Consider the following 140,534-nt stretch of genomic DNA (forward strand, 5'->3'; position numbering starts at 1 on the left):
CATTCATCCATTGGACAGCTGGGTTTGTTTCCAGTTCTAGGTTGTTAGGGATACAGCTGCTATACAATTTTTGTAAGCGTCTTTTGGTGGACACAAGCACTTTGTTTCCCTCCTGGGTATACACTGAGAAATGGAGTTGGAGTTACCTATGCTCAGCCGATTTTCCTGCCACACGATTTTCCTGCCACACGATTTTCCAAAGTGATTACATAAATTCACCCTCCCACCCCAAATGCATGATAGGTCTGCCTCATTCATGACAGATCTTGGCATTATTCTTTTTTTAATTTTTCTGATGGGACCATTCCTGTATAACTTTGAAAAATATTTATTTAAAACTAGTAATAATTTTTTTATTTACCTAAAATGGGTGGTCCAGGGATGCTGAATGTTTGAGAAAATTTTTGGACTCAATTGTTAAGTATTCAGAAATTCCCCAAGGATGTGTGGGCGTGTTTCTGCCTATGTATGTGCCACAGTCACAGACGATTTGCTCCAGACCCCACCCTCCTTGCCTTGGAACAGACCCGGCACTTCCCCGTGAACAGGAAGAGCTTAGTTGGGATCCCAGAGGGAGATGTTTCCCATCACCAACAACATCTGGGGAACATCTGGAGAGCCCATCCCAGGACAGGGAGACACTTTGCTGGAGAAAACACATCACTTATTGGATTATTTTTGTTTTCCTATATTTTCTCTTATTCTCTTCCTTTCCTGCCCCCCCCCCCCCCCCACCAAGCCCCATTACCCACTGGGTCCCCTGCTCTAAGTCCCCACTCCAGCCCTTGCCAACTCCCTGCCCTGGCCTCTGTCTCATCTGGTTTCCCCAATACACAGCCCAGCAGGATGCCAACCTGGGCAGCCTGAGAGACCCCCTATTAACTCCAGTGTTCAATCCTGCCCAGTTGATCAGCAGGCAGCGTCTTCTAGAAAATTAACTCAAGGAATGTTGAAGCTGGTGCAGTTCTCTGGTCCAATGCCTCCATTTTACAAGTTGGAAGACTGAAGTTAAGAGAGAGAGGGAGAGAGAGAGAGAGAGCGAGAGAACTAGAACTCCACTCCACTGTAGGTCATCATAGAAACCCCCTTTTCTCCTGGGGACCTGACCAAGGGAAGGGATTAGAGGCAGGAAGGAGGCGGCAATGGAAAAAAGGATTCTTTGGAACCAAAAAGGTCTGCAAGCAGCAGCCACAGGGAGGACAGGGCTGACTGTCTGAGGGGGTGGTGGTGGGTGGGTGGCCACCTGCCATCATACCCTAAGGGCTGAGTCACCTCTAACAACTGACACCCAGCTCTGTAGCCTTTAAACTCCCTCCTGAGCTGTCTCAGCCACACCCATGGCTTCCTTACACCGCTGTATGCTGATGACCCTTCTGTCTCCACTTCCAGCCCAGCACTCCCCTAGAGCGCCAAGTGCACGTTTACTAGGTAAACTTATTCAGCTGGTTCTTACCGAGCACCGAGGAGAGTGAGACACAGCCCCCGCCCTCCCACGACTCCTAGAAAACACAAGGAAACCCACAAGTAAAACACAACTGAGTGCAAGGTAAGGGCAGGCTGGAGAGGAGCATCCTTGGAAGTCTGAATCAGGATGAGGAGGACACAGACCAAAAACTGATCACTGACAACCTGGGCTGGAGTGATCATCGAGAGTGTGGGCGGGAGCGCAGGGATAAGGCTGGGAGAAACTTAACGAGACTTAGAACAGAATACCTCCTGTGTGAATTAAAACTACACGCATCCGTACCAATATTAGGTGTAGAAGGTGTAAAAGGCCACGTACACAGATTAGAGATGCCGAAATGGAGGAGCAGGGAAGGGAGTGGGGGGTGGGACCATGAAGAGACAGAGGCCAGGCTGCGAAGGTGGGCACAGGCCAGGTTATCTGGCCTTTGTAGGCCCCACAGAGTCGCGACTTCATCTTGAGGACACTGGGAAGCCACCGGAAGCTTGGTACCAGCGGTCCAGATACCTAGCGCACACAGGCGCACACTCAATGCATGCAGGAAGGACGAGGGCTGTAGGAAGCTTCCTTCAACCTGCTTTCCTCCCATTTTTCTTCCCCGGAAAGGTACAGGGCAGGTAGACCCCTTCTCGCCGGCTCTACATAAGCACCTGTGGCTCAAGAAGGACCTCCGCCATCATCTCCACCCCAGAGCCGTCCAGGCAGGAGAGGTCACCCCCACCCCCCACCTGGAGGAAGGTAGAAAGGAATCCCGAGGGTTGGGCTAGTCAGAGACAGCATTCATCTAGGACAGTCGGAGAAAAACCCAGAATGCAGCGGGAGCGGGACTGGAAAGGGGGAGGGTCAAGCTCCCACGAAGGCTCCCTGGAGGAGGCAGTGCAAGCCGAGACCTTAAAGGCGATGAGATTCTGGTAAGCGGCGGCGAGAAGGCAGAAAGGCGTTCCAGGCGGGAGGAACGCCCTGTAGCAAAGGTGTGAAGGTAGAAACGCTCAAGGGACACGGGTGGTGGGTAAGGTTTGATCTGAGGTTGGGACGAAGGGTAGAGGATGGTCTCCCGGCCAGGACTCGCTGCGGGGGCATGCACACACTTTTCCCTGTGCAGTGATACAGGGAGAGTTGGCCCCTAGTCAGGGAAGGCCTTGGCGGGAGCAGAGAAGGCAGTGGGCCATGTTAAGTGGCTAGGGTCTGGCTCAGAAGAAATCCTTCTTCTTCTTCTTCTTTTTTTTTTTTTTTTTTCCTTAGGGAGGGATGGGATTGCGGGGCGCGGGGTGGGGGGCGAGGGAAGTTGTATCCAGGACCCCCGCCCCGGGTCAGTACATCTGCAGGGTCTCTGGCCCCGGGGCCGAGGTGAAGGTCACGCCCACCGATCACCTCCTCCCCTCCCCCTCCCGGCCCAGGTTGGTCTCCAGTCACAGTTTACTTTTCCGGCGCATCTTGGCGGGGGGGGGGGGGGGGGGGTAAGGAGGGGGCAGAGGAAGGACGTTTAGATTGGACGATAGCAACTGGCTCAGGCAGGGTTGGGGTCAAGGCCTGGAAGGAGGCCTCGGCTCCGCCGCCGTCGCCGGGCGGCCTCCCGGACGCTCCGCGCCGCTCCGGGCCTCAGTCTACCCATCCGCGAACGGGGGCCGCGTGGCGAGGTGGGGATCCTCGCGACCCGGCTCCGCCGACCGGGCGCGTCGGCGGCCTCGGGAAACCGCGGGAGGGGGACGGGCGAGGGCGGCGGAGGGCCGAGGGCGCGGGGCGGTCGCGGCGGCCGCGCGGGGTCAGAGTCCGCAGGGAGGCCCCGCGGCCGCCGCGCCGGGCTCCGGGCGGGGGGGAGGCGGCGCCTCCGGGGCGGGGCTGCCGGGCGGCCTGGCGGGAGGCCGGGCGTGCGTCAGCGCTGCGAGCCCCGGAGTTTTCCACTGACGAGGAGGGCGGAGCGGCGGGCGGGGCCGGGCGCAGCCAGTCTCCCGCCGCCGCCGCCGCCGCCGGACGCTCAGAGAGAGGGGCGGCCGGGCCGACTGCGGCTCGGCGGAGCGCGCACGGGGTCGCGGCACCGGGGGCGTCCCCGGCCGGGACGCGGGTCGCATCGGTGCCCTTGGCGAGCGTCCGGATCGCAGGTGAGCACCGAGCAGCTGCGGGCCCGGCTGTCCGGGACGTCGGGGAGGGGGCGTCCCGCGCGGGGCGGGTGGGGGGGGGGTGCTGCGCCCCTCCGGTCCCTGCCACTTGTCCCCCCCCTCCCCGAGGGGGCACCGGGGCGGGGGGACGGCCCGGCCCGGCCCCTGACTGCGCGCCCGGCCGGCGTCCGGGGCGAGGAGGCGGGGAGGCGAGAGTGGCAGGTTTTCCGCTCCCCTCCCCCGCGCCACCGAGGGTACCCCGAGAAGTCGCGGCGCCCCGAGCTCAGTGCGGGTGACGGCCGAGCCCAGGTTGGCGCGGGCGGCTGGGTGACGGGGTGCGCGCGTCCACGGGAGAGTTTCCTTTTGACCCAGTTGCCTGAGAACTTTTCAGAAGTTCCTCGCGTGGCCGGAGCAGGTGACATTTGTCGCCTTCCTCCTCGGGCTCCCCCCGGGGGCGGGCGCCAGGGCTGCGGCGCGTGCCGTGCCCGGCGCCCCCGGCCAGCAGGGGTCAGGGAGGGAGTGGAGGGAAGAGCCAGAAGGAGTGAGGCTCTGTGAGTCACGGACCCCGGAGGGTGGGAGGGCGGAGGGAGGGAGGGAGGAGGGATTGTGTCGTGCGCTCACCTGTTTGTCAGTCACCGTCACACGCGGAGGCCACCGCTGTGAGTCACGGGCGCAGCCCCGCCGGACACCCGCGGGCACACGTAGGCTCTCTCCCACGCACTTCTCGGCTCCCCTGCACGTACTTCCCCCAGGTCCTCAGTTTCCCCGCCCCGGGGGCCCCTCCGCAGGCACGCACCTTTGGATGCCCTCGCCACAGCAGCCGGCACACGCTTAGGCACTCCTGCTCCCTGGCACAATCACACTCGTAGCCCCCACTCCTGACACCGGAGGGACCCTCCCCAGCTCCGCGGCCCACGGCCCACCCCACACCTCCAGGCCGATGGCTCACAGCCCTCTGGATGGGGCCTCCGCCGCTGGCCCCCCATCCTTGACATCACTGCCCTCTTCCACCTCCACATCCAGAGGTTACCGAGTCTATTCCCCTTTCTCCTGTGCCCTCCCTGTCCTGTCATCTCTCACCTAGCCCTGGCACCGGCCCAGCAGGTCACACCCCCTCCAGTCGGCGACTGAGCCATCTTTTTAAAATGCAAATCTGGTATATTGTCAACTCCCTCCTTAAACCCTGCTGAGGCTTCCAGTGCCCTGGGGCTAAAGCCTGTCCCGGCAGCCGCGGCTCCAGAAACCTGTCGCAGGATGCCCCTCCCCCCCCCCCCTCGGCTGTGCCCCCCTCTGGAGCTCTTTCTACTTCCTTTCCTCCCAGAGACTGTTTTTACCCTCAGCTTTGCCCCTCCTGCCCCACATCGCCTCAGACCTGCGTTCCCAGCGCTCACCACCGTTTTGTAACTACACAGTCCTTGCCACTGAATTCAAAAGCTGGGAGAGTGCAGCCAGTGTAGGTCTTGCTGTCCCTGTGTGCCCGAGTGCCTGACACTGCGCCTGGCATCTTATAGGAGCTCAATAAATGTTTGTTGAATGAATGAATGAACGAATGAATGAGAACGAAGGAGACCCTGCTCAGGTGTCAGGTACAATTTCCCTTCTGCAGGAGCAGTTGCCTTCTGTAGCCAGCAAACATTTGGCACCTACCCAGTGCCAGGCTCTGGAGGCCAAGGCTGAGGAACCGTGCCCCCCCCCCCCCCCGCCCGGATCACTTTCAGAGGGATGGGGGGGGAGGGGTGTGCTAAGGCTTCCCTTCTGCCCTCTTTGTGCTGCCCAGGTTGTTTTCCTAGCCAATCCCAGTGAGGGCCAGAGGGACTCAGGGGTGCCCTCCCCTTGTCCCAGGAAGTAGCTCCTGAGAGTCTGGGGTCGTGTGCCCCCAGGTGTTGGGGGTACTGGCCTGACCAAGGCCTGGGGCTCTGAGGTTAAAGGACATAATTCTTCAGATTCCCAGAGGAGGATAGGGCCAGCCCAAGGTGCCCTCTCCCCAATACCAGCTGTGGTCGGGGGTTGGGGCACTGGGACTAACGAGTGGCACAGAGAAGTTGATGAGACTTCCCAGAGGCCCTGAGATATCCCCCTCACCCCCAACGAGCCTTTGTTTGCCTGGTGCCCAGGCTGAGGCGGCCTTCCCTGGGTTCACATAGTGTGGCCTGAATGTGTAGATAGTTGTGGGTAGTAGAGTGGGGAAGTGTCACCCCTTCGTCCTGAGCTGTCAACTCCTGTGTGTGGTGACAGGAGGGTGGCCTGATTCTCAGGGCCCAGGCAGATCCTGGAAGAAGCCTGGCTGTCTTTGATTCAGAGCCTGCCTCTGGGGCTCCTGGGGGTGTGGTGTTTCTGTCTGAGCCAGCTCCTGGGAATCGCTTCTCCTTCCCCCGGGACCCTAGGATGGGGGCTGTGTTCACCCTGGGAACAGTGCCATGGTTGGGATCTTGATTCCTGGGTAGCTGCTGAGGGCCCCTCCCCCCTCCTCTGACTCACTGTCTGACACTTTTCTTGGACTCTTTCACTATCTTTCATTCCTTTCTCTGACTTGGCCTGTCCTTGTCTCTGGCTGTCTTCTTGTCTCATCTCCTGCCTCTGGATTCCCAGGTGGGACAGGGAGGCACTGAGATCCAAGGGCTGTCCCCTCTCCCTCCACCCCAGGGGAGCGTCAGGGACTTTGCGGGTGTGCAGATCCTGGGGGGGGAGGGTCACCCCTAGAATGGACAGTGTGGCGGGAGCTTATCTGTGTCCCTGTTTCCCCGTCTGCAGCCTTGGAGCCTCTAACCCCCTCACCTTGAGTTCCCATTCTGTAGACAAGCCTGAGGCAGAACCAGGGTGTCAGGCTTAAACCTGCTTCCTTGATATCTATTTGTTTACTTCTGGGGAACAGGGAGCCTCCTGAGATGCCTGTTTGGCACCTGTCTGCAGCCAATGCTTTTTAACTCCCAGAACCACTCCCTTCTGTGGCTCAAACCCTCTGGTGCAGGCTGGGGAGTGGGCATGGCACCCCCCGCCCCCCTCCCCGCCCCGACTGACTGTGACAGGACCAGGAGATCACTCTGAGCAGTCACCCCTCAGAGGTCCACCTCTGCTAGAGGTGCCTTCTCTATGCCAGGCTGTTCTAGGCATGGGCACAGTAATGGCCAGGCAGAGAGGCCGTCAGCCTGGTGTGAGGGAGGGGCGGTGAGACCGTGGCGAGACCGTGAGAGAAGGGCCCGAATAGGGGAATCCCAGGACCCGTGGGAGCCCAGAGAGGCATATAGTCAGGAGTGAGGGGTGGAGGTTTCAGGGAGGCCCTCTTGGAAATGACTATTAAAGGAGAGCGAGGCTGGGTTCCAGCTTGTGCAAAGGCCAGGAGGCGGGCAGGTCATGGCAATTAGGGAAACTGCAAGTTCAGCTGGAATATAGTGAGGGGAGGGTGGGGAAGCAGGAGCCAAGCCTGCCTCAGCCTCTCGTGGAATTCTAGGCTTGATCCTAAGGGCCAGCTTTCCTCAGCATGGGGGTGGCAGGGAGCCATGTGATTTAGGAAGACCACTCTGGCTGCAGGGGGTGACAGGAGCAGAGGCAGGGGACATTGGGCAGTAGCAGTGGGGACAGAGGCATAAGGAAGGGTAATAAACTTTTAAAGGTGAAGGAGACATACATAACATGCATAAAGCCTATGAATCCCACGTGTACAGTTAGGTGAATTTTTAGTTTTAGACATTCATGGGACCCCCAGCTAGGTCAGCACAGAATGTTTCGAGAGGATGCCACCCCCCTCCCCCCGGTGAGATTTCTGCTATCCCTCGCCGCCCCCCCCCCCCCCCCCCCCCCCATTCTGACTTGTACCATCACTGATTGGGTTTGCCTTTCCTTGAACTTCATTCCCGTGTATTCTTGTGTCTGGCTCCTTTCATTCCACATGACATCATTGAGATTCACATGTGTGTATCGAGGAGCTCGTTTTTCTCACAGTTCGGAATGACATATTCACTAAGCACTACTGCCGGTCTAAGAACTTGGCATGCATGGATTCACGTAAACCTCCCAACCCTAGGAGGTTTGAAGGCCAAGAACCGGAGAAACGGAGAGCCTGAGGACCTTGACTGGGGTCACGCGATCAAGTAATAGCCAAGCCAGGGTTCAGATGCAGGCAGTGTGGTTCTGGGGCCAAGGTTCTTAACACTGTGCCGATGGCCCCCCCAGCGCCGTGTCTGTGCCTAGCCTTGCGTGCGCGAAGTGAGCTAGTGTGCGCTTGGAGGGCTGGGCGCCTGGATGTGGCCGGAGGGAGCGGGAGGAAGGAGTGGAGGGAGGACGGCTGCAGGTTTCTGGCTTGAGTAACTGGGTGGGTGGCAGTGCCGTTACTAAGATAGGGAACACAGGAAGAGGAACAGATGGCATGGGGGGTGGGGAACAGAGACAAGGGGTTCGATTTGGGGCCTATGGAATTCTATGTTTCTAAGGGACGGCCAGGCACAGATAAAAAGCGGGCATTTGGTTTTGGCGGGGGGTGGGCCTGGGGCTTGGGCATGTGATTAGGCATTCGGCACCCTGTGGACAGCATCTGGGGTTTGGGAAAGGATGGGGTCTCCCAGCGGGGCCGGTAGGGGCAGGCTGTGTGGGTATGCTCTGTCTGTGTGTGTTTCTGTGTGTGTCTGGGGGCACACGTGTATGTATGTGTGTGCCTGGCTCCGGGTCATGAGTTTCCCCATCTCCTGGGAGAGCCTGCAGGTCAGCTGGGAGCTGCGTTGTTTTTGTTTGTGGTTTTGCAGGGGGTGGGGGGGGGGGCGCCCAGCCTGAGAAACTCCCCGCTGAGAAGCCCCCGGAAGCACCTGTGCGTTCTCTTCCCCTGGCCCAGTGTGAACGAAAGGTTAGCAAGGAGGGGGGTTTCTCTTGCTTGTCTCATGCCTGCGGGGAGAGGCTGCCCCGGGGACGAATTTTAACCGGCAAGTCCGACCGCGGACCCCCTAGGTCTGGGATCCAGACGCTTTGTGGTAGGCTCGGCAAAAGGGGACAGGGGCCTTTCGAAAGGACACCTGAGTAGGGGAGATCGGCAGCCTTCTGGTTGGTTTTTCCTGTTCTCATTTCCTGTGATGGCAGTGGGGGAGGGGCTCCCCAGCACTGGGGCCTCTGCATCGTTTCCCCTTCCTCCTGGTGACCTCCTGGGGCCCAGGCCTGAGCACTGTAGGACACAGACAAGGTACAAGGTAGCCCAGCCCTCAGGACTGAGTCCTTTGGGGACTGCCAAGGGTGGCCGAGGCATTTAGGGGAAGGAGCCCCAAGTCCAGTCCCCTTACCCGAGGCCAGCCAGGCTGTGGGAGGCTCTGTGGTTGAGACCCTCCAAAGGGGAAGACACAGTAAGCTCTGTGTCCTGACGTGGCCCATGTCACCAAGCTACAAACAGGAGAGAGTGGAACATCTTGACCGGTCAGTTTCACTAAGAGTTGTGTGTGTGGTTGGTTGGTGGGTTGGTTTGTTTGTTTGTTTCAAGGGGAAACAAACAATCTCCATAGGAAGTTAAGCCAAACAAACGGGGTTAGATATTGGAGGAGAGACACCATGTAGATGGGTTTTTAAAAGCAAAACAGGAGTTGTTAGAGAAACACGAAGCACGGCCAGGCCTGGAGACAGGGGACTTCGGTGGGGCGGGGGTTTCTGAGGGAAAGTCTGAGCGGCTCTGTCACAGGAGAGGAGGGGCTCTGGAAAGTCCTGTGTCTGGGAATCGGGGCCAGTGTCAAAGCCAGCCTGTTTCCCGGAGTGCCCTGGTCAACCTGGCCCCGGAGAGGGAGAGGGAGAGGGAGTCTGTGTGTGTGTGTGCAGGGTGGTGTGTCGGTGGGTGTGCAGGGGCAGCCGGTGGTGGAGGAGGAGGAGGAGGAGGAGGAGGAAGCAAAGCCACCATACAGGGCTGTGCGGGCTGTGGCAGACGGCCTCACACACACAAAGGCACACAGATGCGAGCCGTGTGAATCAGCCAGCCAGTGAGTCAGCCCCCAGGATTCCTGTCGGGGAATGAGCGAGGCCGGGCTGAGGTCTGCCGGTCCATCTGTCGGTCTGGTGTATGCATGTGTGTAGGTGGGTCGTGGGAGGTAGCGGGGAAGGTGCCTGGTGGTGTCCTGGGAAGGCGTTTGGGCAGCGGTGGTGGGAGTCTGCAAGCGCCAGGAGGAGGCCTTGGCCCTCAGCGCCTGCGCTGGTGGAAGGAAGCCTCCTGGAGCCGGGCCCCCGGGCCCCCTGCACACAGAGTCGAGGGGGCGGCCCGGGACACCTCGGAGGGCAAGGGGAGCGGGGATCGTGGCCGGGCGCCCCACCGCCTGCCCTCAGGCCTGCCGCTGAGAGCGCTCTCCTTTCCGTTCCAGGCCATCCGTGCCCAAAGCCCAGAGTACCCCCAGTGCCACCATGACTGGGCCGCTAAAGAGGAAGTTTGACCAGCTGGATGAGGACTCCTCCTCGCTCTGCTCCTCTTCCTCCTCCTTGTCCTCGGGCCGCCGTTCTGGCTCCTGCTCCCCGAGCTCTTCCGTCTCCCTGGCCTGGGACTCAGATGAGGAGAGCCCCTGGGATCGGATACCCCTGCCTGACCGTGACTTCTGTGGCCCCCGGAGTTTCACCCGTGAGTCTCCCCCCGCCCCCCCTCCCGGGAACCACCACACCCCTTCATCCTTCCTGAAGATGAAATTGGGAGGCCCGCCTTGTCCCCCGACAGAGCCATTCTGGCCCCTGGAGGTCATGTCCCCGTGGCTTTGGCTCCCCACCTTGTCCACTTCCCGTAATACGGTGGTTACTCAGGAATGCCCTCTGTCCAGAGGCACCGGGCCCGGCTAGATTCACCTTTGACCTTGGGACTCCCTGCTTAGAAGGCAGGACGGAGCTCCTCACTGTGGCCCTCGGGCCCTCCGGCTGCAGCTCCTCCCTTCTGTTCCAGTTTCGTTTCTCCAGCTTGCACACCCTGTCCTACCTACGGAGCCACCGGAGTCCCACGCCCCACACTTCTGCACTGCGGGGCCTGTCAGGCCGGTCCCTCTCCTGTCAGAATGCTGTTTGGCTTTGCCTGAACATAGTGGAAAGGTGTCTTTCCCCCAGTTATTTTTCAAGCTGGCATAATTTTGATTTCGAACTGACAAAGCCCTAAAGCAGTATTCCTCAACCTTGTTTTCCATTATTATTGCCCCCAACCCTAAGGAGCCTTTTTAGACATATTTTTCTTTCTTTTTTAATTTCTTTTTGTTTTGTATATATTTTTTTCATTTTAGTTATTTATTTATTTATTTTATTATTATTTTTTTTAACATTTTTACATGTTTTTATTTATTTTTGAGACAGAGAGAGGCAGAGCATGAGCAGGGGAGGGGCAGGGAGAGAGGGAGACACAGAATCTGAAACAGGCTCCAGGCTCTGTCAGCACAGAGCCCGACTCGGGGCTTGAACTCACAGGGTGTGAGATCATGACCTGAGCTGAAGTCGGACGCTTAACCGACTGAGCCACCCAGGTGCCCCTCATTTTATTTATTTTTTTAGAGAGAGAGAGAGCAGGGGAGAGGGACAGAGGGGGAAAGAGAGAACCTGAAGCAGGCTCCGCGTTCCGCGAGGAGCCCGACGCGGAGCTCGATCTCATGACCATGAGATCATGATCTGAGCTGAAATCAAGAGTCAGACACTCAACCCACTGAGCCACCCAGGCAGCCCTAGACATAGTTTTCCTAATTATGACATTCCTACCATGACATTTTAATACCTCAGATATGGTGTCTTTGTTTATGTACTTGTTGTACGTCTTTATATTATACTAGAAAAAGAGTATGATTTGTAGCACATAGAATCTAACAGTATGTTGACTAAACTCCTGTAGGTTTATTGGAAATACAAGAATGGCTTAATATTATAAATATCATAAAATATAAAATACTATAAAATCCGGTTTTATACTTTTATAGTTTACTATAAAATATAGGAGCCACTGTAGATGTTGAAGGACATTTGATAAAAATGTCATGTTCCTTCTGGATAAGACCCTTGATAAAGTAGCAATAAATGGATGCTACCTTACATGATTAAAAAATATGTGTCTCAACCCAAAAAGCTGGCATTCTGATTAATGAGGAAATATTAGAAGCAGTCCAACTAAAGAAAGAGATGGGGACGCTGTCACCACTGGTAGTTAGCATTGTTCAGTAAGTCCTCGCCAGTTAGCAGAGAGGATGAGAATTCTATATATTGGATTGAGACAGACAAAATAATATATTGCGTGGAAATACATGAAATTGCCAGTATTCAACTGCTTTATGGTTCTGCCTATGGTTCAGCCTAATAAAAAGGAACGGTATACCAATATGTGTACAGAAGATACCAAATACGTAGCTTACTACCCAGTATACAATCCATAATTTAGAAAGGTAATCCCAAATAATAGCCTTTCTAAGTGTGCTCCAAAATGCAGAAGCTATAAAGGAAAAGATCAATATATTTTTAATTATGTAGCCTTAGAAGTTATTTTATAAAATGCCTTGGACAAAAATAAAAGACTAAAGGGGCGCGAGGGTGGCTCAGTCGGTCAAGCATCCCACTTCAGTTCAGGTCGTGATTCCCGGAGTCCGGCTCTGTGCTGATAGCTCAGAGCCTGGAGCTTGCTTCGGATTGTGTCGCCCTCTCTCTCTCTCTCTCTCTCTGTGCCCCTCCCCCTCTCATGCTCTGTTTCCCTCCGACTCTCAAAATGAATAAACATTTTCTTTTAAATAAATAAATAAATATTAAAAGGCTAAAATATTTGCACAGATAGGCTAGATGATTACTGTCTCTAATGTCATATATAAAGAGCTCCTGCAAATCAATACAAAACTACAGAAAACTGCATAAGGAACCTATAAATGGCTAATAAAGATGGGAAAGATGCTTAATGTCACCAAATGCTCTCATTTGGACTGGTAAATAACAGTAAGCCCATGGTGACCTAGGAGTGGCGTTCAAATGTACCAGCTCTCATCCCAGCCGGGCTGGCTCCATTTCTCCAGATCCGTTCGGATCCATTGCTTTCTTTGGGCTAGGAGATCGGAGGGGGAGTGTGAGGAGAGGCAGCTCGCCATCTTCCTGGAGGTTAAGCCGTCCCTCACGGAGAACTAATGCCCTGCCCCTTCCCTCCCTGCCTTTCCAGCCCTGTCCATCCTGAAGAGGGCGCCCCGGAAGCGCCCAGGCCGCGTTGCCTTCGATGGCATCACCGTCTTCTACTTTCCTCGGTGTCAGGGCTTCACCAGCGTGCCCAGCCGCGGTGGCTGCACTCTGGGTATGGCCCCCCGCCACAGCGCCTGCCGCCGCTTCTCCTTGGCCGAGTTTGCACAGGAGCAAGCCCGGGCTCGGCGGGAGAAACTGCGCCTGCGCTTGAAGGAGGAGAAGCTGGAAGCCCTGCGATGGAAGGTAGGGAGACCCGCGCCTGGGCCAGCTTCTCAAGTCCTGGCCGTGAGGGGGCGGGGCCTCCGGGGTGGGAGCCCGGGTGCTCATTATATATTTGGGGAAGGAGGCCCCTGGGGCCAGTGTTGCTCGGCCAGGGCCTGTCGCCTGCATTATCTGCAGAGTGGGGTGTGGGAGGGCCTGTTTGCTGCAGGGGTTGGGGGCACGGCGCCGGGAGCTGTCTGGGGGCGGGGGGCGCCAGGAGCATTGCAGGGAGGGCGGGAATCTGGAGTTGATGTGACCCTGGGGGTCATTGTGTCTGGCCGGTTGATGGTTGGGTGGGTTTGTCCATGGACTGGGGAATGACAGGAACGGGAAATCTCTGCAAATGCCCCGAAGGCAGTGTTCTTGGCCTCCCAGCTCACTGTGGTATCTATGGTGCCCGACCCAGAGCGCTTGTCGGGTGACCGATGGCCGTGGGTGGGGGCAGAGACCCCCGTCTGTCCCTCACATCCCTCCTCTCTCCCACTGGATACAGCTCACGGAGGCTGGCGTACCCGAGACGGAGGCCGGCCTGCCACTCACAGTGGACGCGATCGATGATGCCTCCGTGGAGGAGGACTTGGCTGTGGCCGTGGCCGGTGGCCGGTTGGAGGAAATGACCTTCCTACAGCCCTACCCGGCCCGGCGCCGGCGGGCTCTGCTGCGGGCTGCCGGAGTGCGGAGGATCGATCGCGAGGAGAAGCGGGAGCTGCAGGCCGTGCGCCAGTCCCGCGAGGACTGTGGCTGTCGCTGTGACCGGGTCTGTGACCCCGAGACCTGCAGCTGCAGCCTGGCGGGCATCAAGTGCCAGGTGTGGGCCGGGGAGGGAGGCCCGAGCGCAGGGGCTTGTCTGGGCTCGGCGGGACCCTGTCTCACGCTCTGCTCTCTCTGCAGATGGACCACACCGCGTTCCCCTGCGGCTGCTGCCGGGAGGGCTGTGCGAACCCCAAGGGCCGCGTGGAATTTAATCAGGCACGGGTGCAGACCCATTTCATCCACACGCTCACCCGCCTGCAGCTGGAGCAGGGGGCTGAGAGCCTGGGGGAGCTGGAGGCTCCTGCTCAGGGCGGCCCAGCCAGCCCCGGTGAGCAGGCGCTGGCTCCCACTTTCCCGCCGGCCAAGCCCCCCGCGAGCAGCGAGCTGGGAGACGACAGCTGTAGCAGTGACATGACCGACTCCTCCACAGCTTCAGGCTCGAGCGAGGCCCCCAGCGGCCCCACCCGCCCAGCCCTGCCCGGCCCCGGCTTCCAGCCTGACATGGATGATGACAGCCTGGCCCGGGTCCTGAGTTTCAGTGACTCGGACCTGGGAGGAGAGGAGGAGGAGGAGGAGGAAGGGGGAGTGGGGACCCTCGACAACCTCAGCTGCTTCCACCCAGCTGACATCTTTGGGACTGGTGACCCCGGTGGCCCAGCCAGCTGGACCCACAGCTATTCCAGCTCCAGCCTCACGTCAGGCATCCTGGATGAAAATGCCAACCTGGATGCCAGCTTCTTCCTAAACGGTGGCCTTGAAGGGTTGGGAGAAGGCAGCCTCCCGGGCACCTCGGTGCCGCCCAGCTCGGACGCTGGCCAGAGCAACTCCGTGGACCTCAGCTTGTCTTCCTGCGACTCCTTCGAGCTGCTGCAGGCCCTGCCAGACTACAGTCTGGGGCCTCACTACACCTCCCGGACGGTGTCCGACGGCCTGGACAACCTCGAGGCACCCTACTTCCCCTTGCCTGCCTTCTCTCCGCCTGGGGACGCCGGCTCTTGCTTCCTGGAGTCCGTCATGGGCTTGCCTGACTCAGCCGCCGAGGCCCTGGCTCCCTTCATAGACAGCCAGTTGCTTGAGGACACCGCCCCGGCGTCTCTGGTGGAGCCTGTGCCCGTGTAAGGCCCCGGGGTACCTTGTCACGGCCCCAAGAGCCCTGTTGCTGCTTTGTTGTAATTTGGGGGCTCCCTGAGGCCTGTAGGTAAGGGTCTCCCGTTGGCTGGCTCGCCCGTGCGGGCACTCCTGATTTTTGTGCAACACTCTGGATTGATTTATTTATTTTTGTAAGTTTCTGTGCCGAAGAGAGGGCGGGGAGGGGGCCTTCCCTTTCCGCCACCCTGCTCCCCCGCCCCCCAAGCCCACACAGTCTCTCCTTCCACTTCCACGGTGTGCGTGCCAGGAACAGGAGGACGTAAGCCTTCCCTGGAGCTTCGCAGACCCCTTTTCGGTCTCGTATGATGTTCCTTAGCCCAAAGACAGCAAGACAGGGCAGCAGTCAGCCACTTCTTACGGCTTCTCCTGCCATCCTGAGCCCCAGAGCCATGGGTGGCTGCGTTCTCTGGACTGTAAAGACTATAATTTATTTCCATAATTTATTTGGAGACTAGGAGGTGTAGGCCTCTCCCCTCTGGCTGGCGGGCAATGCTGGGGTTGGGGTGGGACACAGACCCCCGTGAGTCCCTTTTGCCTTGTAGTCCTATATCCCTGCCCTTCCTGGGCTTTGGTATAAACCAGGTGTGGATTTGGGCCCTGTGGTCTGCTGTGGCAGCTGCCTGGCCCCGGGTGGCAGGGGGCTGGGTGGGGCTGACCAACCGTGACCAAAACCTGCCCCACACGGCCTCTTCTTTTTCCTGTCCTCTGCCATATCTTCCTCCTCCCCAAAGGTCACAGCCTTCATTCTGGGCCCATCAATGTAGAAGGGAAGCAGGAAGCCCCAGCGAGGGCAAGGGGCTAGCCTCGGGGCCCGCAGCACGCCCCTGACCACTATCTCAGGGCTTTCTGGGCACCGCATGCCAGCCTGGGCCGCCTGCCCATGCCCTGAGGCCACCTGGCTGGGGTGAGGGGCGGCCCCTTGTGGCTTTTATGCCGTTCGTTTGCTGATGTTAAGTTTTGCATCCTAATTTCTATATCGTCCCTGAGTGTTAGAGCTATATAATTTATTCATCTTTCTCCATGTCTGTGCCAAGAAGCCCAGGCTGTGGGCCTGCCTTCTTGCCTAGGAGGCCTTACCAGCCCGCGTGCTTGTGGGAACACCTTGTACCTGAGCTTACAGGTACCAATAAAGAGGCTCTATTTTTAACACCCGTGGTTTGCGTTTGTGGGACCTGGAGATGGGGGGCGGGGGGATCTACCCTCAGGAGGTGCTGGGGAGGGAGGGGGAGGCGGGCCCTGCAGGGCAGCGTGGACGCCGAGCCTCTGCTGGGGTAGGGGTGGAGACACCACATAGTGGGCCTCCTTCCGCGCAGGCCAGTCATGGCCAAGTGGGAGGCTGGCCGGGCAGGGCAGGCCGAGCAGTTTTCTCTTTGCGTCAACCCGTCTCTCCCCAGTGGTCACCTGGGGTGGTGGGAGCAGCGGGGCAGTCTTCCGAGACGGGGCTATCTGCCCGGGGTTTTTCCCACTCGGTCACGTGGAGCTGGGGCCTGGCTCCGAGGGTGAAGTAACCACCCCCCCACGCCCTCCCCCTTTAGGGGCAGACAGTGGGATGTAGCTGGTAGAGGCCTCCTGTGGGGCCCAGCGGCTGGGGTCCCCGGGGACTTGAGCCCCAGAAGCTGCGGGACCTCCTGGGACCTCCTCCTCCTGCACCAGCCGGACCCGTCTGACCTGTCCCCGGCCTAGGCCAGAGGAGCAGGCCTCGCCCTGCCCTGGGGAGTCCCAAGTGTGGGGCCTGAGGAGGAGCAAGGTCGACCTCCCCCTTAGGAATAATGGCTTATCCGAGTGCTGGGAGGGAGGAGGACCCAACAAGGACAGCAGATTTGGGTCTCCCTTTTCTCGCTCTAATCGTCTGCCTTTCGGCCTGGGCTGGGCTCCCCTTTATTTCATCTCTGCGGCTTACGGGGTAAGAGCATGGACCCTGAGTGCCAGGTTCACATCCCAGCTCTGCTACTACCTAGCAAGGTGACCTATGCAAATCACTTCCTTTCTACGACTGCAGTGTCTTGCTGTCCCCAGTGCTGTGCAAATAATAACACTACTTGCCTCATAAAAGCTTTTTCAGTTCACGCATACACAGCACTTAGGAGAGTGCCAGGAGCGTGCAAGCCTTGTGTGCATGTTTGTGACTTCCGTTCTGTTTTCGTATTGCTGCCTCTATGTTTTATCCTCTCTCTCTCTCTCTCTTTTTTGTTTTTTTGCCAGTTCTGTCACTCTTTGGGTATCTGTCTCTTGCCTCTGGACATGCATGGATGTGACCGTGTGGCCATATTGTCAGTGGCCGTGAGAGGACCCAGAGCTTGGAGCCTGGCCTGTGGTGCGCAGCCTGTTCCTGTAACCAGCGTAGCCAGGGACAGCCGGGACTTAGGCTCCTCGGGGTGGAGTATCCCATACGGTCAGCGATGCTGCCTCCCCTCTCACTGGTCCCTGGGAGCCCTTTTGCAGAGATTGTGTCAGCATGGATGCTTCAAAATCTGGGTCTCTCCAAGGGCTCTGAGGCCCTGCTCTGACGAGCCTGGGGGTCCAGGTGGCAGGTTCCTGCAGCCCCACCCCGTCCCTGGCTGGAACCCCCACAGGTTCCTGCCCCATGGATACGGCCCATGGCTGGACTGGACCTGCCCACTTCCCCTCCAGGGCAACAGGATCACTTCCTGGCTTTCTTTTCTTTTCTTTCTTTCTTTCTTTCTTTCTTTCTTTCTTTTTTTTTTTTTTTTTGATAAATGAAGACAACTTAGGTTTTACAGCAACAAAAACGTGATTAATGTACAATCCATGACAGCATCATTCTCCAGACGGGCAAACCTGTCTCTCAACAACCCACCCCCAAGAAACCGGATTGTAACGCAGATGCCAGGAAAAGGGACTGGTTTCCCAAAGGAAGGATGCTAAGTAACCTGGGGAAAGCGTTCCAGGTCATTGACTCAGACCAAGAGGCCGTGCACCCGATCAGCAGGATGTTATAGAAACAAGGTCCCGCTGTCACGAAGGATAACTGTCTGTTCTACAAGGGACCCCTACCGGTTCAGTTTCCAAGCTGTAGTCCCTGGACGACAACTCATAAAAACTACTACAGCTGCGTCCTCGCACTCACGCTAAGTGCGTATTTTACTTTACATCAATTGTATCCATGTGCTTAAAAGTTAGAACCATTGTAACAGCACTCATGAGTTCACGAGTTCATCGTGTTTTCCTCTAATAGAGAATATATAATATAGAGGAATGATGTTTTAACACATAGTTATTCAACTTCAGCTATCTGCTGTATATCAGTGGCAGGGATTTGTATCATGGTTTGGGAACACAGATCTAGTCTAATTTCCTGCCACGGAGGGGAACACGGAGGCCCAAAGAGTAGAAAGTCTTGGGAAGGTCACGCTCCGGGCTTCCAGTTCAGAGGTCCTTCCCCTGAGGCCTGACTGGCCCATTCTTGCCGTCATGAAACACAGAAGAGAGGTGTTGGGAGCTCCAGCCAAAAGTGACCGCTGTCACCCTCTTGCCAGGTACAAGTAATACAAGTCATCTAACTAGAGACACTGCTTTTGTCCCCAGAGGTGGCGAACGGGTTTCTGGAGGATTACGTTTGTTGGTCAGTGTCTTTTACAAAATCTTAAGTGAGAACTATTTTTTCCTGGGCTGTATTTCCCCGTAGCAGGCATGGGGAATCACATTTGTCCCAAACCAGAGAGGACCAGCCGAGGCCAGCCAAGGACTTGATGAGGAATCAGAATGTATGGACAGAGTGAGCCAATGAGCCTCAGAACCTGCAGGACAATGGCGTCCCTCGCACAGAACCTCAGCTACGGGGCCTTCTGAGCCGGCTCTCCTATCTGTGCCACTGCCGGGAAGGGTGTGCGGGCGGCAGGACAGGGGCGAGCAGTCACTTCTTGAGCTCGGGGGCTCTGGGGACCAGACGGGAGAGGGGAGGCACTGACAAAACCATATTAAAATCGCTGTGGGGATTTTTAAAAAAATCACCTCTTTGCTGCCTCACAGAGTCTGGAATAAAAACGGAGCCCAACAGAAGGTGCCCAATGAGCCCGGCATAAACTAGCTTGGTTGATGCCCTTTTCTCCTCTGAGCAAAACTGCTTCTTGTGCCTGAAAAACACAAAGCTTTGGGATGCCCCTTAGATCAGACGAGGCACGAGCCAAAGAAACCACACACCATACAGACACGGGAAGAATACGTCATTTTCGAATCTTCTCTCCACTGACCCACTTCCGACCCCTGCTTCTGTAGAAGTGAAATGTCTGTAGGTTGATGGCTTCTCCCCGCCCTGGCTCCCACTGACCACAGCTAGGGCCTCAGAGACCCTTGGGCCTTTTCCAAAATTTCTTCTCTGATTTGGGGGTAGTTAGGATGCTCTCCGAGGACCTGGGAACAGAGGGAGAAAGGGTGTGCGGCATCAGGCCCCTGCCTGTCACCAAGCCCCCTCGCCCCTCCTCCTGGTGCCTCCCAGCCGCTGATGGTAGCTTACCGTGTGACAGACTTCAATGGCCTCCACAAATCTCTTATCCTTCAAGTAGTTGAAAGCGAGTTTGAAGCCTGTCCAGGGGCAGAGGAAACACACGGTGGCACCTTGACCACCCAAGAGCCAGGGTGGTGGTCCTCCCGCCCAGCTTCCTCCTCACCCGCATGGGCCCTGGCTGGTGGCCTTACCCACGGCCGGGCTGGCGTGATGACTGTACTTCCAGGCCAGCTCGTAGTTGGCGGCTGCGTCTTTGTAGGCCTGCTCCTTCTCCATGATGAAGCCCATGTACTCATAGGCCCTGAAGCAGGACTGCAGGGAAAGCCATACCGGATCCCAGCACAGGGTGGAACCAGCGGTGGGGGGAGGGGACACGGGGCGGGGGGCGGGGCAAGGGAGGGTGGGGAGCCGCATTAACGCCCACCTCTCACCGACTCCAGCAGCACCCCCACCTTTGCTGGGGAGGGGTCACCTGTGCGCCCCTTCTAGGATACCCCTATGCTTGCATGGCCCCTTTCTCCACAGTGCTCTGCACTGACCTGCAGGCCCCTGGACCTCATGAACCCTTCCCATCTCTCTTCACCATCCCGCATTCCCCTCTCCCGGCTCCCCGACTCTGCGCGCCTCCTCTCGCCTCGCCCCGGCCCTTGCATCTCCTCTGCCCCCACGCCCCGCGCGCCCCTCCCGGCCGCCTGGACGGGGCGTCCCCGCTTCCCCGACGGCAGCGCGCCCCCCCTGCCTTGTTGTATTGCACGCAGCGCCGCAGCAGCTCCGAGGCCAGGTCGAACTTGCCGCCCTGGCAGTAAACGTCAGCCAGTAGGAGCCAGCTCTTCTCCAGGTCCTCGGCCTCGTCCGGCGTCCACGGGGCCTTGGCCAGACGCTTCAGCTGCGTGCGCGCCTTGGGGACCTGCTTCAGCAGCGCGTGGGCCTGCGCCGTGGCCAGCAGGGCGGGGACGCTGTCCTTCTGCACACGGGTGGGAAGCGGGCGTCGGCGCGCTGGGCCCCCCCAGCCCGGCCCGGCCCCTCGCGGCCCACCCAGCGAGCCGGCCCACCTCGGCCTGTGCCATCGCGATGAAGGTGCCCAGCGCCGCCTCCACGTTGGCCTTGTCCCTGGTGGCCAGCAGGCAGAGGCTCTGCAGCAGCCGCAGCTGGGTCTGGCCCCAGTCCGAGCGCGGGTAGAAATCGCGCAGCAGCTTCTCGGCGGTGCGCACGGCGTGCTGCTCGAGGGCCTTCCTGTTGGTGGAGCTGCGGGCGTCCGACGTGAGAGTGGCAGGCTGGCAGGCCGCCTGCGGGCCCACGGCCCACGGGCCCTCGCGTGGTCTCTACCCTGCCACGTGGCTCTCCCCGCTTTTCCCAGGGGCCCGGCCCCTGCACCCCGCCTCCCCTCCCCCCCCCCCCCCCAAGCCCCGAGGTCAGCCGGGCCCCTACTTGCTCTGGGCCACCAGGTTCTTGAAAACCTCTCCGCCCACGACCTCGTTGTCCGGGTTCAGGCAGATCTGCACCATGTAGTAGGTGGCACTCTGGCCCCAAGTGCTGTCCTTGCGCGCCTTGTTTAGGAACTTCAGTGCTTTGTTGGGCTGCCCTATGCGCCTGTAGTGGAAGTGAGACACAGATACCAAGAACCAGAGAGGGAAACTGAGGTCCGGGGAGTGCAGGGACACACGGGCGCCACTCCCGGAGTCTGCAAGGAGCGGGGCTGGGTGGCTGGTCTCCCAAACGCCTGCCCCACAAGTCAGTCGAATTTCTGCTTCCCTAGTGCTGAGCAGAAGCCCAGCTTGCCTGCCAGGAAGGGCCCCCTGCAGGGAACTGCCCGACGACGCGCCCACTCCCCAGCTCACCAGCAGTAGATGCCTCTGCAGTAGTTGAAACCTGGCTCCAAAGGAGCACGGCTGGACAACCTCTTGACCAATTCAAAGAAGACAGGGGCATCCTCAAGTCTGCCGCTTCTCCATAGCAGGTCAATTAGTTTATTCCATGCCAGAAAGTTGTCTACAATAGGAGAGAAGATGCCAGGCTGTGAAAACCAACGGCCAAGTCCGATTGGGCGCTGTGGCCTGGCATGGAGAAGTGAGGGGCCCAGCAGACACTGCCTATTTGGGCTGAGCGGGGACCTCCCAGCAGCTTCAATGTCTCCCCTGGTCTCCAAAGCTGAGCAAAGAATAATCATCACACTGAAAAGTAGCAGCTAGAGCTTACACGGTACGTTAAGCATTAAGGGCTTTACCTACACACACCGAGGTAGCTATTTTTCCCTTTCCACTGAGACACACAAGTTTTCGGCCAAAAGTCACACAGCTGGTAAGTGGAAGACCGTGAGTTAGACGTAGGCAGTCTGGCTCCAGGACCCCGCGCTCCTAAGGGCCGCAGTCTGCTGGGCCTCGGGGCAGAGTTGGCTGTGGGCCCGCAGGGGCTGTCGTCTGAGCCTCAGGTGTGGCGGGAATTTAGCTACCTAACAGGGAGAGTTTCCAGCCACCTCCAGGTGGCTGTCACCTCAGAAGGGGGCTATGTCCAGTCCAGTGGCCGTGATTTGGAGACAGACAGGCTGTCCTGGGTCCAGGGCCAAGCACTGCCCTGCCTGAGACCAGGAACTGGCCCCTCGGACTCGGGAAGGGCCAGCACGTTCCATCGGTGCTTTATCAGTTTCCTGTCTCTCTGGGAACAATCAGAGAGGAAGGGGCTTCCTCTGCCCAGTCAGGAAGGAGGGGAGGCGGCCCACCCTTGTGGGGGAGAGCAGCCCTTGCTTGGTGGGAACTGACGCAGGCCATCTCAGTGGGCAGTCTTGATGTGGGCAGTTCGTTACCTGGTGCTTTCTCCAGGACTTGGTGGTAGAGATTGACGGCAGCTTCGTGTTTCTGTTTTCGAAACATCAGGTCAGCCATCATCTGTCAGAAAACACACAATGCTCCGGGACTCCTGACAGTTCGCCTGGCTGTGGTGGGGAGGCGGGTGGGCGTGGGGGTAAGCAGAGAAGGTGGACAAGGACGTCCAAGGTCGCCTCTCTGGGCCCTGGGAGGAGCGGCCACAGGAGGAGCCCAGAAGACAGGGCCTGCTTGGGGTGGGAGGAGTGCGGGGGTGAGGTCACAGGTGGGAAGGTAAGCCCAGGGGTAGACACCAGTGGGTCCCTTTGACAGCCAGCAGAGCCGGACCCTCCACCCGTGTCCGAGAACTGCCAGCTGCAGGCAGTGGAGGCAGAATGAGGACTCCCCACTCCTGTGGGGCGGCCCTGGCGGTGGTCTGGGTGTTAGGGAGAGAAGTCAGACTGGAGAGGCCTTTTCCCACATATTTCTTCTTTAAATCCAGGAACCTGTCCACCCTTGCCTTCACCCACTGTGGGTGTGGTTTCCCCTGGAGCCTATCAGCCTCCCCGCCTCCCCTTGGATTGGCCCGGGAGGCTGATGTTGCCCCGGCTGCCGGCCCACCCCTACCACGTGAAGGGCATCAGGCCCAGTGCTCAGTCCCCTCTGCCTGGTGGCCCCTGGGGGTGGGTCAGCCAAGCATCGGAGTTATGGGGCCGGGAAGCAGCCCTCGCGCGGTGGCGGGGACCCTGGGGAGGGCGGGGGGGAGGTCCTGTGGCCCCATACCACTGAGGCCATCTCGTGGCTCCTCTCCGTCTGCAGGAGATCGGCACAGTGCTGCTCACACAAGTCCAGGTGGCCCTGCAGCAGGTAGAGGCGGGCCAGCTCCAGCAACACCTGGGACGAGGCCGGATGTGATCAACCAGGGAGCATCATGGGAAAACTCGGGCTGGTGTCTCACTCTCGCCTAATCCATTTTTATTAGTTCCACCTTCAACATATGTCCCCGGCTCCCCCTTCTCCCCCAATCATACCACGTGTTTTACTAACCAACCTCTGAAACTAGGGGCCTGGGCAACTCGTCCTCCTCCTTTGGCTTGGACCTAGCCCCCTCTGGGCAGCCCTCTGTGGTAGCCTCTGGGCCAGGCAACCGTCTTCTGAGTTCCCGCAGTGTGCAGACCCACATGCAGGCAGTGGAACTAAAAATGTGCTCATCTGTCCCTCTGCCCGAGGCAGTCTGTGGGCAGGGACCCTGTCCTGCCCCCCGTGGCCCCCCGGGCCTAGCACCGTGCCTGGCGCGTATGATACGTCTCTTAAATGAGTGCGTGTTGAGCGAATGAATGGCTGTCACTAAGCTCTTCACCGGTTCTCCTAGTGTGGACTCCAACCACCACTGCCTCATCTGGGCCACGCCCCCCTCACGACTCTAAACCTCCTTGGAAGCTTAGTCTGGCTTCGTGCCCAAAGACCCCTGGCAGCCACGGCTGTCACTGTGCCCCCGCCTCCAAGGGGGACCTGAAAATGCCAGACTAACATGACTTTTGGGAGCCTCTTCCCCGCTCTACCCTGCACAAGGAGCTGTCCGAAGTGAGGCCTCCCAGTCTTGGTCCAAGGGCTGATGGCTGAGGGCCCTGGGGTCAGCCAGAACAGGCTCCCCACACTAGGGGTCCCGGGCCCCTTGACCTGCAGCTCCTCAGGGAGGCACAGGGAAGGACCCGGCCTCTGCCCCTAGTCAGGGGACTCCGCAAGGCAGCAGGGCCCAAGAGAAGGAGCAGCCTCTGGCTTTGAGGACCCCACCTTATTGTCATCAGGCGAGTAGAAGAGGGCATCCTTATAAAACCGTACTGCCTTGGCAAACTCCTTCTCTGCCAGGTGGTGCTCCCCAAACTGGACACAGATGGAGGCTGCCAGTTGTTTCTGGGAGGGGATCATTTCTGGTTGCTCCAGTGCAACATGCTTCAGGATCTGAGACTGGAGGTCCATGGCCTTGGGAAATTCAGTAAACTCGGGATCAGAATCCCGGGGCCTGATGTGCCAGATCTCAGGCCAATTCACAGAAAGAATCCCTACTCTCGTTTCTGGGTCAGCAGATTATCAGAAAGGGCATCTCAAGTGCCCTTGAGCAAATCTGGGTCACTCTGGGCAGGCAAGGCCCCTGGCTGAGTACTCAGGAGGCAAGCTGCCTCTGCCCCTGGGGCAGGAACGGAAGCAAAGGCACTCAAACAAAACACTCTGTTGTGACTGTACTTGTTTACCTGTTTCCATCACGCCTTGATACTTACCGTGTCTAATTTGCTCTGGCCCTCCTACGGGCTAGAAGAAGCACACAGTAGGTACGCAGGGCAGGCTGCGTTTTGATGGATGCATTTGCTCTGAACGTTGCCCTGCTGGGAACTTGGGGCAGCCTCCACAAATATCCACAACATAAAATGATCGAGTAACCAGGGAGCATCGGGACAAGAAGAATTGATGATGCCGGGGTTAAGTCTTGGGAAGTGGGCACAAATCAGCACTCGGCTTTCTAAGGGCCAAACGGGAGTGGGAATCCAGTGGGAAACAAGGGAATAAATCGTCTCAAGCCGTCAGAGTGGGCTTTCCTGGTACAAGGGCAGAAGGCATCTCGGGAACAAGAAGCCAGCCACACCCTTGTGGAGAAAGAGCGAGGGAGGTGGGATAGGAATGGCCAGGAACTGTCCCACTGGGGCAGCCCAGGGGAGAAAAGAGCTTAGGTTGGGACAGGCCAGACCTGGTTCAAATGTCAGCTCCCCCATTTACTGGCAGTCTGACTTTGGGCACATTTCTTAACCTCTTGGAGCCTTATCTGTGAAATAGGAATGTCACAGTGCATATCTCAAAGGGCTACTGTGAGAATTAATAAGAAAGCAAAAAGCCCAGTACAGAACCCACCATAGAGCATTCAGTGCCCGGGAGCTGCTCGCATTGTCCATTATTATCCCACGGGCATCCCTGCCGACTCCCTGCTTTCTCCGACCCAGCCCAGCCGGGCTTGGGGCACTCCGGGGCACCATCAACAAAGAGCACAGGTCGGGGAATAAATGGAAGGCCGAGGTCAGAGGTGTGACCCAGGTCCTCTTTTGAGTGCCAGCCCTGGAGCCTTCCAGACCTGCAGTCCTATCCTTCCTTTTATAGCTCCTACCAGGAAATGGCCAATAAAGAGCTTGAGTCTATTGTCTAATGTCGATTACCTTGTTCAAAGTTCCCATCACGTCTTCTTTTTTATGACTCTTGTAAACCTTTGCCAGCAAAAGCAAGCACTTGACATTGTTCATCATGGATGGGAGGTCTTTGGCTGCAAAGAGTAGAAACTACTCCGATTTGAGTAGAAACTCAAATCAGTGTTCTCTGGTGCCTGGGAAGCCAGGGATGGGGGAGGTAGGGGACTGGGCTCAGGACCCCAGCTAGCGCCCATCCCCATTCCGCAGGAAGAGACTGCAGGGTGGGGGCAGTAGGCTAGGGAAGTGACTTCGAAAGGGGCCTCACCAAAATCGTGTTCCAGTGCCTGTTTCAAAACTTTTTCTGCTTTGTTGAACTTCTTTAACTTCAGGAGCAGTTCAGCGAGATCACAGCACAGAAAGTCCTGTCCATTGATCTTCTGTGCAGCCTCATAATAATTAATTGCCTTTGGGCAAACAGGAAATATTGGCCTCGGGGTCTGGTTCTACCTTGAGTGCCTCAAACCATGTTCTCCTCGGCGGCCACCACACCTGTGTGTCCCTCCAGAACACAGAAGCCTGCGATGAGAAGGCCCTCCCAGCTGGCAGAGGGCTCAGGCTCGGCGTGTGTGTGTGTGTGTGTGTGTGTGTGTGTGTGTGTGTGGATGGCTTCTGAATTCTCCCCTAGCCAGCCCCCCTCCCCCACCCACTTCAACAGGGAGCTACGGTGGGAACGCAGCCACTCCCTTCCCATCCAGAAACTTCCACTCATGCACCCCCCTCCCTCTTCCCTGCTGGGCTGGCCCACACCTCTCCCCACCCCAGCCTGGCCTGACCTTGGTGTACTGGTGGGTCTTCACATAGGCTTGCCCGATCCTGCTGACCAGCGATGCATCATGGGGGTTCTTTCTATAGGCCTCGTCATAAGCCTCCAGGGCCTTCTCAGGCTGGTGGGGAAAGCGTCCAAAGGTCTCGGTCTCTCTTCTCTCCCACTGGAGACATGAGATTGGGGGGCCACTTGGCAAGGCCACGAGGCTTTCACTCACCTCCTGAATGTTCATGAAAGCATCCCCCAGTAGCAGGCTGGTGTGGGGGCCAGGCAGTTGTTCACAGAGCTCCCTGCAAAAGTAACCAAAGACTTAGCTTGAACCTATGCACTCTTTGTGTTTCTGAATTCATCTCCAACTCTTCTTTCCCACTCATTCATTCATTCATTCACCTAATACTTACTGAAAGCCCACTGTGCACGAGGCACTGTGCTAGCTACCTTAGTCCAAGCTCTGCTTATCTGTTATCTGGACCATGCCAGAACGTCTACCCTTTCTTCTGGCCTCCAGTCCTAACCCTCTAGGCCCCATCTGCATAAGCAGGCATCCTGCTCTTTCTAAAACTCCGGTGTGGCCGCGTCACCCCACCCCACTGTTTATTAGTGTCCCACCGCTCTTGGCTTTGCCTCCCCCCCGCCCCCGCCCCCCAGCGCTGCCTCCCACCTGGATTGCCTAGATAGAGTTCTGCTTGAGGGAGGGGCTGGGAAGGTCAAATCATAAAGACAGCTCTCCACCCTCCTGCACCTCACCTTGGCCACATCGAGTCACTGGACATTTCTTCAAGGAGGGGCAGAGTCAGGGGCCAGGGCAAAAGTGCATACCCGTGGTTCCCACCAGAATGTGGGCCATTCGGGGGAGGCCAAGCAGGATGGATTCAATTCTGTATCTTCAGAACTCGGCAGTGAGCCGGCCTGGCTAAGCTATCACGCTCAAATGCGGACCCATGGGAAATTCTGTACTTGCATTGCATCTAACACACTTGGAGGGTGCAGACTGGAGACCCAGGTTGAGGAAACACAACCTGGAGAAGCCACTCCCTAAAACACCACCGGGAAGGAGGCTGTCAGGGCGCTGCCTGGGGCTTACCGGTAGCAGCCGATGTAGAGGCAGATGTCTTTGCGGGTCTGCAGGTAGATGTTGGCCATCTTCTCCTTGGCTTCCACGTAGAAGGGCTGCTTGGGTGTGATGTTCCTCAGCATGCTCAGGGCCACGTCCACGTTCCCACTGCTCAGGGCCAGGTCCACATTGGCAATGGCGATGCGGATCTCCTCCGGTGTGCCCCTGAACTCGTTGATGGCGTCCTGCATGACCTTGGTGGCCTCATGCTAGAGCATGGGAACCCAACAGACCTCCGTTAGCTGTCACCCACCACGGGTGACCTGAAAACACTTGAAATCTCTTGGAGGCGACTTAAAGGGATCCCTCTTCCCACTCCTGCCCCCAGAGAGAAATGAAATATGGAGACAGCCAGGAGCAGCCTTGCTCCACGGAAGGCGAGGGGAGGATGGCTCACATCCACCTGCAGAGAGGCTCCAGTGGCAGAAAGAAGAGAGGTCCCTTCAGTGTCCACCACCACTCTTCCTGGGGGCAGGGGAAAGGTGCCTGGCTAGCTGGGGGTACAGAAACCCTCGACTGTTCCTTAGCACCTCTACATCTGTTGGCAATTCCTTCTTGTGGGAGACCGATGGATGCATCTCCTTGTAATTTCCTGCTTTCGGTCAAAAGTATTTTAATGTTATTGTATTTGGCACGTTAACGGTCTGTTTCAATTATTTCCTCATTATATTCATGCCCTTGGTTATGTTAACAAAGTTGCTTTCTTTCCCCATTTTGGTACTTTCGGACTGGGATTCAGCCTTACCAGACATTTCTTCCTCAATCTCTGCTTTCTTTTTGTTTGCTTGGTATATTTGTATCATCTTTTTCCTCTCATCCTGGGCCCTTTGGTGTTTGAAGTATAGAGAGTAAGGGTTCTCTCTGTTGCTAGTTTAAACCACTCTGATGCCTCTTTTATTTAAGAGGTACATTTATTTCATTTACAATTTTGTTACCACAGATACATTCTTGGGTTTTCTGGCAACAGAAAAGTTTCTGTTTTCATTTTTTTAAAAATATTTATTTTTTGAGAGAGAGAGAGAGAGGCAGCATGAACAGGGGAGGGGCAGAGAGAGAGGGAGACACAGAATCCCAAGCAGGCTCCAGGCTCCGAGCTGTCAGCACAGAGCCCGACGCAAGGCTCAAACTCACAAACTGGAAGATCATGACCTGAGCTGAAGTTGGATGCTTAACCGACTGAGCCCCCCAGGCGCCCGTTTTCATTTTTACATGCTGTTGTGTTCGGCTTTATTTCTGCCTTTATGACCTGGCTTGGTCCTTTCTTTTCTTCTTAACTCTTGATTAATGTGGTGGAGATCGCCTCTTAAATTCTACCAAGAGTCATCTTTCTATTAAGAAATGTCTTGTGTACATTTTTTCCCCACACTCTATAAAGTGGAAACAATTAGTATGCTTATAATAATGCCACCTTCTCCCTGAATTTTTTTATAGGATGTTATTGTTATTTCGATTTTAATAACTTTTATTTTAAGAACTTAGCAATTATACTGGCTTTGGGTCAAAATTACTGTAATTATTTCAATGCAATTAGATTTATTTAGATTAGTTCTATGTGTCCTTTTACACCTCACATTTTTTCCCACTTATAAAAACTTCATTTTCTTTTGTGTTTTAGTTGTCTGGATTATATCAGCACGTAGGTTGTTCAAAAAAAAAAAGTTTAATTCATACCATAATTCTTGAGTTATTTAATTTTTGTGTTATTCAATTTTTTATACTGGGGGACATCCTTTCCCCCTCAACACTTTGTAAATATTGTCTGTGGTCTTCCTGAATTCAGTATTGTTGAGTAAAAGTCTGAGGCTTGGTTGATTTTTTTTTTTTTTCCTCACAGTGGGTAATCTGCTGCCTACCCAGATGCTTGTTGGAACCTTCAATCACCTTGTTTTTGGTTTTGTTTTTAAGTGTTTATTTATTTTTGAGAGAAAGAGAGTGAGTGGGGGAGGTATAGAGAGTGGGAGGACAGGGGATCCGAAGTGAGCTCTGTGCTGACAGCAGAGAACCAGAGGTGGGGCTCGAACTCGCGAACCGTGAGATCACGACCTGAGCTGAAGCTGGACGCTCAACTGACTGAGCCACCCAGGTGCCCCCAGTGACTGTTAATCCTTGGTTCCCATGACTCCATTAGGATATTAGCATTAGGATTTTTTAAATATTTATTTACTTATTTATTTATCTGTTTATTTATTTATTTAAAAGTAATGTCCACACCCAACGTGGGGCTCTCCCCTGCTCCATTTCTTCTCTCTTCTGCAGGAACGTTTATTTTGCCTTGGTTGGATATGTGTGGTCTCTCTCTTTCTTACCCGTCATCCCCTCACATCACTTCAATGATTTTCTCACCCCTTTCCTGCATCAGAGAGCTTCAGCAAGGGTTCAGCCACTTTCTGTTTTGTCTCGTGGGACTATAATTTTCTAACGGCATCACTGTTTTCTATGCTTACTTGCTTTAATTCTGCCAGCTGAACACCTCTGGGGATCTCTGGTGCTCTGCCTTGAGCTGGTTTTACAAGATTCCATGTTTCCATTTTCATCAAATGTAGACAAGTTCTCTTAGAAGTACTTCTTCTTAGGGACGCCTGGGTGGCTCAGCTGGTTGAGTGTCCGACTCTTGATTTCAGCTCAGGTCATGATCTCAGGGTTGGTGAGTTCGAGCCCCGTGTTGGGCTCAGTGCTGGCAGTGTGGAGCCTGCTTGGGGTTCTCTCTCTCTCCCTCTCTCTTCCTCTCTCTCCACCCGTCCCCTGCTCACATGCTCTCTTTCACACTTGATCTTAGCCAAAAGGCCAAGAAGCGATCACATGCTCTCTTTCAAAATAAATAAACTTTTAAAAAAGTATCTCTTCCATTTTTTATAGAACTCTTTCTCCCCAAGTGTAATCTTCACTTGTCTTTTGCTTGTGATTTTGTTTCCTCTCCCCTCTTTCCTCCCTTCCTTCCTTCCCTCCCACCCTTTCTTCTTTCCTTCCCTTCTTCTCCTCCCTCCATCACCTCTGTCCTTCCTTGTAATCACCATATTGGACCCCTTCCTCAAATGGGACTGGTCCCCCCTAACCTGGCCCTTTGCCCAGGATCTAGGCTGGGGACGGACAGGGTCTAGCACAGCTGCCCTAGGCTCACATTTCCCCTGAGCTTTCTGTGGGTCTTCCTTTTGGGGGTGGGCTTAATGAGAAGCTGGGGTCAGGACAGAACCCCTGGCTCACTGTGAAGGCCCCAGTCTGCAGATCTGTCATCTAAGCAAAGCACGCGGCAGAACTCTTTTTCAGGTTATTTCCCTCCTTACTTTCCTCGGGCCACGTCTCCTAGAAAGGAGCCCGGACAGAGACAAGCAAGGAGGCCATCTGACCAGGGAGTTCTTGCTCAGTGGCCCTGCCCTTCCACGGGCTGGACCCGAGTCCCTCTAGGAATGCCCCTGCTTCTCCCCGCTTGAGCACATCTCCAGTTCAGAAGGTTTCAAGCAAAGGCAGGAACCTCGGGCCCCGCCTCACTGCACCCTGCTTTCTCTCTTGCCCACCGATGGTAAGTTCCAAAAGGACCTTGCTAGCTTCTCTCCTCTATCCCCAGCTGCCAGATGGTGCCTGGCAGCTAGCTGGCCCTCAATCAATAGCTGAATCGACTGACTGAATCGACTGTGCTGGGATGTGGCCGTTCCCTAGGTTTGCTCTAGGTGGACATTCCTTCTCCACTTTTAATTCCTGTGCTCCTTTTGGCAGATTTAAAGGAGGAAAGGACAACAAACAGGCTTCCACATCCCCACCTCTACCCAGAAGGCGGTTTTCTTTTTTAATGTTTATTTTTGAGAGACAGAGAGAGAGAGTGAGGGAGACAGAGGGTGCATGGGGGGAGGGGAGAGAGAGAGGGAGACAGAATCTGAGCCGGCAGCACAGAGCCCTATACGGGGCTCGAACTCACGAACTGTGAGATCATGACCTGAGCGGAGGTCAGAGGCCCAACCGACTGAGCCAACCAGGCGCCCCCCAGAAGGCAGTTTTTAACTTTAAGGAGAAAAGGGCCTCGCGAGCTGTTCCTTCTCTATGGCAGCCAGATGCCCCCGTACTGGCAGATTAGAGATGGTCCTGGAACTCTGCCGACCCTCTCCGCTGAGCAGGTGAGTGAGTGAGGACAGCGAGGCCGTGGGAGCCTGTGGAGTCAGCTCTACCCCCACCCCCCACCCCGTGTTCCCCTGCTGCTCCTTCACACCAGCATAGGACGCTCAGGTGCTTCCTGTCTTTGCCAAGCCAGACCTGCCAAGGCCCCAGGGCTGCCTCATACAGTTGAGCAAATTATATACCACAAAACTCCCAAGGGGACACAGTTCGTAAAGACTGTGGTGTGATTATGGCGTCTACCGGGGCTGTGCCTTACCCAATCTGCACAACCACCCGTGGCTGTCCTGATGGGCCTGTGTGCTCTGCCTCTGTGAGATCCTCATGGGGACAGTGAGGCAGGCAGGCAGGGGACAGATCAGGTGGGGCTCAGTAGGCTTTGGACGTTATCTAGAGGGCACTGGGAGCCATCGAGGCCTTTGGGCGGGGGGGTAAGATATGCTCCCAAATGAATAAAGGCTCGAATAATAGAACGAATAAACATCAGCCAGAACCAAAGAGCCTGGTTCCCAGGCTTACTCCGGACCTCCAACATGCCCCAGTCCCCAGGGACGAGAGCGTGGTATTTCTTACCAGCTCCCCATTCATGCGGAGGGCGTCTGCCAGTTCCAGTAAGAGCGACGCCCGCTCACTGGGCTGCATGGAGGGCCCGCGGAGTTTCTTGCCTTCTTCCGTCTTCCGAGTTGGTAATTTTATGATCATTTTCAGCGTCCTTACGGCTTCTGGATAGTCCCCACACTTGTTGAGGGCCCTGGCCTTGACCAAGTGGTAGAGGGGGTGGTCTCGGACCTAGAGGAGCAGAGTGGAGTGTGGGGCCCCGGTTCACGGCTGCTGCTCAAGGCACCCGGACCGGAGAAGGCCGCGGAAGCCCACCGAGCCTGCCCTGGCCTTTGGCCCGCAGAAGGGTCTGAGGGATGCCGGGAGCTCCTGGGGCCTCTCCCAGGGCAAGTGGGGGCTGTTGGCCAGCTGGGCTTGGGGAGGCGGGGGCGGGGCGACTGGGCACAGAGGACCCCCACCTGGAAGTTGTGGCTGACGCCCAGCTCTAAGCAGTGGGAGCACATGGCAAAATTGCCCTGCGCCAGGTAGATGTGGGACATGAGGAGGTGGGCGTCCACGGAGGTGGGGTCCAGCTCCAGGCAACGCTGCAGGGTGCTCTGGGCATTCTCTAACTCTCCTAGAAACGATAAACAGACCTCTACATCCAGGGGTCCCTGGGGGACTCCCAGGACCCAGTATGTAGAGGCAGAATGAATTTTGTGTGTTCCGTTACCCAGAAATACCCGAGTTGGCCATTTCACCCAGTTCTGTTCTGTTTCACTCAGAGGTCTCTTCTTGAAATTACAACTATCCAGACAAAAGCCTGGAAACTCAGACTGTGGGGCAACCCTCGAGGAGATGGCTAAGGCACGTCACTGCTCTGTCCAGAAGCTCCGGGGGACGCTTGAGTCTCGAGTCCCACACCTCAGAGCAGAACGGAACCTAACAATAACAGCAACTGTAATAGCCCCGTCTTACGAAGCACTTGCTTTATGCAAAGCACTTTTGGAAAGTCAGGGTTACTTTCCTGCCGGTTAGTTAGTTAGTTAGTTAGTTAGTTAATACCAGCCCTGCAAGATGGGCGGTATTGTCTGTGTCTTTTTGAGGTAGGACTGGAACCCAGTTACATAAGTAACTCAGCTTACGAGGGACAAAGTCAGCATTTAGACCCAGGGCCATCGGCTCCTGAGGCTGAGCTCTGCCTGCCTTGGCGCTCAGGGGCTGAGGGCTCTCCCCACAGCCAGACTGGCCCACAGCCGGCAGCAGTGCAAGCCCAGGGGTGGGGTGCAGTGAGCTGGTAGGAGAGTCCCCCTCTTTCTCCATCCAGGTCCCTCAACAGCTCCCGCTCAGGGCCCATAACTTGGCGGGGAGGGGAGCAGCTGCTTCTGGGTCCCAAACTCCCTGCTCCTTCCTTGTGCGCTGCTGCAGAAATGCGAAGATGTCACTATGGCAACCTAAGCAGCTGGAGACCTTGCTTTGGCCCTTAACTTGCTTGTTGCCAGCTGCCCGCACCCCTGGGGGAGTGTTCCTGCCCTTGCCTTGTACCCAGGAGCCCCTGAAGCTTGTGGGTAAACCTGGAAACCCAGATGACAACGGGGAGGCCCACGGATGAAGACAGGGTCGGGGGAGGGGGTGTCTCTGCACGGTGTGACCCACGCGAGGCCGTGCCAGAAGCCAGACACATGCCATGGCATTTGGGATCCTTTGGAAGCCCCCAGCGCACCAGAGATCAGCCTGCCTTCCAGGCAGACTGGGGTGCAAGGCCACAGGTGGAGAGTCCTCAGAGGGGACAGCAAGGTTCCCACGGACACGTCTCCCCTTTCCCTCTCTCTCCAGGACCTGGGTCTCGAGACAGGAGAAGCCGGAAGGACATTGCTCTGGCCACCCTGAGGCTCTGAGAGCCGAATGCTACAGGGTCCCACCTCCCCGTGATGCCCTCCTGCCCACCTTTTAATAACTGCGACCCTGCCAGTTCCCATCCCCTCCCCCGCTTTGGTTTCCTCCACGGAATTCCTGTGTCCTAACAAACAAGGCCGCGTGCTTCTCTGTTCTGCGTATCGTCCATTTCCCCTTACTAGAATGCAGACCTCATGAGGGCATTTCTGCCTATCCTGAGGACCGGGTGGATCCCGGTATCGGAGCAGCCCCTGTGCGGAACTGAAGTTCAGCCACTTCGGCCGCGGTACCCCGCTCAGAGCGAGGAAGCCTCCAGTAGCCGGGCGGGTGGGAGAGACCCCTGCTGGTGAGGGAAGTCAGGCCGGTTTCTGGGGAGTGGAGGCCAGGGATGTGGCCGGGCCTGGTGAGGGGGTGTGGGTCTGTGTACACCGCCCGAGGCAGGGGGCTGCGACCCCCGGGGCGGTGGCTGAACGGATGAACAGACGCGGGCTCACCTGAGAGGTACTTGACCTGAGCCATCACATACAGGGGGTCGATGAGAGCTGGCGCCGCTTTGACGACAGGACTCAGGATCACAGCGACTTGTTGGAGAAGCGGAGACACGATCTGGCCCGGCGACCGGGGCTGTAGGAACACGGGGCCTGGCTGGACGGTTTGCCCCGTTCCAGAGAGACTCCTAAAGCTCTCAGGAAACACTCTCTCAGTGGAGGAATTTTACTTTCTTCCTCGTGTTTCTTATCCAGTCGGTGCCTTCTAGTGCTACCACACAAGCTGCAGAGAACGGGGACTTTGTTTCGCTGACGGTTGTGTCCCCAGTCCCGACCACGGCGTCCGGCACACGGTGGTGCACTTAATAGATATTTGTGGAATGACTCATTACGTGGCACTGGGGGGGGGCATTACGATAGCAAGGTAAGATCCTTGCCCACGGAGAATCTTGACTGGCTGGGCAAATAGGCAAACGAGTAAAGCAGGCAAAGAAGTAAAGACTAAAAGACTTCTTAGAAGACTTGTGGGGAAAAAGGGAGCTGGTTATTGTCTAGGATAAAGGCAGAGGCGTGGAGCAGTGCCCTGTTCCCGCGAGTGTGGTCTGTGGGTCAGCAGCAGCGGGATTCCCCTGGGGGCTGTGCTGACAGCTCAGAGCCCGGAGCCTGCTTCAGATTCTGTGTGTGTGTGTGTGTGTGTGTGTGTGTGTGTGTGTGTGTGTGTGTGTGTCTGCTCCTCCCCTCAGGCTCCAGATTCTGTGTGTGTGTGTGTGTGTGTGTGTGTGTGTGTGTGTGTGTGTGTCTGCTCCTCCCCTGCACACGCTCTGTCTCTCTCGGTCTCTTGAAAATCAACATTAAAAAAAAAAAATTGAAAAGCAATGGGTCCCCGAACTTCAGAGGCTCAGAGCCGCCTGCTGACCGGGCCAGACGAGGTCTTTGCCTCCGTCCAGGCCTATGTTCCAGACCCCCGCCGTGCAGATGGGACTTCCTCTAACCTGCTTGGGGCAGAAGAACAAGTACTCCCTGGCGATGCAGACCAGGAAGAGGGGGTCCAGCTTTTCGAAGTACTCGGAGCCCAGGGGGAGGCCCTGCATGCCGGCGAAGTGCAGCCCCGCAGCCTCCTTCAGGAGCCAGGTGGCCTCCTGCTCCCCCTTGTGCTTTCTGGACGCCAGAAGGGCCTGGAGGAAAACCAGCACCTGGGGGAGGCAAGCCCAGGTCTCGGCACCAACGCCAGCCGGGCCGTGGGGAGGCGAGCGCAAAGCAGGAGTCCGGGCCGTGTTGGCTGCGGGGTGCCGGAAACTGGGGCGAGAGGAGGGCCGGGGACACAAGCCTGGAGCGGCCCGCGTCCCCAGGGAGCTCTGACCTCAGACTTCCCGAGAGACTGCTGCACCTCCTTCATAAATTCCAGCTGCTGTTCAGCCTCCTCCAGGTGGCCGTCCAAGATCTGGCACCAGATGATCCCTGGGAACGGGGCAGAACAAGCGTGAGGAGCCAGCTCGGACCCGGAGCCAGCAGGCCCGTGGGCCAAGAGCAGGGATGAGACAGCGGAAGGACGGGCGGCTGTGCAGGGGGCCTTTCCCAACATCTCCACAAACGTAAAGAGGGATGCTCGCTCCTGGTAAAGAATTCGAGGCACGAGGCAGGCAGGGAAGCATATCCCTAGCTCGTGCTCTGCCTTTAACCATGCACCGTGGCTGGGACATTTTATTTAACCACTGCCCCGTTGAAGGACACCTCATTTCGCATCCAGTTTGCTTTCGATGCTTAAATGCTCCCGTGCCACGGTAAACATATTTCCGCGTTCTAATTCCTGCAGTCGAGTTGACTGGTCAAAGGGCGTGTATATCTAAAATGCTGATAGATAAGGCCAACTTGTCCTCCGGAGATGTTTGAATTAGGGTTACTGCCAAGAATTTGAAAGTCGCCTTTCCCCACAACCTCGATGACGTGCTTCACTCTTTGCCAGTGAAAACGTGAAAAACAACTCATTTTAGTTCCTTTTTTTTTACCAAGAGGGGAAAGGAGCATTTTTCCATACATTTAATGCCCCTTTCCTTTCTCCTGTGAATCTCCTGTACCTAGCTTTAGCCTGATTCTTTTTTTTTTTTTAATTTTTATTTATTTCTGAGAGACAGAGACAGAGCATGAGCGGGGGAGGGAAGAAGGAGAGAGAGAGAAGGAGACACAGAATCTGAAACAGGCTCCAGGCTCTGAGCTGTCAGCACAGAGCCCGATGCGGGGCTCGAACCCACGAACCGTGAGATCATGACCCGAGCCAAAGTCAGACGCTTAACCGGCTGAGCCACCCAGGCGCCCCTAGCCTGATTTTATTTTAGGGCGATTTGTTTTCTCTTCATAAATATTGAGATTATTAACCCTTTATAGCAAACATTTTCTACCAGTTTGCCATTCACCTTTTAAGTATTTGTCACTGTCTTTTGCCATCCATTAGTTTTAAAGTTTTACATAGATCAGTAAAATATTTTCTTTTAGGGCTTCTGAGTTTCCTCCAGGGAACCCAAGTCCAACTGAACTTTTATGTTTCAATGTTTAATTCATCTGGAGCTTTTAAATTAAAAAAACATTTTAAAAATAATTTTTACCCCTGATGTGGGGCTTGAACTCACGACCTCAAGATTAATAGTCACGTGCTTTACCAACTGAGCCAGCCAGGCGCCCCTGAAGTTTACTTCTGAATATGGCGTGAGCTGGGAACTTCCCTTTCCGTTTTTCATACTGGATAGCCAGATGTCCAACCATGAATTGTTGAAACCTACCGCCATATTGGTTTGAAATGTCACTTTATTTGTAAGAGCTGTTTCTGTTCTGTTTGTCGCCTTGTTTACTCCAGCATTGACCTGCAGCTGACTTACCTACTGGTGTTCTGTAATGTGTTTTGAGTTTGGGAAGACAAATCCTTCCACTCCTACTACTATAAAAGGGGAATCTCTTTTATAGATATTTCTTGGTCATTTTGGTGTATTTATTCCTGACTGTCTTCCTAATGAACATCTTGGTTTTTCACTTATATGCATCCCACTATTTGGCTCATCTATGGAGTTAATTTACTTTGCAATCGTATTTGTAATTTTCAGTAACTTTTTCGTTCTCTACAGTCTTTGCCATAGTAGCCTCTTCTTTACTTATTGACTGACATTGTAGCCTCTGAAAACCCTGGTGTTTTAGTGGGGGGTGGCGAAGTCTTTTCTGTATCTGGCTTTAAACTTGGCTCCTCAGAGGGCCTTGGCTTTGCACGGTCCACTTGGCCCCTCTTTCAAACTGTTAGCAGATTTACTAACGGACTAGACTGATGAGTATTAGCAGCTGAGGCAGATTTCCCAAATTGTTAAGGTCACTGTTTTTCTGGGCACTGGACTTCCCTTCTGGCTGACTGGCGAGGGGGCTCCCCTGAATGAGGAAGTGGGGAAGGACTGAGCTGGGTGGGGGCTGTCCTAGGGGGTGTGGCCTGTGTGTGGAGCAAGTCTTTTTGTCCTTCATGTCCCTGGTGGTGGTGGGAAACAGGGGCTCTGCTCTGCTCCCTCCTGGCCCACCGCCTTGAAAGGTCTCCTTGATTCTGTTCTCTGGTCCCCCTGGCATCTCGCTGACTGCCCCGTGGCTTGTGTAGCTCCCAGCCTCCAGCGACCATGAGCTTGCTTTTTTTTTTTTTTTGCTTTTTTTTAATGTTTATTTTTTTATTTTGAGAAAGAGAGAGTGAGAAAGAGAGGAGAGAGAGGGAGAGAGAGAATGCCCAGCAGGCGCTGGGAGCGCAGAGCCCGACACGGGGCTCAATCTCACAAAGCGTGAGATCACGACCTGAGCCGAAACCAAGAGTCAGACACTCAACCGACTGAGTCACCCAGGCGCCCCTTGTTATTTGTCAACTTTTGTTTTTCTTGGAGCTCTTTGGGAGAAAACGGGTCTACTCGTTTCTTTAGCTGCCCCGTCTGTGTACCGTGTTGGCATACGGCTTTCCAGAGTGGCTTGCCATTTCCTTACTTTTGATGCTATCTGTTTTATATCCTCTAGAAATGTGACGTTCTCAAAGTTTCTGGTCCACCAAAGGCAGCTTTCTCTGTTTCTAGGGCTGCGTTATCTTTTCAAAACGTCTTCCAGGATTTTATGGGTTTGGAAGTGGAGGAAGATGCATGGGCTCACGAGTCAGCTGACGTGGTGAACAACCTCTCAGATAACCGTGCTGTGCTGCCGAAGAGCCTGGACCATAGAGAGAAGTGGCTGGACCCAAAAGACACGGCTCCTGAGAGCTGGGGCAAGGAGCCAGCCTGCCTTGAGCCTGGGACCACACAGTTTCCTCAACCAAAATTAAATTGCTGGTTCAGAGTTCACCAGACGCCGTAGATTTGAAGGCTTAAAAACAAAATGTGTAAAATGAAAGTTGGGGTCTGGGAAATTTACTGACGTCTCTCTAGAGCGGGGTGGGCAGGCCTCTGGACAGACAGGGAAGTAAAACTCTCAAAACTATTGCTCTGGTGGCCTCTCAGCTCAGGGCCTGCAGAGGGAGAGTCTAGGGGCTTTGGGTTGGGGTGCTCCCGGACTGGGACCCTCTCCAACACTGGCCTTGCCGGGCCTGAGAAGAGGCAGGGCCCCCGAGCGGAAGGGGCAGGCTGCTGGTCCCCCAGGGGGTCACAGTGTGGACATCGGAGGTCTGACGCAGATCTGAGTGGCCGCGGCCACACTCTGACAGTTCCTGTGTCTCTTACATCCATGCTTACTGATTCATGGGTGACTCAGTTGGTTGAGTGCCTAACTCTTGATTTCGGCCCAGGTCATGACCCCAGGGTTGTGGGATCGAGCCCCATATGTGGAGCCTGCTTGAGATTCCCTCACTCCCTCTGCCCCTCCCCCACTCACACACACACACACACACACACACACACACACACACACACACATACACACACACACACACACTCTCTCTCTCTCTCTCTCTCTCTCTCAAACAGACACCAATTCATGGAAAGGCACCCCATCATACAATGTACTCCAAAACTCACACACCCTCTAGGGAAGATGCTTCCCAGCGCCTCTCTTCTGGACCCACGGAGGCTACCTTGCGACCTGCCTTCCCGCACCCCCCACCCCCTCCCTTGCCCGGACCGCATAGACCTGTCAAGGCAGCCACACTGCTCTCGTCCAATTTCATGGCCTCCGAGTACCACAGAGATGCCTCCTTCACTTGGTCCTGTAGGATGAAGAGATAGCCCAGCTCTGTGGCCACGTGGGCGTAGGCGGCTGTGGCCACGAACGTGTGCTCAATGAAGCCACACACCAGCTGCAGAATCGCCTGGTGCCTTCCACACTGCAAGGAACGGACACGTGGGAATAGGGAGACCCGTCAGCCCAGCCTGTCCGAGCAAGGCCGTGTCAGAAATGGGGGCTACTTTGGCAGTCCCGTTTCGGGTGCTTAGGAGAGACTAAGAGGGGCCCATGACCCACATAGCCAGGGCTGTGCACTTGTCCAGCTTCCAAAGCCTCACACTGGCCACATCTGTGGAATTTGCCTCCAGGCAGGGGCCCTCCAAAGGGCCCACCTCCTGTCTGAGTCGCCAAGAAGTTTTTCAAAAACTGAAGGGGGACAGAGCTCTTTGTGCCCTGTCGGTGGGACGAGGCCCTGAGGGCAGCCATGTTCCCGGCCGTGTGTGGAGAACGAGCACAGAGAAGCAGACACAGGTGTGTGTCCCTGAGGGAGGGATGGTGTCCCAGTGGCATTCAACCGCACGGTTCTGGTTCCTGAGGCCCCACAGCCACCCCGGATTTTGCAGCAACTCCTTCTAGTCAATCTGCTTTGGGGCTGAAGGGTCTGACAGAGACAGACTGTTTGGCGACCTGGTCTGTTTGCACCTGCCTGATGGCAGAGGGGGTGCGGGCAGGCCTGACTTTCCAGGTCACTTCCCCAGAGGGACAATATGGCAGTTGGGTGCCCTGGCGCCCCGAGCTAGAGGCAGGCATAGCTCTGCCGTGTAACAGCCACAACACTGCTCTCTTCCCCCAAATAGGGAGCCTCCTACTCTGAAAGCACTGTCAGACCCAATGGCTCTGATCTTTACAGCGTCCCTGAGCGACACCTGGGCCAAGGAAACGGAGTGTATGAGACACAGGTGTTGTTCAGAGGCGGGTAGGGGCCGCTAGGTATGGGCCATCGGCCTGAGAGGCCAAGTTGGAGCCAAAGAGGGGAGGGCAGGGTCCCCGGGGGGCTCCCAGGGGGGCCATAGGGCTCCCCTTAGGAACACCGGCCAGAAGCACGATTTCAGAAACCTTACCAGCCTGCTAACCACAAGGATTTTTTTAAGATGGAGGTTTGGATTCTGGGGCTCTCTTGTCTCCAGTGCCTTAATCAGGTTTCTAACATGATTGGCAGCCTGTGGGGACAAAACAGACAACATCAGAGGCAATATATAAAGTGGAACTTGGGCAGAGGTTCACAACCCCGCTGTCCCTTAGCACCCCCTGGGAGATCTTAAAACACCCATGCCCAGAGGCCAGCCCGAGAGATTTGGGTTCAACTGGACTGGGGTGGGCCCAGGCACCAGTATGATTTCAAAGCCCCGTAGCGGAACTTTCAGGAGCTTATGCACCCAAGAGCTGGCAGTGCCCCTTTGTTCATGGATTTGCGAAGAGAAGTTGCCCTTTCGGACCCACCCGGCCAGAGCCAGAAGCCAGCTGTCATGGTGCCCACACAGCGGCTGACCAGGCCGGCGGCACATCACCTGGGCTGGCCCAAGAGCAGATGGTCATGGCGAGTCCCTGGCCTCGAGCCTCTGCTCCGTGGTGACATGAGTCACCACACTGGTGCCCCCTTGTCATTCCAGTGAACCCTCTCAAAGGCCCTGGAAGTCAATAGAGCTGTCTGAATTGTCCAGTGCAGCAGACAGAGGGTCAGAAAGGTTAGGTAATTTGCTTGAGGTCACTCAGCCAGCCGGGTGACTGACTCCAAAGCCTTTGTCCTTTCCGGTTGACTCCTCTGTCCATTCCCTACCGAGGAGCGAGGAGCGGGGAGTTCTTAGTTCCCGGTCGCAAAGAAGTGTCAGGAGTGGAACCCCGGATGGGGCAGGTCTACTCTGCTCAGTCAGTGCAAAGCAAGCTTAGCACTGAGCAGCCTGGGCCGGGGAGAGGTGGGGGGTGAAGGACGGGCATTCAGACAACTCTGCCCCTAGGATTAGCCCTTAGGCCCCGGGAAGGCCTGCCCAAGGCTCCTGGTTGCATGAAGTTGAAGACAGGCCCATCTGTTCTCTGGTTCCTACCCCGCGATGATGCTGGGGCCTCTTTGGAGGGTTCCTTCTAAACATGGACTGTACCCCCTGTCTCACCCCACCGCACAAAACCCACAATCTCAGAGCTGCGCAGAAGGAACTGGAAGCTTCTTCTTCCTATCATGACCCCTTAGCGACTCCTGATTTGCCACGCTTTTCACAGAAGCAGTGTACTTACTCAAAAGGCAATGTTATGGGGTGAGAATGCAAACTCTTCTCAAAGATAAAAACCTATCTTGGTATTGAGGTTTCATGAAGAACTGTTTCTGTGTTTGGGGGCTGTTTTGGGTTTCTGTGGAACACTACAGGGCTTAGGAGCAAGTTTGGGGCTAGGCTCCACCTGGCCAATACCTGCTTTTTCTGCAGACCTACATCATTGGAAACGCCTAATAGAGTATATGCGTGGTTTCCTTTATTCACAGAACTATGTGTTCGACAAGACATCTATCTGCTAAAACTCTGCGAAAGACCTAACAAATTTAAAAAAATCTTAGGTAGTGGAGTATCCCAACAATCTGTACAATTCTAGGGTGTGCTGGTTTAGGGGTGAATATGATTTGGACTCATTCACATTCAGAGGCTGTTTGAAATTGAGAACGAGGCAGATGTACCTACTCTGACCCCAAACGTGGCCCTAAAGTACAAAAATTGGATCCCAAAGATTACAGGTGGGGAATTTTTGAGGTATGTCCATATTCAAGTGGAGATCAAAGATGCCCAACAGAAAGAACTCTGGGTTATTTTGAAGATTAGATTTGGACTCAGGGGGAACTATGGTGATTGGCAGTGGAAGGAATCACATGTGAAAATCCTTACATACACATTTATTGACTTAAATTTTTTTTTAAAAAAATGGCATTTCGTGACATCAGGCACTGTTCCAAGCTCTGCCGTTTGTCATCCCGTTTAATCCTTATAACAACCTCACAAAGTGGTGGGAATTTTCTCCACTTTATGAGTGAGGATCCCAAGGCTTATCCAGGTGAACCCGAACCACAGTCAACTTCACTGCCGACCCAGAGAGCAAACCAGAGGACTTCCCCTTGACAGGGAGTAGGAGGGAGGGAGGGAGGGAGGGAGGGAGGGAAGGAGCTGAGATCCAGGGAGCACCCTCCAAGACCCTGGGGATGAGGGCACTAAGAGGGCTTCCTCTCAGGCTGTGCGTGTTTCAAGGTCTGACTCCTGAGTCTTGAAAGAACTTACTATGGTTATGTTTCCTTCTCTTGCAAGTTCATGCACAGCTAGGATTTGGCAGGCGTCAATATTGCTTTCGTCTTTTTCTAGGATTCTGAAATAGGAAGAGGAGCCCCATCAATCGAGAGTATTCACAGGCAAGGCCAGGGTGATGTGGCAGCCACTTCTGATTGCCTTGTATTATCCATTCTACCCTTCTCCTTCTAATAACAGAACTCCCAGGGCAGCACCTGGGTGGCTCAGTACGTGAAGTGTCTGACTCTTGATTTCAGCTCAGATCTTTTTTTTTTTTTTTAATAGGCTCCACCCCCAGTGTGGAGGGAGACCAGGGCTTGAACTCATGATCCTGAGATCACGATCTGAGCTAACTCTGGAAAACAGTGTGGAGGCTCCTCAAAAAATTCAAAATAGATCTACCCCATGACCCAGCAATAGCACTGCTAGGAATTTACCCAAGGGATACGGGAGTGCTGAGGCACGGGGGCACTCGTACCCCAATGTTTATAGCAGCACTCTCAACAATAGCCAAATGATGGAAAGAGCCTAAATGTCCATCAACTGACGAATGGATAAAGAAGATGTGGTTTATATATACAATGGAATACTACTTGGCAATGAGAAAGAATGAAATCCTGCCATCTGCAGCAACGTGGATGGAACTGGAAGGTATTATGCTGATAAGTCAGTCAGAGAAGGACAGATATCATGTTTACACTCATATGTGGATCTTGAGAAACTTAACAGAAGACCATGGGGGAGGGGAAGGGGAAAAAAAAACAGGGAGGGAGGCAAACCACAAGAGACTCTTAAATACAGAGAACAAACTGAGGGTGGATGGCAGGGGGGAGAGAGGGGAGAGTGGGTGATGTACATTGAGGAGGGCGCTTGTTGGGATGAGCACTGGGTGTTGTTTGTAAGCCAATTTGACGATCAATTATATTCATAAAAAAAAAAAAAAAAGATCTGAGCTGAGATCAAGAGTCAGATGCTTAACCAGTGAGCCACCCAGGTGTCACTTCAGCTCAGGTCTTGAGCTCAGGGCTGTGAGTTCAAGCCCTGTGTTGGGCTCCGTGCTTGGTGAGGAGCCTACTTCAAACAAACAAACAAACAAACAAACAAACAGACTAGAACTCCCCACTTGGCTGGGTACTTGCTACCCAGGATAAACACTACATCTCCTAGCCTCCCCCTGCAGCTTAGGTGTGGCCCTGTGACTAAGTTCTGGCCGACAGGATGTGAATGCAAGTGTCCCATGTGACGTCTAGCTGTATCCTCACAGCATATGCCTTCCATTTCTTCTCTTTCCTCCTTCCTACTGGCTGACATGTGGGCCATGTGAGCCGCATCCTAGGTAGAGTGGCAAGAAAGAAGGGGGGTGGGACCCTCCAGAGTGAAGTTGCTGCCCCTGTCCCGGGCAACCACCCGAACTTTTACCTGACAGAGGAATAACCTTTCACGTTATTTAAGTCATGTGTCTGGGGTGTCTTTGTGACAGAGGCCATTCATATTGCAGCGAACACAGGCGTGATTATCGTACCATGGTCCTGGGGTGGCAGAGAGGTGCTTGGGGGGCAATGTGTGGCTGTCAGATGGAAAGGGAACCTCGCTTTCCATCATGTGTTTCATTGTGAACATGTGATTTCTGGTCATACGTACTGTGGGGTTTTCGATGTTCTGTTTCTTTATAGGAAACTTCATATATTTTTCAGCCTGGTCAGGGATGGCCTTCTGCTTAATAGAGGGTTACTTTAGGGGCGCCTGGGTGGTTAAGTGTCCAACTTCAGCTCAGGTCACGATCTCACAGGTCGTGAGTTCGAGCCCTGCGTCGGGCTCTGTGCTGACAGCTCAGAGCCTGGAACCTGCTTCTGATTCTGTGTCTCCCTCTCTCTCTGCCCCTCCCCCACTCACACACACACACACACACACACACACACACACACACACTCTCTCTCTCTCTCTCTCTCAAATAAACATTAGAAAAAAGAGTGTTACTCTAATGAACACACAAAATTCTAACATGATTAGTTAGGCACAGTTAACATTCAAACAGTTCTAACCATTCATGGTGATTCTGAAGGTACTAACCAAAAACATTTGGATATTTAAAAAAACTTAAAATTAAAAAAAAATTTATTTATTTAGAAAAATTTTTTTAATGTTTATTTATTTTTGACAGAGAGAGACAGAGAACGAGCAGGGGAGGAACAGAGAGAGAGGGAGACACAGAACCCGAAGCAGGCTCCAGGCTCTGACCTCTAAGCACAGAGCCTGACACGGGGCTCGAACCCACGAGCTGTGAGATCATGACCTGAACCCAAGTCAGTTGCCTAACCGACTGAGTCACCCAGGCTCTCCTAAAAAATTTTATTTTAAAGAGAGAGAGAACCGACAGGGGAAGGGCAGAGGGGGAGAGGGAGAGGGAGAGAGAGAGAGAGAGAGAGAGAGAGAGAGAGAGAGAGAGAGAGAATCCCAAGCAAGCTCAATGCTCAGCACAAAGCTGGTCTCGATCCCATGACCCTGAGATCATGACCTGAGCGAGATCAAGAGTCAGATGCTCAACCGCCTGAGCCATCCAGATGTCTTCCTCCAAAAAACTTTTAAATAACTTATGGACTAAAGAAGAATCAGAGTGGATATTAGAAAATTCTTAGAGCCAAAATGATCCTGAAAATATATGCATCCAAATGTGTAGATACTGCTAAAAATGATGCCTTGAGGGACATCCACAGACTTACACACTGATATTCTAAAAGAAGATTGAGAATGGATCAGCCAGGCATCCAGCTCAAGAGCTGAATAGCCCTTGATCCAACAAGAGCAGAACAGCCCCAAAGGAAGAAGTCGCTGGAAATCCTAAAGAGCAGACATTAATGAAGTAGAAAACAGAGATGCGGTAGAGACCATTAACAAAACTCAAAGCTGCATCTTTAGAAAGACCAATAAGGCGACTCAGTCGGTTACGCGTCTGATTTTGGCTCAAGTCATGAACTCATGGTTCTTGAGTTCGAGCCCCACATCAGGAGCCTGAAGCCTGCTTCAGATTCTGTGTCTCCCCCCATCTCTCTCTGTGTCTCTCTCTCTCTTTCTCCATGTCTCCCTCTCTCCCTGTCTCCCCTGCTCCTGTTCGGTCTCTCTTAAAAAAAAGCATTAAAAAAAAAGTTTTTGAAAAGACTAATAAAAGAAACAACTTATTCTAATGTTGAAGAAGGAAAACAAGAGGACAGGGAAAAATAAATAATATTAGGGATGGAAAGAGAAACACACATAGAGGGGGGCAGAGATTTAAAAAAAAAAAAAAAACAATGGGGGCTAGGCGCCCGGCTGGCTCAGTGTGAAAAGCATGAGACTCTTGATCTTGGGGTGGTTAGTTCAAGCCCCACGTCGGGCATAAAGATTACTTAAACCAACAAACAAACTTAAAAAGATAAGTTCTGTGAGCACCACTATCTGGGAAAACCTCCAGGAGGGCAGGCATCGGGTGTGGGCCTCAGCCCTTTGGCACTAAACACCGGGGCAGGGGGGCCGGGCGAGGGAGGTGGTGCACACTGAGGTTGTGGCTTTCGGCCAGGTGTCCCCAGGTATCCCGCTGGCCGAAGGCCAGGCCTCCAGAGCAAGCTCTTGAGCCAGCTCCCGCCAAGGACACTGGCCAGGTATCAGCCAGGCCCACACAGGCACTGCACGTGGGGGCCCCCGCGGGCTGAGCCGGCAGGATTCCCGTTCATTTGTGACCGGCCGCCTCTCTCGGAGACGCAGATATCAGTGAAGATCATCAGAGAAATTACCGTCCGTCCACAGAGGGGCAAGGGGTCTGCTTGCGATTTGTTTTGTTCTTGAACTGTGTGGGGTGTATTACCGCAATTCAGTAACGCTTCACAGTGATAACTTGGGATTGCTCAGGAAAAAAAATAAAATTAGCCTGCGACTCTCTTTGGGGGAGAACATTTAGAATTACTTAATAGGAATAGTTGAGGCGCTAAGAGTTTAAAGAGAGAGGCTTCAGTTTATCTAGAAAATCCCAGCCTCAGAAAACCTTCCATCAGACAACCCTTCCCCTGAAGTGGTCTTGTTTTCTATCGACGAAGACAGCGCTCCCAGGTCACCCTGACGAGGTGCCTGGCTTCCACATGGCCCAGGGACTCTCTAGAGCTGGCCGTCTGGCTGACGTGTCCAGCCTCAGCTAAGTCACTGGGGACCTCTCCCCCTGAAGCTTTTATCACAGTATATCATACCCATAGTTGAAAACAATTAAATAGTGCAGCGGTCCCTTTACTCCCCCCTGCCCTCCTCTCCTTAGAGACAACTAACTGCTTGTCGTCCCATAACCTGGCTGCTTTGGGTTCTTTGGGTCGTTCCCTCCAGCGCCCTCTACACGATCGGCTCGTGCCTCTAGATAATGCCCATTTCTCTGTGTGTCCATCAGACCGCGTCCTCCCTGCCCTCCCCGTGTGATCGCATCACTATTCATACCTCCACTGTCAACAATAGTCACTTTTTTGTCTTGTTCCGTCAAATACATGGCATCTCCTAGCTCCCCAGCTCGTACGATGGGACCCTATCGGCGCCCTCGGCTGGCAAAGAAAGGAAGCGACCCCTGCCCCTCACCTGTGTCCTGTTTCTACCGCCTGCTCCCAGTCCTGCCGAGCCAAGAACAGCCGCATCTTTAGGACGAGGGCGGGCAGGAAGCTCCCCGAGATGCCGGTGATCTGGTTCACCATCTCCAGGGCCTCTGAGTAGTTCTGCTGCAGCATGAAGTATGTCGCCTGTTGAAAGCCCAAGAGAAGAGTCTCCATCGGTGCCCACGAAGAGAGGGGGCGGTGTCAGTGTCTCTGCCAGGACAGGAGCAGAGCCTGACACGTGGGCACTGTAGGCCCCCTCGAAGCCCCTGGGGAAGCAGTCAGCACTCAGAGCGACAAATCAGGGTCCACAGCAATCTTGGGCTCCTGGACAGGCAAGGCAGGGGCTCCAGGGAGACGGGTGAGCCCCGAGGAGGCGTGGGATCCAGCAGGGCCACGCGAGGGGACCCACTAGAGGGAGGCCTGGGGGTGCCGGACACTTCTGAGTTCCACCAACAGCCCACTCGTTTCCCATTCGCTTTCTTTTTTAAATCTTTTTTTTTTTTATTTATTTTTGAGACAGAGAGAGACAGAGCATGAACGGGGAAGGGGCAGAGAGAGAGGGAGACACAGAATCAGAAGCAGGCTCCAGGCTCTGAGCTGTCAGCACAGAGCCCGACGCGGGGCTCGAACTCACAGACCGCGAGATCGTGACCTGAGCTGAAGTCGGACGCTTAACCGACTGAGCCACCCAGGTGCCCCAATCTTTTTTTTTTTTTAATGTTTATTTTTGAGAGAGAGAGTGTGTGAAATGAGGGAGGGCCAGAGAGAGGGGGACAGAGGATCTGCACTGACAGCGGAGGGCCCCGTGTGGGGCTCGGAGTCACGAACTGCAAGATCATGACCTGAGCCGAAGTCAGATGCTGAACCCCGTTCGCTTTCTTCAAGCTTATCGCTGAAAAGCGCTCACCCAGGCCCAGGGGCGGCTAGTGTTTGCGGGTAACCCCCTTAAAAAGCGTTTTGTTTTTCTCTGTCAGGGCCCCCTGGGCCAGAGTTTGGCTTCTGCGGGCCAGTGCCAGCCACCAGGTTCTCCTGAGTGAGGCACGACATGTGCCTGAGGGGCAGAGGGCACTGCTCCCAAAGGACTTGAAACTGGGCTCTGAGGGGAGCTTTTGTTAGACCTTCGGCAACCCGCCCTTCCACGACTTACTAAGAACAAGAGGAGGACTGTTCTAGATGAAGGTTTATGCATACATGTGCTCACTGCAGCCCTCTCTTTCTTTTTTTTTAATGTTTATTTATTTTTGAGAGAGAGAAAGAGAGAGAGAGACAGTGTGAGTCGGGGAAGAGCAGAGAGAGAGGGAGACACCGAATCCGAAGCAGGCTCCAGGTTCTGAGCTGTCAGCACAGAGCCCAACGCGGGGCTCGAACCCATGAACCGTGAGATCCTGAGTTGGACGCTTAACCGACTGAGCCACCCAGGGACCCCACTGCAGCACTCTTTCTAAATGTAAACTGAAGACGATCTCAGGGTCCAAACAACAGGAGATTGGGGTGACAAATTACATTCGGCCCAGGCGACAGGGGACTGGCTTGATGGAGATGTTCAAGGTGACATTTACATATGGTGGAATCTTACGTGAAGAAAAGGGAACCAAATGACAGGAGGCCCTGTGATTACAGCTGTATTAAACATATTAAAGATGTCAATATTAAACACACTAAACAACGCTATCTCCTGCCCTGCAGAGGTGCTCAGTGGGAACCCTTTCAGGACCAGGAGAGCTGGCAGACCGAGTGGACCCTGACTGTCTCTGGGCCCCCGCTCCTCATCGGCCAGGAGAGGGCCTGGAGACAGAGCGTCTGGCCCGAAGTCCCCTGGTGGATCTTTGGCTCCAATGGCCCAGGCAGAGACGACCCCCCGCCCCGCCTCCGTTTCCCCCGCTGCCCACCTTTCCCATCAGCCCCAGCACATCTTTGGCGTCCTGCATTCCTTGTTCCAGGTACTTGATGGATTTCTTCACGATGTGGGGCTTGTCTGAGGTGAGGTCCACCCAGCCTCTGAGCACATAACCCTGGGATCAGAACAAGACAGAAGATGAAGTCCTTGGCTGCGCAGAGCCTCTTGTCCGACCCCTGTCACTCTCCACCCCCAGGCCCTGCCAGGCACACCTACTTGCAGACTCCAGGGCGGCCCTGCTCTCTCTCACTGTCAGGACTTCGCTCCGATTGCTCCTTCCCAGCCCAGCCCTCCTGACCAAAGCCCCCTCACCCGGTCAACTACCACTGGTCTCTAAAGCTCAGCCTGGGAGGGCCCTCCTGTCAGAAGCCTTCCGTGACCTTCCAGGCTGGGCTTGGGCCCTTCCCTGGACCCCTGTGGCTCTGCTACCCCTACTGACACACTCCCATCCGTCTTGTCATTGGCTGTCTACTCAACACTGGGATCAGGGGGCCACCACTCCAGCCCTCTCCATGTCCTAGCCCAGCGCAGGGCCCGGCCGGCATGGAGGCAGGAACGAGCAGGGGCCATTGTGAGCTCGGGGGCCTTGCCAGTCCTGCTCCAGCCTTCACCCAGTCTCTGCTGGATAGGCAGCCGGGCCTGGGAGGTGAGGTCCGAGGTGTAGTTGGACCACATTGCCCTGAAGCATCCCTCTGCCCTGGACCAGGGTTTCTCACTCTTTACCGTTACTCTCCTCCTAAGGAGCCTTTCCAGACATTTTCCCGAATCGTTTCCCCTCCCTCCAAGACATTTTAATATCACAGATATATTATCTGTTTATGTAGTGTGTAAATCTGTGTTTTATACTTTTTTTTTTTTTGCCCCCGCCCCTCTGTGTGTTATATAGTAAGATTTTTCTCACCCCCTCCTCTGGGAACCAATTTTCACCCCTTTGAGGGGGGGGGTGACATCACCCCTGCTGCGGTGGTGACTAGACTGAGCCTAGATTGAGGCTTCAAACTCTACCCTTAGTACAGGTCCCCCACGTGTGAGATCCACAGCATGTGAGATACAATATGCGATCCACTGTATGGGCTGCCGCTGACGGCCAGCCGACCCCTGCAAGAAGGCAAGGTAGGCCCACGGTGGAGACCGCTCATCTAGTTTGCCAAAAGAACCAGGAAATCTGGCCTTTTAGGTAAAAACCTTTTGGTTTCTCAATGTCAGCAACTCATCCGAGATTTTAAAAATATACAGCACAGGCTACGGAACACCTGTCTGCAGATCAGACTCCGGACGCGTGCCAGCGTGTACTCGGCTGAACCCTGAGACAACGGGGGCGGGGGCCCCTGGGAGACCCAGGGTCTCGTCCGTGCCCAGGTGCGGCCCTCTCCCAGTCCCCGGGGTGCCCCGGGGGGAGTAACGGTCACCCCAGGCTGATGTGTTTGGATGCTGCTTTCTGCAGCTGCTGCCCTCATGATGCCGGAGGCAGGTACCTCTCTAGGGCTGCTGGAAACTTTCAGCGTGCGGTCGATGTACTCCTTGGCCTTGTCACGGTGGCCCACGAGCCAGAGGAAGAGACCGGCATAGTACAGGGCAGTTCCGCTGGCTGTCTTGCGGATTTCCTTCAGGCTGTTCTCGAGCTCCTGAACGGCTTCTCGATCTGTGAATCCGAGAGGAGGGGGAGGGCAAGGCAGAGTAAGCAGGGCGGCCTGGCCCCGCAGCAGGAGGCACTGAGGGCTCGGGGACCTCTCTGGCCTCTCTGAGCCTCCTCTAACACGCGGGAGACTCCAAGGAGCCCAGGCGCTGGAAACCCCAGGAGCCGCCCACGCCCGCACTTGGCTTTGCTGGCTGAGATTTATCTTTTCTCCTCTGTGCCTGGCAGCTTGCTGAGCAGACAGACCAAACCGAATCGCCTACCTCAGGCCCACAGTCCATCCTGGGAGGGGACATCGTGGTTCGTAGCGTCTTGGAATCTTTCCCTGCCTCTAGAGAGGTGGACATTAGGGGTGGGACTATTTACACCAACTCGATTCGCCCTCATCAAGATCTTGGCGAAGGAAAGAGGGTGTCTTCCCAACCCTTGGGAGCTGGAAGGAGGACCCCTCCCGCTGTCACCCTCTCTGCGCATGGCTCCCGCTCAGTCGGGCCTGGGCACGGGTCTTCCTTGAGGCCCCTGGGGGAGGGAACGGAAGTCCCTCCTCACTGGCCAACAGCATGTGCTGTCATCGGGGCACGTATCTCCTGCGGCGGCCCTTGGGGGCTGCATCCCTGGAGCGGGGCGGTCTCTGCCCCGCTGGGCACGGCCGCACTCACCGACAGCTGCACAGCACTTGTGAGCATAAATGAGGGCCATGATGGAGCACAGGGACACGTCTGGGTGGTTCCGGATGCTCTCCAGGTTGCTGATGGCATCCTGGATGCGCTCTGCAAAGAAGAGCCCACGTGGTTACGTTCTGGGGCTCCAGGCCCAGAGGGCAGGACGCTCTGCGGCAGACATGTGGGAACCCGTCGCGGAGCTGACCCAAGCCTTGGCACCACCTGGCTCCAGCCAGAATCATTGGGCTAACTGGTCCCAAACGTCCCCAGTGGCCCAAGTTCCCTGAAGGGGCTGTTGGTACCAGGGTCCAGGCTGCAAGGGGCGGCTGGAGGGCTTGGAGCTCAGATGTACCTGTGAGTCCTCGCAGGCTGGGACTTCGGGCTGGGGGCCATTTCTGAAGAACGGCCTCAGGGCATGCCCAGCCAGCTGCCCAAGAGCCACAAATTACACGTATCCCCCTGCGCCCAAACTAGATACGGATCACACAGCCATCTGCGGATTAACCTGGGAGTCTAGCTACTGAGCGTAAGACCTCTTCCGTGGGAACGTGACTGGGGTGGAGGCAGGCATCCAGGCCGAGCCAGAGCGACAGTGCTGGGCTGGTGCCTGAGGTCAGGAGGCCGACACTGCCCAGTCCTTACCTTCTCTGAGGATCCCATAGGTTTTAAAGAACTGCAGTACGGGGTCATTGCTGAATTTGTCCAGGCCCAAGGCCGCAGCCTGCTGCACGTGGTGGAAATACCGTTCCTGGCTGTAGTAAATGATCCCAGCCTGTGGGGAGGAAGTCACGGTTGCAACAGCCCCAGTCCCTTCTCGGTCTCGGTTCTGGCCCACTTTCTCCCCCGCTCCCTGCTCCTCCTCTGTTCCGGAAAAGGAAGAGAGAAAGGACATTCAGGCCTCATTCAGTTCTTCCCCAGCCCCAAGAGCAACTCCATGCCATTCCCTAGGAAGGAGTCTGGAGGTGTTTGTGAATTATCCACAGATTATGGGTCAACGTGACGGAGAATTCAACTGAGGCTTTGTCTCAGGAAGGGAATAAGGGGAAAGAGAGAGGACAAATGATAAGAATGGTGACACCACTCGTGAGAGTTGTAAGTTATTGTGGGTGAATCGCCTGTTGGGAACTGTATCTAGGGCTTTCCATCCATTATCCTATGCATTATTCTCTCCATAGCCTTCACAGTTAAAGAAGCTAAAGCCCATGCACAGTGTGGCTTCACAAAGGTCATGCAGTAAGACGGGCTGAGATTTCAAAGTGAAGTCTCACTTCCCCTAAAGGTTGTGGGTACGGGGGTTGGGGAGAGATGTGGTTGGGTTGTAAACAGCCTCGTGGGCCATTTGAAAGAGCTCAGACATCATCCTCAGGGTAATAGGAAGCAGCTAGAATGGGTTTAAGCGGGAGGAGGGATGTGTTCATATGTGTGTGTGGGGGTGTGTGCGCGGAGGGATGAGCAGTGGCTCTGGTGCAGGGACTGCTCGTGAAGAGAGGTGAAGCAGAGAACTATGTGGGGTGGGGGTGGGGGGACTGTTCCAGGTGCCTGGGGAGGGACGGTGGTGATTCTGGATCAGGAGATAAAAAGCAGTGGGTGATGTCAGGAGACATGTGGGAGCTGACATTTCCTGCTGATTAAAAAGGACCTGAGATGGGTTACAGTTAAGGCTGCAGGATCAAACAGCGGTGCCATATCCGAGATGGGGGACGCAGAAGAGGCAGAGGCAGGGGAGAGGGAGATGATGGCAAGATGACAGAGATGGGTTTAGGATACTTTGGTTTGGGGAACTCGAGGACAGGATTGGGTGGGGATACCGATTTGGGGCTTAGGGTGCACAGAGAACACCAGAGAAAAAAAGATGCGCTCGCCAGGAACAGTGAGGCCAGAGGGGGCCAGGCCCTTCGTTAGCCGGCGCGGGGAGCGAAAGGCGGGTAAAAGGCGCAGCAGGAAGGGTCGGAGAGGTGGCAGGAGAGCAGCCGGGGGGCGAGGGTCTCGGGGCCAGAGGCGGAGAGTCCCGAAGGGCAAGGCAGGGCAGCGCTCTGGCCACGCACCATAAGGGAGGAGTCGCTGGTGCTCATCTCCGGCGCCCGCGGCTCCGAGCCCGGCTCAGGGGGCGTCGCGCTGAGCCGGATTCCCGAGTCAGGGTCCTGGGCACGCCTCTCGCGGCCGGAAGTTGGAAGAGCGCGTCCCTGGAAGCGGAGGGGGCGGGCCGGTTGCCTAGGGCGTCAGAATCTGGGGTGGGAGGGGCAGGCGCCCACGTGACAAGGCGCGGGCAATCGAGCGCCGAGACGGCCGGTGCGCGCTGGTGGCGCCGGGCCGGGCCGCTGGGTGGGCGCCGCCGCCGGGCCGCCGCCATGGGCCTGGGCGCCAGCGCCGAGCAGCCCGCGGGCGGTGCCGAGGGCTTCCACCTGCACGGGGTGAGTCGCCCCCGCGGCGCCGGTGACCTTGGCTGGGCGCCCGCACGGAAGCGACGGGACGCTTATCGGCGGCCCGAGGTCGGCAGCGGCGGGGTCTCGGCCCCCGAGGGGCCGCCGGGTGGTGTCGGTGGGGGCGGGGGCGGGATGTGCCTCCTTCCCGGTGGGAGCCTCCTGCGGGAGGCGGCGCCGCGGCCCTCCGGCCCCCGGCCTGTCTGCGGCCGCGGTCGGCCCGGCGCCGGCCCCGGCCCCGAGTGCCAGCCAAGCAGGAAGCGGGAGCGTTTCCTGGTCCCGGAGTGGCACTTCGCCCGGATGAAGATTGCACCAGGTTCAGCCGGGAGGCACTTGTGCACTTAGGTCCTATTTGCGGTCGCCTCCTGGCTGGGCCTGGGGAGAGAGCCAGCGACACTGAGACGCTAGCTCGCCGCCCTCGGGTCCAGGGAGTCGGGGTGGCCGAGAGGACGCCGACTGCCAGGGAGCTGGCCGGCCGGCGCGCCGCCGTCATGGGGTCGACAGGCCTCGGGTCGGGGGCTCGAGGGGCAGCGCGAACCAGCCAGGGAGAGCGGGAGCGGGAGAGCCGGGAGAATGGCGCAGAGGGCACGGGGAGAGCGCTGGCAGCAGGGGAGGGACCTCGGGTGAACCCCGCGGAGAGGCGCGACCGAGAAAGTCGTCTTGGTGCTGCGACCAGGAGGTCTGGACTGGCAGTTCTGGGCAAAGTGAAGACGGAGTGTGGGGTTCCTCGAGTCTGAAGAGGAGGAGAGGGGCCAGCAGCCAGATGGAGAGTTGGGGTGACAATGTGTACCCTGGAGAAGGAGGGCTGTGACAGGTGAGAGGGGCAGGAGGGTCTCTGACCCCAGAGCGCAGTGGGTACCGTGCTTTCCCTTGGGCACCGTGGACAGATGCAGGGCTGAGTGTAGGCAGGGCGTGTCTGTGTCGTTTTTGGGAGGCTCTGTTAACAACCGCAAGGGGGGAGGGCTAGAGGAGGGTTTTCCTAAAAGGAAAGCCAGGCGGGCTTCAGGATTCTGCCTGGGTGATGGGCTTTCTCCGGTTGGCATCACGGTGAGGCCCCTGACAGAAAAGGTGGACGTTGGGATGCATCCAGGAGAGTTTTGCAACAGGTTGATGGAAAGGGAAGGACCTGAGGATTTGGCAAGAGGGAGGGGTGGGGCGATGGGGGCAGTGAAGACAGGAGGGGCCTGCTGGAGAGGGCAGAGTGGAGAGGTGAAAGGACTGGAGGTCTTCCATGCCCCCAAACGGACATTTGTAAGCACCTGCTCTGGCAGGCGGAGTTCTGGGTCCGAACAGGGGACAGAACAGACGTTGTCCCTGTTCTCATGGAGCTTACATTTGGTTGCTGGCCCTGAGAGGAGGCAGGCACAGACGAAATAGATCTCCACGGTAAGTGGAGATCGCTGCTGGGGTGGAGGGTAAAGCAGAGGAAGTGACAGATGGGTCATCAAAGCACCTCGGAAGGAAGGAGTGGGCAGTACGGATACTTGGTGGAAGAAAGAGCCTTCTGGGCAGAGGGAGGCCCTGAGGTGGGCTGGGCTTGTTGTGTTGAGGAAGTGCATGGACGGGGCGGCCCCTGTAAGGAGGGCAGCGGTAAAGGATGAGGCCGGATTATATTGGGCCTGGCATGTTGTCCTGAAGGTCTAGGATTTTATTCTGCCCTGTGGAGCCATCGGGACGTTTTACGTGGAGGTGTGACATTTCCTGCTGACCTCTTTTTTCTAATGTTTATTTATTTGTGTGTGTGAGAGAGAGAGGGAGACAGAGGATCCGAAGTGGGCTCTGATCCCTACGCGGGGCTCGAACTCGCAAACCGTGAGATCACGACCTGAGCCAAAGTCAGATGCTTACCCGGCTGGGCCACCCAGGCGCCCTTTACTAACGTTTTTTTAAAAATGGAGGACGCGTGTGCCGCCCTCTGTCAATATTGGCGTCCTCACCGTGTGCCAGGCACGTTGGAGAAGACCCTGCCCTCGGCGAGCTCAGAGCCACGGAGGGTTCCCAGGCACTGGTTGTTACAGGATGGTGGAACAGAGCTGGCTCTGGGTTGCATTTCCTGGGGCTTCCCCTCTTCTGTAAGTCGGTACGAGTTTAAGGGTTAAATGCAAGGTAGAGGAGGTGTCACAGTCCCCTGGCAAGGAGCCTGTCCTCAGCAAGGGTAAGCTGCCGTCACCGTTAATTACATTAGGGCCCCTGCTGGGGGACACAGTGGAAAGTGTTACAAAAGCACACCCGGTGGGGCTGTGGGGTGGGGGTGATGAGAGCCCCCCCCCCCCCCAGGGAGAGTGGGACTGAGGGCAGCGCTTGCTGCTGGAGTGGGGGTGCAGGAGTGGGGGTGCTGCGGCAGCGGCATAGATTATTAGTCCCGTAGAGCCACAGTGGGTGATGGCGGCGCCCAGGGCGAAGGCAGTGGAGTACAGCCAGAGGACGAGGTCACGGCCGAGGCTGAGTAGAGGTGCAGGAGGCAGCTGGGAGAGGGGCCAGCTGGGATTGGAGTCGCTTCCTGAGCTCACTGTCATGGGAAACCATGGCAGCTTTGGGAGGTGGTGAGCAGGGGCCCGGCTGGTGGTGTCACAGCCAGGAGGGGTTCCTAATTCCAGGGCCGCGTTAGCTTTGATCCAGGGGCTCGGTGTGAGCTCTCCTTCAGCTGGGGGGATCCAAGACTCTAGGGGCTGGTGGGTAGTCGAAGCCACAGGGCCTTTCCATTGTGGAGGCCAGAGGAGCCCAGTGTCCTCTGGGCTGATGCCTGACCAGCAGGACATCAAGTGCTCACAGCCAAAGGCCTGAGGGTGTGGGTGCGGGGTGGGGGGGCACCGCAGGGTCCAGCCCCGGGTATAAAGCCTGCATTGTTTGAGCAAGGCTCTGTAAATGGGGCCTTTGAGATGGATTTCTACCCCAGCTGGGAGGCCTGGTTGTTGTGTGTATGGAGCCTGCGGTGAGTCCCGGGAGTACAGGGCAGGGCCCCCCCCCCCCCCCCCCCCCCCCCCCCCGGGCTAGGAGTGGCTCCTGGCGGATCTGTGTTCCGGGCTGTGGGGACTAGGCTGTGAGGCCGGGATCTGGCTCTGCTCACTGGGCCCCCTGCTCAGGCTCATCCCTTGGGGCAGTCCCTCCAGTCTGCTTCCCTCAGCCACACTCCTCAGCAGCTGCCACGCCTCCCCGGCTGGTCATGGGTCCGTCACCACAGGGTCCGGGGCCCTCTGGGATCTGGCCACAGGCTGCCTTCCCCCTCTTTCTGAGCACAACCCTGGTTCCGTCCTGGGACCCTCCCTTCCTGTCCACATCTAAACCTCTCTGGTAAACTCTCCGGCTTCCCAGTCTCCTAAGCCTCCCCCCAGGCCTGTGCCACCCTGTGTCTCTGTGGCCTTCTAGAAGCCCCCAGGGCTGCCCTGAGCTCTCCTAGGAGGCCTGTCCGGAAGCATGCTGTGCGGATCATGATCAGACAAGAGCCATTTCCTAAAGAGGAAAATTTGTGCCCCGGAAGGCGGCAAGAGAGGATTGAGTTACCTCGACCGTGCCCATGTGTGGCCTGCCTGGAACAGTTCGTGCAGTGCACGTGTCCCTGCTGGGACACAGGGATCCGTGATGTGTGGCCTCTGAAATTGGGGGCCGGGGCTTTCTGGGAGGGGCACGGGGTTGGGATGGTGACGGTGGCCTCTACCGTGGGACAGGTACAGGAGAACTCCCCAGCCCAGCAGGCAGGCCTGGAGCCCTACTTTGACTTCATCATCACCATCGGGCACTCGAGGCTGGTGAGGCTCCCCCATGCGACGTCTGTCTGCCTTGCTTGTGTGTGTGTGTGTGTGTGTGTGTGTGTGTGTCTCCTGTCCCACGGCAGACCCCATCCTGTTCTGCCTCCCTTTTCTTCTGGAGGGAGGCCCAACCCACTCTCCTTCTCCAGGCCTCTACTTAGCCTCACTGGGGCTCTCCCAGGGCTCTGCTCCTAAGCTTTCTGGGAGGAGGCCAGGGGGGGCGCTCTTGGAGCTACCTTTCGGGGCCTGAGAGGTGTGAAGGCTCTGGCCGAGGGGCTCCTCGCAGAGGGGCAACCCTGCCACGCTCTGGACCACTTTGTTGTGTTCCCCAGGGGGCTGAGGGAGGCAGGTTTAGTGGTGCCTAGGGGCACCCTGTGGGGGCTGCAGGGGTCGCCGGCCCAGAGCCCGCCGTGGCCCATGCCCTCGCCGGGTCCTGCCAGGGCCGCTGGCCGCCAGGCCCTTCCTCATCTCAGACCCAGACCGGTCCGAGGGGCCCCGACCCGGGGGTGGGGGTGGGGGTGGGGGTGGGGGGTGGGGCCCCCCGGCGTCAGCCCCACTGCCCCTGCAGAACAAGGAGAACGACACGCTCAAGGCCCTGCTGAAGGCCAACGTGGAGAAGCCCGTGAAGCTGGAGGTGTTCAATATGAAGACCATGAAGGTGCGCGAGGTGGAGGTGGTGCCCAGCAACATGTGGGGCGGCCAGGGCCTGCTGGGAGCCAGCGTGCGCTTCTGCAGCTTCCGCAGGGCCAGCGAGCACGTGTGGCATGTGCTGGTGAGTGGGCCCAGGGTGGGCGTGCGGGGGAGGTGGTGCCCGCGCGCAGGGGGAGGCGGGGGCGGGGGGAAGGGCAGGGGGTGGGGGTGGGGGGCCACCGGGAGAGGCCAGCAGCCAGTGCTTCTCTGTTAGAGGAGTCCCGGAGGTCAGCTCCTCGTCACCCCGCTTGTGAGCCGGGTGACTCTGGGCACGTTCTTACCCCCGAAACCTTGGTTTCTTGTTCTGAGAGGCGGGGTACCGTCTCCTGGAGGGGTGGTCGTGCTGCCAGAAGGCGGCCACCCTTTATAGCGTCTCTGCCGGGATCTCGTCTTTGCTGGCAGGTCCCCTGCTTTAGGCCCCCTCGGGCCTTGGCTTGCTGCCTGGGGGGCTGGGTCTTGACGAATCTCAGCGACTGAGCTGTCACAGGTGCTGCTGTTAAAGGTCTGTTCGCAGACACACACGTGCGTTCCCTGGTGGTGCCCACGTCCTTGAAGGAGTCCTGCAGCTTGGTGGGCGGAGGGCTTCCTGAGCTGGCAGTGGACTGATCCGATTTGTGGCCTCCACTGTCGCTTACTGGCTTCTCGTGGGAGGCTTCTCCGTCTTTCAGCCTCCCTGGGTTGGTCCAGGAGCGCAGTGGGGGTGACGATGCTGTAATCCCTTTGCACTTCCCCCGGGGGCGACTGGGAGATTGGGAATAGTAGAGTTCCCACCCCCCGCCCCCCCAGGGAGCAAACAGTCCTCGGACCCAGTCCTGCTCACTGCCTCTGCCTCCCCCTCCAGCCCCTCCGCAGGGGTCTCCAGCCGCAGGCCCGCAGCAGGAACCACACAGTTGGCACTTACGACGGGCCCGACGTGTGGTTTTCATTCTTCGTGTGTGTTCTGTTTTTAATCTTCTCGGCAACCCTGAGGTTGTCCATGGGGAAGTACTGTGTATCCTACTTTTAACTGTGGGGAAACTGATGCTAAGGGGTTAAGTATTTGTCCACAGTCGCTGGCTCGGGGTTGGTGGAGTCAGGAGTTAACCCAGGTCAGATCGCAGAGCTCAGGGCCGGTGAGCGGCGCCTCGGTGCTGCCCTCTGCTGGACAGCCTGCGGAAATTAGGGGTGCAGTAGGAGGGTCTGGGCTTGAGGTCCTTCAGGGCCTGGGGACAGAGGACAGAAGTCCCACTGAGTACCTGGAGAGGCAGGCCCCTCCAACCTCCCCGCTCCCCCCCCCCGCCCAGCTCCAGGAGCAAGAGGGGCAGTTGGTGCTTGTTTCCGCAGGAAGTGGAACCCTCTTCACCCGCCTCCCTTGCCGGCCTGCGCCCCTACACAGACTATGTGGTTGGCTCAGACCAGATCCTCCAGGAGGTGAGCAGAATTTGGCTTGCCCTCCCCGGGTCCCTGAAGGCTGTCGCCGCCGGTGTGGAGATGGGTGCTGGCCGCGGGGTGGGCCTCGTTTTGTTGGGGCCTCCGATGCCTGTGCCGGGAGCAGGGCTCAGGCGCCGGCTTTGTCGTAGTCCGAGGACTTCTTTACACTCATCGAGTCCCACGAGGGGAAGCCCTTGAAGCTGATGGTTTACAACTGCGAGTCGGACTCCTGCCGGGAGGTGACTGTAACTCCCAACGCAGCCTGGGGTGGAGAGGGCAGGTACTTGCTCAGTGGGAGGGCTGCGGGGCGGGACCTGGCCGCTGGCCGCGGACCAGAATCGCACAGGGGGGGTGTGGAGGCTGGGCTCTGGGTGCAGAGGTGCTGAGGATGAACACGGGGCCGGGAGGCGCCCTTTTCGCTCTTCCACTGCCAGTCGTGGGTGGGGTTGGCGGGTCTAGGACCGACTAGGGGACCACCCCTCGGATTGACTGTTTCTGGACTTCGGCAGTCTGGGGTGTGGCATCGGCTACGGGTATCTGCACCGGATCCCAACCCAGCCCTCCGGCCACCACAAGAAGCCGCCTGGTGCCCCGCCGCCTGGTGCCCCGCCACCTGGACCCACCCCCCAGGACTCTCCTGCCCCTCCTCGCCCAGAGACCGGCTCCAGGCAGGGTGACTACATGGAGGTGCGTGGGGGGGCATCTGCCGGTGGGGGGGGCCTTCTGTGGGCAGAGGGGCCTGCCATCTGGGAAAAGAGGACTCTGGCGTCGCCGGGGGCCCGTTTGTGGAGCTCTGGGGAGGACCTTTTGCTTCTGGGACCTAGTGGAAGCGGATGGTCCCGTCCTGGGACAGTGAAGCCCACTTGGGTTCTCCTGCCACTTGGGTCTGCAGGTGAGAGTAACGGCAAGGCACTAGTTGTCATTTTCATTTGAAACTGAGGCTCGGAGGTGGGCATAGCCTCGTCCTGTGCCTCGGTGAGTCTGGTAACGTCGGGTCAGAGGCCGGGCTCGCGGAACCCGGGCTGGGCAGGTGTCTGGCCGAGTCCGTAGGAGAGCGCCGGACCTGCCTTCTCGGCTGTTGGAAGAGGCACCTGAGTGCCTCTGGGGCACCGGGCTGGTGCCTGGGGTCTGTACCGGGGGCGCATGCAAGGATCGCTCCCCAGGCACGCTGGAGTTCAGGGAGGGCCTTCTCTTCTGGCGGGTCATGGGAGGACCCGGCCGGGTGGACACCGGGGTTCCTGTCAGCGCTGCGGGAGAGGCCACGCCAGGCCCCTTGTGCCCAACTTCAGATCACCTGGACGGGGAGGGGGCAGGTCATCGAGGCTGTCTGCGCCTTCAAGCGGAGCGCTGATCCCCTGGCAAGCGTGGGCCGGGGGTTAGGGTGGACTGTGGGACCTGAAATGCCCCCACCCTGTTCCCTCCTCGTCCCTGGCCGCCGCAGGCCCTGCTGCAGGCACCTGGCTCCTCCTTGGAGGAACAGCTTTCTGAGCCTGGGAGTCCCAGCCGTGGTGCTCCAGACCTTGGGGGACTCGCACGTCCCATGGAGACTCCTCTTCAGCCTCCGCCTCCAGTGCAGCGAGTCATGGACCCAGGTAGCGAGCGGGCCCCGGACGGCAGGCTCGGGGGCCTGCCACCCCTCGGTGCTGGAGTGGGCGTCGGGTTTAGGGCGAGGCTTTCGCCCAAGTGCCAAAACCTTCCCCGGACCTGTCGTCCTGTGGCATATATGTCCTATGTCGTGTATGTGAGGACGGTTGCAGGTGAGCCAGTGCCGCGTGCAGATGGGGGGACGGCAGAAGGGAAGTGGCCTGCTCAAGGTCACGTGGCACCCTGGGGACAGAGCAGGCGGGGTCTGGGCTCCCTGCCACAGTGCTATTCCCCTGAGGCCCAAACGCGGACTCCTTTCTTTCCTCGGCGGTAGGCAGTGGGGACCGCTTGGGGGTTGGGTGGGGGCGCCCCCACGGGCTGAGGACATTGCAGGTTTAGGCCGGGCCAGGTGCCCCAGGGTACTGGCCTTCCAGTGGTCGGGGTTTGGTGCTGGGAAACACTCGCGCCCCTTCCTCTAGGCTTCCTGGACGTGTCGGGTATCTCCCTGTTGGACAGCAGCAATGCCAGCGTGTGGCCCAGCCTGCCGTCTCCCACGGAGCCGACCCCCACAGCCGTGACAGCCGCAGGGCCCGAGGACGTCTGCTCCAGCAGCGGTTGTCACGAGCGGGGCGGTGAGTGGCCGACGCCCGCGGAAGCTCTCCGGGAAGGACCCTGGGCTGTTGGGAAGGCTGCCCCGAGTTTCTCAGCTGGGAGGGAGGCTGGCTTTGGGGTGACACAGAGCCTCATCGAGGCATTTGTACACCGGAGCCCCCCTTCCCCATCACCGCCTGGGCTGGGGGCTGGGGGTCAGAGGAGTGGCTGGCCCCGGGTCCCGCAGGCCTCCTGAGCCCCACCCTGTGTGTTTCAGGTGAGGCCACGTGGTCGGGGTCAGAGTTTGAGGTCTCCTTCCCGGACAGCCCAGGCCCCCAGGCCCAGCCAGACCACCTGCCTCAGCTAACCCTTCCCGACAGCCTCACCTTTACGGCCTCACCGGAAGACGGGCTGTCTGCTGAGCTGCTCGAAGCACAGGCCGAGGAGGAGCCGGCGAGCACAGAGAGCCCGGACTCGGAGGCGGAGGCTGAGGGGGCGGCTGGCCAGGCCCGGCTCTCTACCCCAGAAATAACGCCCTAGGCTGGGACGAGGCCCGGTGGCATTTCACGAGGCCTCGGTGTGGGGCAGCAGCTCGGGCCGTGCCGCGCGGCCCGGCCTCCGGCCCGGTGTGTCCGGCTTCCTAGGCTGCAGCCCCCAGTGACGCGCAGGGACTTCGGCAGGCCGGGGCTCTTGTGTCCGCTCAGACCCTACTGGTCTCGAAGAGATGACACGTCGGCCTTAATTCTGCCCGACGGTCCTGGCTTTGAGGAATCGGGCACTTGAGAGTCTCAAACGAGTCCATTTGGGGCGGTAGGAGGCTGGGAGTAGCACCCAGGTTAAGTTCTGCAGGAGCTGGGGTGGGAGAGGAAAGGACTCTGCTGCTTGGGTGGGACAAAGCGAGTGGGTAGTAAGGGGAGGCCGTGGGCCTTGGCATCTTTAGGCCACGTACCCTTAAGTCCGGCGCTTCTCCTGCTCCGGTCGCTCTGGCTGTCCGGGAGGCCACAGCATCCAGGCGGGGTCAGGGGTGCAGATGGGAGTGGAGGAGGAAGGGACGGGTGTGGAGTGTTTGCCTGACACTTCGCGGGGCTGGCCTTGACTCGGCCTGCACAGCTCAGCTGGCCCTGCGTGTACTAGAAGGCAGCCCCGTGCCTTGGGGACCCCTGGAGCCGCAATCACGGTCTCTTCTGTCACGTGCCCTCCTCTCCATGCTACACTGCACAGGCGGTTCAGGCTGACATACGCCAGTCTCAGCTGGAGGAGAGAAGCCGTGAACGTGTCCACCTCTCCCGGGAGAGGAGGGTGGAGACTCTGGGCCCTGCAGCAGAGACTCCCTTGATCTTGGATCATGACGTTTCTTCTTCCCCGGGGCCGCCGCCCCTCAGACCCGGTGGTGCCTCCTGTCAGCTCCCAAACTTCTACAACCATCTCTTTTAAATACACAAGGCTTTGTCAGCCCCAGCGGTGAATAAAAATGACAAATTTAAGTTCACCATCCTAAGCAGACTCTTTCAAAGCGGGTCCTGACCGGGCCTCTTTGGACACTGCTCCCGCTCCACGGGGTAAGGGGGGGCGGGGCCTGGACGAGAGTGGGTAAGGGCCGCTCCGTTCTTCCCCACAGTTCGGGAGGAGGCTGCTCCCTCCACCTCCAGGTGCCCCGAGAGGCTAACACGAGGCCAGGTTTTCTGCTCTACTTGGCTCCTGCAGGCAGGGAGGGCTCCATCCAGGAAGGGCCCCTCCCCTCCACGGAAGTGCTTCCTGACTTGGCTTCAGTCCCTCCCCTCCCTACTTGCTGATCGCCACTTGGGCTGCCTCTGGCCTTGTCTTCTAGCTGCCACCCAGCGGGAGGTGCCACCTTTGCTGCTTGATGTGTAACGTCTGCACTTAACGGGGCCCAGATTTCTGTTAGGCCCAAGGCCCACGGGACGGGGACTCTCTGCTCTGGGCGGCACAGGTCAAGTATACGGAGGGAGGGCCCCCGGTTAGCGAACACTTCAACTTCCTGGCACTGTGACAGCACTGAAAGCAAGCCCTTGTCAAACCTACCGGAGCAGCCGATACGCTGCAGAACGGAGACACCAGCGCCGGGGCTTGGTTCTTGGATGGTCTGGGAGCCCAGCGTCTGTCCGCCTGCGGGAATCCGGGCAGCGGAACAGCATCACCGCGGGACCGTTCTGAGAGCAGCTTCCCTGAGCTGCAGCCCGGGAGTCTGGCCCAAAGCGCCCTTCCCTTCAGAGCTGTGGCTCTTCCCTCCCTTTTACGCACTCCCCTCCTGAAACTGGGTGATAAAATGGGCGTTGATGCTGATTATTGTCAGGATAAACACGGAACCAGAAGTTTCTCTGTAATCTGCTATGAAGGAAAGTGACAAGTGAAAGAAATAAATGTGTACTACACTTTAAATATTTTAACTAAAGCCTTTATTCTATACAACCGTGAAATACAGATTTTTACCCTTTTGGCGTTGCAGGCTGTCAAATTTTCTGGAAGCTATTACTGGTTTGACTGGAAGGAAAAAAAGAAGTAGAAGCATGCCGAGGGTCAGATGGATGACAGGAAGGGGGTGCAGCCGCCCCTCAAGCCTCGGCACACAGGGCAAAACGGCCCAGCAAAACCCGTTCTGTGGCACAAGGGCCCCTCCCGCAGACACAGCTGAGGGCTGGTAAATGAGCTGTGGGGTTTTTTGGTTGTTGTGTTTTCGTCATTAATTCACAACTATTGCTAAAAAATGTGCACCAAAAGTGCACCGTTGTATCCAACAGATAGAAAGGACTTTAAAAAAAGAAGCCGGTGGCTCTGTGCGTGAGGGGGAAAGACTCCTTGGGAACGTGGCACCTCTTTGCTGACTTCTTCAAAGTGCTGGAGGCAGTGACCTGTCCACTTTCCAAAGGAGCCTGACTGGCGGTGAGGGAGCCCTGTCTCTACAGTCGTGCAGGCAAGGGAATCTCAAATGGTCAGGTCTGGCCCCGGGCCCGTCGGCTGCCTCCAGCCGAGCCTGGGAAGAGGACGGGGAGGAAGAAAGACCTTCCCCGCCCTCCCCGGCCCCTGCTGCCGTGGGGACTGACCGCACACGAGAGGGGGAGGCGACCGGACCCGAATAAACTGCCCTCCGAAGGCACTTGTGCTTCTGGCTTCATACAGGAGGCTTGTCTTAAGTAGTTTTATGGGGCGGGCCATTGTTCTGTGCTGAATACAAATGACCTTGGGGAGGATCCAAAGTATTTCTTCTTGCCAAAAGTTGAAGTGTTTATCCCCAATAAGTTATATTCTGTACAAGACTCAAAGGATTCTAGGAAAGCTTCAGATCGTTAGAAAGAACAGTGAAGAGAACTCTGGGTGCAGGTACCGCACCACCGCCCTGCCTATGAAACTCCGGAGGAACAAGTATGTATACTCCCAGGACAGGACACCAGGCGTTTTAGGTCGCGTGTAAATGAAGCTAGTGTTCCATCATGGTCTTGGGCTTTGATGGCATCACACTGTTCACCCAGAGCGAGAGCCTGTGGCGTCGCCTGGCTTTTGCCCATAAACAAAACGGGGCACCGTGAGGAGGAGTGAAAGAGCTGCACCTCCCTGCGGCCCACGGCACCGCGGGGCACCGCGGGGCACCGCGGGGCGCACTCCAGTGTGGCAGTCCGAGGGCTGCGGTCCGGCACCCGGAATCTCTCCAGGCCTTCCTAAAAGAACGCATCTGAGATGCAGGGTTAAAACAAGCCCAGGAAGGAGAATTTATTTTGAGGTGGGCTGGCTCCTGAATTGTACAACAGCAAATGCCTATTAAAAATAACTGTCGTAAGTGTGAGAACATTTGTGGTGTTTGTTTTTAATGACCAACTTGGAAAAAGCCTTCATAGGTGCTGCGTGGATGGAATGTACTCTCTTAGAAAAGCTACAGAGCGTGTGGGTTTGAAGTTGAAACACAGTGACAGAGGTGGCTCTACCGATGTGTCTCTAACAAGTGCTAACAGACAAAGGTAAGGTCCTTTGAAACAAAAGGAGGAAGCCGAGTCTGTGCTGGCCTGTCGTCCGTTCTCTGTACATCTTGCAAGACACAGTCCTCTTCGGGGGCTGGGGGGGGGGGGTGTCCTGCTCTCGCTCTCTGCCTCCCTGGGGACAGCTTAATCTACACATGGAGACTGGTTTCTATATTACATCTCGATTAGTCGCTTCAACAGAAAGAGAATCTCGGTCCATACCAAATCGGCCGCTAGAAGTCTTGCTCCCATTGGGGCCCAGCGGGCTTCCTAGGACTACTCTCGGGGCCACGGAGGAAGGTCAGGAAATGCATACCCAGGATCGCCTGCCCGCCCTTCACGTGGACTTCTGGCGGTAATGGAGGGTGAGGTCGCCCCCGCTCTTCCAGATGAAGTGCTTCACCGTCCGGAGGTCCATGTTTGGATCCAAAACCTGAGCGGCAAAAAAACAGGTCACAAAAAGTGTCAGAGCCCCTACTGCGTGATACCTAAGACCTTTATTGTGAACTCAGACTCTCAGCAGGCCATCCAGCTCGTCCCCACCTGCTGGCCTGCTCGTGCTGACACAGCCGCCGTGACGCGGACACAAACCGGGCCCCGAGAGACGCGCAGCTTGTGCGGCTGGGACAGAAATCCCAACTCCAGCCGCTCCTCTGAGGAAATGCCTCGAGTGCACCTTTACTTCAAACAGCTCCCCCGGGGCGCCGCCCACCTCCGCTGCACGTCTCCACCCAGCACGGCAGGTGCTGCTCTGCGCACCGAGGCCAGCGGGTGTCTTTCTCTGGTCGGGGAAAGAAACGGCCACCGGCACATTCACATTTACCGTCTCTGTGTCCTTTTGCGGAGAACCTCCCCGGGGTAAATGGGAGCTTCAGGGTGGGCCGAAGAGCCCCTTCGGAAGGGGCCTCACCAGTAGGTGGGAGAGACCCAGCACTCCCTCCTCAGAGTCTCCTTAAAAGCAGAAGCACCCCCAAAGGCCACAGACGTGGGAAGCGTAATCACACGACACCTGACTTTCTGAGCATCAGCGCTAGAGAGAATGGGGCCGCGGTCCTCGCGTGCACTTACCTGGTCCTGGCACAAAAGTTCGATTTTCTCCTCTGCCAACACAGCAATATCCTCCTCTTTTTCCTGTTCTCCTGGCTTTTCATTGTTAGAAGAGCTAGTGGTTTGCGACTCATTATCCAAGTTGATGATTTTCTCGTAAACGTGTTCCATTACCTTCCGGACTTGGAGCATGTCACTGGCGGAGAGTCTGTCTCTGCAAAAAAAAAAAAAAAAAAAGCAAGGGCAGAGTGTGACGTCAGGCAATCGCCGCACGTTGTCTTACATGCTCTTTGGTGTCCCCGTTTGGTAAAGATAAAGCAAACCGCAGAAGCATAAACCAATAAATGTTTTCAGTCACTGCCTTCACCTATTTTAGAATTGCCAACATATTCTCTATAGTGTCCTCCTAAGACACAGACAGCGGGTAACTGAGATTAAATACACGTTAAGACTTACGCATACATAAAGAACAGCCTTCCGGGTTTTATTCCCTTAAAGACTTTCCTAGCACAGCAGCAGACTGAATGCTCCTGGGAGGGAAGGCAGCCCCCGGTGATCACCCACAAGCCCAACAGCCAGCCGGGTATCTCCAGATGGATGTCCTGCAGGAACCTCAAACTCTCCGTGTCCAAAACTACATTCATCAGCTTCCTCACTCCCAAACCTATTTCTGTATCACTGACGTCAGGTTGCCAACCCAAGCAGCTCAGGCTCAAACTCTGAAAGCCATCTTGAACGTCAGTCATTACAAGCGGTGTCTAGGACTCGCTTTAAAATAATCCGGTGTGTGTGTGTGTGTGTGTGTGTGTGTGTGTGTGTGTGTGTGTAGGTGGGTGGGAGGGAGGGGAGGCAGAGAAGAAGGAAAGTGTTCAGACTGTGTCAATAACCCTGAAGCTGTTTGACAGGATAACGGGGTTCATTCTAATCTCCTTTTCGTTATGTCTGGAAATTTCCCTAACAAAAGGCTTTTAAGTCTTGTTGAATACCTCTCTTTTGAAACTCTATCCATCCTTACATGTCCAGCTCAAATTCCATGTCCTTCAAGAAGCCTTTCCAGAAAGCTCCAGCCCCAAATCCATTTCTCCCTCTCTCCTCATTCCCCAAGTATCTGTGAAAGCAGTCTTTATATACAAACTGTGTCCTAAACTATGCTGTGGCAAGAAACAAAATCCAAGTCTTACTTTTTTGAACTTCTGTGGCCTACCACATAGGTACTTGGTAAAGGGTAAGTTGTGTAAACTTTCAGTATTATGAAACTAGCTTTAGATCTATGACAGGTCTCCTTTGCTATAAAAGCAATCATAAAGAATACAAAAATCTCCGGCAATTAATTAGATCTGGCATCACATGATACTACGTTTACTTACTTTTTTAAGGTTTTTGCTCCCGAAGATGCGTGAGGTTGGAGGTAGAAAGGAATTTTGTTGAATTTGGGCATATTTTTCTGAAATATTAAAAGTAAAAAAGGCACAATCATTTCTATTAGCTGATGAGTGAAAATGATGTCAATAAAAAACATGATTTACCAGTTAATAGTCATTTTACAATTCAAATGAACTTTCTATGAAATTTATGGTAAGCTATCTAATCACCTAAGCCTAGTGAAAGTGTATCCAGAAAAGCCTCACGTTCAGTTTCGTGATGAAACGCATACAAGATAAACGATACGTCAGTGGCAGTGTGAGACTGCAGTATGGCTCTTCCCAAATAACAATTCAAGGTATTAAAGGGAAACAAATATTACTTGCTGTTTAAAGCAAAATCTCAATTCCACGTTAAAACACTGGGGCTGATACTTAGGGGCCCAGACAGAAAATTCAGTCTCTGGAGAGAAACCCACAGCATCCACTTCTGAGCAAAACCACACACTCTAGGCTGGTGAGGCCCGTCATCCAGCTGGAAGGGTCACTGAGGTCCTCCAACCGTCTCTCCCTCTCACATCAGGTCTGAGGTTTTAATCGAGAGTGGAAACTTCAGCCAAACGCCTAGATGTCTACCATGCGGTAAATCACGTACTCAGATGAAGGACAAAATTAACTGGTCAGCTTTTCTCTGGGTATTTCTCCCCTTCAAGCCTCCGTGTCATATCCTGTCTGGGTGTCTCCTCTCAGGAATAAGCCACAGGCTGGACGTCAGCAATGCATCCCAGGTGAGTTTCACACTCAAAGAAAATAGTGCTTATAGGGAGCTCGGACTCACAGCTAAGAGCACAGAATACACATCAGGTGTCACACTCGCTTTAGGTTCTTGGAGGTATATCTGGACAGAAAACACATTTTCTGGAGGTTCCAGAGATTCAATCTCTTTTCATAAGGCTTTAGGAATATATAAAACAGATCAACAGCACATAAGAGAGTCTAGAAACAGACCCATGTGCATATAGAAATTTAGTACCTGATAAAGACAGCATTTCCAATTACTAAGAAAAGGATAGGTTATTCAAAAAAATTGTTTTGGCACACTGGCTATCTGTTAGAGGAAGTTGGCATCCCACCTCACACTAAACAGCACACATTCTCATAAATTACAGGTCTAGACACAAACAATGATCACAGACGTACCAGAGAACAGCCAAGCAAGATGTGACACTCAGAGCCATGAAGATCAATCTGATTACATAAAAATTCAAACTTTTCGCCTGGTAAAAGACACCAACCACGAAAAAGTAATACTTCAACTGAGAGGCACAGATGGGTGACTGTTCAATATGAAGAAGTCCTGCAAATCAGGGAGAAACACAAACTCCCCAACAGAAAAAGGAGTGAAGGATACAGAGGCAATTCACAGGAGAAGCACAAACAGCCAACACGAAAAGATGCCTAACCTCAGTACAGATGGAAGCAAACAAACCGACCCACATTAAAACAAGGATATATTTGCCATCTTTTAGCAAAGACCGACAGTGTCGTCAGTGTGGAAAAATGGGCACTCGTGCACTGTTGGAGCCTCTGTGGGGGCAAATGGGCTGTATCGTAAAATTTAAAACCTGCAGACCCTTGGATCCAGCAAGCCCACTTCTAGGAACTTACCCTAAAAAGTATACAAAGATACACGTACAAGGATGTTGACGGAAGCATTGTTTGTGATCGAGAACACTGGAAACAACCTTAACGTCCCTCAATCGGGGACCAGATAATTAATTATGACACATTTATACAAAGACATACTATGTAATCATTAAAAAGGAATGACCCATGTGACGTACAGACATGAAAAACCATCCAAGACATATTTTTAAGCAAAAAATAAAACCAAACCAAGTTGCAGAACAGAACGTGTAAGATTCTGTGCAAAATGATGAACTGTGTGTGTGTGTGTGTGTGTGTGTGCGTGTCTGTATCTACACACACACAGAGGCACCTACACACACACCTGGATACTACCTGCTTGTGTATGCACAGAAAAAAGTCCTGAAGGTTGTGCATTAAACGACGAAAAGTTATCGCTCTAGGGAGAAGGACAGGAGTGGATGGAAGAAGGGGATGACCGGGAAAGAGGTGGGAGTTTCCCTTCATTCGTTTATTTTCCTTAATAAGCACATGCCATGTTTATAACTCGATCCAACAGAGATATAAACTGACACGACTCATCACCAACTTCTTCCGCAGCCCTGGAGCTGCAGGGAAGCAGAGGGGGATTCCACTTGGAGCCTAGTTTTGACTCGAGTTTAGGACGGCACGGTCTAAAGCTGTTCTTATGCCTTCGTGATCCGGAAAGGACAAAAGGGCGAAGCAGGAGCGAAGGACACTTACATCCACAGTGATGTCAATGACCCATTGTGGCACTGTCTCATTAAGAAGCATCGACTCAGTCTCGCCCCCGGAGTCTCGGCAGAGCAGCCTAAACAAAACCCGTCAGGTAGTAAGTGACACAAGCAGCACAGACGACAACCCCCCGTCAGCAAACATTAGAGGGAGGGACCCTACGGAGCTCGTTCCGGGCAACCCCCCCTTGAGGGCAGCCAGGCGGCCTGACTCAGCCCGCCGGGAGGGAGAGCAGGGCCCCAGACCTCGAGGCCAGGCGCACACTAGCGCCGCTCCTCTGAGTCGGGTGACGACAGGAACCCTGGGTGGAGGCGGAACAGCCCGGAAAGCTCTCCTGCCCGGGCGGGGCTCCCGTGCGCGGCACAGGCCCCCCCCCCCCCCCCCACCCTCCGCGCCTGAGAGGGGCGGGGCGGTTTTGGTAACGAGCCTCGGAGGATTCCGAGCTCAAGGGCAACAGAAGCGTTCCTCTCACTTCTGGCCCAGAGGAGACGCTAGTGAGCTCCCCCCGTGGCTCCAGCAGGGCCTCGCTGGCAACCTGAGGGGAAGCTACTGCAGCTTCCCCGCGGGGCCTCACGAGGGACCGACCGCCTTGCACCTCAGGCCGGGGCACCACCGAGCACCACGGTTCTCAGGAGCAGCCCAGGCGGTCCTGCAGGGCCCAGCCCGAGGGAAGTGCCCTGCTCTGCTGCTCTGAGCAGGGACATCTGGGGATTCCTGGCCCCCCAGTCACGCTGGCTTAAGTGAGAGAAAGGGAGAGCTTCCTGCAGAAACCACCAGAGGAGCTGCCCGAAAGCAAGGTCCCGACCCGACTTCCACACGAGAGGCTCAGCTCTCAGTTAGGATGGGGCCGACTGGGGCATCAGACACCGAATTATCGCACGGACAGGGAAAAGCTTCCGAATCACACCCATAAAAGTTAGTGATGAACAACTTATCATGTTTGGACGTGCCTGGCTGGCTCCGTCAGTAAAGCGAGCGACTCTTGATCTCGGGGTTGTGAGGCTGAGCCCCATGTTGGAGTGATCACTTTAACAATAAAATCTTTAAAAATAACTAATTAATTGGCTAAAAAAAGTAAAATCTTAAAAAAAAACAAACCCCAGCTTATCATGTTTGAGTCCGTATCTCTTAGCAAACGGGATGCTCTCTTCGGCAGGGTCTCCGACCTTCCTTACCCATACCTGAACAGCGTGCGTCCCCCAGCTTCACCAAAGATCACAGGAGTGTGGGGGGGGACTTGAAAATATCCATTTCCCTTCTGCACTCGGTTCTCCTGCTCCCCATTTACTAGGAAAAGATGCACATGGTGTCAGTATCCAGAGCCAGTGCTCAAATGTAACATTTTGTTTCTACAGGCTTCAAACCGCCAAGCTTTTTAAAGTTCAAAGTCTGAGAAGTCCGCCAGTCAGATAAAGGGACAAAACCAATCAAAGTCAAATTTCCACAAAGAATGAGGACGGCAACTTGGGGTGTACCTCATGGGAAATGACTGTATACTTTTAGGGAATTTTAATCAAAGACATTAGCATCTGAGATTTGAAATAAAGAGCGAACCATCTCCTTCAGCCACAGGGAAGTCTAGGACAGCCTGTTTACGAATGGCGGTCCGCTGTTGTGCACGTGGGTAGAGCGCCGAGATCGGGAAAATTTCTGCGGCCAGAAACAAATTTATGTTTTAACGGCCACCATAGCCGATGGCAGAGGTATTAGCGGAAAGTAAAACCCCTAAAGCGGCCCGAATCTCCTACCTGTTATTCCCTGCAGATTTCATTACCCTGCTTTCTTCGTCACCTTTTGACGAAGTGCGGTTGAGCCCCACTCCAGTGCCGCCTTGTTCACAGAGACACCTCTGGTGAATCTGGAAGCCACGTCACCCTCTGACCCTACAGCACTTTCAGGCCCTCTCCCACAGCACCCGACACCTCCCTGCGATCTCGTAATGCTCTATCTGCTCTATCCAAGGAGCTTTCTGCCCTGCCGGAACGTCAGGCCCGAAAGGATGCGGTCCGTGTCCATTTATCTCTATCAACCCTGCCAGCAGCTCACGACAGGCCTCCGGACGCCTGAGCTGCTCACCGAGGGGCAGCTACACGACTCTGGAGAGCCCACGGAGCACGGTGCTGGTGCCCATCACCACGATCACCACACGGGTGGAGCAAGCAGTGGTCTGGCTGCACGGTGGGTGGGCCCCGCCCCCGCCCTTACTACGGCAGTTTGATTTGAGGATGACCCGGATTCCTGCGGCTTTCCTTACTCCCACAGCCAAAGCCTGGACGCCAGTGCTGCAGACTGTCCTACTAGTTTTTGATCTTGATCGTCTACCTGGGCCTCTAGGGCATTCTAACTGTCACCCTGCAGGTGGAGAGGGACGGGCATGGCTGGGAATGACATGCCCACAGCTACACAGCTGATAAATGCCAGAGCCCACACTGAGACCTGGCTTTTTCCACCCTCTGCTGAAGATCTTTCCCTCGAGTTTCTCTGGCTCAGAGCCCCCTGTACGATTCTGATGGGGAGGGGCGTGCACCAGATGACACAAAACAAAAGCCACCACGGGTGGGGTCGGCGCCCTCTGCGACAGGGATATCAGAAGACTGGCTTGCAGAGAAGCATGCACAAGAGACCTTGCGCACAAGAGATTTAAACTGATTATGGATGAATCAGCCAGAACAAAGGCTCTGGCAGGAGGTCCTGGTCATTACTGGCCACCAGAAGTGGGCGCTCTTCAGCAGAATCTTCAGAGAATTCAGAGAATATTCAACAGAGTGAGCCCTCGGCAGGTAGGACTCAAGGATTCTTCAACTGGCTAATAGGTGACATATGAGTTGTGAGATTTTCTTTTTTTTCTCTTCATTCAATCAAACTGAATCGAAATTACAAACTCGAAACATGTTCTCCTCTACTGCCTAGAGAAAGTTATTGCCACTGTCTGAGGCACACATAACTTTTCAATGTCCTCAGTGACATTAATTCTTTACAAATACCCATTCGCTTATCCTGACACTTCTGGGTTGAAATTTGATTATTTGAAACGTTTGGAGCCAAAATCAGGTAGATCATCAGACTAGGTAATGCCTGTGTTTCAGGCCGGCATGAATTATGACCAGGTAAGGACAGAAATGGCTTCCTGATGCAGCTAAGTAGCTAGCTCTGGAGGTGAGTCCAGCAGGGACCACAGATGCTCTGAGGAACAGTCTTCTTTGGAAGAAGACTGCTAAGCTGCTTGCTTTTAAGGAGAAGGTCATTTGGATATATAGGGTTTTTTTTACCCATCTTGAGCAGCTTCACGAAAAGTGCTCTTGGAATCTCAAGTCAAGACGGGACGTTCTTTGATACGTGGAAGGGTGATAAATTGGGCACATCACAAGTATTTATTTTGTCACGATTTAGCAAATGCTTCCAAACATTTCTTAAACATCCTTAGAATAACAAACACTCCAAGCATCTTAAACTTCTGAGTAATCTTAAGTCAATTATTTGGATATAAAAACACGAACCATGGTTTACTTCATTTTCTTCTTCATCCATTGGATTCACATGTGTTCTAGGCCAATATTCTAGGAGTGCCTGCAGTAAAAGTCCTCCTAAGTTCACTGCAAAAGAGTTAAAATGAAAAGACATGGAAAAGAGAGTTATTAGTTTCCACCTAAAAACAGAGGGAAAGAAATAAAAATTGTTTCCACATATTCAGATGTTACATTCGTAACCCGATGCCAACGATGTTTAAAAGACTTTAAAGATTTTGCCAAGTCTATTAAAATTTATCTTAGAATGTTTCAGCAGTGATAATACAGAGCAATTAACTGGTTGTTCTGATAATATGAAGCTATCTGGTTGTTCAGATATAACCATTCTTTTTTTTTTTTAATGTTTATTTTTGAGAGCGAGAAAGAGCAGGTGAGCAGGGGAGGGGCAGAGGAAGGGAGAGAGAGAATCCCCAGCAGATGCCGTGTTGTCAGAGCAGAGCCCAACGTAGGGCTTGAACCTATGAACAGTGAGATCATGACCTGAGCTGGAGTCGAACACTTAACCAACTGAACCACCTAGGTGCCCCAAATAGGACCGTTTTAAAAAAATGAACAAAAACAGAGGCCTGGGTGGCTCAGCTGGTTAAGCGTCTGACTCTTGATTTTGGCTCAGGTCATGATTTCACATGATTTCTCTCTGCTGACAGTGGGGAGCCTGCTTGGGATTCTCTCTCTCTCTCCCCATCCCCCGCTCACACTGTCTCTGTCTCTGAAAATAAATAAATAACTTAAAAAAAATTAAAAATGAACAAAAACGGGAATTACATTCTTTGAAGAACTATTTCCATACAGAGCCACTAAAACTATATTTATGTACCTCAGGTATGTCTACATACTACATTCTCAGGAGAATAGCAACCAAAGAGGTAATCAACAAAATGTAATAGACTTTTATACGTTTCTTCTCACACTACACAAGAATTAACTCAAAATAGATTAAAGATTTGACTGTCAGAACCATAAAACTCCTAGAAGAAGGGGTGCCTGGGTGGCTCAGTCCGTCAAGCGTCCAACTTCGGCTCAGCTCATGATCTCGTGGTTGGTGAGCTCGAGCCCCACGTCGGGCTCTGTGCTGAGAGCTCAGAGCCTGGAACCTGCTTCGGATTCTGTGTCTCCCTCTCTCTCTGTTCCTCCCCTGCTCGTGCTCTGTCTCTTTCTCTCTCAAGATTAAATAAAAATTTTAAAAACTAAGGAAAAAAAAAAAAAAACCCTAGAAGAAAACATAGGCAGCGAGGTCCTGGAGCTTGGTGATGATTTTTTGGATCTGACACCAAAAGCAAAAACAACAAAAGCAAAAGTGAGCTAGTGGGACTACATCAGGCTAACAAGCTCCGCACAGCAAAGGAAACCATCAACAAAATGAAAAGGCAGCCTACGGCATAGGAGAAATCTCTACAAATCATAGATCTGATAAGGGGTTAATACCCAAAATATACAAGGAATTCATACAACTCAACGGCGAAAACAAGCAATCCAATTAAAAAATGGGGAGAAAGGGGCGCCCGGCTGGTTCAGTTGGTGGAGCATGTGACTCCGATCTCAGGGATTGTGAGTTCAAGCCCCACACTGGGTACAGAGATTACTTAAGAATAAAATCTTAAAAAAAAAAAATGGACAGAAGATCTGAATAGACATTTTCCCAAAGAAGACATACAGATGGCCAACAAGTACATGAAAAAAAATGCTCAACATCACTAATCATCGGGGAAATGCAAATCAAAAGCACAACCTCACACACATTAGAATGGCTAGTACCAAAAAGATAAAAGGTAAGTGTTCATGAAAATGTGCGTAAAGGGAACCCTCTTACACTGTTGGTGGGAACATAAACCGGTGCAGTCACTGTGCAAAACAGTATGCAGTCTCCTCAAGAAATTAAAAATAGTAAATGCCGTATTATCTCGCAATTCCACTTCTGGGTATTTACCAAAGAAAATGAAAAAAACAACTCAAAAAGATATACACACCCTTATGTTCACTGCAGCAGTATTTACAGTAGCCAAGATATGGAAACCAAGTGTTCATCGATAGATGAACGGATAAAGAAAAAATGTGGTACGTAGGTACAACGGAATGTTATTCAGCCACAAGAAAGAACACAATCCTGCCATCTGTGATAATTCAGTTGGACCTTGAGGGCTATGTGAAGTAAGACAGAGAAAGAAAATACCAGATGATCTCACATACATGTCGAATCTTAAAAAGAAACAAAAGACAAAATAGACTGGTGGTCGCCAGAGGCAGGGAGCAGTGACGTGAAGCAGATATCAAAAGGTACAAACTTCCAGTTATCACATAAGTAAGTCATGGTGACTACTATTGTGCACATTTGAAAGCTGCTAACAGGGCAGATCTTAGACGTTCTCATCATAAGCAACAACAACAACAACAAAAATGTGTAACTATGTACTGTGGTAATGGATATTAACTAGATTTATGATCATTTTGCAATATATACAAATATTGAATCAGGTTGGACATCTGAAACTAATATAATGTCACATGCCAATTATACCTCAATTAAATACAAACAAAACAAAGGAAGACACCAGAACTGTTTCCCAGCTTCACTTTTCCTACCCTAACAGATTTCCAGAAAGGATTAGGGGTAGAGAGTGTGCTGTGTGTTTAATTGTTAAAGGTAAACCACAGACTGCGAGAAAAACCCAGGCCCCCACAACATTTATTTATCTTAAAACCAATTTATTCAAAGTTACTTATTTATTTGTTTTGAGAGAGAAAGAGAGCCTGAGCTGGGGAGGGGAGAGAGAGGGAGGGAGAAGAGAATCCCAAGCAGGCTCCGTGCTGTCAGCGTGGGGCCCAACACAGGACTCAAACTCACCCACCGTGAGATCACGACCTGAGCCAAAATCGAGAGTCGGACACTTAACCGACTGAGCCACCCAGGCGCCCCAAGACCCCCAAAACATTTAAAACGGTATAGTATTTTCAAATTCCATGAGGGAATATATGTATTTCTTGAAAACTGATTTAAAAATACCCAAATGTTGTTAAAAAAAAAAAAAAAGGGAGCACATAGCGAAGAAAACCAAAGCAAACCAAACACAAACAAAAAAACCTAACCCAGCACAGATCCACCTTCTCTTTCGAAAGGAGGGAGGGAAGGACACTTAAACGCACGTTTTGGATCTGACCCGTCAGGGCTGCTGAAGCCAGCGTCTTTTGCAGAAACCCAAGCGGCAAAACAATCACTCTCATCCAAAGTAATAGTCAACATCTGTCAAAATAAAAACACTGTTAGCAGCATTCCATCTCAACACATTCTCCAAATATGCCCCTACGTATCTGTACTAAGTGCTAAGCCACAGATTCAGGACCAAAATGTGTTTCATGGGATTCACTGGAGCTACAGTTTAATTTCCTGGGATACCAAAAGGCGCTTTTTAACTGCATTTGGCAAGTATTAATATGAAAAACTTACTGCGTTCATACTTAAACATAGGACTCCGTACTTAATAATACTTAATTTTGAGCTACATAAGAAACTTTCAACTATCCCAAATTGTACGAATGTCAGTTGCAAACTCACCCCTGTTTTTAAGTCTACTGAGAACCAATTTGGCACATACACCATCTTAAATCTTTTCTTAATTTCATCCTCAAAATCCACTTTGCCCAGATCTTCAACTTTACATGCCTATACAGCAAAAAGAAAGTATGGGAATTATCAATATAAGTGGTGAACTGATTTGATTCCGACTTAGGTACTCAAAATTTTACACATATTCACATGTCTCAATAAAATGGAGTCAAAGAAACATTTCAACAAGGACGTGGCCAGATAGTTGCAGGTAGATGCTTTAAGACAAAAATATCCGCTATTACACTTTTAAGTTAAAAGAAAAAAAAAACCCAAAACACAAAACGTTCTCTTTTTGGAATTGTCATGTTGGTCATACTGATAAAACACATCATCACACTGACCTGGAAGCAATGTTAAATGAGGCACAATGTTCCAGGAACAAAGAACAGTTACTAAACACCCTAGGAGACCCGGGCAGCTGCTGTGAAGACGAGAGCTACCCTACAGGCAGCCCGGTAAGGTTTCTCTTTCTTGACCCTTCCGATCTCTCCTTCACTGCCCTCGAGTGCTCCCCAGAGGCGTGTCCTGACCTCCGCGGGAGCCCTGGGGCGTTTCCCACCACAGCTCACCTCCATTCGGATCCGTGTCGCGGAATACTCCCTCCACCACCTCGTCACATCCATGTGGCTCTTTCCTGAGGGTCAGCTGTCTTCTCGAAGGCTGACTCTGCTGCCCCTCCTCTATCCCGTGCCTCCCCGATGGCACATGGAGACCACTTATTCCCTCGCCTCCACGTAGAGATGCCTATTTCTCTGAGGCTGCAGGATACTCTACCCTGTTCCCTCATTCCACCGGGCAACCTCTGTGGCCGCTCTCCCTGGGTAGAGGCTGGGGATCCTGCTAACATCCTACAGTCCACAGGACAGATCCCACTCCACCCTGCCTCCCTCGACAAAGACTTATTTGGCCCAAAATGTCAACAGTGTCAAGGATCAGGAACTGTGATGTATTCTTGTTAAGGCAAGGCAGCATATAGCAGAAAGGTTCCATTCAAATTTTAGGTGCTTAAAAAGATGAACTATGGCCTTATCTATTATTTGTATTAAAAAGTACCCCCAAATAAGGTATTATTGCAATCAAATCTTAACTTACACACTTACTATCTTGGTTACTATGTATTTTTTTACAATAAACAATACAGGTGATACATGATCCAATAACTTACGTTTTATACAAAAAGATACTCACCTTCAATACATCCCAATATGCCACATTATTATTGGTATCTTTGGTTAATATATGTCTCTTATCATTAAGAATGTGACACTGAATAATACTAGCACCCCCTAAAGGAAAAAAGAAACCCACACGATTAGCAAAACAATTCTCTATTTAAATTCACAGTATGGCAATAATCACTAACTGGCATGTAACAACATAAATCATAATATCCATCAGAAAGAAGGCGAGTCAAAAGATACATAGATGTTAATATATATATACGTATAATTATATCTAAGGCAATTTAAGGCCAAAGAAAAACTGTCTCATCTTAAAAACAGATTATAGCTTTAAAAACTCCCTACTTCGAGGGGCTTCTAGTGGAAAATTGTTAAGGGCAAACCTTAACAATTAAGTTAAGTTTTACCCAGTGGGAAAAGTTCACAATTATTATTATTGTTATTTTTTAATATAATTTTTTGTCAAATTGGTTTCCCTACAACACCCAGTGCTCATCCCAACAGGTGCCCTCCTCGATACCCATCACCCACCCTCCCCTCTCTCCCACCCCCCATCAACCCTCAGTTTGTTCTGTTTTTAAGAGTCTCTTATGCTTTGGCTCTCTCCCACTCTAACCTCTTTTTTTTTTTTTTCCTTCCCCTCCCCCATGGGTTTCTGTTAAGTTTCTCAGGATCCACATAAGAGTGAAACCATATGGTATCTGTGTTTCTCTGTATGGCTTATTTCACTTAGCATCACACTCTCCAGTTCCATCCACGTTGCTACAAAGGGCCATATTTCGTTCTTTCTCATTGCCAAGTAGTATTCCATTGTGTATATAAACCACAATTTCTTTATCCACTCATCAGTTGATGGACATTTAGGCTCTTTCCATCATTTGGCTACTGTTGAAAGGGCTGCTATAAATACCCACTGGGAAAAGTTCAATCGGTGACAGAAAATCTCTGAATCAGTCCCATGGCTAACTTTTGCTTCCTGTCTTCCTTCTCTCTCTGATGCCACCTGCACGGACATCGAACTGCAGACGAAGACACCAGTAAGTACCTTGACCCCACACTCCAGCATTCAAGACAGAGTTGCCGCTTCCAGGAGCAGCACAGAGAATACAAGGATCAGACCTGACTTTTTCTGCCTTATGCCAAGAGACAACATTCAACTCTCTAGATTTTGCAGAGTGGTTTGGCTTTTCCAACACCATCATTATTCTGATGCTAGGCAAAAAGACTGTACCTCAAGAAAGCCCACTTTTTAAAGTCACTAAATCGCATTTAAAAAAAAAACAACAACAACAACTTACTTTTGAGAGTGAGAAAGAGAGAGAGAGAGAGAGAGAGAGAATGAGTGGGGAGGGGGACAGAATATCTGAAGCGGGTTCTGCGCTGACCACAGAGAGCCTGATGTGGAGCTTGAACTCACGGCCTGAGCCGAAGTCAGACATTTAACCGACTGAGCCACCCAGGCACCCCAACACTAAGTAGCATTTAAAAAACATATTTCTTCTATTAAAAATAAACCTATATACTGTGTCTCCTGTTGACAGGAGAATTACATTTAAAGGAAAGTCATCTCCTTTTTGTCTATCTCTTAGTAACTATAATTAACCTTAGTAAAAAGTATCGTACCTTCCACCTTCCCTACTCACCTTTAATAACCTGGTCAGGCTGCGTACAAAGTGGTGTTATAGGATTTGTACAGTCATTGTCATAATCTCCGGAGGCTCTGAAATTATGAATTCCCTTCAAGGTCTAAAGGAATGAAATTCATTTTTTAATAATTTTACGCTTTATAATTTGCCAATCCGTTTCAAGTGGCAAGAAAAACAAAGAACAAGAAAAAACAAAACAGTAAAATCAACCACAAAATATTTAGTGACAAAGTACAATTATCTACCACGATTTAAAAAAAAAAAAAAGTATTAAGAAGGGAATGTTAACATTATCTTTTTGGAGAGAAAAATAAGGAATCTTCCAGGTAAAGCTATTGTTGATTTCAAATCGGGACAATGAAATTTAGACAAGATATATAACATTTTTTACCATACCAAGAAAGCCCACTTGACTGGCATATAAACAAATAAATGTAAACACACTCTCTTTTGTTATCCACACATAATCTGATAAGCAAGAAAACTTAAATGTTCTTTAAATAACATTTAAGGATTAGGAGTATTTTTGATGACTTCTCTATGCGTATCCTCTAATTCTATCCCTGTTCTACAAACCAAGAGGGAAAAGGAAATGAATTCGAAAGCACAATTTTCTAATTGTCTTATGCTTAGAAAAACAGAATCCTAGCCAAGTGTCCCTGCCGTGTTGGTACAGGGATTCCCCGCTTTCTAAAAATAAAGCGTTCATATGAAAACTTCCATAAGCCGAAACAGTGTAAAGACAAAGAAGCAATCGCCATTTCATAAAAGCAACGATCGTCTTCCGATTTCTTTTGGTTACAGAAACTGGGTAACACAGGAATTTGCAGAAGTGAAGTAGTATAAAGCAAACTTGTGGACAGTGGGGGAAACCTGTACCCAGGCTGCCTTCAAATGCAGTTCTGTGAGGTCAGAAGCTATAGTAATATTTTTTGGTTTCACCGGGCAACGGTGCCTATTCTAAGCACAACAAATGTCCATCTTGGCTCCTGACAAAGAAGTCGGAAGCTTCATGTTGACTTTTACCTTAATTTTAGTACAATCCTTAGGATGATTCACAGAGGCTTTCATGTTTTTGCCACTGTTCAAAAGCATGCTGGGCTTTTTCATCTTGAGCATTTGCTACTGGTGTCCGGCAGGTCTGTGATAACAAACCACATGTTTGCACACCTTTGCCAGGTGTATGGAAGCTCACTTACCCATTTATTTACTGTAGACTTAGTCGTCGCGACCCAGATTGCGGGAGGGGGATCAGCTGACCTATCAAGCTCCATCTGAAAACAAAGCACAGAAACATTGCTTTCTTGAGTGCTGACTCTCCTGAGTCGCTGGGACTAGCTATGTATTATTAAATATCGACTCCTGCTGACAGTACCCTGGCATGCGTTAAAAAGCTACGGGGCATGGGGCGCCTGGGTGGCTCAGTCCGTCAAGTGTCTGACCTCGGCTCAGGTCGTGAGCTTATGGTTCGTGGGTTCAAACCTTGTGTTGGGCTCTGTGCTGACAGCTCGGAGCCTGGAGCCTGCTCCAAATTCTGTGTCTCCCTCTCTCTCTGTCCTTCCCCTCCACTCATGCTCTCTCTCGCTCTCAAAAATAAATAATAAACATTGAGGAAAAAAAAAAGCTAGGGATGCACAGGGGCACCTGGGTGGCTCAGTTGGTTGAGTGTCTGACTTGATTTCAGCTCAGGTCATGGTCCCAGGCTCATGGGAATGAGCCCCGCAGAAGGCTCTGTGCTGAGTGTGGAGCCTGCTTGGGATTCTCTATCTCCCTCTGCCCCTCTCCCCTGCTTGCTCTCAAATAAAAATTTTTTAAAAAGAGGGAGAAAAGCTACGGATGCACAGAATAATGAGGCAGTCTCTTTGCTAAAGGAAGCGTGGCCTCATAAAAGTATAATAGGGGTGACTTCTCATCAAAAACAGTGGCTTAAAGTCTGTGTGATTTTAAATTAATTAATTAATCAGGGGATCCAAACAGGTACAGTCAAAAGGATGACTTACATAATTTTTGTTTTTGCTCTTTTGTTTTTCTGTTCTTTTTTAAGTTTATTTTATTTTTTGAGCGTGCACGTGTGCCCACACAAGGCGGAGGGGAGGGGCAGAGAAAAGGAGAGACAGAATCCCAAGCAGGTTCCATGCCATCAGTGCAGAGCCTGATGTAGGGCTCAAACTCACGAACCATGAGATCGTGACCTGACCCGAGATCAAGAGTTGGATGCTTAACCGACCCGGCGCCCCTATTCTTTCTTAATGATAAAGAAATAGATCTTTCTCTATGAAGATGTTTGTACTAAAAAAACATCCTGAGAATACAGCAAAAGTGAAAAGTATGCAAGTAAGTCCCCCCCCACCTAAGAATAGTACACCTGTGAATAGCTTACTGCGTCTTCTGTATTTTTAAAACAGCACAAGTATAGAAACACATCCCTGCACCCATGTACATAGTCTGCACACAAAATCACTCTGTAGTCAGTCAACCACTATTCTTCCCGTGCCAGGAAACGGAAGGTTGGGAGTTGTGGGACAGGCTGGACTCCTCGCAAAAGGAATCCCCTCAGTTCAGAGTGACGTTTCTTGTAACACACAGTTATGTGGGCACTAAGTCCTTTTAGGCTTTCCTCTCCCCTGGCACTGCAAAACGCCGTGTTTCTCCTCCCTGCCGTCTGCCCCCAGGAGCCTGCTTCCTGCACACAGGCTCTGACTGCAGCAACTCCCTTGCTTCTCTAGGATTACTGGGTGTGTCCCTGGGGGGCACCACCTATTCTGAAGAGCTGTACTCGGCCAGTCTGTGTGCGCTCATAGGCCACAAGCATCCCCTCAACCGTCTCATTTGACCTCTATTCCTTTGCTTCAGCTCTTCCTCTTATACTGTGGTCTGGGTTTCAGATGTCGCTCAGTTTTGTGGGTATCTGCAGTTTTGTCTCTTGCTTTCCTGATTGTTTTTGGACGATTGTTGTGAAAAGGAAGTCGTGCTGCCTTTATGCCTCCATTTTAAATCTGGAGTTCTCTTCAGTACGGTTTTAACGTGCAATGCTGAGACGATCAGTGAGGCCGAACGCGCGGTCATGTGATGACAGGCCATTCTGCAGTCCAGGCTTCACTTTTAGCACGTGTCAATATAGACGGCTTCCCAAGTACTCTTTCACCAACACGCCGGACGCTGGTCAGCAATCGGGACTGCTGTGAGGTAGAAACGTCAGGTTTGGAGGATGAACCGGCTCGTTCTCTTCTTCCGAAGCATTCTTCCACATCCTCCCTCGGAGGCAGTGGTCTTTCTGCTTTGCTGTCTGCTCGCGGACACCTGAACCTGTCACATTCCTCCACTTAGGACAGGTCAGCAAAGCCGGGGGAGCTCAGGAGCAACGTGGGGCAATCGCACTGGGATTCGCCAGTGGGAGAGCTACGTGTCCCGAACGTACCCAAAAAGTCACAATCTCTTCTACAGATGACTAATAAAACTTAAAATATCTTTTTTTCACCACCCCACAGCTGTGTGAGTTGTGTTCTAATACAGATTTTGCTGGATTTGGCCAGCACGTGTAACAATGTTAGGCACAAAACTAAAACACAGGACATACCTTGAGAACTGGTGCCTTTTCTTCACAAATTAGTACCCGAATGTCAGGGTTTCTTAGGTCTGTACAGTAAATCTTCCTGTCCCTTCCACCGGAATACACGTGTGTGAAGGCGTCATTGACCTGCAAAGCCCAAACGCCTTCATCATGGACTCGGTACGTCGCTATACATCTCTGTTGGCCAAGGGACCAAAGGCGAATTGTCCCATCAGAACTGCCCGAAAGGCACTGAAAACAGAGAAAGTTAACGTTAGAAAAAGTTCCGGCCAGAAGGTTCCTGCTTTCCTGTGTTCTGCAGCCGGTGTCTGTCCTTGTTGACTCTACACTGTCAAACGCACAGGTCTGACAACCTGTATTTCTGCCTCTGATAAAGACTTCTGATAAGCACGCACCATAGGCTCACACGACCGAAGGCAACAGTACCTGCTCAAGCAGGGGGAAAAAAACTGCCTTTGTCCTCTCTTGGCTGGCCACATGCAGAATTAGCATCCCCTGGGAAGTTGTTAAAAATGCAGATTCCTGGGTCCGATTCCAGACTTAATGTGGCAGAAACTGTGGTGGGGCCCAGCAATCCATGCTTTGATGGGCTCTCCAGGTCATTCTGGTACTCTAAGGTTGACAAGCTTTGCACTAGGCCAGCAAGCCTATTAGAGCCAGGGGTCACACTCCGTCTCATCCCCCTGCTCATGGCAATGGATTCCTGATGGCCTACCAGGTCTCTGAGATTCTACTAATAGGAGTCAGAAGCAAATCCTAGTCCCAGGCTTACCACTACTCTCTGTGACCTTGGGTACTTCCCATCTGAGCCTCAAGTTCAATGTCTATTAATATAAAATGGGGACCTCCAGCATTCAGAGTTAACATTAGCAATCCTGACGCTTTCTAAAGGTTCCGGAGCATCAACTGCGTAGAAGTTGCTGGCACACAAATTAGGGCCGAGCACGCTGTGAGTCCGGCAGAAGGAGGCTGAATCAGCCACATGCCTGGTGTTCGCTACCAGTTCCCATGGTGACTTGCCGAAGAGAATAAACCTTACTCCTCTGAGGGAACAAGTGGCCTCGAGGAGAAGCAAGTGCTGGTGCTGGCGTGTGAAATCAAGTAGGCAAAAGCTTAGAGCAGGTAGCCGTGGGCTTAGAGATTTGGGAAGTGTCCGAATAGATGAGGCCTTCAGGAATGCTAAAGATATACTGGGGTGCCCCGTGACCGGAAGGACCCTTTAGAACTCTGGACAAGGTTAACTAAATGAACACGTACCGGGAGACTCCCCCGTAAGTGGCCGGGAGCATCGGTGTTTGAATCACCTGTTCCAACTGGTCTACAAGGCAACCGAGAGACCAGCCAACAAAGAAACTGTCCCAGCTAAGTTACAAGCAGACCTCCAACGTGCGCGCGGGAGGACCGACACAATCTAATGGAGGAAGGGCAAGGAAGGGCTCGCCTTCCACGAAGAGACGCTACTCTGAGGTGGTGAAGCTGTCAGTACAGCTCTGATCCCTCAGATCCTAGGCCGTGTACCTACAGAGAGTAAGTCTGACAACCTGAGGAGGAGGAAACTCCACCCTAAGGTGATGGGCTGGAAGTCCTCAGAGCCTGGGCAACTTGCAGTTACTCCCAGACCCAAAGTGTAGAGCTGAAAGCCGATGAGGGGACACAGAGCTGTATCAACCCTGATACGGAAGACAAAATCATCTCTGATGGTAACTGTATCCTAAGACTGCTAAAAAGCAGGCCCCCAAGCAGACAGCAATTGCTTTTAAAGTATAATGTTGGTGACCTTCCTTGTAGTGGTCGGTAGTGTGGTTGAAGGATGTGCCTATTTTATAGGACTTCTAGGGCCTGACAGCTTGCAGGAGCTCGAGTCGTGCACCAAACTATCTCCACCCTTCCGGTAGATACACGTGAAGACCCTGTCATTAGGAGGTAACTCTTGGGACCAGGACAGGAGGCCCTGAATGGTTCTGCTACACCAGACTTAGGGGCACAGAGTCTACAGCCCTGATCGGGGGGGTCTGTGCTCCTGAACGAGAAAGTAGAGGGGCCAGTGGACCAAAGCCAGGCTGCTGTGGACCAACACGAGTGTTTCTGGGATGGTCGCTCACACATAACTCAACTCCCAATAGCAGCCACGTGGGCATGGTAAGCTGGCAAGGAATAGCCCGATGCTTAAAGACCCCTGGACCCATAAGATAAGGCTAAGCAGTACTTAGGTTACCAGGAAAACCCTCTGAGGGACACATAAGGATGTTACTGACTCAAACTAAGATGGCAGACGGTCCCAGCTCCTCGAGCAATTGCCTGAGCAAGTACAAGGGATGAGACGTCCACTGGCTCGGCCCAGTAATGTTGGCACCGATCAAAACAAGCTCAGTGGCGACAGCCCTCAAACAGTAAGATTTGCTAAACAATAACAATAACAACAACAACAAAGGAAGAGGATGTCCATAGGATTCACAGGCCTATGATACACACACACACGCACACACATTATTTTTTAATGCTTATTATTTTTGAGAGAGAGGCAGAAAGAGGGAGACAGAGAATCTGAAGCAGACTGCACTGTCAGGGCTGAGCCCAGTGTGGGGCTAGAACCCACGAACTGCAAGATCATGACTCAAACTGAACCACGGAGCCACTCAGGTGACCCTTATACGTATCTTATCACAAGTCCTGACTTACAATGACACCGGAGATCCTGTGTTAGAAGCTTACAGGGCAACTCTGCAGGATACAGTACATACTCTGGTCCGGTAATTGTTAACTATTTCTCTCATATATTACAAGAGTTTGAGAATCAATATGCCAAGGTTTCTTTCTCCTTCCTCTCTTTTACCCAAACAGCTAGTTAGCATTGCTGTTATGTTGATCAGATTCCCTAATGTTAATATGTTGCACAGTTGGTGGTTAAATTTACATTTAGCCTCCAGCTGCCAGTAAGGACAACGGATGGAGGGGGAAAGGGGGAAGGAGTCTCTGCCTAATTACGCACCCCGGGGCTGACCCTGGGGCTGACGGCAGCCTTTCAAGCGGTCTGCGTACAGTCCGTGGAGCTGACTTCACGTGAAGTGCGTCTGTAACCACGTGTGCTAAATTGCCTTAGGTAAAAGCACACTCCTATCTGTACACACAGGAGACAAAGCAAGGAGTATAGGAGCAAGAGGAGCTTTAGAAAATCTGCCCAGCCCACGGCCCCCTTCTGAAAACCATCTTATCCACATCCCCTGTTTCGGGGCAGTTGCACAAAGACCACGTGACCCAGTCAAATCCCGAACAAAGCCAACAGAACAAGGCAGGGTCAGCCATCCCAAGTGGAGCTCAGTAGCTACACTGCAAAAACAGTGAGGAGCGGACTGACCGGGCTTCTCAAGACTCCCATGAAAACAGGGCTGCAGAGGAACTCAAGAGCTCTAGAAAATGCCACAGCTTACAGAGAAGAATATACTTACTACTTCTAACCTTACCGACATTATGATCCCCACTTTGCAGATGAGCAAACCAAGGACTAGGAAAGTGAAGTCCTCTCCTCGAGGCCACACAGTAAGTACATTAACACTGGGATGTAGCTCCAAAGACCTCCACGGGCATCGTCTAACTTCTCTTTGCCTGGTTCTGAAGGATGATTTCCTCTCACCTCCGGAGACAAAGGCTTCTCTAATTCACATGGGAGGCAACTTGCATGACGTAATTCCCACAGGAGTGACAGACTGATGGCGCTTCTCACTGTGCCACCTCCCCACTCTGCTTTTCCTAACCCACTCGCAATCAATTCCAGCTAGCTCCGGGCTCCTCCCTGGCCCGTGAGCAAACATGGCTGGGGAGACGGGGACACGGGGCAGAAGTAGGCCCTAACTGGAAACGGTGCTCGGTTTTTGTTTGTATTACCTACATTGATGGACGATCATTTTCCCACTGCTACAGAACAAATTGAATTGTGATTTATAATCCACAAATTATGTACCCAACGAAGTACTAGGGTACCAGTACATGTTCAAACATTACCAAAATGTTTGTAAGTATTATGTCAGATGTCTAAACTTACAGACTGTATCTACAGAGTCAAATGACAGGATTTGGCCCAAAGTCAGACCCACTGTTAGGAAATTTTCACTAGCAGAAAGCATTCAATACCAAAACTTCCTTCTGCTTTACACAAAGTAACATTTTAAATTATCTTATCCTAAGGGTGCCTGGGTGGCTCAGTCGGTTTAGCGTCCGACTTGGGCTCGGGTCATGATCTCCTGGTTCGTGGGTTCGGGCCCCGCATCGGGCTCTGTGCTGACAGCTCGGAGCCTGGAGCCTGCTTCGGATTCTGTGTCTCCCTCTCTCTCCACCCCTCGTCCGCTCACACTCTGTGTCTCTCTCTCAAAAATAAACATTAAAAAATAAATAAAAAATAAATTATTTTATCCTATCCCATCGTAACTGCATATAGTCATTGGCATTAGAGTTATTCTGAGGGAACCTCTTGTTTGGTCTGTATTTAAGTGAGGCAAACAGAATTAATTTCAAAATGTGGATTACTATTAGGTGCAACTGGGGTATTTTAAGGATTGGAAAGTAGACCACTCTTCAGAAGTGTCTGGTGCATGAAATTTGAGACAAGGTCACTAGGTAAACATCCACGTGCAAGTACGTACCTGTGTACCATCCCTGTTCAACAGCAGTGCTTTGACATTGTCTGTGTGCCCTTTCAGCTTCATTAGTTTCGCACATGTTCTTGGATCCCACACCCTTAAAACCTGTGTATTTTAACAAAATGTTACATCAACTGAATACACGCCTGAACCAATTTCAATGACCGAGAGGTCAAATGACAACCATTACACTGTGAAGGAAATACTGTTTTGCCAATGGGCACCGACTGAGGCTCCCAATCTTTTCAAGTAGGAGGAACCCCTTCTAATGTCGAAACGTGAATAGGCCTCCCCCACCCATTCAGCCCACCCCCGTCACCACAAACGACAGTAATTATATAGTTATATTCTTATTTGTTCAAATAAAACCTTTCCCTTAACAAAATCTCTGTCTGTGTATTTAGTAATTATACGGATCGAATTATTTTGGTGTCTCTGTTTTCCGGTGTTAAAATATACCCGTTAGCTCCCCCTTACCTTCTCAGTGGACCCTGATACAATGATTGTTCCCAGTTGATTCATTGCCAGGCTATAAATGGAATCTTTGTTCCCACTTAAAGAAGAGGCTATTAAGGATAAACAAAGCTAAATGTTAACAAAATCATCATCTGTTCAGCAGTTAGCCAGCAAAAATTCAAGTTTAATTATTTGGCTTAGAAAATGTTTGTGAGTGTTCTAAGGAAAAGAAATCTTGCTATGAGGGAGATCATTCTAAACAACAATACTGTTATCAAAATTTACATCTTGTCTAGATTTGAGACACAAAAGTGCTCAATAAATATTTGCTAAATTGAACTGCACTGCCACTTAAAAACTATCCACATAAGTAATGTATTTTCAAAGATACACTCGTGCCAATAAATATGAACAACATATCCAAACTCACCGTTTTCAAGGAAACACAAACCAAAACAAAAAATATTATTTTCACCTATCAAATCAGATTTTCAATGAGGCAATAATTAATTCTCAAAAAACAGTACAGTGGTACTCTCATACATTACTTGTGGGAGAAGTACAACTTGTTTGGTACAACTCTTGGAAGGATATTAGGCAATGTTTAGTGAGAATCATGTTCATGCTCTACAATTCAGACCTCAGTTTCACTGAATTGAAGGAAGCTACGTATAAACTGTCTATACAGTATCATCCTAATTTTCAATCAAGAATAAATATAGGCAAAAATACTGAGAAGTTACGAGTAAAGGAGTTAATATACGTATTTAGAAAAGTTAACAGGTTATGTAGTAAGTGCTCAGTAACTGTTAGCTGTTAGTACTTCTATAACCATAACTCAGCTCGTGTGATATCCTCTCTAAACGATTCTAAGCAAGATGTATCTGTTGCAGAATCTGTAACCCTAAGCCCGGTCTCTGACCTGGGGACAATCCTGCCTTCTTCTGCTTTGTTCCCTCTTGTTAGTGTTTCTTTGGGGCAGGCCCTACATCTAGAGAGCTAAATAATGTGTCGTGACAGCCCCCAGCAGAGATCGGCTACTGAATCACTACAGTAATGCCCTGGTGAAAAATCAAGGAGATCAAGGGGCGAGTAGTGTTTAGAGCTCTGCATACTTCCTAGGGAAAAGGGTGGGAACGATATTCAAGAAATTACAGACATCAGTCTCCCAACCTGCCCTTCCTGGCACATCCTAGATTATATTAGGCCTGTTTTAGCTATGTCAATGTGAGTATTCCACAGTCATGAAAAGCTGGACCTGTATGCAGAGATCTAGATAGTTCAGGCCTATATCCTGAACACAGACCTGCCAGGCCAGCCTTAGCCACAAATGTGCTCCTAAAAGCCCTCTGACACCTGGCCTAGAGGACGCTAGTGGGCTGGCTCAAGTGTGAGGCTCAGTTTCAAATTTAGACTCCTATGGGTCTGACCTGGTAATCTCAGATGTCTTAGCTGATGAGGCATCTGTGCAATTAGTGTGTTGTGAATGTTTCTGAATTGCCTCTGGAGGCACCCTAGCCTCTCCTGATCTCTTCTGAAATTGGCTGGATTCTTTAGGGTGGCTCTGAAAGGGTCCTGCAAAATCAGTGCAGGGAGCCTTTTCTTTCTTTGTGTATTTTCCATGTTGGCCATTAACTCAAGGGCTCATAGTAACACTTTTAAGAGTCAGAAACTGCCTGCTTTGTCAAGTAATCACCACCTCCATCAACAGTGTCTGCTGAGATTGTGACCCTGGACCAGGCAATGCTACGGGAGGTACAAAGTGGTAATAAGACAGACTCTTTTGCCCTGCAGGAGCTTACACTTTAGCTAGGGAGCTAAGACATGCACATGTACAAAATTAGCCAGGTTACACCTAGAGAAGTTACCATTTTTAGACTGCAGTGAGGAACTAGCTCCTTGTTGTTCAATCATACTCTTGGGGGCTAGAACGCTGTAGGTAGAAGCACTCTCAAAATACGAACCACTGTCTCGATGCAAACCTATCAAAGATGTTTCACCAACCATTCTTTATTTATGTCAACTTGAATCACTTCCAAAGAAATTTTCTTCAAACACCTTACTTGTGACAGTGTTGTTTGAGGCAGTCAATGCTGTTAAGGTATTCACATCCCAGAGGAATATCTGTCTGTCCAACCCAGCTGAAGCTACCAGTTCTTTATCCTTGGCATAGGCTAAGGCCTTTACATAATCCTGTAACAGAACACACGCACGATGATCTACTAGATCGGTAAGGAAAGGAGTCACAGAAAGTACTGAGATCTCACCGTTACACTAAAGACGCTGAAAATTGTTTGTCGTTTTACCTTATGTGTCCTTAGTGTTGACATGCAAAATCCCTTATGTGCATTCCACACTTTCACTGTTGTGTCAGAAGAAGCAGATATTACTAGAAGAGGCAAAGAATAAATGAACCACTTAGTAAGACTTTTCATCATTTTAAGGACTCTTAACAATGTAACGTGCTTTCAAACTGACATTCACAGACACACACGTATACTTGAATATTTACAGTATTTGTAACATTAATTCCAGTACCTGTTCATGTTCACACACACACACATCTAAAAGCTCTTCCTAGAACCTATTTTTGAAACATGTTTTTAAATATGCAGGGCAAAGTTTTTCAATGTTCCAGCTGAAGGCACAACTAATTTGACTGAAAAAAGTTTTCCTAACACAGACTGCAAAACTAAGAAATGGACCTTACCATAATAAGAACAAAAAGAGACATTAATAAGGCTAACAGAAGACTGCATATTGTATGAATCTGTTTACATATATATAGCTTGAATGTAGGCAAAACTAATTTATAGTGTTTAGCAGACAGGAGAGCAGTTATCTTGGGGCATGAGGGAGTGATTGAAAGGGTGGTCCAAGGGGGATTTTGGTAATCTGTACCTGGACACGGGTATTCACCTTACGAAACTTTACTGAGCTGTATTCTCAAGGTGTGTGCTTTTCTGCATGTATGTCAGACTTCAATTAAAAAGGCACATGAAAAATAAAAAAACACACCAAGTTGAGTGAAAAACTCCCAGAAACCCAATAATCTAAAGAAGTACTTACATGTTTTCCCATTACAACAAAGCACAATGTCGTTTACCCAATCGGTATGGTGTTCCATAGATGCTATATATGGATCTTGCTAAAATAAAAAGAAAAATTGTGAGAACGTCACTAGTTTGCATTAGAGGACAAAATATATATTATAAATTATAGATATGTTTGCATTCTTCAATTAAAGTCACCCGTTACTCTCGGGTCGTAAAATTGACAACTGAATTCAGAGTACAATTTCATCAAACAGTTGATGCTTCTGTATTACAGATGTGAATAGAAGTTTTGTTTCAGGAGTTTTATTACTGACGAAAGCCTGGGTTCCTAGGGCAAATGCTTACTTTTTACGCCTCGAGTGAGTGAAGGCAACAAGATCTGGGCTAGGCACCGCACGTGACACAGAGCGCTGCAGGCAGGGGTTTCCTAGGACAGGACGTGAGCAGATCTGCAGGCTGGCGGCGTCTGAATCAGTGGTGGTGAAGGCTCACCACAGACACAGATATGAAAATGAGGCTGATGAAAGCGGAGAGGAGCCCAGCCTAACCCCCTACTGCTATTTTGACTTTCTGAATTAATGTCTTCCTCATGGTATGTACAGTCCTTCAGAAGGCTATAAGAGTATTCCCCATGCTACCGTATCAATTCAGTAACTTGAGATTCTTCCACTCCTCTCTCTTGGCTTAATTACCAGGAGTTAAAGAACAGTATTTCATTACATGCTACACACAACACTTCAAGGGGGAAGAGAACAGTTCTCTACAAGTCTATCTGACAAGTGATGCTACTCAGTCTCGTTGTAAAATGAAGACCGGAAAAAAGATGTCTAAGGGCAGGATGGGTAGGTTTTCTAGATTCTTTCAGGCTTAAACTTTTTTTTTTTTTTAAATATGAAATTTATTGTCAAATTGGCTTCCATACAACACCCACGGCTCATCCCAACAGGTGCCCTCCTCAGTACCCATCACCCACCCTCCCCTCCCTCCCACCCCCCATCAACCCTCAGTTCTCAGTTTTTAAGAGTCTCTTATGTTTTGGCTCCCTCCCCCTCTAACTGTTTTTTTTCCTTCCCCTCCCCCCATGGTCTTCTGTTAAGTTTCTCAGGATCCACATAAGAGTGAAAAAATATGGTATCTGTCTTTCTCTCTCTGACTTAATTCACTTAGCATAACACTCTCCAGTTCCATCCACATTGCTACAAAAGGCCATATTTCATTCTTTCTCATTGCCAAGTAGTATTCCATTGTGTATATAAACCACCTCTTCTTTATCCATTCGTCAGTTGATGGACATTTAGGCTCTTTCCATCATTTGGCTATTGTTGAAAGTGCTGCTATAAACATTGGGGTACAAGTGCCCCCATGCCTCAGCACTCCTGTATCCCTTGGGTAAATTCCTAGCAGTGCTATTGCTGGGTCATAGGGTAGATCTATTTTTAATTTTTTGAGGAACCTCCACACTGTTTTCCAGAGCAGCTGCACCAGTTTGCATTCCCACTAATGATGCAAGAGGGTTCTGGTTTCTCCATATCCTCGCCAGCATCTATAGTCTCCTGATTTGTTCATATGAGCCACTCTGGCATGGGGTGGTATCTGAGTGTGGTTCTGATTTATATTTCCCTGATGAGGAGCGACGTTGAGCATCTTTTCATGTGCCTGTTGGCCATCTGGAGGTCTTCTTTAGAGAAGTGTCTATTCATGTTTTCTGCCCATTTCTTCACTGGATTATTTGTTTTTCAGGTGTGGAGTTTGGTGAGCTCTTTACAGATTTTTGGATACTAGCCCTTTGTCCTATATGTCATTTGCAAATATCTTTTCCCAATCCGTCGGTTGTCTTTTAGTTTTGTTGATTGTTTCCTTGGCAGTGCAGAAGCTTTTTATCTTCATGAGGTCCCAATAGTTCATTTTTGTTTTTAATTCCCTTGCCTTTGGGGACGTGTCAAGTAAGAAACTGCTGCGGCTGAGGTCAGAGAGGTTTTTTCCTGCTTTCTCCTCTAGGATTTTGATGGTTTCCTGTCTCACATTCAGGTCCTTTATCCATTTTGAGTTTATTTTGTGATGTAAGAAAGTGGTCTAGTTTCATCCTTCTGCATGTTGCTGTCCAGTTCTCCCAGCACCATTTATTAAAGAGAATGTCTTTTTTCCACTGGATATTCTTTCCTGCTTTGTCAAAGATTAGTTGGCCATACTTTTGTGGGTCTAGTTCTGGGGTTTCTATTCTATTCCATTGGTCTATGTGTCTGTTTTTGTGCCAATACCATGCTGTCTTGATGATTACAGCTTTGTAGTAGAGGCTAAAGTCTGGGATTGTGATGCCTCCTGCTTTGGTCTTCTTCTTCAAAATTACTTTGGCTATTTGGAGTCTTTTGTGGTTCCATACAAATTTTAGGATTGCTTGTTCTAGCTTCGAGAAGAATGCTGGTGCAATTTTGATTGGGATTGCATTGAACCAAAATAGATAGCTTTGGGTAGTATTGACATTTTAACAATATTTATTCTTCCAGGCTTAAACTCTTGTGAATGTTTTCCGTAATTTGCTTGAAATACTGTAAGTTCCCAGAATGGTGACATTCCAATTCAAATGTGAGTTCCAAAAAGCATTTCAAAGTCCTATTTTCTTAGTTTCTATGTTTCTGACACCGGGCCACCACTGTTTCCGTTGGTTACAAAATTCAAAACCCACAGGACCAAAGTCCACTTAAAGAAACATTATCCAGCAACCGTGCAAAGTAGTGGCTCTTTTTCAGACTGCACATCAGACTTGCAAAGCTTGCTAGAGAGACACGGACTTTTAAAACTACAAGGTCAAGCACCAGGGTTCTGAAGTTAAACTGTGCTCTAATTCTCTGTCGCCTACTAGCTATTTAAGCATGGGCTTCTCTGAGCCTATCTTCCCAGCGATGAAAATGAATCATAACAGCTGCCCTGAAGGTTGATGTGAGAGTTAAAACCACACTGGATAGGAAAGTGCTAAGACTGTCTGGTACATGGCTAGGGGCTCTAAATGCTCCTTCTCCTTCCCTGAATCTTCCTTTCGATGTCATAGACAATACATGCATTCAAACAAAATACAGGAACAGTTCCTTTCCATCTGACTGGGGATTTGTCTTTACATAGATTTAAGTCCTGTTCCCTGTTTAAGAAAACAGACCTTCAATCTCCCGAAGAAGTGGAACATGTTGTCTTTATATTTTTCTATCGACTTTCTATTAACTAATGAGGCCTATTGATTTTTTGGGGGGTACCCTACTCACTTTTCAATAAAGAAACCAAATGTTTGTTCAAGATTAATTATAAATGTAAAAGCATATTCGACCTTTTTTTTTTTTTTTTTTAAAGCACTGACAAGGGTTGCCAAGAAGCTTTTGGGAAACATACTTAAAACAGAAAAATAAACTGTTGAGAGTAATCCTCCTACCAGACAAATCTCTCTGTTCTTTTGTAGGAGACAGCTCTTATCACACACCTAGTTTATGGAGTCCCCACCTTAGCTAAAACACTTTTGAATACTCTCCTACGGGTGTTTTCTCAGAGGCTTACAGAATTCTGGTTGCAGTGTAGCAAATACCTCACTGCTCAGAGATTAAGTCTGAAACTGTGAAAGGTGCCACTTGGACAGACTACAATTCACTGGGTAAATGTGAAATGTGAAACTCAATCCCTGCCTTACCTTGTGCTGATTGACACTCCATATTCTTATGATGGAGTCTCGACCGGCCGTGAAAAGTCTGTTCAGTGCTGGATCCAGCTGCAGGGCATTGACTCCATTTCGATTGTACTTCTCTACTTCATCTCGAATAACATAGGAAACCTGAGAAATACGTCCAAATTTGCTTTTCATAAAGTTGCAAGACATGCGATAATATGTAGGCTACTCGTGGCCAATCTGAAATTCAAAATCCCTTGTTTCCCAATATAAAACTTATTTTTCAACCCGCTGAGACGCTGAGGAGTGGAGAAGAATGACACCCGTAACAGCCGAGTCCAGGATAAGCACGAATGAAGCTAACTTCCCGCAACTTCCTAACCAGACTCTTCCCCAGTCTTGTCTCTCGAATCCACTTTCTACAAAGCAGTTATAAACTGGAACGTGTCTCACCGCTGCTCAAAAACCTCTTCAGTTGCTCACCCTCCTAGACCCGTGATTTGACCCGAACTCCTCTACTGGTCTCCAGTGCCTTCTTCATCTCTCCTGCCACCCATCTTTGCACACTCTGCTCGTGGTTCTTTTTTTTTTTTTTTTTTTTTTTCAACGTTTTTTTAATTTATTTTTGGGACAGAGAGAGACAGAGCATGAACGGGGGAGGGGCAGAGAGAGAGGGAGACACAGAATCGGAAACAGGCTCCAAGCTCCGAGCCATCAGCCCAGAGCCTGACGCGGGGCTCGAACTCATGGACCGCGAGATCGTGACCTGGCTGAAGTCGGACGCTTAACCAACTGCGCCACCCAGGCGCCCCCTGCTCGTGGTTCTTACACACCGTGCCTCCAGACCATCGGTGCCCCGGCCCCTCTGTGTGGAAGCTCTCCTTCCTACTCTGCCGCAGTCTTTACACGTGTTTAGATGACGCTTCCTCGAAAGGCCTCGTCTGACCTGCCAAACAAAGTGAGGTTTTGTGTTCCTGTAATACACTAACCCCCTCCTTCAGAGTACCTTGCCTTACTTCGCCGCCGTCGGTAACCTGTCTGATCACTGTGAAAACCCAGGAGAATCAACCAAAAGCAATTACAACTAAGAAAAAGGCAGCCAAAAGCGAAATGTTTCTAATCTAATGAAATAACCAGTGAAGACAAAATTGGGGGGGAGGTACCTACAATAGGAACAAGAATGAATACCCAGAAATATATTTTGCAAGGAAGACACATAATCGGCAGGACAAGGTATGTAAAAGAACGACTTGAATAGAGGAGACATGCCGTACGGGAAGATTCAAAATTAGTAATTCTTGCCTAAATTTGTGAATTTAGCCCAACTTTGGTCAGAATCCTGTCAGATTTCTTCCTAGAAGACAAAGTACATACAGTATACTGTCTCTGAGGGAATACCCAGTCATTTTTAAAAATGAAAAGATATTCTTTAGAGATCTTAAGAGGTATTATTGTAAAGCTACTAGAATTACAATGGAGTACCACCACGGGAATATGGAAAAAAGGATCACTAGAATGAAACAACATTTGGAAACATATTTTCCTGTTATAAATTTTTAATTTTTCCTATAAACATAGTATGTCAAATGAATGAGGGCATGAGAAGTCATTTAATAAATTATCTAGGAGCATCTAGTGATTCCACCGGGAATAATTATATCCTTTCTCCAAATCTGAAACCAAAATGAATTTTTATATGAACTAAAGATTGAAATTTAACAATTTAATCATAAAAATACTTTTTAAAAAGACAGGCAAATATTTATAATCTCTAGACAGAGAAGGTTCTGCTAACATGAAAAGCAACAGGGTAATCTTTTCAAAGAAAAAGGCCAACGCGGCTATGACCAAACACAAGTCTATACCTTGCGTGTGTACACAACTGTTCACAACAGCATTATTCACAACAGCCAAAAAGTGGAAACGACTCAAATGTCCACCAACTGACGGATGGAGAGACAAAATGTGGTATATCTGTGCAACGGAGTATTATTCAGCCATAAAAAGCAGGGAAGTATTGACATAGCTTATGGACACAGCCAGAATCTTAAAAACATTATTAGGCTAAGTTAAAGAGACCAGTTACAAAAGGCCACCTATTTTATTCTATTTATACGAAACATCCAGACAGGTAAATCAATCTACAGAGAAAGAAAGCAGATTAGGGTTGCCAGGGGCTTAGAGGAGAGGAAAATGGGGGTGACTACTAACAGGTATGATGTTTCTTTCCGGGGTGATAAAATGTTCTGAACTAGGTGATCAATGCACAGTGTTGGGAGTTTCCAAAAAAGCTCTAAATTGTATACTTTAGCAGGGTGAACTTGTAAATTTTATCTCAATACAGCTGTTATTTAGGAAAAAAACCACCCTGAATGTCAAAAAATAATAGGAGTAAGGTTAAAAGGCAAACATCTCACTGGGAGAATAATGAAACAGATATGAAAAACAAAAGTTCACTCTTGAGAACATACTAAGCATCCTTACAAAACAGTAAGAAAAAGTCAAACTCCTTAACAGAAAGAGGAACAAACATCACAAAGGGGAAATTTTTAAAAAAGAAAAGAAAACGGCCAGCAAACGCATAAATAAAGTCACAAAACAGGCCAGGGTTGTATGCACAAAGACAACAAGACTGTCTTTTGGGTACAAGTAATTGTAATAGAAATTTGCGAATGAGCTTAAATTGAAAAAAAAGAGAGAGAGAGAGAGAGATAATTTAACATAGAGATACAAGGATATCTATCAGAGCCCAAGGGCAAGAAATATATATAGTCGTGACTCATAAGAGACATTTTAAAATAAAATCATGGCACTTCTCTGTTGAAGCCTTCCAAAGATTTTTCACTGCATTGAAAGTCCAAATTCCTCACGTGCTTTGGATCTATCCTGTGCCTTCACACTCACCTCTAACTAACTCCCCCCAGCGTCTTTCATGAGAGTCACCCCAAACTCCTTTCTGTTCCTCCGATACAACAAACTCTTTTACTGTTGACTGTGCCAAGAAGATCCCCTGAGTCTACAACACCCACAGGAATACCGCCCCCCCGCCCCCCGGCTTTTATCTGCTTTTATCTTGTCTGGCTCACCCTGGCCCTCCATGTCTCAGCAGAAAGGTCACCTCTTCCGAAAGGCATCCCCTGATCTCCTTCATCACTTACCCTACTTACTTCTCCCGTGGTTCCTACCACACTCCATATTTCCCTTTTTTTCCTTTTATCATTAAGTTTCCTATGCTTTGAGAAAGCCCTTTCAATCTAGAAACTTGTGGCACTTCGGCTCTGAGAAACTTTCTTGTATCAAGTCATTAATAATGATCTTTGCTTCCTTTGCTCCTTCTTAAATTCCCATCAATCAGATGTTGGAACTTTCTTTTTTTTAATTTTTAAAAAATGTCTGTTTTTGAGAGAGAGAGAGAGAGAGAGAGCGAGCAAGCACAGGAGTGGAGGAGGGGCAGAGACAGACACACAGAATCTGAAGCAGGCTCCAGGCTCCGAGCTGTCAGCACAGAGCCCGACGCGGGGCTCGAACCCACAAACTGCGAGATCATGCCCTGAACTGAAGTTGGACGCTCAACCTACTGAGCCACCCAGGCTCCCCAGATGTTGGAACTTTCAAACTGATCCTTCATCTTTTATTCTATATTATCGACCTTTGCCCTTTTGTTTCCTTTTGTAATACCTCCTTCACTATTTTTTAACTGCTATTATTTTTTTTAGTAAATTTCAGTATGATGGACAAAACAGAGGTGGGATCTTCAAAAAGGAAATGACTTGGTAAATTACGGCACATCCGTCCTAGGTGGTCATTAAAGAATCAACATGAACTATACACACTGCAATGCTCCAAGACCTATTACAGTAAAACCTTGTTGTTAAAGAAAAAAAATACTGGCTGTAGAGATCAGGAAAACAGGATTCAGGTCTTTTAACAAACACGGATGAGGCATCCACCGGTGGCCAGGCTCGATTCTAAATGCTGAGGATCTTGTGAGCAAGCACAAAGTCCGCTTGGAGCTTTCACTCTAGCGGGGGCTGGAGCTAGAGAATATAAGTCACAGCAAGTTAAGTGACATTGGCTGCCCTCCCCCTGCAGGATACAGGCAAGCTGTGCAGGCAGATGAGATGGAAGTAAAAGAAAGAGAAAAGCAGAAGGTACTGGAGACAGAAGCAATGAATGAGCGAACAAAGTCCTGGAAAAACTCATTTAGACAGAGTCAAGAGTACAAGCAAAGGCAGAGAAGATGAAGACTCATATCTTAAAAAAAAAAAAAAAAAAAAAAAAAAAAAGGGCAAGGCAAGGAGCAGAGGGTACTGTAAGAACTCTGCAAGGAATGGGAAGATAGACCTTCGGTAGGAACTATACATTTTGGAAGAGACATGTAAAGGGACTGACAGGAAGAAGACTAGGGCAGTGCCCTAGCAGTAAGTACCCAGCCAGACTACACTGTAAGTATTTGTAGCTGGCTCAATAAGTAAGCACTGTTTGATTAACTTGTGGGACCCAAAACAAAGAAATCAGAGTGGGGACGATCCACTAAACTTCATGTGGTAATACCCCTAGAGTATTTGGTAATGTGCCAGAGGGCAGAGGAAACACTATCCTTGATTATTTTACTTCAAGATAATCAGATTCGTTTTCTATCGCTGAGATATACATTACTACACATTTAGTGGTTTCAAACAATTCCCATTTATTATTTCACAGTTCTGAAGGTCAGAAGTCCAGGATGAGCTTGGGTAGGTCCTCCGCTTAGGGTCTCTCAAAAAGTCTAAACTGATTGGTCAAAATTTGATTGGTCTGTTCCTTCTCCGAGGCTCTAGGACAGTTGGCTTCTAAGCTAATTCAAGTTGCAGGCCTGCAGGCCGTTTCCTTGCTGGCGGTCAGCCAGGGGTCCATCCTTGCTCCTAGAGGATGCTTGCAATCCTTCTCAAACTTTCTACGCGCCCTCTCCTGCAAAAGAGGGACTCTCTCGTGCCTCAAATCTGACTTCTGCGTCCAGTGGGAGAACACTCTCTGTTTTTAAAGGATCACATAATTAAATTGGGCCCGCTGGGATAATCCAGGATAATCCCCCCTTTAAGGTCTGTAACCTTAATTACATCTGCAAAGTCCTTTTTATCATGCAACATAACATATTCACAAATTCCAGGGATTAGGGCATGGGCATTTGCTGGGGGAGGGGGGATTCTGCCTATCACAGTAACAATTTTTTATGTGAAAACAAATATAGACGTATCATGTAATAAGTACAAAATTCACAATCTTTTTAAGAAAAGAAGGGGTGCCTGCGGCATTTCAGGCTTACAATGGAGGCACTCTGAACTATTACCCTGCACCCCGCCCCCCCCCCCCACAGTGTGCATTAACTCACCTCCAGCTGGATGTCTAACAGGCATCTTAATCGTGCCATTGCCCAAACCACGCTCCTAACAGTCCTCTCCAAACTAGTTTTTCCCAGTCTTCCTCACTGAGAGGCGTTAACGGCAACTCCATTCTTCCAGTCGCTCGGGCCAAAAACCTTGGTGCCATGGTTAATTCAATTTGTCTCATCTCACATCCTGTCAGCAAGTCTAGTCTTGCAAAATTTAACTACTTCTCACCACCCCGTGTGGAGCCACTATCACACAGCGTCTGGATTTCTTTTTGTTTTCCTGTTCATTTATTCATTCTGAGGGAGAGAGAATCCCAAGCAGGCTCTGCGCTGTGTGCCGGTGCTCCCCCCTCCCCGATGCGGGGCTCGACCCAGCGAACCCGTGAGGTCACAACTGGAGCCCAAATCAAGAGCTGGACGTTTAAGTTTGACCGACTGAGCCACCCAGTCCCTACCCACCCCCACCCGGGTTTCTTGAACAGCTCTTGGTCCCCCTGCTCTGCCCCTGCTCTAAATATAGCCGCCAGGCTGGTCCTGTTAAAACACAGATACATCATGTATATTCCTCTACTCCAAATTCGCCAGGGCTTCCCAGCTCGCTCAGTGTAAAAGCCAAAGCCCTCCCTATGACCTGCAGCGCTCCTAAAAGATCTGGCCTGCAACGACCTCTCTGATCTCATCACCTGCTCTTCTTCCCTCACTCATTCCATGCCAGCCACAAAGGCATCTCGAGCACTCCACAAGCAGGCCAGGCACATTCCCACTCGGGACTTCCGCATTTGACGTTCTCCCTGGAATGCTCTCCCAGATGGCAATCTCATTTCCTTCAGCTCCTTACTCAAAAGTCAGCCTCTCAGCAAGGCCTTCTCTGGCCACCACCACTAAAATTTCACTTCCCCCTCCACTGCTCACCACTAACCATTTTTTACATCTGAAACTTATTTCTCCCCACATTATCTTACAGAAATTTCAAACACATATAAAAATCGAAAGAATTACACAGCCAATGTCTGTATACCCACATCTGTTCTACAATGAACACTGTTTATGTTTGCTTTATCTCATACCCATCCAGCCATCTGATCTGCTATTTTCAATGCGTTTCAAAATAAGTTGCACATCATCAACATCGCTTCCCCCTAAGTACTTCAACGTGTATATCACTGTCTAGACTCCATTATTTATTTATGGCTTTTTTTTTAGTGGTTCCTTTTTTAAGGTAAAATTTACATACAACGAAATGTAGAAATCTTAAGGGTACACAGATACTTCTGACAAACGCATGTATCTGTATAACATAAACCCCTACGAAGACATACAGAACATCATTACCACCCTAGGAAGCTCCCTCCTCTGCTTCCCAACCTCTACGTGCCATTTCTAGGCAATCTAGAGCTCACTTTTTTTCACCATAGGTTAGTTTTGTCTGTTCTAAAACAATCTGTAAGTGGAATCACACAGCTCTTTTGTGGAAGGATACTTCCAGCTATCCAGGTTACATCAGGTCAAATCTGGCCAAGAAAAACTGGCCAAGTTTCAGTAATTCTCACATCTGTTTTCCCTGCTCAATCCTGTGGCTGCTTTCACAGCCACATATACAATGGCTGAGTTGAGTGGCTATGACACAGTAATGTGGCCTGCAAAGCCTAAAATACTTACCATCTGATCCCTTAGAGAAAAAGTTTATTGACCTCTGTTCCAACGGATGCCACAGTGGTACAATTTTTTTTTTTTTTTTTTTACTATCCATCCTGTATAAAAAGTAACTCATCTTGGACATCTGGCTAATTTGTAAGGGTCTTTCCTTGAGAAGCCAGGATTTGGATTCACTGTACTTCTTTTAAAAAGTCTCAAAGATTAAACAACCAACCCAAAACTGGGACTCAGACTCAGAAGTAAGGACCCACACTACCTTTGAATAGGTCTGGAATAACTCAATATTTAGCAGAGAAAGAAGGTAAGTACTGATAGAAGAGAACTTGGTTGGTTGCCTCTCCATTCCCCATTTCTGCTCCTAATACTTTCCTTAAGGCAAGCAAATCCTAGAAGAAAAAATGTACAGGAGCTACTTAAGACACTGTAATCTTGGATACTGTGTGAAAGGACATGAGGCTTGGGATGGGACAGCCACCAAGTGGAAAGGCCAAAGCTGGGAGTTTGGGAATCGAAGAGAACTCCTAAGCAGCCCGATGGTCAAGTTTCTTAGGTTAGAGAGTCACAGTGAGCCTGCTGGTTCAAGATTTGCATGAAACTAGGACTACCTCTTGAGTTTTCATTTACATGAGCCAATACATATCTTCTATTATGGGAGCCGGATTAACTTGGATTTGGGGTCATTTCCAAGGAGAAGAGTCCTCCTGTTAATGGAAGGCCGAGTATTTATATGTTTGAACCATCACTGAGTACTATGGCATAGTCAGCATTGTTGTTTCTCCTAAACCAGTAATAGTAGTGACAACCTCACCCCAAGAATTCTGAAGCAAGTGAGGAAAAAGGTCATTGTTGAAGGGAAGATGGAGAGATGGGGGGGGGGGGGGTAGAGAGAGAGAGGGCGCACGCATATGCGAGCCAACCAAAAGACTCAGGTTTTGGAAAATCGTAACACCAAGGGACCACCAGGGAGTGAAATGACTTGCTTTGATACTTTACCAGGAAAAAAATCTGCATCATATATCTGAATTCACCAATTTGATAGTCTGATAATGTTTTTGCCAATCACAAATCCACCCCTACCCCTCATACTCACTTTCAGGCTTTTTAGAAGTTGAAAATGGTAAGACGTGTTCATTCTTCATTATGTCTATAATTAATAAGCAGTATGTTTGGACCCCTCTCTACTGTCTATTTATCAATATTATAAGTCTCAAGGTTCTTTTTGGCCTACAATTTAATCACGAAGCTCAGGGCTACTGCCTCTTGGTACAAGACACAGACAGCCAAGAGGCACAATATATTTATGTAGCCATATATATGTTTTCCAAAATGGAAAGATTTTATGAGAACAAAGAATGTTTTAAAAAGCTCAAAAATATAAAAGTTAATACATATTTTAAAATAAAAGATATCCCATTTCCTGCCTTACCCATAATCACATAATCTAAAACATAGAGATAATCACTGTTAATAGCTTTTCAGACTTTTGAAATACATTATTTCCTTGTGGAAATGGGACTATGTAATGTTGACTTATTTTTTTTTACTTCTGGACACTTTTCCTTTTTAGTAATACAGACTGAACTTGTCTTTTTAACAACTATAGATTAATCCACTACATACTGTACCTAAGTTACCTGCCAAGTGACTACCGATAGACATTTAGATTTTTTTCACAATGACAGCATTCCAAAAATAAACCCGCTAGCACAACCAGAGAAAGATATATGCATATGCGCTTGTTTTTTTAAAATATTTTTAATGTTTATTTTTGAGAGAGACAGACAGACAATGTGAGCAAGGGAGGGGCACAGAAAGAGGGAGACACAGAATCCAAAGCAGGCTCCAGGCTCACAGTTGTCAGCACAGAGCCCGATGTGGTGCTCAAACTCACAAACCACGAGATCATGACCTGAGCCGAAGTCAGACACTTAACCGACTGAACCACCCAGGCGCTCCTGTACTTTTGTAAAACAGACGAGGAATTGCTGGGTCAATGGGAATGTGTATTTAAAATTTTGACAAACAGCAAGACACTAAACAAATATTATGACATTTAGAACAAAAAAAAATCACATAAGTTGGGTACACACGCACAAGGAGGTATAGAACATTGGTTTTCTTTTTTTTTAATTTTTTTAATGTTTATTTACTTTTGAGACAGAGAGAGACAGAGCATGAGCAGGGGAGGGTCAGAGAGAGAGGGAGACACAGAATCTGAAACAGGCTCCGGGCTCCGAGCTGTCAGCACAGAGCCCGACGCGGGGCTCGAACTCACGGACCGTGAGATCATGACCTGGGCTGAAGTCGGACGCTCAACCGACTGAGCCACCCAGGCGCCCCAGAACATTGGTCTTCAACCAGGGGCAATTTTGCCCTCCAGGGGACATTTGAAAGTATCTAGTCATTTTTGGTCGTTGAAACCGGGAAGATGTTAACATCTAGTAGACAGAAGCCAGGATAATGCAAAACAACCTACAATGCATAGGATAAACCCACCCCCCCAATAAAGAATCATGCAGCCCAACGTGCCAACAGCACACAGAGTAAAACAAACAAACAAACAAACAAAAACTGGTCTAGGATTATATATCACATGGTCCAAAGTAGCATTCTTTGAAGAGTAGAGGACAATTATCACCTTTACCTTTATATTGTTTTGTGGGGTTCTTTGGCAACAAACAGGCACTAGTTAAAAAAAAAAAAAAAAAAAACCACTTCCATAAATAAAAGTTCTCCCTCACGTTGAGATAAAATCAGTCTCTGTAGCTTCTCACATTGGTTCTGTCTCTTGGGGACAAATTCTGAAAGCAGCTAATAAGATTCACGGAAGATTCTCTTCATCAGACTAATCTTAGCTCTTCTGAATGCTCTTCGTAGGAAATAGTTTTAGGTTACTTCACCAATCTGATGGCTAGACCTATCAAGAACAACGTACTAAGTGCTGGCCCCCAAACTGTAGTTTTGTACTCTGATCAGCAAAGAATGGAATTATCTCCCTCGTTAAACATGTGATGGCTCACATTCAGCTTATTAAAACATTCAGTTTTTCCATACACACTGTGGTGAATTTACATTTCCTCATCTTGCACTTTTATATTGCTTTTTAATTTTTTAAATGCTTATTTTTGAGAGAAAGACAGAGAGAGAGAGAGAGAGAGAGAGAGAGTGAGTGAGCAAGCGGGGGTGGGGGCAGAAAATCCAAAACAGGCTCTGTGCTAACAGCAGAGAGCCTGATGGAGGGCTCAAATCCATGAACTGTGAGATCATGGCCTGAGCTGAAGTCAGACACTTAACTGACTGAGCCACCCAGGCACCCTTATATTGCTTTTTAAATTTAAATACAAGAAAATGAGGTGGCTGATTAACTCTCCTTTATTTACTACCTTATGGTGTACCACTCCAGTGTCTAGAATACAATTAAGACAATTTTGAGTTGCATTTTAGTCAGGAGCAGTCATTCTCACCCACCTGGCTTGGATGCTGGGGTTATATAATCCCATTACTGGTGCACTTAAAAATCACCTAACAGGGTGAGTAGTTGTAGATTCTAACTCAGGACCCTGCATTGATCAATGAGATCAATAAAACAAGTAAACTGCCCAGAAGACTATGGCCTACAGCCAGTAACGGTTACCTTACTGAAGATAAGGGGTTTTTTGTTTGTTTGTTTGTTTGTTTGTTTGTTTTTACCTATTACATACTCGATTTCAACCTGTAGATCTACGTACGCAGTGTCCCATATTACTTATTCCTATACTGGCTCAATTCTTTGCACATCTTTGGGACTAAAGTAAGTGCTCAGGAAATGTTTCATGAGTAAGTACACAAACCTTCACTCCTACATACAATCCACCTGCAGGCAAACACCTGTAATAGGGCTTTTACTCCTCGCACCGTTTAAAATAATAGGTAGCAATAACTCTTAAACGTACCCAAAATAAAAGTGGATTCACGAAGGCATAAAGCACACACCGAAGGGTTGGATAACTCTACGCTTCGAGAATAAATTACAGAAACAGGAAAGAAAGATTCGAGGATGCACGAGATGAAAAAAATTCATAAAAATGATCGTTTCCCCACTAACACTGGCACACTCCCACGTCGTTTCCACCTCACAAGGGACAAAGCTTCCGGGGGGAGGGGGAGGGTCGGGAAGGCAGGGGGCTCCCGAGCAGAATCCTCCGCAGAAACCCCGCAGGACCGTGGGCGCCCCGCTGCCCCGCCACGCCCCCGCACAAGCCCACTCCGTGGCCGCCCGCCGGGGAATTGCCCGGAGGCCTCTGCTCAGACGCGGCTAGGGCAGAGCGCTTTGAAGAAAAGCAAGGGAAGGGGGAGGCAGGTGGGCGGGGAACGAGCCCATCCAGATCCCGCAAGCCCACAAGAGAGCTGCAGACCCGCAACCCTGGGCTCCGGACCGCGCACCCGAGGGTCCTGGGACCCGGCCAGGCGGGCCCAGCCAGCCGCCCCCCGCCCCTTCCTCAAGCCGTTAACGCCGCGGCCCCACCCCTCGCCGCTGGCTGCGCCCCGTCCCGCTCGCCCCAAGACGCTACCCTGGCCGACCGCGGCCCGAGGCAGCTGCTCGTTGGAGGTGGGCCCGGGGCCGCAGGCCGCGTCCGGGAGGTCGAGGAGCGGGGCTCCCATACCTGCACTTTCCTCCGCCCTGCCGTGTTCTGCCGGTGATGGGCCGCCATCTTGCATGTTGACACTCCTACGTCACTTCCGGAAGTGTCTGGGACCGGGCGGATGTCCCGCCTCTTCCCCTTTAGCCAAGGGCAGGTGGTGGAGCCGAAGTTGGCCTGGCCTCGTGCTCACCTGATGCTGTGTGTCCGTGTGGCCGGCGGCTCTCCGGTGAGGTAGAAGCACCTAAAAACCGTTGTGTGGTATCGTGGTGGCGGAAAGAGCGCCGCTTTCTGAGCCGAAGGAGCAGTCCGACTCCAGCTCCGTGGCCTTAAACCATGGCTTGCGCTGCCCTCCGTTCGGGATGCCTCCTCCAGAGGTCCAAGCAGGCGAAACGAAAACGCTGAAAGAATTAATGCTGGACATGGGAGGCTTGGACAGACCTCTCCCCTCTCTGCCCCAGCTTTCCTAGGCCGCCAAAGGAACCTACCGATTTGCCACAAAGTACCTGAAATTGTAGAATTATTAAATTGGTTTCGAGGGGTGGGGAGAAATAGAAGGTTCCGAAAGAAGTGGCCCGTATCTTCAGGAGGAGCAAAATTTCTATTTAAATAAGAGATAAAAGGGTGTTATTAGAAGGCGAACATTAAAATTGGTCCTGGAGACAACTTTTCTAAGTTAACAAATCCTGAAGGAGTTGAGGCTCACTCTTGTATCTGCTTTAAGGCATCTCTTACACTAGGATGGTTAGATCTGGATGAAAGTTTGCCTTGAGGACGCTTTCCTGACACTAATTATAGGTGCTGAAGAGCGCCAGGCTCTTCCTTGTGAAAGTGAATTCTTTAGAACGGCACTGTCCCATACAGCATCTGCTAGCTACATGTGGCTACTGAGTACTTGAAATTAGCAACTTCAAACAGATAGGCTGAAACTAAACTACCTGCCAGATTTCAAAGAAAGGGTAAAGAAAAAAATAAAATATTTCATTAATAATTTTAATATAGATCTCACGTTGAAATGATGTCTTGGAAATACTGGTAAAATAAAATAGATTATTTCTCTTTTTTTTTTTTAAATTTTTAAATGTTTGTTTATTTTTGAGAGAGAGAGAGAGAGAGAGAGAGAAAGCGCAAGCAGGGGAGGGGCAGAGAGAGGGGGAGACAGAACGCAAAGCAGGCTCCAGGCTCTGATTTGTCAGCACAGAGCCCTATGCGGGGCTCAAACCCGCGAACCGCGAGATCATGAACCACTAGATCATAACCTGAGCCGAAGTCAGATGCTTAATCGACTGAGCCACCCAGGCGCCCATAGGTTATTTCTTTTTACTTTGTATAATGTGGCTATTAGTATATTTGAAGTTACATACATATCTCACGTATTTCTGTTGCATAGTGCCAGTATAGAATGATGCTTTAGAAAGTTCTTGTCTAGACAAATGCCTTTTTAAGTTAATAAATGTGGATTAGAAGAGTAGAAACTGATATCAGAAAGCTTCTTAAAACTTGCAGTGGTAACGTGTGGTTTTTTTTTAAGTTTATTTATTTTGAGAGAGAGAGCATGAACAGGGGAAGAGTAGACAAAGGGAGAGAGAGAATCCCAGGCAGGCCCCACACTTTCAGTGCAGAGCCTGGCACGAGGCTCCAACTCATGAACCACGAGATCATGACCTTAGCCAAAACCAAGAGTCAGACCCTCAACGAACTGAACCACCCAGGCACCCCTAGCAGTGATAACTTGTAGATAAGTTACCATTACTGCATTTTATTATGACACATTCACTCCTTTATTAATGTGTTCATCCAACAAAATATTATTTAGCATCTGTTAACTGCCAGGCACTATATTAGGTGCTGGGCATCTAGTGGTGAGTGCACATAATCATAGTACTTAGAACCCCAGGGTAGGGCAGGATTTAATTAAACACATTAGTGAATATGGAATAAGTACAATGCAGAAAAATGGTTATAAGACAGGAAAGAATCCTTGAGTCAGGATCTGAGGATAGACTTAATTTGGCAAGGAGAGGAAACAGTGTGAGCAAAGGTCTTATGGCAGGAGGGAGCATGGAACATTCCAAGAATTGAGGACCAGTGCTCAGCGTACAGAGAACAAGGAGAAAGACAGGCAGAGGCCATACCCAGAAAATGCCAGTTGTGTACCCATGAAGTGCCAGGCATTGTGCAGGCTTGTTGCCCTGCACAATATGGTGGTGCCTGCCAGAAATGGTTTGTTAGATTGCAGCGGTCCTACTTTGGTCCTGAAGGACAGTGAAGTCACGATGTCCTTTTAATGTGCAGAATATCCAACAGTATTGGGGCACCTGGGTGGCTCAGTTGGATAAGCAGCCGACTCTTGATTCCAGCTCAGGTCGTGATCTCACAGTTTGTAGATTCAAGCCCTGCATTGGGCTCTGTGCTGATACAGTGGATGGAGTCTGCCTTGGATTCTGTCTGTCTGTCTCTCTGTCTGTCCCTCCCTGCGTGCACTCTTTCTCTCTCAAAAATAAATAGAACAAACAGGAAGAAAAGTTAAAAAAAAAAAAAAGAGGAAGAAGAAAAGAATATCCAGCAATACGTCTTGAAGTTCACTTTGCCTAAAAGGAGAGATGGCCTTGGGTAATAATAATTGATGGCGCAAGGCTAATTATTTGGCCAGTTGGTCAAGGACATTGGAAAGAGCAAGACTGGAGAACTGGTGACAAGGAAGATTTGGGATGGGCTATGCCGATGGACCTAGCAAAATGAAACTTCTGCTCTGTGGAGGAAGCTCAGCCTCCTTTTCCAGGCTCAGCACTGGCTCAGTGGAATCATGAATGAAACAGAAAGGATAACAGGACTGGAGCTCTGCCTAGGACCACCACGCACTGTCGGGCGTTCAGGTTGCCAGCAACGATGACCAGTTCTGAGTTGGTGAGATAGCCCCTGCTCCGGGAGGATCAACCAACCACTTGGAGGCAAGTCATTTCCTTTGGCCCTACCCAGTCATTGAGAGAGAGAGGAGTTATGTCCTCTCTGCAATATACTTACCCTACATTTCCATTTGTTTCCCTGCTTGCTGTGCTGGTGTAAACACCACCATCTGGGGATTGAATGAATGCTTTACATACAATCATTGTGTCTGATGCCATATAGCTTCTGACCAGGAAACTCACTCTGTAATGAAAGAAATAGCACACTGGGCTATTGCCCATAGAATTCATTGGTCTAATTGCACTGTCTGTCCCCAGGAAGCACATGTCTTACTGAAGATGTTAGCTATGGTGCTTTCTTGGAGATAGCCCTTTTTGCAGCATATGCTTTGAACTTAGTGTCCAATATTTGGTACTTTTCCTTCATGTTCTTGCTGTCTATTGCTGTATAACTGTCCCAAAACGTAGTGGTTTAAAACAACTACAACATTTACTTTGCTTACAAATCCATAATTTATGCAGGGCTCGTGAGGACAGCTTATCTCTGTTTCACTTTCCACTTAATGCCAGCTGGGGCAGCCAAAAAGTTGGGGGCTGAAATCATCTAAAGCCTCCCTCTTTCACATGTCTGGGGACTGATGCTGAATCTGTGGCCAGAACATCTACTCATGGCCTTTCCACAGTGCTGTTTGGTTCCTCACAACATAGTATCTGGGTTCCAAGGGCAAGCATCCCCAGAGAGAGAAATGTGGGTGGAAACTGTAATGTCTTTTCTAAACTAACAGTGGAAGCCCAATAACTTTTTTAAAGTTTATTTTGAAACAGCAAGAATGAGGGAAGGGCAGAGAGAGAGGGAGAGAGAGAGAGAATCCTAAGCAGGCTCTTCACTGTTAGCACAGAACCCCATATGGGGCTCCATCTCATGAACTGTGGGACCGTGACCTGAGCTGAAACCAAGAGTTGGACGCTTAACCCTCTGAGCCACCCAGGCGCCCTGTGGATATGTTTTAAAACTATCAGGCTTCCATAGGCAAAATTAATGGATTTAGGAACAAAGGGATGTTATGGAACTTAAATTTTTTTGAACTTCCATTCTCTGAGATTCTGGTTTGGAGGTTTTGCTCGTTTGAAGGGTTTGTTACCAAAGAAAGGAATTCTTCCAACAAAGGCTGAGCAATGGTTCCACTGATTTGGGGGTAAGACTGCCATCTAACCATGTTGCACGCCTTGTGACACTGGAGAGGCAAGAGAAGGAAAAGGAGAAGAACAAGGTTATGGTATTAGCTGGAGTGAGTCACCCTGATCGTTGAGCAGATAGTTCTATCAGACACACAGATCCCTTAGCAATGAAGGTACTGGCTGAAAGTAAAGGGAACTCAGAATGGCTTGTGGAGAAAGGGAGTCACTAAGGTGGTGAAGTCCTCATGATCAGCGGAAGCAGCGAGAGCTGGCATCCATACTTGTATCTCCTTTCTTGAAGAGTATCACGTACACTTTTATGTGTTTTAATTTTTATTTTATTTCTTTGCCCTCTTCTCCACTGTTATGTGTAGGGTGTGCTATTGTTGGTAAACTTCATTATTTATTTAGCCTACACATTACAAAGGAATGGATATCAACCAGAGGTTCTGGACTTAGACATGGACAGATGGATGTGGCAACTGATGAAACATTGGCTGACTTTCTTGGAGAGTTATTGAGTGAAGTGCGCCTTTGATTGTATGAAGGATATTTGCAACATTTTAAGTAGCACCTTTTTTGAAGTATAAGCATTGAAAGCAGAGGTTGTATCAGTGTTGGGCAGCCAAAGAGATGACTTTGAGTTAGACATTTGTGTGGTGTTATTTTCTGCCGTTTACCATTTGAGTTCTTTTTCTGTGTTTGGGGAATCCCCACTGTGTTTCTTGGTGGTGATGAGCATTGCTTACAGAAAGTGAGAAAGACGGTTACTCGCTTTTTCTAGCCTTCTTAACAGTGAGAGTGTATGCATGTGACCTCGGCTTGATCAATCAGATGACATCTTGACTTCAACTTTATGAGAAACTCTGAGCCAACACATTCACAAAAATGCTCCCAAATTCCTGATTTATAGAAACTGTGTGAGATAATGTTTCTTGTTTTAGGTACCTTCCTTGTGGGAGAATTTGTTATGCAGCAATGGATAGCTGATACATCCTCCCTTCTCCATAAGGAGGGGATGCATCACAGTACCTACACAACTGTGCAGAGATATTCTCATCATCAGTCTCCGCAATCACTATTTCATTCTTTGTCTTGTCTTGTGTAACTGCCAGGAGGCTTATCCTGGAAGAATTCCTTCAACAATCTCTTAGCATTTCTGGCATGGGCAGATTAGCAACTTTATTCAAAATGTAAGAAAGGCTTGACAACTATTATATTGTTCTCAGATTTTGAGATCTCTGCCTAGGGTCATAGGCAACATGAAAACTTTGCCATCCTGCAAGAAAAATCCTCACACATATTAAGTAAAAATGCAGTAAATGTAAAAAGTAAATTAGAGTTCTAGAAGGTTTCTACATCCAAATAAACCAGATATGTTCTTTCTAAATCTCTCTGGTGGTTGATCCTGCCAGTTACTTGAGCAAGTTAACTAACTTCTCTCTTCAGTTTCCGTATCTGTAAAATAGAATAACAAGGGTATCTATCTCATATGGTTCTTATGAAGGCAAGTGAAATAATCTATGGTAACATATACCTGGTATGTAGGAAATATTCAGTACATTTTAGGTATCATTTTTAATCATCACCTTGTTCAGGAAGCATTGCCAAAGTGCTGTATTTTCCAAGGGTAGATTGTCTCAGAAGTTTTATGTAATGTAGGCTCTATCACTTTTTAAAGTTTTCAGACCAACTCGAAATTTCATATCTTTTATTCTTGCCTTCTCTCTTGTTCTCAACAGACTAGAAAAAGATTTGTGAGATGATAAGGTGTTTTTAAAGCGTGAGCGCCCTCATGCTTAAATCCCTGTTTTTTTGGCTCCATGATCAATCCATTTATTGAACAAAGTGAAGGTAAACAGATATGTCTTTGTATCATACTTCCGACTTGCCATCTGGCCATCACTAGGGGGAGACATGAATGTTGTCTTGTTTTTTGTTTTAATTATTTAAGAGGAATTACTATGTTTTTTTAATGTTTATTTTTAATTTTTAATGCTTATTTATCTTTGAGAGAGATAGAGAGACAGAGTGCGAGCAGGGGAGGGCAGAGGGAGAGGGAGACACAGAATCCAAAGCAGGGTCCAGGCTCTGAGCTGTCAGCACAGAACCTGACACGGGGCTCGAACCTGTGAACCGTAAGATCATGACCTGAGCTGAAGTCAGATGCTCAACCGACTGAGCCACCCAGGTGCCCCTATTTATTTATTTTTGAGAGAGAGAGAGAGAGAGAGAGACAGAGAAAATGAGCCAGGGAGGGGCAGAGAGAGAGGGAGAGAAAGAATCCCAAGCAGGCTCTGCACTGTCAGCACAGAGCCAGACATGGGGCTTGAACCCATGAACTGTGTGATCATGACCTGAGCAGAAATCAAGAATCAGATGGTCAACTGACTGAAGCCCCTCAGGTGCCCTGAAGAATTAATATGTTTTTGAAAATTTGTTTACAAACATGAAACCATATAGAGCCTTGGTTTGCAACTACTGCTGTCCTAATGCATTAATTTGGATATTTGAAAAATGAATTTTAAAAAGTATAAAATTTTCAGCCTCACATGGAAGTGCGAAATAAGCTTTTTAATGTAAGCCTGTCATGACATCAGTCAGAAATGTGGGGAAATTGAGAAGCTGCATAAATTTTCCTGTAACTCTTCAATGATTCTCTACTAAGAGTTTGATATATAACAGACATCATAACATCATAACTACATTATAATATCATAACATTATAACATCATAACTATGTAAGTATGCATAAGTAAGTCAATTTTATATAAGTAAATACAGAGACTCAGAATGCGTAAGATGTTTATATCAAAAATTGTGCTATTTTATGCTTTGTCAGTAACTCCTCAGGTTTAAATGCAGTCTTCGAACGTATGATACTAAGTGACTCATCACTCAACAGTTCGCTTATTTCTGAACACACTGGGAAAAAATAGCCTTTGGTTCTTTTTATTACTTTTTGTCTATATTTTCTACATGCCAATATTAGAAATATACACCAGTCTCTTGCGCTCCAAAAATGTTTCCACCTCCTTCCAACCTCCCACTGGAGGGCAGTAGAGAACCATCCAGACCATCACTGATTTTGGACCTCCCTGGCTCTAATGTGACAAATTAAATCTTAAAATGCCTAATACTTATTTCCTTCTGCTAAAATGTCATAATCAAAGTATCTTTTCAGGAAATCAATATGCTTCCATAAAAAAAGCCATAATTTATTGTAAAAATAAAAGAAAATAGAGCAAAAGTTTTGCATTTATAAGCATATACTAAGTGGAAAAAATTAAAACTACATGACAAATGTGCTTTGTTTGCGGTGGGATTTTTGTAGCTGACTGGCTGAAACTTCCCAAAATGCTAGTCCTAAAAAGTACGTTGGATGTGAATCTTGCTCCACAAACTCTGCTATAGCACATTAGATTATTAAAATTATATCAACCATAATTTTGAGCACCCAGCCAGCCAAAATGATGGCGAAGTCTACGTAAGTCATTTCTTAGACTCCCCTAGTCACCCTGATCCAAGTAAATCACTCAAAGATTTCAGGAGTTCTATATAGGGAGGCACAGTAGTCCCCGGCCACAGTGGTTAGGTCTGCGATGCCCAGTGCCCTTTGAAAGTAGCCAGGCTTCTAGCTTCTTCCTGCACAGGAAATGGGATTTTTTTTGTTATAGCTGGAAATCCCAGTGCCTTGGTCCCTGTTTCCCTGAGATCACTAGCCATCATTGATCAGGTTCTGTCACTGTTAGGAGGAAAATTTTTCCTTTACCCTTCAAGGTTCTCTTGGCTGGCCTAAGAATTAAGTTGACATGAGGCAGAATCACAGGAAAAAAAAAATTAATTTAATTACATACATAGGGGGACTCCATAAGAATATGAAACCCACAGGCAGTCAGGAAATTGAGGCTTATCCAGAGCTAAGGAGAAAGGGCCAGGGGTCTGGGGCTTCAAAAGGAAGATAATTCCCAGGAAGACAAAAGAGATAAACGTTTGGTAAACAAATGTGTGTTGGGCCATCCAGAAACAATGGGACATAAAGAAGAGTTTTGTACTGTAGTTGTTTATGGTGATTGCTCCCTTCCTGGAGCAGGTCCTCTGTCTAAATTCTTTTAGGCAGTCAGTGGGAAGGTCAAAGTTTCTTCCTCAGCCTTTTGTTTCTTAAAAATAACCAGCCTAAAATAATCCACAGGCCAAAGAGAAACATTTTGGGGAGGCAAATTTTGCGTCCCTTACAGTCAGTCACCAACCTGGATGCTTTCAACAGTGGTCGTAGGTTGTCACCCCTTGCAGAACCTTTCCTGATTTCATTGACTTCTCTGCCTTCCAAAAAGAATGGATTTTTTTCCCCTACTCACCCTTTCCCACCTAGATTCATAGTTTAACCTCTTCAGTGATCCCCGGCTTTCACTAAAGGCAAAACCAGAGGTAGTCTTTAGGCATAAGGCCTACTAAGCACTGGGGACTGGCAACCATCAGCAGAAGGTGGGGAAGGAAGGAAAATTGCAGCAAAACCAAAATACAGTCTAATGTCTTCACAAATTATCCCCACAGAAGCTGGAACTGAAGAGCATTCTCTGCCTAGTAATCTCCCACTGGAAACCACAGGCATTCTTCATGCCTCTAAGCACCTTCCAACTGCATTCAAAATCAGGGCTGTGAGTCTGGAAATCTTTCTTTGCTAATTTGTTGTACATGAATGCCTGTAGAAGCCTTTGAATGGTAAATGCTGTGGGAGGGGCAGTTTCCATGGTGACTTTTCAGTGCACCCTTTTCCTTGCACTTCAATTAGATCTTCATTGCTGAGCTGCTGTGAATGAGAAGGTAAGGACTCGGTCACATCTGGGGGGCAGGAGGCTGCATCTAGACGCAGCCTTTCTAGATGCAGATACATTGTGAACCCGCTGAGTTGTACTATGCTTGCCTGGTCCCGTCTCTACACGGTTGCCCCAGCCCCATTGTGGGAAAAGCTGTTTGCAACACCCACGACAAAAGGTCAATTTCCTTAACATCCGAACAAGTTAATGTGAACAATACCAAAACAATAGGGAAAAATGGGCAAAGGACATAAATAGCTCCCAGAGAAAGAAAATTGATGGCTTACATTATATGAAAATACGCCAATCTAATTCATAATGAAAGAGATATGTACTTAATTAGATAAAGATTCCATTTTTTACCTACCACCCTGGAAAAGATCTTAAGGTTTGATAATGTGCTGTGTTCAGAGAATATGAAAAACCATCATTTTATACACTCTTAGTGGGTGGATAAATTGGTATAATTTCTTTGGAGAATGATTTAGTCCTTCTTCTAGAAAGACATCCTACAAGTGTAATTACATTTGACTTAAAAACACAAGTAAAATCATATTTATCGGAGCCTTGTTGAAGCAAATGATGAATAGATTAAATGAGTTACTGATAAATCAGACAGTTACTCAGACAGAGACAAAAATAAAGTTAGGTTTTCCTCACACCCCATGAGTTGTGTGTTCAGCCTATTGGCTAAACACTGTTAAAGGATAATTCTCAAAAAAAAAAAAAAAAAAAAAAGTAAAATCATGACTGTCATGCAGATATAAAATGAACACGTGTTCCAGATTTTATTTTGCTCATAACGAAGGAACTAGGCAGATGTCATAACTGGCTCAAAGGAGAAGTCAGAGAAGGACAAATTCATGTGGAGCAAAGGAGTGTTGAAATGAATGTGCAAAATGTGGGTTTTCCACAGGTGGGGGAGCTTGTCCCTGCACCTGCCAGCATTGATTTGCATGTGGGTAGACAGGAGTTACTTTGCATTGTTATCTGTGATTTACAGAGTTGTAAAATAGCTCTCAGAAGCAGAATCAGTTAGGCTGCAGGGTGTGCTGTGGTGCACGGTTTCCACGGTAGCTATTTTCTGTACGAGCTTTAAGTGACTTAAGTGATAAATGCGAGGAGTCTGATAGAGTGTAAAACACTGGAGGCCCAATTATATTCCAAAAAGGACACTGAAGTATGGGCACATGTATATATGCACATACACATCGACTGTTCCTCTACGGAGACAGAAGAAATCGGTGATTGTGGCTGACACTCAGGAGAGGGATTGAAAGTTGGGAATGTGAAGCGAAAGAGGAATCTGTTTTTCACCGTCCGCCTTTATATATTGCTTCATTTTTTTTCCTTTACATTTGCCATGAGTACGTATTATTTTTCCAAGGCAATCTTTTGTAAACCTCCGTGTGACAAACAATAGAGCAATAACACATATAAATCAAGCATCACAGGAAGTACACGGAGAAATGCATAGAAATGTAATAGGGGAGGGGAGTCCTTAACAACCCTCTTTCGGGCTTTGATTGTCGATCAGACAAAAAATAGATAAAGCAACGAAAAGCAGCTTTCAGCACGGATTGTATATTAAGACCAATTAGGGAGCTTCTTTGGAAAAGTTGTTTTATTTCAAACCTATGCAGAAGCAGACAGACCGGCCTAATGCACCCAGGGGACCCACCACCCACCTTTCACAGTTTTACCAATTCATGGCCAGCTAATTCTCCCTCCACTTTCCCTCTTTGCATACTATATTGAAGCAATCCCAGGAATCATATGCTTTCATATATGAACATTTTCTCTAGCAAGTATCTCTAAAATGTAAGGAATCTTGTAAAAAACATAGCCACAATACCATTATCACTTTTTTAAATAAAAAAATCACAAGCACAGTATTCTTATCACACCTGAAAAATAAACGGCAACTCTTTAACTTCATCAAGGATTCAGTGTTAAAATCTCTAATTGTTTTATGAATGTCATTAAAAAAACCAGTTTCGTTTGAATTAGGACCTGAATAAGGTCCACACATTTTGATTAGTTGACGCATCTCTCAAGTCTTTTATTGTAATCTAAGCATTATCTGGGGGGCTTCTAGAAACTGTTGTTGTCCAGGCTCCATCCTGACAGTGTTGAATTTTACCTGAGCCCAGTGCTCTGGAAAACAGTGACAGTCAAGGCACGCACACGCACAGAATCTCTTTTGTGTTCTGGAAAAGGCTTACTACAAAGAACCATCATTTCCCATATGACTTAGGTAAGTCTCATGCATGCTGCCTTGTTTACCTATTACAGGGCTAGGCACAGACCCTCTCAGTTCCCAGCCATAGATGATTAGCTGACCCGCTTGTTCCCGCTGACCAATCAGAACAAAATCCTTGTTAACCAAACTTTGGTAAAGAGTCTCTTCAAGTCTCTGAGCTTTGCCCCACCCCTAGCCTGAGCCAGCACGTAACTCCTCCTTAATAGCCTCTCCTCAGGGTTTACATTCTCTGATCTACTGTCCCATTATGTCACCCTTTCACCCCACTTCCCCACATCTAGTTCCTTCCAGGCTTGTTTATTCTTCTCCATAAAGGCAGAATTCTTCTTGCCTAACACTCGAGATCTTATGGTCAGAGCTTCTCCCTGCAGCACCAGTCCCTCCCAGCTCCTTCTCATTAGTCCTTTCCAGGAGTCTCTCCTTACTAAATCTGGATTTGTTTTTTTATTTGACAATTCCCAGAAATTTTGATATATTTATCTCCCATTGATTATAATATGAAATGAGATTTGAGAACCACTGCTTAACAGATGTCAACCACGCAATTATGAGGATAATCTAATACATATATATCTGTGTTTGTGTTCCTCTAGAAAACAGGTTCTGAGGCGAGGTCTTGTGCAGATGGTTTATTTAGGAGGTAATCTCAGGAAGCACAAGAGAGAGAGCAGGATGGAGGAGAACCCCATCCAGGATGCACAACGAGCAGGTTTCACCTATGGGTAACTGAAACTTAGTTCCTTTGGGGGACTCTTGGAAGAACATGTAGAATGTATGTTAGATTTGACCTCTCCAGGGACAGCAAAGCTGGAGTATTTATCGTATTTATCCGCTTTCTCCTGTCCTTCACTGGTTGAGCAGTTGTCTCTGAGCGTTTTAAGTCCCAAACTTTGCTGGGCACTTTCAAGCAGAGAAGCAGAAATGTATAGGTTTTTGAGGGGACCATCAGCACATTGTCCCCTGCAGCTTCAGGCAAAGTCCGAGGGGTATGGAACCGGAATCAAGAGCGTGTGCTACTGTGTTGAACTTTATACCTACAGAGAATACCCCTTTTCACTTCTGGCAAGTGCCAATCGAATGGCAAAAGTTGGCCACAAAGAATTCCCTATAAATTCCCACAAACAGACATTTGAACTAAGATTTGTTGGATACTTACTATGTGCTAAAGGATTTACGTGGATTATCTTCATTTAATTCTCAGGGCAACACCTGCAATAGGTATGATTATTATCTCAGTTTTACAAATGAAGAAATTGAGCCTCAGGTTAAATACTCTGCCCAAGGTCATACAACCAGGAAAGACAGAGCAGGGATTTAAATCCCAGCCTCCTGACTCCAGAAAACAGTGTTAACCGTTCCGCGGTATGCTTCCACATAGCATTTAATCATAATGTGGGAAAACTACAGATTAATAATAACAATGCTATAACGATCCAACGATAAATACTCCTATCGTTTGGGGATTAAAAAAATTTCTCTATAGAGAAAATGAAAACGCCAATAAGAAAAACCCTATATGGCCAAATAGATGAGTTCTGGTTATAGCTGTGATGAAAAGGAATATCATTATAAGTAAGAGTGACATTATATGAATTAAGCATTCTGCTCAAAAGGTTAGGAAAAGAATAAATCAGCATTGGATAATGTAAGTAAGGAATTAATAAAAATAACAATAGAGAGGACTTCCAATTCAGCTCAAGATGGAGTAACCGGAATTAGATGTACCCTCCTGCCTGGATAATCAAAAAGCAGACAAAACGTATGAAACAGGTTTTCAAGACACTCTATCAGGCAACAAAGGACAGTGATCCCTGATGGGAAACGAGGTGAGCCCCACCTTGAGAGAGTTTCCAGGCCTTGGTGGAAGAAGGGGAACCCAGGCAGAGCCCAGCAGACTCCTTGAGGAGGAAGGAACTCGGAGTCTTGAGGAGAAGAAGAAAGCTGGAGTTTTCAGGATGGGCTATGAAACAGGAGAAAACTGCACATTGGGAGAAACCCAGAGACATGTAGAGTGTTCTCACGTCTTCAGCAGAATACTGGTCAGTGAGTGCATGTAGAGAAATAACCTGTGGACAGGGAAAGCAGCACCCAAAAGTATGAGAGGTAGCAATGTACAGTGGTCACACAGAGCCAGGAATGGTGCCTCTTCCCACCAGCCAGACTGGGAAACCTCAAGACGCACAGGGCACTGGGTAAGGTACACACAACAGTCTTAACCTCCATACTGGGAAACAATCAGCCCTAGAATGAGCACTGTGGAAGTCCCACCCAACAAATCATCAAACCAAGACCAAAGGATCAAACGCTTTCCAAGTTATTTAGTAGTGGCCCAGAACGAAGCTCAGAAATATTTATTGGAAGACAAATTGTCCATACATAACAAGTGAATTTTATAATATCTGCTATCCAATATATAACTGTCAGGCAATGCAAAGAAGTAGGAAATATGAGCCATGATGAGGGGACAAATTATTCAGTTGAAACCACCCAGAATGGACACAGATATAAGAATTAGTAGACAAGGATATAAAGTTATAACCATATACATATGTTCAAAAAGTTACGTAGAGACATGAAAGATGTTTTAAAAAACACTCAAATAGAGCTTTCAGAGATGAAAATTAATAAGTGAGCTGTGGGACAACTTCAAGTACCCTAATATAAATATAGTTGGAGTCTCCAGGGTGGGGGGGGGGGAGACAAAAAAAAATTAAATAAATAATGATTGAAAATTTCCCAAACTTGAGGGAAACTATAAACATATACATATGAAACTTCTCAAATATTCAAGCACAATAAAGTTGAAGAAAACAACATTGGCGCCCGTCATAATTGATGAGGGAGTGTAAGGCAAGCTGACACCCCCACAGCCCCACACCCTCTACTCCCAGTAGGGATATGTGTGACATTCCTCAGGCAATCCTGGCTGCCCAAGAATAAAGGAAAGGGGAAAATAAATGGTTAACTGAGAGATCACGGTTCTGCAGGACATGAGTTTCCATCAGTTTACAAATGTACAAATGTCTTAGCAAATTATAAGAAAAAGGCAATCTTATCAATAGCCTAATCTCCAGAAACCCATAGACTCAGTTTCCTGGAGCCCCCTCCCCTCCATAGTGATGGGGAACAAAGACAAGAAGGAAATGGCAGGTAAAATTAAATTTCTCTGTAACCTGCAGTCCGTTGACAAATACCTGAGGCAAATACAGAGAGAACATTTCTCCGGGAACCCCCTACTGTCCTAACGTTAATGCCTTACTAAAGGGAAAACAATCTTAGCTTGACAATAGCAAGGCCTCTGGTGTCTTAGGAGTCCTCATTAGCATATGAAAGTCCTTTTGGAGGCCTCCCTTTTGCTTGCCTCTACCTCAAATCCATGGTATATAATCAGTTGCTCTTCACAACCCCAGTGCTGCTCTTTCGGCCCATGGGTAGGGTCCCTGTGCTTTAATAATGTCTTTTTGCCTCAAAAACATCTCAAGAATTCTTTCTTGGCCATCAGCTCCGGACTCCTACTACTCCAAAACCCTGTCAATAATCAAATGGCTTAAAAGCAGTGATAAAGAGAGAATCTTGAAAACAACTAGAGAAAAAAGGCATTCTACATATGGAGGAACAAGGGTAAGGATGAGTTCAGATTTCTTGTTGGAAATAATGCAAGTGAGAAGATAATAGAGCAATAGCTTTAAGTGCTAAAAGAAAAAAACCCCATCAACCTAGAATTCTATACTCAGTAAAATATCTTTCAAAAATGAAGGTGAGGGGCGCCTGGGTGGCTCAGTCGGTTGAGCGTCCGACTCTGGCTCAGGTCATGATCTCGCGGTCTGTGAGTTCAAGCTCTGCGTCGGGCTCTGTGCTGACAGCTTGGAGCCTGGAGCCTGCTTCGGATGCTGTGTCTCCCTCTCTCTCTGCCCCTCCCCACTCATGCTGTGTCTCTTAAAAATTTTTTTTTTAAATAAAAAAAAAGAAGGTGAAATAAGGTGAAAGGTTTTTAGACTTAATGAAGGTGGAAAGAATTAATCACTACTACATCACACACAAGAAGAAATATTAAAGATGTCCTTCAGGCAGGAGGAAAATGATGCCACATAGAAATCTGGATCTATACAATGAAATACACAGCAACGGTTCCATTGATGTGGAGGCATTTCTACACAATGGAGATAGATAAGAATTTGTCTGGAATTGGGATTCATTAAGGTGCTTCCTAATACCTGCAAATTCAATAGGAAAGGTCAGTCAGTATAGGGGAAAAGGATAATAGCAACCCCAAAAGGCAGGATGATTAAGAATGAAAGTTGGCTGGGGCGCCTGGGTGGCTCAGTCGGTTAAGTGGCCGACTTCGGCTCAGGTCATGATCTCGCAGTCCGTGAGTTCGAGCCCCGCGTCGGGCTCTGTGCTGACAGCTCAGAGCCTGGAGCCTGTTTCGGATTCTGTGTCTCCCTCTCTCTGACCCTCCTCCATTCATGTTCTGTCTCTCTCTGTCTCAAAAATAAATAAACGTTAAAAAAAAAATTAAAAAAAAAAAAGAATGAAGGTTGGGGTCACCTTACTAGGTAAAGAATTCAAGCAGCCAAGGTTCTGAATGAAGTCAAGGGCAACATGGAATGTGTAGAGGGAGAAGGATATGATAAATAATCAGCTATGGCCTTGTGATCAGTTATGAAGTTGAGAACTAAGGCTGCTCTATTATGTGTATTTTAATGAGTGATTTCAACACCCCCTTCCTTTCCCTGTGGTTTTGCATAAAGAGTTTTGGCAATGCTTGGGGAGGGGGGGGGGGCTCAGTTGGTTAAACATCTGATTCTTAATTTCAGCTCAGGTCATGATCCCAAGGTCATGGGATCGAGCCCTGCATCAGGCTCCATGCTGAGCATGGAGCCTGCTTAAGATTCTCTCTCTCTCTCTCTCTCTCTCTCTCTCTCTCTCTCTTTCTCCACCCCACCCCCCCTGCTTTCTCTCTCTAAAAAAAAGTGTTTATAATTTTATAATTATAAACTTTATAGGCAACCAGGTTATGAGGCATCACACTCAGGCCCGATGGTGCTGCATATCCCTTGGAGATCCTAGACTTGATATGCACAACCTGGTAGATGGAACTGTGTTCCCTCTTGTTGGGGAGAGGGTGAGAGCACCTTCATTTGTAGGATACATCTTCTGCCTGGCCTAATCTCCAGAAACCCATAGACTCACAACCCTTTGTGTTGTGTTGGTTCCAGCCGATTCATAGTGATGCTATTGGCTGGGAATGCCTGAAGCGCTTGCCCAGACCTATTTTATTGTTAGCAAGACCCCACAGACAGTTCCCCACCAGGGCCAGCATTGTGGCTGGATTAGCCCTTGAGATTCTTCTTCTTATTTTTTAATTATTTTTTAATGTTTATTTATTTTTAAGAGAGAGAGAGAGATTGAGAGAGAGAGAGAATGCAAACAGGGGAGAGGCAGAGAGAGGGGAGACACAGAATCCGAAGCAGGCTGCAGGCTCCAGGCTCTGAGCTGTCAGCACAGAGCCCAACCCAGGGTTCAAACTCACAAACCTCGAGGTCATGACCTGGGCCGAAGTCAGATACTTAACCGACTGAGCCACCCAGGTGCCCCTTGTGATTCTTATCATAATTATAGGATGCATTTCAGCAAGAAATGATCAGAGAACTTTGAGGAACAGGATTTATTACTCACAAGTGCTGGAGGGCCATATAGTGAGGTCTAGGGTAAAGGGAAAAGAGGGAGGGAAGGAAAGAAAGAGGGAGAGAGAAAAAGAGAGGGAGAGAGAGGACCTAGGGCTCTGCCTTTATTAGGGTTCAAGGGTGGGTTGTCTGGGGTTTCATAAGTTTCATTGGCTAATGTAACATGAAGAGTGGGAATTAATTAGGGCATGGGACAAGAGAATCAGGGTCATTTGAGTGGTCAGTTGTCTAGGTTACCCAGTGCTCTCTGAAAGCAGAAACTTCATGGGTAGTGGTGGCTCGATTCCTTATCTGGTTGTTTTGCTAGTAGCTGTGTCACACAGCCGGTAAAATGTTTATTCAAGATGGATGTCTTTGAAAGTGGATGCCTCAGCAATCGAAAGCCTAACGCCAGGCACATACACTGCAGTTTTATGTTAGGTAGGAGCATGAAGTTGTTTCAGAGGGTTAAGCATGGGTAGAAAGATGGGAACAAATGCTGAGTAGCAAAAGGGGTGGACTGTGCTGATGTGGCTCTTGTCGATGCCTCACCCGGCCCCTTCCCTGATTGATGGGGGCTTGCCTGCCGCCCGCCACACTTTCCAGAGCCTCATGTCTGCTGGCTTCTGGCCGCGTTTGGCACCACTGGGAACCCGGAAAGAAAAGAAAGGAGGAAGCCAGGGAATTTCTTTGTCTTCTTCTCTGTTCTGGGCATCATCTCTGGCGGGGGGCCACGTCTCCTCCATAGAACAGCTATGACATGTATACGCTTTTATGTCTGTGACAGTGTGCGTGTGTGTGCGTGTGTGTGTGTGTGTGCGCGCTTTTAAAATGTGCCTTTGAAATGTGTCGCTGGGTCACTGGTTGCTAGAGCTGCTAAGGAAAAAGATTGGAAGACACTCTTAATGATGCAGTCTGTTAAAGGTGGTTTTCTCTAAGTGGTAGCATTATTGATGACTTTTCTTCATTTGGTTATTTTTAAAAAAGAAAAAACAGTATGCCCCCTCTCACCTCCGTTAATACTCTTTGATGAATAGTGCAAACCGTCACCTGGTATTTATTTTCATGCACACCTAATTGCAGCTAATCAAGCATTTACCTTGCATTTACAGGCTCTTGCTACAGGTACATTTTTAGCTATCCTCAGTAAAGAAACATAATTGCAGTAGAAACCATAGAAATGAACATAAGAAAAAGGAAGAGTATCATCACTTATTACTTAAGCATAATTCCTTTTTTTCTAGCCACAGAGATCAGGAAGAGAAAACAGCATCTTAAATAGAATTTACCAAGCAGAGAAGCTGTTGACAAGGAGCTCAGATAAAAACACCATGGCATTTGCATGTAATGAAACTGTATCCACAACGCCAATTTTATTCGATGAATAGAATTATGGATTATTTAATTGGCAAATCTTGAAGCCCAAATCAAATGCTATTTTCTTCTCCAAAATGTTTTCATTTCTGTGTTAAAGATAAAAGAGTTTCCTTGTTCAGATCAATCTGACCTGCCTTTGGTGTCCAGAATGTTACTGGTAGAGCATACAATAGGTTTTTAGACTTAATTGTAATCTTAGTGACCATCAAGTGCAGCCCTCTAATTTAATAGGAAATTGAGACCAAGTGACTTGGTCAGGCGAGTACGTGGCAAAGCCAGGACCACGAACCACCCTCTTGATTCTACCTTCACTGCTTCCCATAAATATTAGCGGCTCTCAAACAGTGGTTTGTCTTCAAACCACACCTACCCTCCTCAGCGTTCTGACTCTTGCGATTCTCTTATGTTCCCTTCCCCAGTTGAAAACCAGCATGTTATAATCTCCCACCTCTCAATTCAGAATTTAAAATCCCAAATTTACTATGTTATCTCTTGGCTTTCTACTGTGGGAGATGTGGAGTTAGCGCTCTTTTGCCTACCGTCCTTTTAGCCCCCTGGTCCTGCCCCCAGCCCCCCAACATAGTTATGCCATACTTTTTTTTTTTAAGTTTATTTATTTGAGAGATACAGAGACAGCACAAGTGGGAGAGGGGCAGAGAGAGGGAGACAGAGTATGCCAAGCAAGCTCTGTGCTGCTAGCACAGAGCCCGATATGGGGCTTGAACTCCTGAAACCACGAGATCATGACCTGAGCCAAAACCAACAGTCGGCCGCTTAACTGACCGAGCCACCCAGGTGCCCCAGTTATGCCATACTTTTGATTAGACAATATCAGTTTACATTAATATGTCTATGTAAATAAATGCTTTCCTCAGCCGAGCCATGCAGTATGCTATGGATACCTTCCTTTTCTATTTGATTTTCTCTTTTCTCTGGAGTTTACAGTTGTTCGTTTGCTTAGGTCTACTTAACGCTAATGCAGTCCATACACTCCACTAGCTGTCTAAATTAGTAGTTCTCAACCTTTTTGGTCTCATAATATTATGAAGGATCCCAAAGAGTTTTTGTTTATGTAGGTCATATCCACTGACAAGTGCCATATTGGAAATCAACACCGAAAAAAATATTTATAGATACATTTAAAAGAATTAGTAAATCTATTTCATGTAAACATAAATAATATTTTTAATGAAATATAACTATATTTTCCAAATCAAAATACATTTAATAAGAAGAGTGGTATTATTTTATGTATTTTAAGTATCTTTAATGTTGGGCTTTTCAGTGGACATCTGGCTTCTCATTTCTACTTCTGCATTCAATCTGTTGTATGTATGTTGTATGTTAAGTAGCTTCTGGAAAACTCCACTGTATGCCCATGTGGAAATAGTTTGACCTTGCAAATTCCCTGACGGGATCTTGAGGACCTCCTACAGTCAGTGGACCTCATTTTGAGAATTATTGGTTTAAATATGTTCAGATGCAACAGGTGTTTCTGGATCCTCTGAGTTCTCCAGTATGGCCTGGTTTCCCTCTATGTCAAGTGCTTAGCTATTATCCCGGGATCCCCCTTCACCTGTCTCCAAAGGAAACATCCTTTGTTTCATATATCCCAAGGCTTCCTCTTTCTGGTTTTGGTGGAGTATATCCTGCAGTAGCTTTCTTTAAAATGATGCATGGGAAACACATTTTCATAGACCTTGCATGTCCAAAAATATTCTACCTTCATACTCCATTGGAATTTGGCTGAATTTATAATGATTGGAAATTATCTTTCCATCATTATTTTGAATGCATTACTCCATCATCTTTTCTTTTAGCTTCCCACGTTGTCGCTGATGAGTCAAAAGCCATTGTGATTCCTGATCCTGGTATTTTATCCTCAGGGAATTTTTAGTACTTTCTCTTTGTTCCCCCCGTTCTGAAATTTCACAGTGATATATCTTGGTGTGAGCCCACTGGAGTTTCCTGAGTGGTAGGAGTGAGAGGAACATCTTTTGTTATTTATAACAAATCCATTTCAAGCATACCTGAGTTTATGTTAATGAAGTGACTCCAAGGTTGGGGGCTGGTTGCCAGAGGAACCAACCCTGTGATTGGAGGGTTGGAACTTTTAGCTTTACCCCCTGACTTCTGGGGTGTCAGGAGTTGGGGAAAGGGAGGGGAAGGCTATGAATGGAGTTAGTCGCCAGTGACCAATTTTTAATTAATCATGCCTACATAATGAAACCTTCATAAAAACCCTAAAAGAAAGGGTTTGGAGAGCTTCTTGGTTGGTGAAGCTGAGAGGGTGGTGCACCTCAAACTCCATGATAACAGAAGCTCCTGTGCTTGGGACCCTTCTGGACCTTGCCCAATGTACCTCTTCCTCTGGCTTTTTATCTGTATGCTTTATAATATATCAGTGATATTAAGTAAAGTGTTTCCCTGAGTTTGTGAGCCATTATTGAACCTGAGGAGAGAGTTGTAGGAACCTCCATTTTGTAACCAAATCAGACAGAAGGATAGGTAACCTGAAGACCTATGACCTGTGATAGGTATGACTGGTTGAATCATTGGCCATTAGTGACTGACTTAACCTCTAGTCCCTGTCCTCTATCTGCAGGTCAGGTGGTGGGACTGCTAGATCCAACCCTCTAGTCACATGGTTGGTGCTCCCTGGCAGCCATCCCCCATCCTGAGTCTATCTAGGGACTTTACAAAAATTATGTCATTAACATGAACTCAGGTGTGGTTGAAAGGGGCTTGTTATGAGTGACAAAATCTTTACCGCTTTGGAGCCATTTTAGGAAGCAAGGACAAAAGACCAAATATTATAGCAAAAGATGTTCCCATCACTCTTTATCCTTCAGGATGTTTTAGGGGCTCTGTTCCAGGAATGAGACAAAGACCAAATGTACATATTTATTACATATTACAATCTCATAAGAATATACACAGGTCTGTCTACCACTGTTCTGGAGGGAAGAGCACTGGGCATCTTAGCACTCAGCAAGTAAACATTCAATCTTCCTAATTTCAGAATGGTGCCTGTAGCAGACATTGTTAGTTCACCTAGAGCCCCTCAAATCTTTCTAAAGTTTTTAACATACTTTATTTTTTATTTTTTTAAACTTTTTTTAATGTTTTTATTTATTTTTGATACAGAGAGAGACAGTGCATGAGCAGGGGAGGGGCAGAGAGAGAGAGGGAAACACAGAATCTGAAGCAGGCTCCAGGCTCCGGGCTATCAGCCCGATGCGGGGCTTGAACTCACGGACAGTGAGATCATGACCTGAGCCGAAGTCGGACGCTTAACCGACTGAGCCACCCAGGAGCCCCTATACTTTATTTTTTTTTTAATGTTTATGTATTTATTTTGAGAGAGGGAGAGAGCACGAGCATGAGCGGGGGAGGGGCACAGAGAGTTGGAGAGAGAGAATCCCAAGCAGGCTCCACACTGTCAACACAGAGCCTGACATGGGGCTCAATCCCACAAACCATGAGACCATGACCTGTGCTGAGATCAAGAGTTAGACGCTTAACTGAGTCACCAGGGTGCCCCTGTACTTTATTGTTTAGATCAATTTTATGTTCACAGCAAAATCAAGTAGAAGGTACAGATATTTCCCCAAATACCTTCTACTGCCACACATTCATACTCTCCCCAAGTATCAACACCCCAAACCAAAGTGGTACACTTGTTACAGTCAATGAATCTACATTGGCACATCAGTATCAACCAAAGTCCATAGTTAACGTTAGGTTTCACTCTTGATATTGTACATTCTATGGGCTTTGACAAATGTATAATGTCATGTATCCACCACTGTAGTGTTATATCAAATAGCTTCAATGCCTTAGAAGTATTCTGTGCTAGACCTATCCGCCCCTCCCTGACCCCTAACCCCTGACATCACTGATCTTTTTACTGTCCTCATAGTTTTGCTTTTTCCAGAATATCATATTGTTGGAATCATACCACATATAGCCTTTTCACATTGGCTTCTTGCATTCAGTAGTATGCATTTAAGGTTCCTCTCTTTTCATATCATGATAGCTCATTTCTTTTCAGTACTAAATAATATTCCATTTCTGGATGTACCGTAATTGATTTATCTATTCACTGACTAAAGGACCTCTCATTTGCTTCCAAGTTTTCATGATCCCTTTTGCCTCTGTGCTTTTGCTCATATGAATCATTCCAAATGGTGAAACTCAGCTCTCTTTTTACTTCATAAACATATTCCATTCACACAAAACATCTTTGAGTAAAGAGAATTTATTATAGCACTGGTCATGGGGCGTATTATGGGCAAAATAAACTTACAAGTTCATGCTTTCATAGTCTTTGTATTTCACTTAAACTTCTTTATGCCTTATTGCTTAAGAATCATTGGTGAGATTTTGAAACTTACTATAAGCTACAGTGATCTAAACATTGTGGTACCAGCATAAGGATAACCATGTAGATGAATGGAATAGAATTGAAAGTTCACAAATAAACTCATATGTCTCTGGTCAATTGATTTTTAATAAGGATGCAAAAACCATTCATTGGGAACAGAATAGCCTTTTCAACAAATGGTGTTGGGACAACTGTATAGCCACATGCCAAAGAATGAAGTTGGACCCCTTACCTTACACCATATACAAAAATTAAAATGGAACAAAGACTTAGATGTGAGGCCTGAAACTATAAACCTCTGAGAAGCTAATGTAGGTATAAACCTTCATGACCTTGGGTTAGGCAATTGTTTCTTAAATATGACACCAAAAACATAAGCAACAAAAGGAAAAAATAGACAAATTGGACTTCATCAAAATTAAAACTTTTGTGCCCCAAAAGATATTATCGAGAAAGTGAAAAGACAACTCACAGAATGGGGGAAATATTTGCAAATTATAGGATCTGATAAGGACCTCATATCTAGAACATAGAAAGAATTCTTACATCTGAGCAACAAAGAGACAACCCAATAGAAATAGATATTTCTTCTAAGAACATATACATGTAGGGGAGGAAAAGTAGTTTTCCTGTACTCTTCTAGGTTCTTGGCTGAGATCCCTTATAATAAAAAGATTAACAAGAGAAAACATATTTAATTACATGTGTATGTACAGGAGCCCCACAAAGATATGGGATAAAGAAGTCACCAAAGTAGGAAGCATTTTACCTTTTAGACAAGGAAACAATAAATTTCTGAAGAATTGACTAGTAAAGGGGTTTGGACTAAGGGTAGTAAAATGGAGAAGAAGTAACAAGTCTTAAGGATCCTTTTTGGCCTTAAATTCCCTGTCTCTAGTGATAAGGATGCTTCCTTTCATAGGGGAGATTTATCTCCTGCTTTCAGAAGGACAAAGACAGGTCAGAGTATCTGTCTTGTGCTTGGTGTTTCTCAAGTTTAATTCAAAATAATCAGTATGCCAAATGGCAAAGCTTGAGGTGATATATTCTGAGCCACTGCGTACAAATAGCCAACAAGCACATGAAAAGATGCTCAATATCACTAGTCATTAAAGAAATGCAAACCAAAATCATAATAAGATACCACTTCATACTCACTAGGGTGGCTGTATCTAGTGTGAAACATGGCGAATATACTAAAAACCACTGATTGTCCACTTTAAGAGGACTTAAATGGTGAATTGTATGTTACATGAATTTTACCCCATTTGAAAACACTGACTTCAGGAGACTGATGAAACCTTGGGCTGTTTGACACAATCACAGGATTCATTCATTTAATAAATTTTGAGCGAGTGTTTTCCATGTGCTAGGTAGTGGAACACCTGCTAATAAAATTAAATCATGACAGCTATACTCAAAAAGCTTGAGTCTAGAGGAGGAGATGGAATATTAAACAATTAGGTTGCATGTGGTTAAGTGTTGTCAACAGAACTGACTAAAACTTGTTTGAAGCACAGAGGAAAGGGAGAACAACCTTGGGAAAGTTGAGAAAGTCTTTGTAGAGGGGACATTTGAGCTTGATCTTGAAAAACAGTTTGCTGATTGGACCAGTAGTATAAAGAACGTGTGCAAAGTCAGATATGAAAGAATGAGCCATATTCCAAGAATGGATTTCCCTGTTACTGTGCAAGCCTTGAAGGCTTGTGGAGCCACACCCAACACAGTCCAGAGCAAACCAGACCCAAAACCAGAATCTCTCAACAGTCTCCCATTAGGAGGAAGGGGTTTTAAGCCTTGCCAGACCTCCTCAGTGGGACTCCTCAGCCCTGACTAGGCCTAAGCAAATCTACACAAACCATAGACTGCAATGCATTGCCCCCTAGAGTCCTTTGCATTGTCCGCAACAGTAAAATTGGAAATGACGCTTACTTTCAATAGGTGGCAGTGTTCACAAAGCAGATACTTGTGTCTTCTTCTCCCCCAGGATTTTGGCTGTAGGTGTTGACCATAGCCTTAGGGCTTCACCATGCAGGGTCTGGAAGCCAGAGCCTGGAGGGACCCTAGTCAGCCTCTCAGCCAGCATCACTTACATCAGAGCTGACCACCTTCACCCGTGGTGGACTCCTCACATTTCTCCCAGAGGAGTCCTTTCACCCAGAAACTGCAGTGCTAATTCCTGTTTTTGAGTGCAAAGGAACGGCATTATCAGAGTGTTTGTTATCGGAGTACCCATAATTACCAGTTGGGAAGCAACCTCCCAACATGAAATGTTCACTGACAGACAAATCCCTTAAAGCCAGTCCCCCATCACATCTCCTTGTGGCTTAACGCTGACAATCTACTCCCACCCAACCTTGATGTCAGATGTTTTCACTGTGATTACTACTGCGTCAAACAATTGCAGAGTGAAATTGCCAGTCTCGCCAAAGATGTAGGATTTTGCTAAGATAATGGAAGTGTTGGTGGAGGATTGATTCAGTAATTATTACAAAGTCTCCAAGAAATGAGGGTCTGGCAGAGTTTATCTGGTTACAACTGAAAAAAAGAAACTCAACAATGATGATGACATAATGGAGGTTTCAGAAGGGGATGAAGAGAAATTCAAAAATTAGGAGCAGCCCTGGGGAAAAGTCATGAAGCCCTCGACTATTTGCAAAATTTACTTTCTTTAAAACCTCACTGTGAAGTTCCAGTGAGAAATGATGAATGTTGTATTTTGCTGTCTTACAATTTCTTTTTTTCAGAAAAAAAGCATGCCCCAAACAAGCCTGGATTCATTTTTCTGTTCCACGAATTAGTCCATTGCAGTCATAATCAAAATGTGGTTAAATATAAAATAAATTTACTTTCATCATTTTTAGTTCTTTTTGAGATAAATCTCTAATCCGCATTCCCATTTACCCCCTCTATTTGCTATAAAATGTTGCTTTCCATTTAAGTGGATTCACTTAAAGTGACCTTTTGCCAGGACCAATTATCCTCAAAAACCTTTTTTTTTTTTTCCTAAGGAACTCCTTAATTCTACCCTGTGAGAGCCTATAGGGCCCACTAGGCGTGAGAGCATTTTAGATGTGCTCTGTGTTTGGTTAGTGGAAATTGCAGACTCTCTGGGCTTTGTGAGGAATTCAGCTGCTGATATAGCTGGCTGTCCATCCTTCCTTTAATGGGGCAGCCACATTTCTTTTCTTTTCTTTTTTTTTTTACTTTTCTTTTTTTCACATTTATTTATTTTTGAGAGGCGGAGACAGAGCAAAAGTGGAGGAGGGGCAGAGAGAGAAGGAGACACAGAATCAGAATCAGGCTCCAAGCTCTGAGCTGTCCGCACAAGGCCTGACGTGGGGCTCGAACTCACAAGCCGTGATATCATGACCTGAGCTGAAGTGGGACGCTCAACCAACTGAGCCACCCAGGCACCCCTGGTGCAGCCACATTTCTTAAAAAGTGATACATGTAAATAAAATATTTATCAAGTGAGTCAATTCTAAGGGAGGGGGGAAGTCCATACTTAAAAAACAGAGAATCCCCATGTTATACTAGGAGCAAAGAATTCCTCCTTTTTTGGAAGAGAAATGTTTTGAAAATTCTTCCCCTCCCTATCCCTAATTTATAGATATTTAATGTATTTATTTTTTAAACTGTGTGACCAGGGTGAAAGCGGGGAGGTCAGTTATCTGCAATAACCAAAGCAGGAAATGATGGTCACTTAAACCGAGGTAGAGGCAAAGAAAGTGTTCAGAACTGATTCGCTTTGAAGGTAGATCCAACATGTATTTTGGTACATTGGATGTGTGATGCAAGAGAAGCAAAGAATGATTCTAAGTTTCTTGGCTACTGGAAGGACTGAGTTTCCATCAGCTGATGAGGGAAGACTGTTTCAAGCGTTAAGAAAATCTTAGCCGTTTAGCTTTGGATATGCGAAATTTGAGATGTCTGTTAGTCATCCCCGTGGAGATAGTAAATAAGCAGTTGAAAATAGAGTTTAGAGATTAGGAGAGTGGTGTAGGCTGGAGATATAAACTGACTGTCACCAGCAGATAGATGATAATTAAAGCCACATTGATCGAGGAGGTTGCCAGGGGTAGTAAAGAAGACAAGGGGCCCAGGATGGAGTCCCTGGGCACTAACATGTAAAGGTGTTGGGAAAACTAGCAGGACCCGAACTGAAGACTGAGAAGGAGCTGCCAGAGGAGAACCAAGGGAGTATGGTGACCTGGAAACACAGGGAAGAAAGTATATATAAAAGGAGAGGATGGCCAACTTTATCACATGTCACTAAATGGCTGAAAGCTAGTCATTGAGTTTAACAACTTGGGATGCAGCGGTGACTTTGGCCTGAGAGGTTTTGTCATGGGGATCGAGGCAAAAGCCTGACTGGAATGGGATTCAGAAAAGGCAGGAGGAAAAGAACAGGAGAATGAAAGAAGAGACAACACTTTGGGGAGGTTTAGAGCAAAAGGAAGTAGAGAATTGGGGCAGAAACTGGCAGGGGAAGTGGAGTCAAGAGAAGGTTTTGATTTATTTTTTGGTGTGGGGGAAATATCAGCATGTTTGCAAGCTGGTAGGGATGATTCCTTAAAGTGGGAAACATTTGGGGTACAGGAAAGAGAGGGGAGAAATGATGAAATTGTGGCTCTAAATTTATAAGAGGGGGATAAGACAGGTGTGCAAGTAGAGGGGCTGGCTTTAGATGGGTCGCAGAGAGTCCATCCAAAGTAATAGGGAGTGTGTTGGTTAGCTTTTGTGGCCTAACAAACCACCCTGAAGCTTAATGCATTAGTGGATCAGTGGGGTGGTTCTTCCCGTCTGGGCTGGCTTGAATGGTCTTTCCCGGGCTTGCTGTGGGTCAGCTGGTGGGTTGGCTAGAAGTTGGGTGATCCAGATCATCATTTGGAACTCACGCATCGCTCATCTATCTGGCAGTTGGCTGTCAACCGGAGTGTGTCGGTGGTTTTCCACGTGGCCGCCACTCTGCTGGGAGGCTCACTTGAACTTGTTGACATGGTAGTCTCAGGTTTCCAGGGGAAGGCAGACCCCAGTGTGCAAATATTTCTCAAGCCTCTATTTGCATCACACCGACTAATGTCCTCCTGGCTAAAGTGATTCAAACGTTAGAGAAATACATTCTATCTCCTGATAGAAGAAGCTGCATAAGTACATTCCAACGGGACATGGATTCAGGGAGGGGAAGAGTTTGTGGCCATTTTTGCAATTTGCAACAGGACAGAAGGCAGTGAATATGAATGCAGATCCCAGTAGGTAAACGGATATAATTGTGGGATTCTGGAGAATTCTCTTCTGAGTGCTTCGGTTTCCTTAAGTTAAGGTCTCAGGTTCGAAGCTCACACCAGGCTGATGTTGATTTATTCATTTACAATGAACAACAAAACTGCTTAGAGAACTAGGTCTTTATGGCACCTTTCTAGAGTCCTCCTTTAGGGGACTGTTTCATGGAAGCCACCCAACCATGAAGCCTGGGATTCCTACAAAAGGGACTAACTGGGTAATTGATGACTGATGTCATGGAACTTAACAGCGAGATGCACCCATCCTTGAAAAGGACAGATTGAAATATCCCATCTACTAGGCATCCCCCACTCTGGATAATGCTATACGGGTGCCTCTGGACTCTGCTTTTTGAGTATATTTTCTCTGTGGACCAGCCCCTTTATCTACCTACTCTCTACTGCATATGTTATTAATGAGGCTGTGGTGGACTTCTGTTCCTGCTGTTGTGGTCCTGGGACCATTTTGACTTTTCAAATATATGTTATCCCAACCTTTACCTGAATCTTTACCAGTTTAACTACCAGTGTTCTGAGAGGTATTTCCACTTGGATTTTTCTTTCTTTGAATGTATAGATTTTTTTCAGACCTCTGTTTCTTCTGGATTTACAGTGTCTCCCTGTAATTTTATGAAATGTCATTCAGTGACTAGAAGCTTCTATTGGCCTGGTTTTATGATCAGTGCATACTTTGATTCTTGTAGTGAACCTAATCCTTCTCTTGGTTAGTATAAAAGTATTTGATTGGGAACTAATAATTTTAGAAGGAGGAGAAGGAGCCAAGGTCAGTTTTATGGACTGAATGTTAATGTTCCTATTCCGCCCTGTATGCCCAAATTAGTATATTGAAGCCCTGACCCCCAGTATGATAGTATTAAGAGGTGGGGCCTTTGGGAAGTAATTAGGTTTAGATGAAGTCATGAGGTGAGACCCTCATGATGGGATTAGCGCCCTTATAAGAGGAGACCAGAGCTCACGCTCCATGCTCTCTCTCTTCACCGCGTGAAGACCTAGCAAGAAGGTGACCATCTGTAAACCACCATCTGGTGGGCTCTCACCACACACTGAATCTCTCAGCACCTTGATCTTGCACTTCCCCATCTCCAGGACTGTGAGAAATATTTGTTGTTCAAGCCACCTAGTTATGGTATTTGTTGAAGCCTGAGATGACCAAGAAAAGCAGCATAACTTTGGGACGCCTAAATATGATGTAACTTGGCTGAGAAAAGGCGAGACATGATTTTTGGCTCAGTGCCTCTAAGTGGCAATGGAGATTCATTTTTGGTAGGGCTCCATTTTTGTGGTTTCTCGTAGACTTGATCCTGGATTCTTGAATGAGTAGGACTCCAAGGAGTACCCCCAGTCTGGGGTCTGTTGCCCCTCTCAAGGCCCTTTAGAAAGCCTCCTTCTGCTCTCATGGGCACCCCAAAGAAGTCCAGGTGGATACCCAAACACTTGGGAGTCAGTCACTCCAAACAACCAACCAGCCACAGCTGATCTGTGACAGAGAAGTGCCTTGGAAAAATCGAATTTTCCTTTTCTCCTCTCACTGCAACCCATTCTCTGGGTCTCAGTGGGCCAAGTGCAGCATTAACCACTGCTCCTAAAAATCAGCCAACTCTACCTGTCTTTGAAAATCAAGAAAATGCACTGGATTAGAGTCGGGCCCCATCTGGGCAGTACGATGCTTGGCGAGGCACTTAACCTGTCTGTGCATTGGTTTCCTAATCTCTAAAATAGTGCCATGCCACTCTAATGAGGTTGCTGTAAGAGTCAAGTGAGATTAAACGTGTGAAAGAATATTAGCTTGACAGAATAACTGTAAGGGCATTTTTACTATTTAAAATAAGTAGACGGTAAGGGTATGAGTCATTTATATAATATGCGCGAGCAGGAGAGAGGTGATGGGGAGTTGACTGTCAATGGGGAAACGAGATCAGCCGAAGGGATGCAGGTCGTCTGTAAAGACATAACAGAAGTCAGCAGTTATATTTAGCAAAACTATAGGCCTCGGGGTGAGCGGTGTGTTGTCTATTAACGTTTTGAGGCATGAAAGCACAGCATTCATGAGGGGGAGCTGTATGGATGATTTGGCCGTGACCCATCCTGGATAGATTGAAATCTGGGTCTTTACCCTGAAATTAACTTTGACAGATCAATTCATCAGGCCTTCAGTGAAATGTCTCACTGATGGAGGACGCACAGAATGGAAAGGATGTGTTGGACTCTGTTCCTGTGCTCCAGGATCGTGGGGAGAATAGAGTTGTGAGACAACTGGGAATTATTTGCAATCTAAACCACGAACTGAAAATTCGACTGCTTATCAGGGCCCAGCAGGTGATGTGGCTGAGGAAGGACACCAGTTATAAGAGAAAGAAATGCATAGATGCCATATCGATGGCATTTAGACTTAATAAGAAAATATAAGGGGTGGTAAAGACAGAGGCAAACAGCATGGGTCCTGTTGAACGGGCCAGGAACCTCAGCTCAGCTCCCAAGTTGCCCAGCGAGAATGAAGGCCTATGGTTGCCAGGTCTTCTGGTTTGGTCAAAAGAGATAAGAAATCCAGATGTTTATGTGGAATTTCTGAATTTTTGTAGGTTCTCAATTAATTAAAAAAATTATAAAACATGGGTCTGTAGCTCTCTTTGGGATCTTTGCAAACATGTAGTGGTGAGTGGAAAGCTGGGGGGGCTCCTAGAGAAAGGAGTGGTGGGGGTAAGCTTGGCATCCTGGGACCGAAGGATGGGCCCTCTGCATGGCAGGAGGGCGGGTCCCCAGCTCGCTCTGGGGAGGACAGGATACAGAGGCTCATGGTCCCTGGCTACTCCCGTAGCCCAAGGGCTGGCTCTGGCTTGATCTGTTTTCCCCCTCTTGACATTCCCTTAAGGGAATGGTGGGGGCAGGTGGAGGAGAGTCTTTCCTTTGTTCATTTTTAACCAAACAATGTAGAATTGTAAAAGTGACACCAGACAAAAATTTCTCACATTTGGAAAGTACAAAGTAAAAAGTAAGAGCTCCTCTTCCTTCCCCCCCACTCGCTTCCATTTCCACTCCTGAGAGGTAATCACTGATAACATGTTTTTGTGTGTATCGTTCTAGAAATTTGCTAAGCATATAAAGCCATACGCATGCTTCCTTTTTTCCCCAGGAGTCAGAGGAAAGATGTGATTGGCCACTGAATGAAGAGCGCAGCCCCACCTCTGTGCCTTTCACCTGTAGGGTCTCCTCCTTTCCCTGTCCCCTCACCTCTTTGTATTAATGCCTTGAATGGCGGCACCATGTAGTGGTAAAGGACAGATTCCCAAGTCAGACTTTCTGGCTGCACATCCGCTCTACCGTTTGCTAACTCTGATTCTAGCTGAGTTACTCAACATTTTCGTGCCATGGTTTTCTCATCTGTAAAAGGGGATTAAAAGCAGAATCCACCTCAAAGGGTTGTTATGAGGAGTAAAATATGCTAAAGTGTATAAAGGGCTTGGGGCAGGATTTGGCACAAAGCAAATGGTGTATAAGTGGGCGCCTGGGTGGTTCAGTCGGTTGAGCGTCCCACTTGGGCTCAGGTCATGACCTCACAGTTCGTGAGTTCGACCCAGAGTCGCGCGTCGGGCTCTGTGCTGACGGCTCGGAGCCTGGAGCCTGCTTCCCATTCTGTGTCTCCCTCTCTCTCTGCCCTTCCCCCCTCCTCCTCCCTGTCTCTCTCGCTCTCTCAAAAATAAATAAAACATTAAAATGGGTGCATTAAAAAAATAAATACATGTTTACTCTTCTTCTTCTTCTTCTCAAAAGCCTAGCACTTGTTTCCTCCTTATTAGGAAACCTTCTTCAATTAGCCCTAATCCCTGCTCCCCTCCAGTTTACCTCTTTTAGTGCTAATCATGCCCCTTAATTTGGCACCCAATTATACTGCCTCATATTGTCCCACCGTCTGTCATATGTGCATGTGTCCTGCTGACTGTCAAGGCAGGGGCCACGCCTCTTCTTTGTGTCTCTGTAAAGGCACCGCTTGAACAGAGTTGGGGCAGGAACACAGGTGCCTCCATATCTCTGTCCTGCTCTGTCCCCTGTCACAGAGATCAGTGAGCTGCAGCAGGGACCTGGGACCCAGCTGCCCCTCTTTTCCAGGGCTTGGGGTGAGAGGAAAATGGAGGGCTTCTCTTGTTTTGAGCTGCTCTTTATATGCCCCAGAAGGTGCCCTGCCAAAATTTAGAGCAAACAGTTTTAGAAACTCTTCCCTCGCACCAGGGCCCTCAGGGCGGCACTGCTCGGCACTTCTCCTGTCCCCAGGGAGCTTCTGAGATCATCTCAGTAAAACTTTAATGCCTGGAAGTCAATTAGAGCGGAGAATTCTCTTGTAATCAAAAGAGGCAATGCTTTTATTGGAAAGGTGCAAACTAGAGGGGAATGATGGCAGCTGCGAGAGGCTCTCGAGTTAATGGCTTGGGCTGGGAACGTTGTTGGGACCAAGTCAAGCTGTATCTCCCAGGCCTCAAGGCGAGGGGGGCTGTGGAGTGGGCAGGACGGGAAACGGATGGTAGGTGGCCTCCGTGATACCCTTAGAGTGAATAGGTTTATGCCTTCACTCTCCTGGACCCTCCCTCACCCCCCACCAGATCCACAAAGTGAAAATCACACCCCATCTGTCATTTGTAGAAGAGGAACTGAAGTTCAGAGACCTTAATACAGCACTGGATGTGAAACTCTAGCTTGTCCACTTCTTTCCAGAAAGCAAACCTGGCTGGAGCAAGGAGTGTGAATGAGGAGCGGGGAAGAAGCCTTGCTTCTTCTAAGCACATCTTCCAGAAGCACCTGCTTGTTGTCTATTAAGAGAAAACTGTTAGAAGAAGTCATGTGAAATTTATGACTTGAACCTCAGCGGACAGATGTACGGCCTGTCTACGTCTGTTCTGGTTACCGGGGCATTACAGGTCACCCCGGAACTAATGGTC

At 49.6% G+C, this 140,534-nt stretch overlaps 4 protein-coding genes across 10 annotated transcripts; 2 read left to right on the forward strand and 2 right to left on the reverse strand.

Annotated features, from left to right (window-relative positions):
• Positions 1 to 3,417: 3,417 nt before the first annotated feature.
• Positions 3,418 to 15,991, forward strand: CSRNP1 (cysteine and serine rich nuclear protein 1). 3 transcript variants are annotated; one of them, XM_042955817.1, is made up of 5 exons: positions 3,418 to 3,564; positions 9,879 to 10,129; positions 12,665 to 12,924; positions 13,436 to 13,750; positions 13,834 to 15,991. In XM_042955817.1, the coding sequence occupies exons 2-5, from the start codon at positions 9,919 to 9,921 to the stop codon at positions 14,812 to 14,814; spliced, it is 1,767 nt and encodes a 588-aa protein (XP_042811751.1). In that variant the 5' UTR covers positions 3,418 to 3,564; positions 9,879 to 9,918; the 3' UTR covers positions 14,815 to 15,991. The 3 variants fall into 3 exon arrangements, with proteins under 3 accessions (XP_042811751.1, XP_042811749.1, XP_042811750.1); XM_042955815.1 differs by lacking the exon at positions 3,418 to 3,564 and adding an exon at positions 8,733 to 8,952; XM_042955816.1 differs by lacking the exon at positions 3,418 to 3,564 and adding an exon at positions 9,410 to 9,597.
• Positions 15,992 to 19,011: 3,020 nt separating this feature from the next.
• On the reverse strand, positions 19,012 to 53,733 carry TTC21A (tetratricopeptide repeat domain 21A). Of its 2 annotated transcripts, XM_042955826.1 has the most exons (29): positions 53,561 to 53,732; positions 52,158 to 52,287; positions 51,513 to 51,623; positions 50,693 to 50,859; positions 49,210 to 49,332; positions 47,307 to 47,464; positions 42,714 to 42,798; positions 40,521 to 40,619; positions 39,367 to 39,559; positions 35,606 to 35,703; positions 35,238 to 35,438; positions 34,252 to 34,381; positions 32,341 to 32,498; positions 31,898 to 32,113; positions 27,191 to 27,429; positions 26,324 to 26,396; positions 26,114 to 26,224; positions 25,606 to 25,744; positions 25,311 to 25,414; positions 23,902 to 24,090; positions 22,891 to 23,001; positions 22,110 to 22,191; positions 21,148 to 21,298; positions 20,738 to 20,899; positions 20,362 to 20,554; positions 20,049 to 20,273; positions 19,501 to 19,621; positions 19,319 to 19,386; positions 19,012 to 19,215 (listed from the first exon to the last, which is right to left on the reverse strand). In XM_042955826.1, the coding sequence occupies exons 1-29, from the start codon at positions 53,585 to 53,587 to the stop codon at positions 19,138 to 19,140; spliced, it is 3,942 nt and encodes a 1,313-aa protein (XP_042811760.1). In that variant the 5' UTR covers positions 53,588 to 53,732; the 3' UTR covers positions 19,012 to 19,137. The 2 variants fall into 2 exon arrangements, with proteins under 2 accessions (XP_042811760.1, XP_042811761.1); XM_042955827.1 differs by lacking the exon at positions 23,902 to 24,090 and having other exon boundaries at positions 53,561 to 53,733.
• Positions 53,734 to 53,826: 93 nt separating this feature from the next.
• GORASP1 (golgi reassembly stacking protein 1) lies at positions 53,827 to 64,356 on the forward strand. 3 transcript variants are annotated; one of them, XM_042954305.1, is made up of 9 exons: positions 53,827 to 53,926; positions 57,601 to 57,681; positions 58,250 to 58,453; positions 59,695 to 59,781; positions 59,931 to 60,061; positions 60,291 to 60,468; positions 61,223 to 61,538; positions 61,845 to 61,997; positions 62,234 to 64,356. In XM_042954305.1, the coding sequence occupies exons 1-9, from the start codon at positions 53,864 to 53,866 to the stop codon at positions 62,494 to 62,496; spliced, it is 1,476 nt and encodes a 491-aa protein (XP_042810239.1). In that variant the 5' UTR covers positions 53,827 to 53,863; the 3' UTR covers positions 62,497 to 64,356. The 3 variants fall into 3 exon arrangements, with proteins under 3 accessions (XP_042810239.1, XP_042810240.1, XP_042810241.1); XM_042954306.1 differs by having other exon boundaries at positions 62,337 to 64,356; XM_042954307.1 differs by having other exon boundaries at positions 61,223 to 61,373.
• Positions 64,357 to 107,797, reverse strand: WDR48 (WD repeat domain 48). Of its 2 annotated transcripts, XM_042954304.1 has the most exons (20): positions 107,730 to 107,797; positions 96,084 to 96,224; positions 92,427 to 92,505; positions 91,664 to 91,746; positions 91,421 to 91,550; positions 91,226 to 91,339; positions 89,379 to 89,467; positions 88,905 to 89,006; positions 84,274 to 84,498; positions 81,896 to 81,970; positions 80,694 to 80,796; positions 79,058 to 79,155; positions 77,816 to 77,923; positions 77,407 to 77,503; positions 74,236 to 74,331; positions 71,920 to 72,025; positions 70,727 to 70,814; positions 68,342 to 68,418; positions 66,996 to 67,188; positions 64,357 to 66,360 (listed from the first exon to the last, which is right to left on the reverse strand). In XM_042954304.1, exons 1-20 carry the CDS (start codon positions 107,775 to 107,777, stop codon positions 66,265 to 66,267), a joined length of 2,148 nt encoding a protein of 715 aa, XP_042810238.1. In that variant the 5' UTR covers positions 107,778 to 107,797; the 3' UTR covers positions 64,357 to 66,264. The 2 variants fall into 2 exon arrangements, with proteins under 2 accessions (XP_042810238.1, XP_042810237.1); XM_042954303.1 differs by lacking the exon at positions 91,226 to 91,339.
• Between the last annotated feature and the right edge of the window lie 32,737 nt (positions 107,798 to 140,534).

The sequence above is a fragment of the Panthera leo genome, chromosome C2 (assembly GCF_018350215.1).
Source record: "Panthera leo isolate Ple1 chromosome C2, P.leo_Ple1_pat1.1, whole genome shotgun sequence".
NCBI lineage: Eukaryota > Metazoa > Chordata > Mammalia > Carnivora > Felidae > Panthera > Panthera leo.

Excerpts from the sequence above, each read along its gene's own strand:
- TTC21A (XM_042955826.1), bottom strand. The coding sequence starts at position 53,587 with ATGAGCACCAGCGACTCCTCCCTTATG. Across the intron at positions 34,382-35,237 it reads TGTTCTTCTGCCCCAAGCAG|CCCCGGTCGCCGGGCCAGAT; the intron begins GTTAGAGGAAGT and ends GTGTTCCTACAG. Across the intron at positions 19,216-19,318 it reads CCATTGAAGTCTGTCACACG|GTCCTCGGAGAGCATCCTAA; the intron begins GTAAGCTACCAT and ends CTCTGTTCCCAG.
- CSRNP1 (XM_042955815.1), top strand. The coding sequence starts at position 8,909 with ATGTCACCAAGCTACAAACAGGAGAGAGTGGAACATCTTGACCG. Across the intron at positions 12,925-13,435 it reads TGGAAGCCCTGCGATGGAAG|CTCACGGAGGCTGGCGTACC; the intron begins GTAGGGAGACCC and ends CACTGGATACAG. Across the intron at positions 13,751-13,833 it reads TGGCGGGCATCAAGTGCCAG|ATGGACCACACCGCGTTCCC; the intron begins GTGTGGGCCGGG and ends CTCTCTCTGCAG.
- GORASP1 (XM_042954305.1), top strand. The coding sequence starts at position 53,864 with ATGGGCCTGGGCGCCAGCGCCGAGCAGCCCGCGGGCGGTGCCGAGGGC. Across the intron at positions 53,927-57,600 it reads AGGGCTTCCACCTGCACGGG|GTACAGGAGAACTCCCCAGC; the intron begins GTGAGTCGCCCC and ends ACCGTGGGACAG. Across the intron at positions 60,469-61,222 it reads GGCAGGGTGACTACATGGAG|GCCCTGCTGCAGGCACCTGG; the intron begins GTGCGTGGGGGG and ends TGGCCGCCGCAG.
- WDR48 (XM_042954304.1), bottom strand. The coding sequence starts at position 107,777 with ATGGCGGCCCATCACCGGCAGAACACGGCAGGGCGGAGGAAAGTGCAG. Across the intron at positions 80,797-81,895 it reads AGTCTACAGTAAATAAATGG|ACCTTGAAGGGAATTCATAA; the intron begins GTAAGTGAGCTT and ends TCATTCCTTTAG. Across the intron at positions 68,419-70,726 it reads TCATTGACATCACTGTGGAT|AAAAATATGCCCAAATTCAA; the intron begins GTAAGTGTCCTT and ends TTAATATTTCAG.